General features: G+C 49.0%; 3 protein-coding genes across 9 annotated transcripts; 1 reads left to right on the top strand and 2 right to left on the bottom strand.

Annotated features, from left to right (window-relative positions):
• Positions 1 to 1,761: 1,761 nt before the first annotated feature.
• On the bottom strand, positions 1,762 to 10,640 carry LOC114645656 (D(4) dopamine receptor-like). Its single transcript, XM_028793482.2, has 4 exons — positions 10,016 to 10,640; positions 6,771 to 6,883; positions 4,226 to 4,707; positions 1,762 to 2,033 (listed from the first exon to the last, which is right to left on the bottom strand). Exons 1-4 carry the CDS (start codon positions 10,268 to 10,270, stop codon positions 1,834 to 1,836), a joined length of 1,050 nt encoding a protein of 349 aa, XP_028649315.1. The 5' UTR covers positions 10,271 to 10,640; the 3' UTR covers positions 1,762 to 1,833.
• Positions 10,641 to 56,547: 45,907 nt separating this feature from the next.
• cdhr5b (cadherin-related family member 5b) lies at positions 56,548 to 84,737 on the top strand. Of its 7 annotated transcripts, XM_051923446.1 has the most exons (15): positions 56,548 to 56,817; positions 57,664 to 57,750; positions 61,139 to 61,249; positions 61,890 to 62,051; positions 62,456 to 62,546; positions 63,813 to 63,910; positions 64,904 to 65,110; positions 66,222 to 66,335; positions 68,131 to 68,194; positions 74,109 to 74,291; positions 74,629 to 74,805; positions 75,148 to 75,267; positions 77,483 to 77,611; positions 83,297 to 83,481; positions 84,027 to 84,737. In XM_051923446.1, the coding sequence occupies exons 1-15, from the start codon at positions 56,563 to 56,565 to the stop codon at positions 84,552 to 84,554; spliced, it is 2,511 nt and encodes an 836-aa protein (XP_051779406.1). In that variant the 5' UTR covers positions 56,548 to 56,562; the 3' UTR covers positions 84,555 to 84,737. The 7 variants fall into 7 exon arrangements, with proteins under 7 accessions (XP_051779406.1, XP_051779407.1, XP_051779408.1 ...); XM_051923447.1 differs by lacking the exon at positions 75,148 to 75,267; XM_051923448.1 differs by lacking the exon at positions 77,483 to 77,611.
• Positions 84,738 to 93,474: 8,737 nt separating this feature from the next.
• ctsd (cathepsin D) lies at positions 93,475 to 136,537 on the bottom strand. Its single transcript, XM_051923502.1, has 9 exons — positions 136,317 to 136,537; positions 131,190 to 131,346; positions 117,600 to 117,723; positions 116,686 to 116,804; positions 109,999 to 110,198; positions 104,202 to 104,324; positions 98,538 to 98,682; positions 98,027 to 98,125; positions 93,475 to 93,981 (listed from the first exon to the last, which is right to left on the bottom strand). The coding sequence occupies exons 1-9, from the start codon at positions 136,376 to 136,378 to the stop codon at positions 93,820 to 93,822; spliced, it is 1,191 nt and encodes a 396-aa protein (XP_051779462.1). The 5' UTR covers positions 136,379 to 136,537; the 3' UTR covers positions 93,475 to 93,819.
• Positions 136,538 to 140,000: the final 3,463 nt, after the last annotated feature.

The following is a 140,000-nucleotide window of genomic DNA, read 5'->3' as shown; positions in this document are numbered from 1 at the left end:
GTCCTTGCTTCTGCCTTCCACACCTCTGAGCCTTCATGCCAGCCTGCTGCTCAGTTGCTGAAGTGATGCGCTTGAGTGACGCTCAGCAGATGTTGCCGCTCTGCTTTGCCCGGCTCCTCAAACCCAACAGAGACTTGGTGACGTTGGTGGCAGAGCTGCCAGTAGAACCAGAAACAAAGCTGGTGGGCACTAACAGCTGAGGTCCAGGGGCGCTCGCCTCCCAGTGACCTGCTCAGACTTTACGCGTACCACTTTTTGGATCCCCCTTGAACTTGAGAAGGCACTGCTGCTGCTTTGCTGGCACATTCCAGAATCTGGGAGATTTGAACTGAATGTCCAGTTAGCTAAAGTGAGGCCTGGCGAGGGCTACTGGGATCTGGACAAACTCCTCCTGCCAATGGGGTCACACTGTGCCACATTTGTGATCCGCTCCTCTCCTAGAGTGGGAGTGACGAGTCACTTTGAGGCAACTCGTCTTGTTATTGAAAGGCGCTATAAAGAAATCCATGGAATTGAATCAAGCACTTCATTACAGAATGATGTCACATTCCAGTATCCCCTCTTTGGACTCTGCATTGCTGTTTGGTGGTCTGCCAGTTAAAGGCCATTGGCAGTACTGGCATCTGGCTGAAGGAATAGTATGTGAGTGACATGGGGATGCGGGTGACATCCATTCTGCTGTCCTCTCGTTGAACTTCTCCTGGTGTTGTATTGTCACGTTAATGTGTGTGGTGACATTGTGACATGCATGTCCACCGACTTAGGAGTGTGTGAAGTTTCCATGGGACGCCATTGATGAAGTACCAGGAGTTTATTAACATTCCAGGTTGGGATTTTGGGCCACCACAACCACACAAGTGCAGACGGTGGGCCGACGGATAACTGGGGGCGCTTGGGGAAGGCGCACCTCCTGTGAGCTTCTTATGGGGACCACTTTCAGGGGCTCTGGTTGGGGGAGGGGGGCCGGACACCTCTTCAAATGAGCCAATCAAATTGCACACATGGATGATGTCAATCATGTCACACGACACGCCCACTCATTAGTGTCTGTCTTCACGCCGCTTTTTAAGGTGCACTAAGTGGGTGTGTCCTGTAGTGGGCGTGTCCTGTAGTACTGCCCATCTCAGCCAGACCCGCCTCAGAGTTTGTGGTATGTAAATCTTATGACAAAAACCTGCAATAGGATTGGCTGTGTGGTGGAGCTCCTGATTCAGGGAACTCTGGGGGTCTGCTGCTGGACCCTAAGCACTTGACCACCAAACAAGGCAGGGAGAGGACGACACACTCCAGCTACTGTGACACTAAGGGGCACCACAACACAATTCAGCAGGGTCTCCAAGACTCCTTTCAGGTGCCAATCCAAAGAGTCACCCGTCCGTCCACGTTTGTCTCGTCTCCCTGTCCCCATTGGTCCTCCTTCACCAGCCACTCCCACTGATGACGACGGTTAGCATCATGAAGGCTGACCTCCTGCCGCATGTTGTACCCTCACTTGCTCGTTGTCATTGTCATTGTTCATCTTCAGTCACTTTTGCTCATTTTCATATTCATCCAGTTCTCCTCCACTTGCTCCTTGTCACTTGTGCCCTTCACTTTGAGCCCTTTTGTCACACTTGTTCACTTTCACTCATTCATGCTGCCCCCTTCACTCGCTTCACACTCATTGTCACACTCATTCACCTCCTTCATGCACTCCACGCCCTGTCGGTTCATCGCAGACCCCCAGAGCCTGACACAAAGACCCCGAGGAGGGAGGCCATCTTGTAAGCAGTCCCACCGTTTTTAATGAACCAAAGTGCCCTTTCGTTTCTCACACTGGGGTCTCCACATTTGCTAACAGCAGCGCAGAACTTTGCGGAAAAAGTTCCTGAACTCGGCGTTGAAGACGGTGTAGATGATGGGGTTGAGGGCGCTGTTGACGTAGCCCAGCCAGGTGACGATGCTGACGAGGCGCGGCGAGATCCTGCAGCTGGCACACAGGGCCCTGGTGATGTGCACCACGAAGAAGGGCGTCCAGCAGAGGAGGAAGGCGCCTGCAACAGACGAGAGGAGCACAGGTGAGATGAGCACAGGGGAGGTCACACGTCACTGGCTGCATTGTCACTGGGTCACCTATAGGTGGTGGGCAGGGCTCTGTGTCACTGGGGGTTCACCTGCGTGGGGGTCCTGCTTGTAGGGTGCCTCTCAGTCACCACAGCCTGTCACCCCACACTTAACCTCCCAGTCCAGACTCACATTTGAGGCCCTGAAAGCCTCCTCTAATCTGCTGCCCCCTGGTGGCCCGTGTGTACATTGCATTTTCCTGAGTCCCCACGTTGCACTCGTTGTGTTATCAGTAATTTGTAATGTAATGGCATTTACCTGAGCTGCCAATCAGTGAAGGGCGCTATATAGAAGTAAACTCAGTTGGAAATCAGGGTAGGGATCTGTGCAGTGCCATCTGCTGGAGAGCTGGGGAAGTGCAGGGAATCTGCTAAATGACACCACACAACCACAGCACAGGACAACGGCAAACTGGCCACATGACTGGTCTGCGCTGGCCTCAGGGAGTTTGGAAAGCTGAAGGCAAGGGTTCAAATTCCAGGTGTGGTGGAGTGCGGGCATCAAGCAGAGGGGAGAGGAAACTGAACGGCGGTCCGGTGAGACCCTGACCAAAGCGGGATGCCTGGCACTCCTGCCTCGTGCAGCGAATGTACTGGAGGGTCTTTAAGAAACCGGGAGTGACCTCAATCTGCAGGGCAGCGCCAGGGGCGCCTTCACACTGGGAGTTTAACCAAAGGCAGGTGCCCACTCCTTTCTCTAGCGGGTGGTCTCTTCATTTCATCCTATTGCCCCACTATGCCCCCCCACTGTCCAGTAATGGGGTCTCTCCTTCTGCTCTTTCCTGTTTCATGTTGCCAGACTGAGAAGCACCGGTCAGTCAGTCAGATGAATTAAAAAAAAAAAAAAGTGACTGGCAGGAGGCTGTCGGGCATCCAGACTGGACACTTGGGGACACATCCTGAAAGTGACCTGCGGGGGTCGCCCAGGGGTGACCCACTTGTCCTCACTTTCTTGGTCCTGTCAGATGGTCAGTGTGTCCTTCTTTTGTCTACTTTAGTAGACTCTGTGACTTTTTGAAAGGCGCTATATGCCATCGAGACTGATTATTACTTGAATAAGGTGACACTTCTGGACTCGGCTGTTCCTGCCAATCAATAACTCGAAATAATAATAAAAGGACCCCCCGACCCCAAACTGGGAGGTCACAAGTGGGGGGGGGGCTCACTTGTCCCATTTTCTCTTTATTTATATGCAGACTCACGGGTTCAAATCCAGTGCCCACCACTGTGTGGCGCTTGCGTGTTCTCCTCGTGTCCGCTGGGGTATTAGTGCCCTGTGTTTGCCCTGCAGTGGATTAGCATCCCATTCAGATCCACTTTCAGGCTGGTACCCAGTGCCGTGGTGATGCCTCCTGAGTGCTTTGTGAAAGACGCTATATAACTTGATAAGAAGCAAGTAGGAGAACAACTCCCAGCCTCATGCCCATCATGCTGTGCCCCGCCGAGAACAAAGCACAAAGGTGCCATAATTGGCCTTCTGACGGCTAAGCGCTTGAGTGACCATGAAGGGCCGTCTAATCCTGTAATGAAGCGGGATCAGCGGATTTGAGGGGCCGGGAGGCACGCGGTCAGCGCGTGATGGCAGCCGAACGCAGGAGAGACACGCGCCTCACATTGGCACATCGCTGACCCATAGGCGGACATAATGGCCACCGCTCTGGCAGGACTGCATCAGCGGGCTTGGGCATTTGTCTTTGTGAGCGGGCATCGGGCCCTGGACGTGGTCCACCACTGGCACGAGGCGCCTCATTTTCATGATGTGATGAGCACTGGCCATTCCTGGTCATTCGGTGGCACTGAATCATTTTCAGGCCCTGGCCCCCCCTGGTCAAAGGGTTCTGACCCCACAGGCTCCTCTCACCCTCCTTGTGGTGGGACGTCCACAGTAGAAAGCCCACTCTGAGGCAGTCAGACAGCTAAGATGAACTGGGAATGTCAGACGGCGATGGACTGGAGGGGCCAGCTGGTGGACTTGCCGCCATATCAGGGTGGACAGTGAAGCTCAGCACCCTGGCCCCCCTGCAGCCCACGCACACCCTGCCCGAGTGGACCGCCCGCTGACCCCAGTGCCAGTGCAGTGCTCACTACGCTCACACACCCCACCAACACTCGGCCGTACTTACCCACGACGACTGGCAGCACCCTCATGGCCTTCCTCTCGCGCCCGTTGATTTTCGCCCTCTTCCTCCTCGAGCCCGGCTGGGCGTACTTGAGCTGTGGGAAGGAGACGGTGTGCACCGGACGCCCCTCCTCCAGCTGTGCACCCCTCTCGATGGGCGGCGGGGGCTTGCGGCAGGCGGCCATGCTGCTCTTGAGCTTGGCTTTTCGGGACTCCTCCCACTGCCTGAGACCCCGGAACATCCCGCAGTAGAGGAGCAGCATGATGGGGCAGGGGATGAAGAAGGAGCAGACCGACGAGTAGACGACGTACTTGTCGTCCTCCAGCTTGCACTCAGTGTGACGTCGGCGGGGGACGTCGTTGATGCCGAAGATGACGGGAGACGCCACGGCCAGCGCGAACAGCCAGGTGGTGGAGATGAGGACGATCTGCCGCAGGTCGATGTGCCTCCTGTTGTAGTTGAGCGGGACGGAGACGGCGATGAAGCTGCAAAAGAATACAAAGAGTGGGACGGGGTGAACGTGAGTGAATGATGCAGGGTGGCGCAGCGGTTAGCACACCTACTGCACTAGCGCCATCTGCTGGCTTTCAGTGCACATAATGATTCATTCTATTTCTGGGGCACCATTTCTGCTCTCACCCATGTGATAAGCCTCAGACTGTACAGCACGAGCGCCACCTAGTGGTTTACAGTGGAAGTCCATGCCACGTAATCAGGCCCCATTGCCTCCGCAGCCCCTGGTCAAATTGAGTAGAGAGCTGGTCAGAGGTGAAGCCCAAGCTGTCATTTTATTTTTTGTTGTCTATAGCGCCTTTCCTTCCCGGTCCAAACCGCTCCGCTCCGGTTCTGACCCGCCACCTTTGCACAGGCGTCACACTTGTTGGCTCTGTGATGTTAACAGGCAATGTCAGTCAAGGACAGGGGAAGGGGGCGTGGTCTTTACGGGGTGGGGCTTGTCTGAGTAAACACTGGCACCGCCCCCTCAGCCCGGCTTTACTGTCAAAATAGCCCGGTGACGTTATGGAGTGCGGTGGGCAAACAGGATTAGCAGATTAGGGACGATTTGTGGCTAATCGTCTGCTTAACCTCCTCGTGGGCAAAGGCGCCCACTTGAAAGCCAATGACGCTGACCGGCCAGAGGCTCACAGTGCGGCACAGACAGGAAAGTGCTGGAAGTGTCCGGAATTATTAGTGGAACGGCGGGCTGGAAGTTAATGAATGGCCTCCGGTTGAACAGCCAATGGTCACCCAGCATGTCAGCTGCCACTCTCCTGTCACCAAGGCACTACACAGATTGGCAGCATCTGATCCAGAGCAATGCAAGCACCTGGCCACCTGACAAAAAACCCGCTAACAGCTGGTAAGCCAGCCAGGGTACAAACTCGGGTCCAAAGGCTGTGAGGCAACATGCTGCCCACTGTGCCACCACCAATACCCAACTCCCTGCCAACTTTCAATTCAAGTGTTTTCATTACTGAGTTTTCTGGGGGTCTCATCTTGATTTTTGTGGCCTCAGCTTGCCCAGTGCTGGCAATGGTGCCACTGGTGCTGCTCCACAGAACCCGGGTGATGGTAGGCACTTGAACCCTGGCACATTTCATTCTGGGTGGGTCTCCTTCCAGGTCACAGCACAGCTCCATTGTTTCTGTCAGTCTTGCTGTGTGTGTTCATTTTCTAATGTTTGATGAAAGGTGCTATATGAGCCAAGGACCGTCAGCTCCATGAAGTCCTTTAAGGTTGGGCTCTGGACGTAAGGCACTATATTAAGGCTGTCTGGCACTCACTGCTTGGTAGCTGCCCGCGGTGAGGTGCTGTGTCTGGTGTGCTGACTTTGTAATGTGTGATCCACATGAAAGGCGCTATATCAAGACTATGAAGCAGCTCTATAAAATGATGGCTTTGGGAAGGTGCTATATAGTGTGAAGACCACCAGCACCCTGCAAGTGGAGTTATTAAATGAACTCTGAGTAGTGGGCCTGAGACCCCGGGTTGTGCTGATCATGTCACGCCTCTGCTTATATAGCGCCTTTATGAGCACAGACCTGCAATGTATTCTTATGCTTAGCACGATGTGTGTGTCCTCGGGTCAGGTCACACCACAAGGAGGACAACTTTCTGGGTGGCACTCCAAGTTTTTGGCTACTTGGCCACCTGCCTCTTATGGATAATCAATGGTGACAAGCTGACTTGTCCTCGACCTGTTCCTATGCTTTGTGACCTATTTTCTCTTCACTCCAAGGACACTTTTAAAAGGTGGAATGGGTCACCTGTGCTTTTAAAATGTGACAAGTGCTCCATGATGGCCGGAAAGCCAGCCGACGAGTGGCACTGCCTTGATGGAGGATGTCAAGTTGTGTGTGACAGAAAGATGACAGGTAGGGCAGCCTGTTTCTGTGAGGTGAGGAGAGACGCCATATTGTACTTCTGTCACCCTGCGGTGCCACCTAATGGACAAAGGCTGAAAGGTGTATCCCTGTCCCCAAAAGTGAGGAGCGGCCTATGAAGACATGTGGGAGTGTGAGGGGGCACTAAAGGGGTCCGTACCCACCGGTCCACGCTGATGGCGCACAGGTTGAAGATAGAGGCCGTGCACAGCATCACGTCCATGGTCATCAGGGCGTCACAGAGGCCGGTGCTGAGGGTCCACACCCCACCCTGGAACTGAAAAGAAAGATACATCAGCAGAATAAAGCGCCTTTCATGATGCAGTGTGCTGCTTTAAGTGCTACTCTGTCTTTATATAGCGCCTTTCACTCCAGGCATCCTCATAGGCTGTGCCGCCGACTGACCCATCCTCCTGTCACACAATGCAGGGTGACTTTCTCGCTTGTCCTGATGTGTTTCTGTCAGCTGTGGTGCTGACTCCAGAAGGCGCTATAAAGATGGATGAAGTGAATGAGCTTCTTAAAGATAGCCCCGCCTCCAAGGGCATGCTCACCTGATTGGATATCAGAACCCTACAGGCCCCACCCACTGGGCGTCACTTCTTGACTTTGTTCTAGATGGGGGCGTGTCCCATGGTGGTTGGGTGTGGCTCTGGTCCTCCAGGTCCCTGAACTGGATTTAGCTGGTTTGAATTCAAGCTCAGTCCGGTCACTTCTTTGTCTTGAGCTGCTCTCTGTGTTTCTGTATGACAGGCGCCATATCAGGTGACACCACCTTGGTAACGACCCCTGCGACTGTACTCACTGTGAAAGGCACTATATAGACTAAAGACTGATTAGTTAACAGTAAAGGAGAGAAAGTCACATAGATATAAATAAATAAATTAATTAATCAATAAATAAATAAATAAAGAGTCATCTGGACAGCCCTGTCATGTTTAAGGTCACACAACATGATGTCCTGTTCTGAGCGAGAGGGCAGACAACAACAAACCGAAGCCGAGAGTCGCTCTCTTCATTAAATGAGCTCAACACGGCTGGCCTTTTCAAATGTGTCCCCAGCCCTGTGACGGGCACTCGTCCTCCTCGTCCCCCCTCCACGTCTCTTCGGCCAGCTCTGCTCTGCCCATTCAACATGAAACAAGAGTCGCGGGACTCCTTGAGCTGTTCGTCTGTCTACGTCACTCCTCCTTCTGTGTTGTCACCGCCTTCACTCTGAGGTGTGACTTGTCTGACTGGCCTTGGTGACGCCACCCTCAGCCCAAGTACACATGGGCAGCAGGAGAGACAACACGAGAGACTGGTTGAGCCGTTCAAAAGCTGATCCTGCTGTTTCTAGAGACCTTAGCCACTGCTTGTGTATGGTGGAGCTCCCTGGCTTGACACTGTGCGCAGTCCCCTTAGTCACCACTAGAGGTACTCATCCACATTCTTCACTGTGTAGCCCCCCTCTAGCCGCTTTCTCGATGCCACGGGGACTTTTGATCCACAGGGTGCCTTTCTGCCCCCTTAGGTGTCCTTCTCTGGCCACCTGCAATATCCAGAAGTGCAGCCTCACTAGCGCCACCCAGAGGATGATGATGCCCATTAAGGTATAAATATGAAATTCACCTTCAGGACTCCTTGTGGGGTTGTGTTGGCATAAGATGTCAAGAAGGAGCCACCTTGTCATTCATGCTCATTTTTATAGCGCCTTTCAGTACAGAGCACTTTGTCAGTGCAGACCTTTGAGTTTTTGATGTTTAATTCACTTTCATTTTTGAGGTGTCACTGAGTGTCTAATGCACGTCATTGTGACCCACTGACCCTTCAAGTGCCACATCATGTAAGAAATATGCCGCCAATTCCTCAAGATGGAGAGCTCAGCGCTATGTGCCATCTGCTCCAACTGATTGACGATTAGAGGAGCTGGCCTCTGGAGAATGCCAACACCATAACCACTCTGGCACAGTGTTGGCACATGTGGTGAACAAAGCAGGGAATGAAAAGAATGAAGGGACATTCAGAATGTGGCCATCAGTGAGGAGTCTGTGGGCACCTGGAATTATAATGCCCCCCATACCATCCTGCACTCCTGACTCTGCCCACTCATCTGGCATGTGGCTGACTGTCAGTCAGGTGTGGCCATCTGCTCAGGTGACAATAGAGGGCACTGTATTAAGACTATGTGGTGCCTGTCTCTGAGGTCCTCTCCAAGTGGCAGGGCAGAGCACCGCCAGGTCCCTTGTGCCACCTCACAGCTTCAGATCATTAAAGACGGTGAAACTCCGGGGGTGCCAGTATGCACATCAGTGTGCCAAGTCTGGGTCACTGCTTATACCGTATATAGCGCCCTGAACAGGATTCACACCTTGAGTTTGAGAACTAACTGGCCTCGCCATTTGTCCCTCTGCCTACTTTGGGTCATTCTGAAGGCTGACTGGAGGAAAGGGGCACAATGGCGGTGGCATCCTGAGTCTCACCCCCCTCATTGTCCTCTTGCTTTGGGTACAGAAAGTCGGAGCCCATTCAAGGAACACTGGGGGGGACAAGGCAGGAACCAAACCAGGGTGGGATGCCACACGCCAGCCATCTGAGATTCAAACCGAAGTGTATTGAGTTACAGTTAAAAACGCAAACTCCAAAGAAAACGTGAAATTAAAAAACAACAAAGAAGTCTCGACGTCCTGCAAGTGTAAAGCTGACGCGAAATAACACCGAGGGTGACAAGTGGCCGACGGAGCGACAAACCGCTTGGGACGAACCGAGCCTCTGATTTAAGGCGCTACATTGTGGGACGGTGCGCCCTGAGAGGACCTCGAAAACTAAATGAGATGACGTCACGTTACTCACCTTAGTAACCCCCTCCCCCAGTTAGCTCCCCTCGGACGTCAAGGAAGACTCCTTACGGGGGGGGGGGGGGTCTGCCGAGCTGAGCATTCGGAGCCCGGAGGACCGCACGTGCAGGTCCAGAAGACCCCCAATGTCAGTTCTGATCTGAAGTCTCTTTAGGTTCGGCTCGAAAAGAAAAGAAATAAACGAATGAGAGGACAGGCCCGGCCGGTCGGACGTCGGGGGTCTCAACTGTCCCCGTCGCTATAAAGTCGCACAAATCGTTTGAGACCCCTCATGAAAGCCCGATCCCCTGTCACTTGCACATGCCACGTGCTCCCTTCAGAAGTGAAGGGGGCCACCCGTCCCGCCGCGATTTAAACATAAAGAATGGCATTCAGGGTGGCAGTTCGTCCTGCGCGACAAAAGACCGTGCTGACACCGCCACGCACTGGTGGGCTCTTTGTGAAAGGCGCTATACAGGCACACTCTCTAATTCCTCACCAGTCCTGCTGGCCCCCAAGGCGGCTCTCCCACTTCTCTAAGGGGCCGCTCGCCTCACCCCTCCGCTGTGCCCCCCCGCACTTCTCTTTCTTACCTCCGAGTAGACGTAGAGCGGCAGGACCAGGACGGCCAGCAGCAGGTCGGCCACGGCCAGGCTGACGATGAAGTAGTTGGTGGTCGTTTTCAGCGCTTTCTCCGTGCAGACGCTCAGGCACACCAGCAGGTTGCCGCAGATGATGAAGATGATGAGGAGGACTCCGAGCACCAGCGCCGGGATGTTGTGTTGAAGTTGCGGTGGCGGCGGCGACAGGCGCCCCGGATCGCCGCTGGAGTTGAGCTCACTCTGCATGGCCCCCGAAGCCCCCGCAGCTACAGTCCCCCTCGGATTCCTTCAGACCGACTCTCATGGAAGCTCCTCGGGCGGCCGCCTGTCCGGCACTGCATGGGCGCTCTTCTGGTCGTGACGAGCGCTGCTTCAGCACCACGGCCAGTGGACAGAGCCGCTCGGTGTCACCTGTCATGCAGACCGCTAATCCGAGGCGCTGGCGGCGCTCCGGCCGGGACGGGGGACGAGGACAGGAACACGCGGCTCTTCGCCTCGCCGCCGCCGCCGCCGCCACACGCGCGCTTGCACGGAGAGCCCGAAGTGAAGGACCTGAGCGGAGAGGAGCGGCGGCTCACGCAGGAAGAGAAACGGAGAGCGCAAGTGAGGACCTGAGCGCCCGCTCTCGGGTGACGGGACAAAGCCGATTAACGCGAGGGGGTCGCCTAAGGAGCGGGGGGCAGGACGCACTCGGCGCCGCCGCGTCTCCATGAGCCTGCCAATCGGACTTTCAGCGCTTGGAATGAATCGTCGACAAGGAGCGAGCGGTGAGATCCGCTTGATTCAAGGACTGGGGACCCCACCCTGGAAGAGAGGCCCGTTCACCCAGGGGACGCCATTTAGGGGCTGTCACGCCAAGCCACTGTGTCGCGTCACTTCCGCTGACGTCAGTTCAACTCAGGCTATCTTTATATAGCGCCTTTCACTGACGGCAGGCTCAGAGCGCTGTGACAAGTTGACAGGTAGCTACAAATACAAAGTTAACAGATGACAAGTGACACAGAGACACCCCCGAGTTTAAACAAAACGGTCTGAAACCGATTAATAGAAACGGCGTGTCCCGGCTGTGGAAACGAAAATCCGAAGAAGAAACCAACAGAGAACTGTCACTGAGGGGGGCGAAAAGGGGGCAAGCAAATGTGTGAGACTGCAAAGCCACGTGTTGTGTCACCACTAATGTCACTTTGTCACACATCATTCACAATTCACAATATCCATCTACCTAAGGCTGAGACCCACCTGGCCACTCAGTGTGGGGCACAGTGACAACAATAAAAGGGATGACAAAGGATGGCATGGAGATACCAGAAGGACCACCTGCCACCAGGCTGGGATTACAGCATAAGAAACAGACACAGTGAGGGGCTGCTAGACATTTGGGGTCTCACGAAAGTTTATTGTATTGGGCTCTCCCTCCACCCTCAGCAGGGCCATCTTAACGTATGGGCACAATGGGCACTGGCCGGGGGTCCATGATGTTTCTGATGCCTATATGTATGCCCAGTGCACTACTTTTCCTGGGAGCCTATGATGTTATCAAGATGGCCCTCAATCCTGTGCCCCCTGTAAATCCCCCCAAATTCTTCTAACTTTGCCCATGCATGCAGGATGGCATTGCCCCTTAATTGAGCTTCCTAACCTACTGCAAGGTTTGAATATTCAAGGTGAACTTTCACCAATATTTAAATATCTTCAAATTTGGAGTGTTACTTGTTGATGCACGTTGTCTCTTTATGGCATCGACATCAAGAACAAAAGCCAGTGGGATAAAATAAAATAAAATAAATAAATAATAAATAAATAAATAAATAAATAAATAATAAATAAATAATAAATAAATAAATAATAATAACACCGACACTCAGGCATCTGTCAAAGTCCCACTTCTGCTTCTAAAATGGCTTCTATGGGCCGAGCGCTTCCCCGGAGCCTCATTTCAGTCGGTGTTGTGTTTCAGCCAGGGGTTCAAATGTCACTGTCATGTCCGTTTAGCTCGTCCTATTGGTTGTGCAGATACGCTCAGCAGTGACCCCTCATTTATAGGCCTGAGGGCGGTCCCTAGTGGTGATGGACAGGTGGCCCCGCCTCTTGGGGACAGACAGAGGATACCCGCAGATAACGAAACGACTTAACACAAAAACAATGAGCAGAGGGGACCTAAGAAGGACCATGCAGGCTGAGACACGGTGGTCCGCGCAGGACCCTCGTTGTTGTTCTTGTTTTGGTCTTTGACAGGCTGGTGGTGTGAGTGTGGAGCAGACAGGGAGGAGGTGTGAAGTCTGCACAGATCAAGAAGACCTGCGCTGAGGAGGTTGGCACTGAGGGTCCTTGACGTCATGCAGGAGCCCACTGGAGCTTCACAGAGCCGTCCCGTTGGGTTGTGGTTATTTTGTCTAAATGAGTAAAGGGCTCCCTCTAAAGTGTTCACGTGGATGTGCAAACCTCAATATGGCACCCCTAAGTCATCACTCTGGAGCCCAGTCTTTTATTTTTAAAATCTGCACTGCCATCTTGTCACTGGCTTAGAACTTATTGCTGGGTGGGTAAGGACACATCAGACCTGGCAGCCGTAAAATCAGCCACACAGGAGCACTTCCAATCCTGCCCACTAGAGGGGGGTATACCGCTGAACCCCTGGTGCCCCTTCACTTAACGGGAGCAGCCGGAAACACGTGACAATCCGAGCGAACAAAGAGCCGAAGCGGAGACCGAAACCCGAAAAATCCACAAATCACCAAATGCAAGAAAACTCAACGAAATGACTTGGGGGGTATTTGGGTGGGGGCATATAGGGCAGAGGCAGGTGGCGCTGCCTCTTGGGGGATTGGGGGACCACCCACAGCAAAAAATCAAAAACGGGGAACAATCAGCGTAATGCAAAGAATCACAAATGAACTAAAGCGAAATAAAACATGCCTGGGGCGAGACCCTGGCCGGGACTTGACAATTAACTGGCGTCCCCACACGCAGACCCCACTTGACTAGCAGGAGGAAGTGAACTCCAACTAAAAATATTAAATCAAACCCCCCAGCAGAAAACAGCACTCCTAAAATTAGAAAGGTGCGGATCGCCGCCTCGCCTTCATTCCCACACAAAGTCCATCTCTCTGGTGGTCTTCATTCTTTCCTCAAAGGACTTGGCACCAACACCTCCCATCGCTTAATGGCCTGTCAGCGCCCAAAGTGGCCGCATACCCCAACTCACACACGACGGGCTCATCGGGGTTTGCAGGTCCCTGTAAGCCTGGCACTGATGGCTCGGGTTGGCTCCAGCTGCCCCATGCCCTTGCCCTGAACTAAGTGGGTTAGGAAGACGGACAGACAGATGAGTGGGTGGCTGTTCTGTCATTCACATGTGGAAGGACCTCGATAAGAAGACCCTTTTCAGCGTCACGTGTCACTAACTGACAGGCTAACATTAAATATAATTTGTGTGTTTTAACCAGATATTCCATTTTTATTTGGTGTTTGGTTTCCATTGTTGCTGCTTCATGCCAGGGTGGGGTGAGGCGTGCAGGAGCAGCGGGCAATGCAGAGATACCTTCCTGAAGATGGAGACTCCAATGAGGACGCTTGAGATGTCACCGGGCATCTCTCCTGAGGCTGACAATGACATTCAGTCCCAGAGTCTCCATGATAAGAGAACTAATGGAGAGCTCAGGGACTTTCAATGTGGCACTGCCATAGGATGCCAGCTCTCTCCTGCATGGTCGACTCTAACTGCCACTATTATTAGATGGATCCATTAAGGAGCAGCAACAGCTCAGCCAGCAAGTGGGCACCAAGTGCCTCTGTGGCATCACACACAACGGACTGCCAGAGTGCCTCTGGGGGCAACATCAGCACAAGAGGTGTGTGCCAGGAGCTTCATGAAATGGGCTTCCATGGCTGAGCCTAAGACCACCATGAGCAGTGCCACACGTCAGCTGGAGTGACATAAAGCACACGGGCCACCACCAGACTGTGGAGCAGTGGGCACAGGAACCACATGTCACTATCTGCCAGTCTGATGGGCCAGTTTGGGTTTGGCGGATGCCAGGAGAACACTACTGTCTGGACTGCATTGTGCCTACTGCAAAGTGTGGCAGAGGAAGGATAATGGCAGGGTTGGGCTGGACCCCTTGGTTCCTCATAGAGGGTCCTGCTAATGGAGCAGACAAAGACATTCGAGACCATTGAGTGCTTCGGTTTGATGAGGGTCCTTCTGTGCTCCAGCATGACGGCACCTCTGTGATCCACACATGGAGGAGCTTGAGGGGCTTGCAGGGCCCCACTGAACACCTCTGGAATGACCTGGAATGCCAACTGTGAGCTGGGACTTCTCGTCTAACATCAGTGGCTGACCTCAAAATGGCGCAGATTCTCACAGGCACCCCCCAGAATCTTCTAGAAAGAGAAGAGTGGAGGCTTTGGGTGGGAGGCGGTTGGTGGGGCTGCATACCATTGTCTAAGAAAGAGATGTCCAGCACTGCTATATTGGTAAGATGGCCAGGTGTCCACACACTTTTAGGCATTTCAAATATTTTAAAAAATAGAACAAAAAGTCAAATTAATCAGACAGCGAGCGTCGGGTTCAGCAGCCTGGCAGCTTTGAGACTGTCACGTGATATGATTTTAGACACACACCCCCCCTACTGCAGCCAAACCCGGCGACGTCGGGACACAGCTGGACACCGTCATTAGAACGTCATTAGCAGCCTTCCACCGCAGTGATCGCGCATGCGTCGAGTCTGAGGGAGCCGCGCGCACGCGCACACACACACACACACACACACACACACACACACACACACCTGTCTAGTTACCGTCACCGGCAGGCCGAGGCTGGCGCCGCTGAGCGAGCGGACTGCTGGGGCCCCCCGGCGCCGTTCGCCTTCTCTGGAGGACCGGAGACGCGAGTCATAAATCAGACGCCGTCCTGACAGGTAGCAGCCCGCGCAGCACACCGGGGACGGCGCTTGTGGGAATTGGGAGCGTGAAGAGAAGAGAAGAGAAGAGAAGAGAAGAGAAGAGAAGAGAAGTCCGCGGCTGCCGAGTATTTTTAGCGCGTCTCCGGGAGGCGGCCATTCCAATCGCGGTGCTTCTCCGTTCGTCCGGTGGTCGCTCTCTGTCTCTCTGTCCCTCCATCACTCCGTTTATTAACGTGGACGCGCGTTGACGTCTCCATTGGCTGCGCACCTTCGCTTTGGTTGTTATGGAGACTGCGTGCCGCTGTTACTCGTGCGTATAGCGCCTGTCAGCGGCATGTAGTTATTTGGATGACACCTTCTTTGCCCAAGGCGACTTATAAGCGACCAGGCAGGTGAAGTGAGCTGCTCAGGGTCACACAGCGTCAGTCGCAGGATTTGAACCCACAGCCAAGACCCTCACCAGTGCGCCACACTCTGGTGAAACCAAGCAAAACAAAAGAACAGAAAGTCACCCAGTGAGTTACACAGGACTTCTGATACCCCCAATTAACTGCCCCCCATTGTCTTATGAACTTTCTCAGAGAACACGGCTGGCATTTCTGTATTTGTGACCAGAAACCTGACAATGACAGAGTGACACTCCGCACGCCCATATTACTGATCTCCACTTGAAGTTTGGTAAAGAGGAGTAACTCAGACCCCTCGTGTCCCATTGATGCACGACATCAAGTCCTTCTGATGGTTTCGCTTTCCTCTTTTTATCATAAACGTGTCATTTCCTGGACAGAGTTTTGTCCAAAATGACCTAAAGATGAGGGTCTCCTGTGTCACTAATAACGAGGGGACCTCAAAAAGCTCGACGTCTTGCATGTTTAGACCTGTGGATGACACAAATGGCGTGTCATATGTGGGGTCACTCCGGTGGGTCACAAGGTGCTGGGCAAAGCAAAGTGAAGTGACTTCCAAGTTTTTAGAAGGAATTCTTACGAACGCAACAGACGGTCACCTGAACTGCCAGCCACCTTGTGGACATCAGGCACAGACCACCGGGCTTGAGGTCCAGAGCCTTAACCACTGCCCTCTGGTGGGTTCCTGTGTGGTCTGAAGCTGTGCCAGCTGGGCGCCTAAACCCCTGAGCTAGTGAATGATCTTCAGAGGGGGGTGCGCTGCTGAGACCACCTGAAGTGCAATTACAGCACAGGTTTGGGGGGGGGCAGTTGGAGTTTGAACCCCCCAACAGTTTTAAGAGTTCCAGCTGACTGATCAAAGACTCGATTGTCCTTCATGGACTTTCTCATCCCCACTGAAATGCTGTCAGCAGACTTCTCTGATTAGACTTTGAAAGCAGGCGGGCACATTAGTGACGGTTCAGGTGTTCAGCTGTCTGACTGGGCACAGAGTGCGGGCACAGCAGCCCGGCTTGCTGGTTTTCTTGTTTCCCTTTAACAAAGTGTTCTAGTACTCCATGTGGGGGTCTCTTCCTGTTCATTCAACAGTTCTCCTGCACTCGGGGGCATCAACCGACCATCGTGGCCATAAACACAGACAATGGCATGAAAACAAACGAGATAGTCGCAGACCGAGATGAAGAAGACACACACTCGCCATATTCTGAGCCTGATTGGGTGGGCATCATTAAGGGCCTCACTGATGCCCAGTACTCCATGAAAATTCAAATCCTCATAGTCCACGTCAAGTTCATACCACTGGAGCCCAACTCAAGATCATCTGCAGATGTTGTGCCAGTCTTTAACAGGGCAGACTGTGCCAACTGAGAATCACCAGTGACTGTCACCCCCAGGGAGTGCCAGTGAAAAACCCAAACAGGACACCCAAGAACAGGCAGGCGCCACAGAGGGTGATGCCAGCCTGCAAACGGCCCTGGAGTCCCTGGAGCTGGCAGCAGACACACCACCACTGTGCCAGCAGCTCTCATTGGTGCATCAGAGGCCCACGTGGGTGAAGGTAGGAGACTCCAGGCTTGTGTCAAATAGGCACAAGCTGGCTGCTGATGCGACAGGGTGCCAGCCTGTGCATTCATCCATTCGTTAATGAAAAGTAGAAAAATAAACCCCTAAAAAGCAAAGATTGCTGGGCATCATGAGGGGGAATGGAGAAGCAGACGGTGCCCGGCAGAGGCCTTCTACAGATGACTCATTTGAGGCTGGACGTGCATTGAACCTGTGACTTTCAGGCTGTGATTACTGGACTGAAGCAGCGAGACGGCGGCCGGTGGTGGGGCGCTGGCTGACCGCCATCTGACCGCTAATCCCATTTGTCTGGACGCTCCACTTCAAGGCTGATTGGCTCCTGGAATTCGACAAGCGCACTGAACTCATCAAATCCCATTTAGGCCGATGAAACGGCGAGACCCTTCAGACGCCAAACCGCCTTTCATCAGAGCTGCAACCACAGGCTCTCCTCGTGCAGAGGGGCGATTACCACCAGCACTTGGGGTCTGCACTCCTGGGGGCACTCGAGAGTCATTGGGCGAGTCTGAGGCTCAAATCTGTGTGACCAAAAAGAAGCCACGTCACCTGCCTGAGCGCCAGCTGGAAAAAGACAAAAGGCGTGGAGCCGATTGTCATCGGCCACATCAATACACTCTTTGGACAAGTGTCACTGTCATCCATCCCTTCTGGTGCCCCCAACACTAAGCTGAGCTTCTTTTAAGGGGTCTGTGACGCACTTCAGATTTCTTGACCACCAACTGGGTGCTTTGTGTGACCTTTTAAGGGACATGGAGCAGGACAGCCAGCGGCTGCCTTGTGTCTGAAGACAATGACCACAAGAAAGTGAACCTCCATCTTTGGGTTCATTAATAAGCGGGTGGGCAGACCACCAATGTAACTTTGCGTTAAGCTGATGGTCCTCAGGCTCATTGCTTCAGTTGAGGGTCTCAGTGGGAGCAGCAGGTCCCCCTAAAATGAGCCATCAGGACCAAAAGGATGGGAATGGAGACGAGAGAGAAGGCCACACTGGGAGGGTACTGAGACACCAGGGGCGCTCTCTGCACTGCTGGCACCACCTCTGGCTCCTGTGGGCGGGCACCCTGCTGATTTAAAGTGTTACTGAAGCTGAATTACAGAATCCGCGCTGCCCTTCGCCCACTTGCTGGAGGTTTCCGTTGGTTTCCCACTCACTCGCCTCCTAATGCTGACATTTGCACTCAGAGGCTCACGTTGGTCACTTGCAGCTTCTCCTTTAATTGAAGTTCACATTTCTGAATTTGTATTTGTGCTCCGTGACGCTTTCTGTGCTCATAGCGTTCAGGGACCCCAAGAGCGCCATAGCTGGGTCTCCTGTAGGGGGCGCTCTAACACCATGAGTTCCTGCCAATCATTGATGACCCCACCCTCCCTTCCCAGCTGCCACTCAGCATTCCTAAATTTAATTCAAGCTCCGCCTCCTCATTCTCATAACACCCCTCTTATATTAGAATGAAGCTGGTTATGGAGACCCCTCTTCGTGCCAGGGGGTTTCTAACACACTTACCTTGTCACTCTGCCATCTTTCAGCTCAAGTCGGGGCTCACCTGCCATTCTTTGGGAAGGGAAAGCTCACTAGTGGGTCAAGCTGGAGCAGTGTGTGGGGGTGGGGGGGCTGGGGAACGGGAAGAGGACCACCAGTGACTGCAGGCAGGCTGTAGACCTGCAGACCATGGTGGAGCAGCTTTGACTCATACATGCCAGTCGAGCCCCTGTGTGCAAACTGGGCCAGTGCTGAGCCCCCTACTGCCCCTCATGACCTTTGTACCTCCTGTGACCTCCCTGCTAATGACACTACACTTGGGGTCTCCTGTGACCTCCTGGACTGTGAAGAGAGAGAGAGAGCGAGCTGTGGGATCAGCTGGGTGGAATGAGCCCCAGGGTCCCAGCCAGGTCTCGGGGGTCTTTCACTTCTTGTCCTCCCTTTCCCCAAAATGATCCCAAGGACTTTGGACCAGTTGCTCTTGCTTCATACATTATGAAGACCACTGAGGGTCTCATCCTGAGGAAGTTCCAGCCCCTAATTTCAGATCATCTGATCCTCTGCAGTTTGGATGCCAGGCGCACACAGATGGCGGGGGACCCTCTGATTTGTATGACCCACAGGGCCTACTTAAAACCTGCACTCAGGACCCTGTCCCCCCCAACCATACCTCTCAAACAGGAGAACAAGCTAAGGGCCGCACACCCTGATGCCCCCCCAGTGCCCTGAATCAAAGCCTATCTGACCCAATGGCACTTTGGTAAGATTGATGGCTGTGGAGGGGAACACTGGAGCACCTCCTGTCTCACGGTGGGCTTCCAGTATAACATCAGGTCCCCAGTGACGACGCCATCATAGATTGTACTGCTAGTAGAGATGAGGTGGAGGACCACCTGCAACTCTACAAGACAAAAGAGCTGCTGAAGCCCCTCAGAACAGTCACCATCCATGGGGAAGATCCCTGGGGGTCTGTATGCCCAGAAAACTGGACTGGTCTGACGACACAATGGGGTTGTATAAGAAGGTCCATAGCAGATGTTCATTCAGTCCATGGTAGGGGCTGTGTGTGGTGGTCTTCTAGGGAAGCAAATTGGTGACACAAAACACCTTGTCGTTTCCATCACAGGACTGACCCGGGACACTCAGGAGGTTACTGTGGCAAAGGTGGAGGCCATCATGAACAATTCTGCCGGTAACCTCCGGGGGGCGCTCTCTTGGAGCATTTTTAGCTACAGGCTCCTACATTGTAAAGGCGTAACAAGAAGGGTCTCTGGGGGTCTTTTCTGTCTGCAGCCATTAGGCAGTTCAGCGCTTCCTCCTGACGTCCCAAGTGTCACTGTGTGTTATCATAACATTTATTGTATTCCTTGTTTTTTATTCCCTTGTCTTATATTGTTGTGTATTTTATGATTTCTTGTTTTGCTGTCGTATGCATTTGAATTTTCCGTTGGGGGTTCATGAAGCAGATTCTCTTTACAGCTCAATGTCCCTTTTCTAAATTCCATGTCGTCCCTCATGTTTTGATCCAGTTGGGTGTCACTCAAAGTGTCCAATCCCACCCTAACTCTGAGAGACTCCACCTCGGCTCATCCCACCCACTCCCTAATCTTCTCATCCACATTCATGTCACTTAAAACTTCAACCCTGGCCAGTCCAAAGTCCCTATTTTTAAAAGCCACCATGCCACCCCAGAGAGTTTCCCCATACAGCCACATTGTATATAGTGCCTTTCATTGTGGCCCCAATACTAAGGAACTAGTATGATGAGTGACAAGGGACAAACAGATCCATGAGGTGACATGAAGCCAAACCTCCCTCATTCGTGTCACCATCACTTCCAGCTCTCATCTAAATGACACGAGACATCCTTCACATGCCTCTCTGCTGCCACCCGCCATTGTCATTAACACCCACAAGCCTGATGCTCTTGTCCTTCCATCTCTGGCGAAGTGTACCTACACAGTACCTTGTCAGACATGGGAGTCTGGTGAGTGACCAGTTTCAAGGGACACCAGAATAAAGTGACATTGACTTGACACACGAGGAAGCCCTGCCCACCTCACAGGCCCCTCCCCTTCCAGGCCCTACACTATTATGTCACCTCGGCTCACAAGCAGGGCATCATTTGACCAGTCAGTCCTGCACGGTCCCCAGCTGTGCTCTTCTGGATGTCCCATCACCACGCTGGAATGGACAGACCCTCTCCTTCTGTTTTGTGGCTTTCACATTTGTGTCTTTTTTGTTCCCCAGTCTGTGTTCATTTTTGATCGCTGGCACTTGGCAGTGACTTTGAGAAGTCTTGTCACCTTTGTGACCTGGTGGCACAGCTCTGTCACGACTCCAGGGGCCGGCGCTCAATTCCCAGCTCCTGACACCTTTTTTGTGTTTTCTCTGCTTCTACACCACGACAGGCCAAGGTCAGAGGATGAAATGAAGGTGGCACCTTCTGGACAAAGTCATCTTGATGGATGGCTGTCCTGGAAGCGGATGGCTGCAGCAGGAGGTATTTGGATGACTGTCCCCACCTCCTCTGTCAAATTAGGGCTATCTGTTTTAGGGACAGAGTGACACAAAGTGAAGGTCCATATGTGACACGTGAGGGAGCTGCCAGCCCGCTCTGCTTTTCACTCCTCGCTGTGACCTGTGTGCAGCCTCACAGTCGGACCCCAGGGGGCCGTGACATTTCTCTCACCTCCATGGTTCACTTTACACGTTTTGTTAGGACCCTGGGGGCTCAGCCAGCATAGTTTCAATGGTGGGCAGAGGTGACAGTGATGAAGTTACTGACACCGTCCTCCTTAATGGTCTCCTCTCGGCCCCTTTGGCTTCACCTGTAGTCAGTAGGACACTCCCACCGGGGGGCGCCACTTCACAGGTATGTGGACATGTTCTGCACTTGTGGGCCTCCATCTCCTTAAAAGTCACTAGAAATGTCATCTTTTATAGCGCCTTTCGATGTCAGGACCTCATCAGAGGGCATACAGCTAGCAGGGATTAGATAAGTGACACAGTGACACAGAGCCCAGCCAAAGAGCAATGGACAAGGTGATAATCAGCTGAGACTGCACAGAAAGGACACATCTGCCAAGTCCGCCCCAACTCCTTAATGAAAGGTGCCATATAAAATCAGTGTTGACACAATGTATCTGACCCTGTGACCTCATGGTGGGACCACTGGGGCTCCCTGGACCCTGAGATATTCTGGAGCTGGAGCCATCATGGAGTCCATTGGCAGCTGTGGAGAAAATGAAGTCACGCGGCTGCTCCATGTCCTCAAACAAGATGGGCGACAGGTGACAGGTGACTAGACAAAAAAAATGGCCAAACTTCACTGGAGACTGCAGCTAAACTGACCCTGCTGGATGGCTGTGGAATGGCTGCTTAGACTTAATGTCTGATAGGGTGACAGGATGTCCCCAAAGGCCACATCGTATATAGTGACTTTCAATGTGAACGCAGTAACAAAGTGATGGTGACATGAAGCCAGTAAGGGCACGACCTCGGCAGGGGACCCATCTGACAATGGGGTGTAATCTGCTGTGACATGGATGGCTGATGTGAGGACCACGTCCACATGCCACCGCACGAGAGCTGCAGCCCCAGCTGGGCATCTAAAGCTGCTTCTGCATGGCAGTCTGGACTATGAGGCGTGATCTGTGCCAAAGGTCACACTGGCAATGCAGACATGGCACAGGTCAACGCTCACATGGAGCCCATGAATGGCCAGCTGCTAAAACATCATTGAAGGGATGCCACATAAGTCGGGGGCACCTCGGTGGCACAGCAGTTACAGGCCCATTTGAGTTCACCCATCTGTGTTGGTCTTTTGTTAACTAGCAGCTCAGGAGTGGGTGCGGGCAGGTGGACCAGGGGATGCAAAGGCAGCGTCAGTAAAGCCATCTGCACCACAGGACTGACCCTCTGGAGATGGCTGTAGAAAAGAGGATGGTGGCAAAAGTGGAGGCCATCTTGAACAGTTCTGCCCGTCCCCTCCAGGAGGCGCTCACTTGGCAGACCCCTAGCCACAGGCACCTTCAGTGCATGCTGTGATAAGAAGCGTCTCTGGGGGTCTTTTCTGTCTGCTGCCACTTTGGCAGTTCATTCCCACCTTTCACTCCAACCAGAGGATGGCACAGGATGGCACTGGAGACTTGGCCTACGGGGGCTACTTTAGCAGATTATTTGTTATCTGACGGGTTTTCATTGTGTTGTCTTCTATTGTCCTTTGACTCGGGGTCTTTGTGTTTTGTGTTTTTGCTGCCGGTGTGCATTTGAAAATGTCCTTAAAGATGAATGAAGCTGATCTCATCTGAACTGCAGCGAGGGGCGTCCTGAACGTCAAGGACCACCGAGCCTTAAAGCCTGTTCTCTATGAAAGGCGCTATATAGAAACAAACTGAAGTGAATCGTGTGTGCGGCTCCAGAGGTCAGCAGGAATCGAAGGTCTTCAGTGATTTGGGTGGACTGGCCGAGGGTATTAAAACAAAAAAAAACAAGAAAAGGGTCAGGGACTGTAGAGGGCGCCACACGCACCTGGCGTATGGAAGGCGATGGACACGAGAACATCTTTAAAAGTTCAACGGATCATTAAATCGACTTCATTGAAAAACGACAAGGGGGCTTTGGAAATTCTGAGGTGGGCAGTGACGTGGTGCTTGAGAAGAAGCCGTCGCAACTACTCGACAAACTTTACTTTCACTTTTGTTTCTGCAATCTGTGCGAGAAGACCCTAAAATGTGGGGTTAACAGGCGGGTGCCCGCTCTGTGAGGGGCTGACGTCCCGTCCAGGTATTGTTCCTGCCTTGTGCCCGCTGCTTGCTGGGAGAGGCTCCAGCTTCTCCAGGACCCTGCTCGAGATCCGCAGGCTTGGAGATGGATGGATGGATGGATGGATGCGTTGGCTCCTTTTCTTTCTTATTATTCAAATCTGTGCGCATCATCGGGAATAATTTGCAGCGCTGCTCCAAAGGGGGCGTTCCCTTATGCAAATGTATTAACTTTATGCAAATATAGAATACAAAAATACCCCAGAAAACGTAGAAAACAAAACATTTTAAAAGAGAGCATCATATGGAGACCCCCACACACCCGTATGACCCTCAGCTCAGGTGCACACCATTCACATTCACCCTTCATGGGTTAGCAAGAGCTGCTTAAAGCCAGCAGGTGTCACCATTATGGGTGACAATAAAACATCTTCGGGGCTAACTGTGAGGCAAGGAGTCCGTCAGGACCATCAGATGGTCCTGCACTCTGAAATCAGAAGACGAACCCTAAAAGGTCTGAGATGATTGCATTTCTGAGTCTGAGCTGAATGCGGTGACATCTCATCTCAGGTGAGTCATTGTCAGTTGATCATAACATTAAGTTATTGTAGAAAGTTGAGTCAGTTCATCTGGACACAGTTCTTCTCCAGGTTTTCATCCAAGTGACTGCTGGTTTCTCCAACCTTATAAATGGTACCTTGGCCTAATGACCGCAACTAGCAGCATTGACTAACAATGGGCCGTGTGATCGATGACATGCCAGTTGTCCATGAGTATCATTCACAGAGAGTCAGGGAATGGCTGCAATCACCGCATTGTAAGATGGTGAACCCTTAGGCCCCCTCCTCGGGTCAGAGATGGTTGTTCCTTTGTCACGTAAATGGCCTCCTTGACTCCTCGCTCAAACCAACGTTCCTCCCTGTCCAGGATCTGCACCTCTTCATCACTGACCTGTAGGTGTAAATAGACTGGCCTGACGAGGTAGCTCTTTTGTGTTGTGCCGGTGGTTGTTTGGTTTCCCGATGTTTGATTCATTGTTAGTCAGTGGTGCCAGTGTGGTCATTAGGCCAAGGTACTGCTTCTAAGGTTGGAGAAACCTGAAGTGAACTGAGACTGAGGAAGTGACTTGGATGAGCGACGTCACGTATCTCCCTGGAAAACAACTGTGTCCAGATGAACAGAATCAACTTTCTAGAATTTCCTTACCTGGATTATTGAGTATGCATGGAGACAAGCAAATCTCACACATCCATTTGATGAAGGGTCTGTGCTGTCCATCAGCTTCACTTAAGACGCCCCAGCATCCTGGTGGTCACCCCGGGGGGTGTCAGGTCAGTGATCAGCTTATCAGGCACTTGTGTGGATCAATCACACAGTCAGGGTTCAAGAACACTCACTCTGGAAACCTCCAACAGACCAGCAGGAAACTTCAACTCAGCCCGGAATACAGGACTGATGGACTGATTGATTGATTGATTGATGGGCTGATTGATTGATCAATTGATTGATTGACTTTTTTTACGTTTTTCTCAGCCTCAGAGTCAAAGGCCGAGTCCCACACACCTCAGTGCTTGCAGCCCCCACCTAACTTCAGCCAGTTAAGGGTCATCACCTACAGCGTCACCACGTCATTTACTCAATGACAGTCCACCAGCAGCCATTCAGGTCATTCGAGCACTGAAGTGGCTCCTTGCGCTCTGCTCCAGTGTCCTCCATCGAAGCTCACTCTTTATTCTCAGTTCTCTGTTCAGTTTTTATTGTTTCTTGCAGCATTGAAATCCAAGAACAGAGTGAAGCTCGCTGTGAATTGAAGGATGAGTGCTGAATTCTCGCCATGGAAGTTATGGATAGCACTGAAAAATCAAAAATGACGTGCTGGTTGGAATTGGACCTGAGTGAAGGATCTCCACAGAGTGACCAGTGAGAAGGTGGCAGCCAGATAGACAACACAGTCACAAGGAGTCACATACTGTAAAGACTCTGCAGAATAGAAGTACGGCCGGGGGGCACGTCGGTACAATGGCGGGTACTGGTGGTGCAGAAATAAGATGACAACAAAGGGGTGTTGTGCTCATCATCTAGTTCAAATAAACTCCATGTACATAAAATAGGCGAGAAGGACAAGTCCAGCTGGGTTTAGATGGTGAGAACACAGGCAGAGCTGGGCAAACACAAACATGGTCAGCAATACCATCTTATTTTCCCTTTATTGTCTGTACCCTCTAATTCTAGTTTGGAGGTGAGTGCAGAAATACTAGAAAGGGTCAACAACTAAAAAGCCAAATACACCCCCTGGAGACAAATAAAGTATCGCTCTCTTGTGGACACCAGGGGGCGCTCCAGCTCTCCAAACACCCAACAAAAGCAGGCATGGACACAAGTATAAAACCCCAAAGCGTTTTTACTGTGGGAAACTCTTCCACAACAAGTGCTTCTTGCCACAATCACAAGTTTATGCAATAAGCACAGCACAACACAGCAACTCTGTGTGCCTCATTCTCTCACCACGGACTCCTCCACTCCTCCTCACAAGTGTTGTCCACCTTCCTCCTGACGCGCTCCTGGATGTGAGCCAGGCGGCCCCTTTATTCTGACCCTGGGTGTGCTTCCGGTGATATGACGCTGCAGCTCTGAAGCTCTCCTGGGTGAGGTTGGCGCCCTATGGAGTGAGTAGTGACTCCCAAATCCTGCAGCTTCCCCTGGTAGCCCCCACGGGACCCAAAAAAGCTGTCCCCCAGGACTACAATACCCAGCATGCCATCTAGCACCCTGGGGGAGACAAAGCCCTCTGTAAGCTATCTCCCCTGTCCCTGCATCCCAAGGGCATCCTGGCCAGGTAAGGACCCTGGTCATCCCTCACACTATCTATCAATTTATTATATAGTGCCTTTCATATGTAAGTGTTACAATCATCCAGGCATGCAGCTGCTTTATAATAAATGGCCCCACCCGTATCTATCTATCTATCTATCTATCTATCTATCTATCTATCTATCTATCTATCTATCTATCTATCTATCTATCTATCTATCTATCTATCTATCATATAGTGCCTTTCGCTCTATCTATTTATCTATCATATAGTGCCTTTCGCTCTATCTATCTATCTATCTATCTATCTATCTATCTATCTATCTATCTATCTATCTATCATATAGTGCCTTTCTCTCTATCTATCTATCTATCTATCTATCTATCTATCTATCTATCTATCTATCTATCTATCTATCTATCTATCTATCTATCATATAGTGCCTTTCACTCTATCTATCTATCTATCTATCTATCTATCTATCTATCTATCTATCTATCTATCTATCTATCTATCTATCTATCTATCATATAGTGCCTTTCACTCTATCTATCTATCTATCTATCTATCTATCTATCTATCTATCTATCTATCTATCTATCATATAGTGCCTTTCACTCTATCTATCTATCTATCTATCTATCTATCTATCTATCTATCTATCTATCTATCTATCTATCTATCTATCTATCTATCTATTTTTTATTTAGCGCCTTTTGCTCAATCTGTCTATTATTGTGTATTCTGTCTACAGAGATGGAAGAATGGGCTTAGCACTCTGATACCATTGGTGCTAACTGACCCTCAGGAGAGCTGAACCCGCTGTGTCCTCCCGCTGCTTGACACACTAACCCATCTATCCTACATGCCACTGGCTCAGCCTGGCATGGCTTGTCTCATGGTCAGTGGTAACACAATTGGCTCCATGGGCCTTGCCAAGCTGGATCCTTCCTAAGGCTCAATGGCACCCATGGACCTTATGCCAGTAGACCTCAGGTGCTGGCTTCCAAGGTGCTTTCAGATAAGAAATTGCTTTCCATGCCCCCAGGCCATGCCACTCAATTAGATTTGTACCCTTCTGCTCCAGCTGGTAGAAGCCCGTCAGTCCTCTCACCTACAGACCCCCACTATATGTGGGTGGTCTTCACCCTTGCAGGTTTTCCCAGTGAATTCAATTTTTTTTTTGCCACCCGACACAGAAGGAGACCCTTTAACGTTCAAACAGACCTCTGCAATGAGGTCTAAATGAATAACAAACATGAAACCCAAACTAGAGGGAGACCTTGGTTGTCAGTGCCGGCCCGGTGACCCCCGTAGCGCCCGCCCCCGTTCAAGCCCGCCGGTGCCGTTCGATCGACTGATAAGAGCGGGGGCGGGAAGGAGATAACCGGCGCGCGCGCGCCAAATGTCAAGCGCCACGATTGCTTTTTCATTTCCCGAAGTTGGAGTTAATCGCTTTTTGATTGCGATAAGTGCGAGTCGCGCGTCTGCCCGGTCCCGGGTTATCTTCTTTGTCGACGAGGAGGGCTCGCTGTAAATGTGGAGATTGCACGGGGTTTTATTACAAAGACCCTTAACTGCGATGGGCGCCGCCGGAAAGTCTCAATCCAGACAATCGATAAGAGGCATCCGAAAAAAAAAAATAATAAAACAAAAATCGATTATCATTCCGCGCAGAGAAGACTTAAAAGAGGGCGGCAACGTGCGGGTCTGCATCAGGACCACCAAGCGCGACCGCCGACTAACATTACTGCAGGTAAGAGGGGGAGAGCGGGGTCTGAAAATGTCTGTTAGAAATGTTTCATGGTAGGCGTCAACACGAAGGAAATCCTCAAATATGTAAAGACGAGAAACTTAGCAGCGGATTTTAGAATATCAGCTACCCGCCATTTGGAGGAGCGCTGACTACAAGTTGGTGTGTTCTGGTTACTCAGAAACACAAAAGATAACCAACAAAAGAATCTTCTAACGGAGGTCGTCGGTGAGCTCCTTCTCGACCACCGCAGATCTGCTGATGAACGGCGTCTGGTGACGCCACCTCTGCCTGGGGGTACGAGCTGCCCACCTTTATATACGACATTCGGACTCCCTCGGTGTGTCTGAAGACCCTCAGGGCTGCTCGAGCTCCGTCTACCTGAGAGTAGCCGTTGGGTTGTGTTGTCTCTGAATTGCAAGCCCCTGGCATTTTGTTCTGAGCGCGGCACTTGTGACAATCAGATGTGTCCCCTTGTCCTGTCACACTTGTTCCTAAACAGACCCCCCGACAAGCCCGTTCTGTAAAGTTCGAGTCTTCTTTCGTTCTGATCGTTTAGATTTTGAAAATTGAGAAGATCGCAATCTTCTCTTACAGATTCAGCTTTTCTGTTTAGCGAAAGAATAGAAAAGAATCCGTTAGAAACGACAAGGAGAAAAGCAGAAAATGGGCTCGGAAGTTCTCGTCGCTTTTCATGCGGCAGCTTCAGACCACCTGAGTGATTCTCTCAGCCGTTCAAATGTTTTATTCTTTACTATTAAAGTCAATCGAACGCCTCAAACTTCTTTCTTTCTTTCTTTCTTTCTTTCTTTCTTTCTTTCTTTCTTTCTTTCTTTCTTTCTTTCTTTCTTTCTTTCTGTTTTGTACATTCTTACCGATTACCTCTCTAAATCCTCCTGTTCATCTCCTCCGAACTTTATCGAATCTCCTCAGCTTCCTCCTTGTAGTTTTTCTTTTTTTATTTCCATTAAAACGTTCCCATTTGATTTCTTTTGTTTCCTCACCACCTTGTGTGTCATTTTTTTTTTGTTGGTGGCCAGCATGTTGTGTGCTGCTCGTTTTCAGCTGCTATTTCAGAACGTTTTGTGCGTCACCATCCACCATAAACTCCTAAAGGTGCCAAGGCAGTTCTTCAGAGCAACACCATAGGAGAACCCTTTTTGGATCCCTAAAGAACCATGGAGGCTCCATAAAGGTCCTTTATGTACATCTGTGCCAGGCTCCGTGAATACCCGTCAAGAGGTGATGACTGTGAAAGAAGGGCACCGGAGTTCAAGTCCTCCATCCCTGTGCCCGGGCTTTCCGTGGGTTTCTTTGCACAGTCCAGACTCATGCAGGTTAGGTGAAGTGACATCGTGAAACTGTGTGTGTCACCCTGCGATGGGCTGGCGACCTGTCCAGCTATTCTACCTGCCTTGTGCCCAGTGATTGAAGGCTCCAACTGTCCTGTATCTGCATAACTGGTCTGCGATGGACCAACAGATTCCTGATGATCTGAAGGACTCCCGCTGTATACGTCACCCGAGCTGAGGTTCCACTTTGTTGGTCTCTTGGTGTCCCGCGTAGCCCACTTTTAGGAAAGCCCAAAGAACCAACTTCGTATACAAAGAAGCCTTCCCAGAATTAAATGATTCTTTTCCGATAAATGGACCACCCAGCCCAGTAAAGTGTCATGTCAGAACCGTCATTTACGCTTTCAGGCTCCACTCTGTCTAATTTTCAGAGACTCCATTTGGATTTTGTTTTTCTCTTTTTAGGGCACACACTTCGTTATTTTAGTGTAACTACGGGCCGTCGGACTGGCAGCTGATGTACATTCGCCCTGCTGAGGACAAAAAAGGAGCCCAAGTCACCCGAGACCTCCGTCCTCACGGAGTGCAGTGAGGTGCCCTCTGAGGACCCTCCAAGACCCGCTCGGTGACCTGACTGCGGGTGGCTTTACCTGCTGCGCTTGTCATCAAGTTGTGCCTGCAGGTTTGGAGTTGATCTGAATGTCACCATCTTCGTCCCGCAGTCTCAGTCTCCGGCTTCAGATGCAGTGCTGCTCGGCCTCTTTGGGACCAACTCTGCTCCGTTTGTGTTTATTATTAGGAGTCATGGCCAACATTCACACGTGAAGAGCACAAGAATTCATAAAAGTCACGACCACTCGACCCCGTTAATACGACGGTCAGTTTAGCGCCCGTTTAGATTTCAGTCGGTGGGCTTGTCTGATGTCCACAAGTTTGTCAAAATCGGGGTCAGTGCTCTTCACCGACTCTTCACTTGGGCAGAGATGAAGATGTTTGAGTTGTCTGGCAGAGGACTCGTCTACAATTTCAGTCCCGGACGCAGAACGAGCTTTTCGAATATTTCGACGTTTAACGAGACGAAGCCCCGGGTGCCTCCTGCCTGGTGGCACAAATACGCTAAAATGGTTTGTTTGTGAATCCTCACGATTTTCATTTTTTCCTTTGATAACGAGCAGCGATCTACTTCTGTGAGCTGCGGGCTTTCTATCCAGGCGTGTGAATAGCGTAGGGGGCGCCATGCGTGCGTTCGACCCCGCAGATGGAGCGCACAACCACGGCAGCAGCTGAATTAACACGCCCGGAAGACTGCGGTGGGCGCTCGTTTCACGCCCCTGTTTGGCTCGGGATTTTGGGATGAAGAGTTCGGAGTAGGGGACACTACAGGCACGGCCGGATTAAGACCCCCTCAGACCCCTGGCCTGCGCGACTTGGCTCCTTAGTAGACAGCTGAGGGCTTTTGTAACAACTCCACCTGAGGCTTCTTTACCTCTTCTTGCAGATCCAGACGCCATGGCGCTCATCCTCAGGACTGAACATCTGCTCCCTCTGCTCGTGTGGCTGTCACTTCTGCCCCATCAAACTTCCAGCGTCCCCACCCCGGACAGGTAAGTGTTTTATTATTATTATTATTATTATTATTATTACAACAAGGTACAAATAAAGCAGATTAAGCAAGTGATCATGTGAATTTGTATAGCGCCTTCCCACAGTCAACTCAACACAGCCTTAGGCTCTGCAGGGGTGCTATACTGGCTAAGACACTGGACTTCAAACCCTGAGGTGGTGACTACTGACACTGTGTGACCCTGAGCAGGTCACTTCATCTGTCTGTGACCCCATTGATAAAAAGCATCAGCTTAATAGGAACTAATAATTCAATGCACTATGTGATAGAAAGGCACCATATCATAGATAGATAGATAGATAGATAGATAGATAGATAGATAGATAGATAGATAGATAGATAGATAGATAGATAGATAGATAGATAGATAGATAGATAGATAGATAGAAAGGCACTATATAACAGATAGATAGATAGATAGATAGATAGATAGATAGATAGATAGATAGATAGATAGATAGAAAGGCACTATATAATAGATAGATAGATAGATAGATAGATAGATAGATAGATAGATAGATAGATAGATAGATAGATAGATAGATAGATAGATAGAAAGGCACTATATAATAGATAGATAGATAGATAGATAGATAGATAGATAGATAGATAGATAGATAGATAGATAGATAGATAGATAGATAGATAGATAGATAGATAGATAGATAGGCACTATATAATAGATAGATAGATAGATAGATAGATAGATAGATAGATAGATAGATAGATAGATAGATAGAAAGGCACTATATAATAGATAGATAGATAGATAGATAGATAGATAGATAGATAGATAGAATGAAAGGCACTATATAATAGATAGATAGATAGATAGATAGATAGATAGATAGATAGATAGATAGATAGATAGATAGATGAAGGCGTCAGGCACCTTTCACGTATTATTTGTCAATGAGGTGTCCTGGTGGCTCAGTGCTTCACCTCCAGGGGGCTTCACCAGTGTGTCCTTCTGCTAAGCTCCGCCTTTATGGGTGGGGCCCTTGTTATAAAGCAGCTGTATGGCCAGATGATTTTTGCGTTGTTCAAATTGTATTTTTCGTGACATTCCTTTTGTTTCCATGAAGCCCTCCATGATGAAGCTGCCGTTCCTCCTCATCCTTCATTGGTGTCTTTCTTTGATGCTTACAGGAGCTCTACAACTGCTTGCTGTGTTAAGTTAAACAAACCCTTAAAGGAATTCTCCACCCCAAAAATGATATTTTTTTTATTGTTACTCTCCATATGTTAAAAATGTTTAATTTTATGTTTTAATGGAAATTGGAGCAAAAAAAAAATCTTATGATAGAATGGGCATCTAAGGAGACCAATGCTGTGCAATGGCAAATGATATTAAGATAAATCATAAAGACACCCCCGTAACTCCTGCGCCCCAATCTTATTTGCTTATCCAGTCGTATGCTCTCCACATCCCAATGCAGGCGTTTTTAATTAAATATCATTAAATAAATCCTCTGTAACAACCAGAGAAGCACATGCGGAGTTAAGATGTTTGTTCTCACAGGATTGTGTTTTTGAATTGAAGACCCGCCTCCGCCATTCATTGGTCAAGATTCCTGACTTCAGTCCAGAAGTGCGATCCAATGAGAATGCGTTTCCTCGGCGTGTGCTGCCCTGATTTTTACACAAGGATTTATTTAACCCTTTAGCTCCTCCATTTTGGATGTGCTTTGCTTACGACTGCAGGTCTTGACATGTGGATTATGCCGCACCAGTAATGTGAGAATTCATTTTTGATTCCATGGATGTTTTTGAAATTATTTGCCGTTTGTACAGCATTGGTCTCCTTAGATGTTCATTAAATTATAAACTTTTTTTTTAATCTCCATTCTCAACAAATCAATGAAATCATTTTTTTGCCCTCACTAAAATCACATGTGGTCAGCAACATTTACCATAACTGTCATTTTTGGGTGGCGTATTCCTCTGAGACTTACAGGATTGAGCCTCTAGGGGGCAGCACTGCCACAAACTCTCAGGTTGGCTATAGGTACCTTCATTGTGTGGGACAAACAGAAAGGTGAACACATGAAAATGTGGATATCCATCCATCCATCCATCCAATATCAAAGCTGCCAACTCCAGCCCAGAGTGGTGGGCACCAAATGCCTATACCAGCAGTATTATGAGCAAGGCAACAACTGGAAAAACGGCTGAGGCAGACAAACGTGAAGGTTGTCCAGAACATTCTACTAATTTGTTAAATGACTGAGGTGAAGCTTATTCTTTTTCGGCAGAGCATCGGGTGTCTGTGCCCACTGGTCCCTAATGCGCCCACTCCACTGGTACTCGCCATGTCAAAGACTTTGTGGTCTGGGGACATCTGAGTTTTCTTTGCACTTGATGATGACCAGTGCACGGCCTGCTCCATGACAAGTCACATCGGAGAGAGAGTGGCCACAGTGCAATGCGTTATTTTGTCAAATGGAGGGCTTTGGATGTTTCTTCAGCATACTCTGTAAGGGGCACAGTGGTCCGGATCAGCCAGAAGGGGACACAGGCAGGAGAGTACAATGGAAGGACAGTGGGGAGTGGCTGCTGTTGAGGGTCTTTTAGTTGAAGTGGATATGAGGGACCACCAGAGGGAGCTCTGGGCAGGGGGGGCCCAAGGGGTACTGTAGGACCTTGGAGGTAATCTGGAGGTCCAACTTAAAAGCAGGCTTTGGTCACAGGGGGATTGTGGACATGAGGTCAGCTGGGAAGAAGGGGAGGCGGTGGGAGGCGTGAAGGGGCTTTGAGTTCTCCTCTTTTGTTGATCCTTTTTGGCCCCTTCTGTGTGATTACCTCTTAGTTGTTCTTTATATGTTGCTGTTGCTCTTTGGGGGTCCGAGGACAGTGACAGCGCCCCCTACCCTCTGGCTGTGAGGTGAGCTGAGACTTGGATTGTGTTTAACAGTGCGCGTCAGGTGAGACGTCTGATCTGCCTGGATGGTGGTCCGAGGTGCCAGGTGGGACAGTGCCGGGGCGCTGAACCAGTTTAATCTGCACGATGAAACAGCCAGACGGCGTTCCAGTTTGTAGAAGGTGGCCATTCTGTGAGGTGCTGTGACTTAGGTCTGTAGATTGTGTGTTGGTGACACTTAACTGCATACCAAGTGCAGGAGCCCTCCAGAGCCTTCACGGTGCCACAGTAAGACTTTCAGTGCTCGGGCAACACTGGCACACCCCCCCCAAATACCACAGGGTGCTTGGCACACACTGACCCACCAGTCCACAGCGCCTGCCCCTTGGTCTTTCACACTCGTGAGTGCAGTAACAATCATCCGTGTTTCATTTCAGCCGACCAGAGCCCCCCGGCCTGAGCCCCAGACAGCTCGGAGACATCGAGTTCACCAACAGATATGCGGACTACCTGAAGTCGAAGGCCAAGATGAACAAAATCACCTCGTTACTGAACCGCATTCAGACCATCAAGAGGAGGTGAGTCTGCCAGGCTGACCCCGGGGTGTCTGAGGAGATGGCAAAGGGGATTGTTACTGCAGGAAAGGCGCTATAAACGCACCCAAATGCTGAATCTCACTGAATGTCATTTTGGGATATGTGAATTTATATAGCGCCTTCCCATTTGCTCACTGCTGCCCTCGATGCTCGGCACATATGTGGCAATGATGTGTAGCAATGGCACAGTGCTTGACCACTAGGGGGCCTCACCAACTTCACGGAGAGCTTTGGCTAAGCCCCGCCTCTGTGGGTGGAGCTCTTTATGAATAAGTGGATTAGTAAATGGACACTTGTCAGAGTGCAGGCAGCTCCTGCCAGTTTTGAGACCCCCGCCATGACCTTTATATAGTGCCTGTCACCAGAGCTTTCCAAGAACTCTACAACTGGAGCTGTGGTGAGTTAAACAGCTCCCTTAAGGTTTACCAGCCTGTAGGGGGCAGCACCACCACACACATGCACATTGGTAAAGTTATCAAAGCTGACAAAGCCAGCCCAGAGTGGTGGGCACTAAAGCCTATGCCAGCAGCACCATGGGCAAGGCAAAAGGTTATGCTGGGCAGAGTGCATGTCCATGGCATGTCACACCCACACACATGGATAGGCAGGGCAGTGTGCCAGGAGAAAAACCTCACATGGACACTGGGAGAACATCCCAACTCCACAGAGGGAACAAGCCACCAGGAAAGTAATTAGGGAACTGCCATCGGACCATCAAGGGGAGGCCAGTGTGCCAGGAAGACCCCGAGGTACCTGAGGAGACATTAAAACACTGGGACTGTTACTGTTAGGGACTGCAAGAAAGGCAGAGGCTCACATGATCATCACCCCCCCTTAAAGTCACAATCAGATTTGTGCCCACATTTCTACAAGGGTCAGTGATCAGGAGCTGGTGGCTTTGTGACTTCTTATGGTGCCCTTCCATGCTCACCTGCATTCCTAGATGCTCTTCATTTTATGAATGTGAACCGTGGTCCAGTGCTTGACCACTTAGGGGGGGCCGCATCACCTTCAGAAGTTCCTGGCTGAGCCCAGACATATGAGTGCATGTTGGACCCCCAGGTGATGACACCCCAATGTCTTCTGTATTAAAGGGTCGGGGATGGGTGGGCGTGGTCTTACCTTGTGAACATATTGTTTAACCCCGCCCATCAGTTCTGGCCCTCCCTCTGATAAGAGCCAATAGGTGACAAAGAAAGCATTCAAGGATGGCAGCCTTGGACCACCGATGGTGAGCAGGCCTCAGAGTCACCAGGCTTGGCTGTCCATCTTCTCACATTTTATGTTCCTGTCCCTCAGTTTTCAGTTTTTAGCAGCCCAAAGTTCAACAAGGTGCACCCATCCATTGATGCCCCCTGTTGAGTGTTTCAATGAAGGGTCACCCAAACTGCAGCACCTCTCCACGCCCAGCAGGGGGCAGTGTGTGTGTTTTTTTTTTGTCTGACCCAATTCCAGTGCCAGTGCCATTTTGTTGTTTGTTTAATTTCCAGTGATAAAGGTGACTTCTACCCGATGGCCGATGTCTTCAGGTCAGCACTCGTTCAAGATGACCCCCATGACCCGGCCACCTTCTTCATCCTTTGGTGCCTCCACAGCCAGCTTAATGGCAGGTGAGTATTAAAGCAGTGGGCTGTGTGGCAGGGTGAGACAACCGCTGAGGACTCACTGAATGGGCACAGAAATGTCCTGCAACAAAGCAGATGTCGAGTGGGCACCACCGGACCCCAGGCCTGACCTCGAGGGTCACACAGTAGTTTAAAGTCCCAAGATGTGTGACTTCCACTTGTCATCAAATGAGCATATGACCAATGTGTCTTCTTGGGGGGGTTCAAACCCAAAATCCAAGAAGGTGCCCTCCCACACCTCAACGGCATGGCATTTTTCTGTGGTGTGTCAAGGAGAATTGGCATAAAGTGAAAAAACTGTAAGGCTGCTGAACTTGTAGAATAAAAAATGTGGAGAAATAAAAAGCGGATGAGTAGCGATGGCCGCACATGACGTTCAGGATGGCATCGCCTCCAGCGACCCTTTTCTTGATTTACGCGTTATTACGTGTGTGTCCAGCAGGGGGCGCGCGCCCCCTTTCTAGGCTGCATTTCTTTTCATTTCCGTGTCTTTTGTTTCTAAATCAGCCAAAGTCCAGCGGCCAACATAAATCTGCAGCTGCGACATGTCCTCTTGTGTCATAAATGACCCGGGGTGGGGAACTGCACAGCGACTGGCGTCCAGTTTGACACGAGGCACGGGGCCCAATAAGGTGTTTTTAGGGGGATACACAAGGAGTGAAAGGCCAAACTGACGGATGTTCTGGGAGCCCCACCTAGTGGCCGGACCCCGCTTTCAAAGCATCCTCTCTCTGCATACCAACTGGGACCACCCCATTAAATCCACCATCTTACCTAAAAGTCGCTTTATTGTGTGAAGTAAATGACGTGCAGTCCGTGAGGCTCTTTGAGCCCCGTGCTGTCAGTTTAAGCTCCTCCCACCGGTGCCCGGTCCACGTTTGTCCCGCTCTCTTGTCGTAGGACGACCCCAGGATACTCGCGTCACGCCGTCACTGTGGAGGAAAGTGTAGGAGACTCGATGGCCGCGGCTTGGCCCCCCGCACTCTGCTCGCCCCCCTAACGCCTGTCTTGTCTTTCAGCCCCAGCCGGGACGGTGGAGACGGGACCCTTTGGCGGATGGCGCGTGTCGTGTGTCCCGCGGCGGATCTGCGCCTGCAGCCACTGATGACGTCGAGTCCGGCGATGGAGAACTGAAGACACGAAACGAGTCCGACATGGGGGTTTGAGGGGGGGGGGGGCAAGGGGGGGCAGCATATTCTGCAAAGGAGTGTGTGTGTGTGTGAAACGTATGGACACCTGAACCGGAGCAGGGCGGCGAAGACCCCATCGTGTTAGTAATGGTGGCGATGTTCGATGAGTCCCCGGCATGCCAAGCAGAAGGTGGTCCGAATCTGAAGACCTCTAAGCCATCTTGGAGCTCCGCGCGTGTCCTTCCTTCATTCGTCATATGTTCCGGTGAGGCGGCCGAGCGCTGATCTGAGTCTTCGCTTTGCCTTCAGAAATTCGGGATGGCGACACTGACGGCTTGAATCACCTCCGGGGGTCTTGGGCTCATTCGGCTTTGACCACCTGCCCCCCTTTACCAGCCACCATTGCTGTTTCGGGTGTCCCACTGGGCTTGAGGGATTTAGATGAGGATTTGATTTGTTTGTATTAACAGATACGGGGCCGACTGGGCGTCACAAGGCTGTGGGTTCAAGCCCACCAGGTGACCCTGAGCCAGCTGCTTAGGTTGTGTGTAAACTGCCCCTTAAGGCGCTATACTGAGTAAACGTTCATGAACTCGTCTTCTACTTTGTGTGTGTGTTTGTGGTTTTTGTTCATTGAGTGAATCTGCTGCTCAAATATCTCACAAAGCAGTGGGCACCAGGAAGACGGCCTGCCATGGAGGGGGTCTGTGAAGCACATGCCAGTCTGGATGGCTCAGAATGGTTTAGATATTTAAATTAGGGGTGCGGGGGGTACATGCCAACCTGATGAACTGAGCCAAGTGGAAAGTGGGCATGAAGATGCTGGGTAGGGCTACGACAGCTGGACGCACCCCTGAAAGTCCTCAGGGATCCTCATCTTAGTCCTCGTGAACCCACTGTGCTAAGACCAGGGTCTGATTTGTAAGTTCTCTCTGAGCTTCTCATACTCTTCAGATAATCAATTGTTTAGGTCTTCAATCAGTCAGTCAATCAATCAATCAATCAATCAATCTTTATTTTATGTGAAGCTTTGTGACGTCACCTCTTATGAAAGGCGCCATAAACAATACACATTGTGACATAAGGCAAACATTCCTGCTGCTGAATAATGAAGGTGTGTGGCTGCCCCGAGTGACAGCTGGCAGGTTGAAGCAGCGGGCACCGAAAATGCATCACAATTCACCTCCAGAGGGTACTTCAATGAATCTCCACCAGGCCCCTGTGTGAAGTGTGGGCTACTGGGGTGGGCATTAGGGGGAGGCAAGTGACCACTCTTACAAATTTCTGCCAAGCTTCTCCTGGCATTGTGTACTCATCCCAGTGTCTTTTTCATGCTGAGCCCTAGTCCATCAGGGGACACTTTCACACAAAGCCATCTCTTGATCAGTCTTGTAATATATAGCGCCTTTCATGGAGGTCCCCTTGCTACCCGCCCTCTTGCCGTGCTGATGACTGCCATCTTGTACCTCTGAGAAAGCCCCCCATGAAAGGCGCTGTATAACATAAATACGGACATACAGGCTGAACATTCTGACAAGGACTGATGTCTCAGGGGCTCCAGTGTCCCAGGTTCAGATCCCCCTCCTGGTCAGTATCTGTGTGGAGTTTCCGTGTTCTCCCTGTGTCTCCATGATTTGAATCCTCCTGATATTCCAGTTTCCTTTCCACATCCCAAAGCTGTGCAAGTTAATTTTGCTGATGACTGTAAATTAGGTGGGTTTCTGTGTGGTGGGCACCCCATTCAGGGCTGGTTCTCGACGTGTGCCCAGTGCTGCTGGGATTGGCTCTGGCAGCCCTTTCCTGATTTACGTTAAGGTTTGAGGATGCCATGTCGTGTTATGTTGTGGGGTGACGACTTTATCAGCTGATTTGGATGTCACCAGTGGCAGTCAAGTTGGCACTCGCTGATGTTGCCATAGAAACAATGAAGCAAGACCAAATGACCAGACGAGGAGTGGACACAAGCAAACTGCATTTATTCTAAATGCTCCTCAGAATGATCCAGAACACCCTGAACAGTTCACAGACAGGAGCCGTTGGCATGTGCCAGCTGGACCCCAAATTCAGCCCATAGGACCCTTAGACCAGCTGAGGTGTGCAGGCAGGCCGGGGCTCTGGTCAAGTTTATTCCATGTGGCCTGTGGCCGCCTAAGTGACCCCTGAAATGAAGAATGTCCAGCCTAAAGCTGCCCTGTGCTGTGCCATCTAGTGGCACCTCCTGTTACTGCACCAGCTAGTCATCTGGACGACTCGCTGTCCTGGTGGTCACTTATTGATTTTTGGGGGATTATGTTGTCTTTGAACCTACAAAGTCATTTTGCCAGCCAATCAGAGGGCTTGATTCACTCAGCTGACCGATGCCACAAGCGCAGGACTTCGGCCATCTCAGCGCCTGTTTGGTAATGACGGACGTGTTGCTGTTCCTTGACTTTTCTCGTCTGCTCTTCCCAATCCTGAGTCTCGATGCAGACGACGGACCACCACATTGTTATCATCTCCAGCTTTTCTACGTGTTTTGTGTAAATTCCCTCTTAATCTGTTTATGGATCATCAGGTTTTGAGACTCGAGGAGTTGGAATTTGTCTGTAGTCCATCATGAGAAGCTTCACCATGTGGGCACCCCTGTGTTAGTTAGGTTGCAGTTTCTGTCATCTTCGGGGAAATCTTCCCCAGAATTCCTCAGGATGCACTCATTTGTGATGTCACTTTTGCGATGACACAAAGGTCACCTCAGGCTTTCCTGGAGTATCTGAGCTTGACGGAAGGACCTCGTTACGTTGCATCACAAGATCTTCATTTTGCCTTTCCTGTTTTTTTGAAACCCTGCTGTTGTTTATTTGTTTCGACTTTGTCTGCTGGTTTGACCTTTGACCCATTTTTTGGACTTTCGATTCCCCCAAATCTTCGTTTCCATTTTACTGTCTCTCGTGAGTCACTTCAGATGTGGACCAGGAACCCAAGGAGCTCCGCCTCTTCTGGAGACTTCAATGAGCTGCTGAGTCCTCCTAGTGGCTCCAAATGGCACTGCAGCGCTAGCCAGAGCAACGTGTGTAACTGCTGGGTACTGCTGCTGCCCTCTAGTGGCCCCAGCTGGCACTAAACCCTTCATCTTACACAAGTTAGGATCAGCCAGGATATGCATGCGGGGCCGTGAGAAAGTCTTTGCCCCCTTCCCGATTTCCTCTATTTCTGCTTATTCACAACACTTCATTGTTTCTGATCTCTAAACCAATTTAGTGGAACACAACACGCAGTTTTAAATGAGATATTGAAGAAAACGTGTTCACCAAGGAGGACAAGGTCCTCTCTGCAGAATGATATTCAGACACCACAACCCAGTCCATCATGGACCCCCAGTGTGTGTCCCTGCCCCAAGCCACATCCCACAGCAAGGGGTAGTTGAACTGAAGGGGCCGCCAGCCCTCCGGTACATGAATTGTGCCAGTCCTGCTAGTGCCATCTGCTGTCCCCACCTGTCACTGCACTCTCTGGCTACCTAATAAAAGTTCCACAGGCCTGAAGCTCCGATTCACTGCTTCCCCCTGGTGGCTCCCGATGCTTACTGCACTTTGAAGGCTCTAGTGCTGCTAAGGTCTGCTTACCCCCCAGTGACGTCAGCTGTATACTGCACTCTCTGACCCCAGTGAAGTGCCAGCCATCCAGCTAATGAACGTCCTGCTGCTGGCACCCTGGGTGAGTCTTACAGAGACCTGAAACTACTGTGCTGTCACAGTGACTCTCGTGTAGTACCAGATGGTCAGGTGATGGCATTTGCCCTCACATTGATGGGGCATCTGCCCTTCTAGTGCCCCTGCTCTGCTGTTTCTCTGTTGCCAGATATTTAGGTGCTGACGCCCATGCTATGGATGTGGAGGACGATGTGCTGATGCTGCCCTCTAGTGACTCCACCTGCTACTGCATTCTGTCCCAGGAACATGTCGCTGCAGACCACCAGAGCTCCACTCCATTAAAGGGGTTGTCACTTTGCATTACACGTCATGAAATGTTACTCTGTGACTGTAGTTAAGATTCAGGTCGTGGGAGGGTCGCCTGACTCCATTAGTGATGACCATCGAGTAAGCCAAGCAATCCGAGTGGCAGAGCTGTGGGGGTCTGCAGTGGGTCCAAAGTTTACTGCTCTGCTAACCCCTGACATTGAGACGCAGAAATACGAAGGTTTCTGACCGGTGGTCCGGCTGCTCGCTAGTCTTCTGAAAGCCAACGTCTGTAAATAATGACACCCGTGGGTGGGAAAGTTAAATGTCCCGCTGCTGCCATCTAGTGGCTCCATGTGCTCCTGCAGTCGGTGACAGATGACCGCTATCCAGGTATGTCTTCCAGGTATCCACACACTGCTGCTGCCACCTAGTGGCTCCAGACACTGCTAACCTTTGACATCACTGGTAAATGAAGACTGGCAGAGTTTCCTGATTGCTGTGTGTTGCTGGTCTCCAGTGGTACCAGTTGCTGCTGCACCAGTAACCCCTGGCCAGGCATTTAAACCCTGACATCCAGAGATGTGACACCACAGTAGGCTGCTGCTACCGCCTTGTGGCTGCCGCTGCCACTACACCCCAAGCCCCTGTCATCCATGCGTCTGTCTGCCTGCTGCAGGGGGGCACCGCTGCCCTCTAGTGACTCCACCTGTTGCTGCCCTCTCTGACGGGTGGCCAGCTCTCCAAGTAGTGGCACCCACAAGCTCAGCGTTCCTTCACTCTGCTTCCACCTAGAGGCTCCAAACGTTACTGCAGTCTGAAGTAATAATGCACTACTGATCGCCCTCCAGTGGTTTCATCCGCTTACTGCACTCTCTGCCCCAACTGAAGAGCCCACCAGTGAACTGTGCCAGTCCTGCTAGCACCATCTAGTGACTCCACCTGTTACTGCACTCTCTGACAGATGCCCGTTATCCAGGTAATGGCTTCCACAAGCCTAATGTTCCTATAAGCTGCTGCCCTGCCACCTTGTGGTGCCAAAGATTACTTAAAGGCTGGCGCTGCCCTCTAGTGGCCCCCGTTGTTCCTGCACCACCAAATCCTGGCCTGACTCCTGGCGTATGAAAGCACAAAGTGCTGCTGCTGCTCCACTTCTGAACCGCTGTGTTCTCCATGATTGCAGTGGGGGTCCTTTGTCTGATTGTTGTCTGCTTATTTGCCCCACAGTTTGCCTTCACATGTTCCTCCAGCTGTGGTCCAGTGTTTGTGCCCAGTTGCTCATCGCCCCCCTCGCCCCCCAGCTCTCATTTACACCAGTAGCAGGGAAACTGATATCAGGGCTGACAGGTCTAAATACATTCAGGGGGTCCTTAGCCCCAATGATGGCCGTTGCCCCCTCCTGGTAAGTGGAAGTAGTGGCAGGATGTGGGCAACATCATTAGTTGCTAGGCAATAACACAGGAGAGGCTTCCTAAGTAAGGTGCATCGCCCGGTGACACCCCACCCCAGATAGTGTAGGGGTCTCTAGAGGCTCACTGCCTGGACGTGTCTCCTCCGGAGGGCCGTGGGCTCTTTGACTGGACGTGCCAGGCGTGTCACCCGCATGTGAGCACTTCTCCTTTGAAGAATCATAAAGCAGCACTAAAAGGAAGTTGGCATTCCAGGCCCGGGATTGAAAATTAAAAGAGTCGAGCAGGGGGCCGGGACACGAGTACACATCGTAAAGCCATAAAACAGCAGGAGGAGGCAAAGGTTGGGAGCGACGGCCATAACTGCTGCTGTCTGTTTGTGAGACACTGAGGACGATGACGGTGACGAGCGAGGGAAGGGGCGTCTGGCTGGCCATCCTGGGGACTCTGCTCGCTGGGGTCTGCGCCCAGCAGGACAGTAAGTGTCGGCCCACTGGGCTTGGGATGGGGGGGGGGTTGTTATTCTGACCCCCTGAAAGACGCTTGATGACACAGCGATGGCACTTGGGCCTCAGTCAGAGCGGAGGTCTCACTGGCCAGCGGCCACCAATCATTAACACTGAGGGGCTTCACGTCTGGAGGGGCAGGTGACTGGCGATAGTCAGCAGGGCGTGAGGGTCAGGGGTCTCTCAGGTCAGCTGGCCATGTGCGTCACGTTCAAGTGGGCTCTCTGCTGTGTTTTATATAGCGCCATTCCTTGAGGTTTAGGGATGTGTGGACAGTGGAAGAGGAGGCAGACGTCTCAGGGGCTTGCCTAGCATTTGAACTCGGGTCCCTGGAATTCCATTTTATAAAACCAACCAGTGCCACGCCACTGGGAGACACCTTGGATGGCATGCCCGTTCATTACAGGGCACACCCACACAATCTAAAATGTGAGGAACACACCAGAACATGGGCATGTGGCTTGGCAGGTCTAATACTGATTGCCATTCACAACATCACCAAGTGCCCACATTCAGTGCCAGTTCCCAGCAGTCTTGGTGACTCTTTCCATATAGTGCCATTTTCACTGAGCTCTCCTTTATAGTGGGTTTGAGTTGCTGGCATACTGTAGGTGGGCCCCACTTATTTAACATGGCACCTTTCCTAGAGAGCAGTGCCACGAGGGCTTCTATTGTCATTTGTCCGTTTTCTAAATTTTAGAGTCTTGATGAGACCACGGCTTGATGTGAGCAGCTGTGGGCACAAGCCCTTGCTAGGACCCCATCAGGTGATGCAATCTCATCCCATGTTTCATCAGGTGCCCTGCAAGGCGAGCTCATGCCCAAAGTACGTAAGCAGTGGCCCTCTTCATGCCCAGCTAATGCCGTCCTCTGCTTTGCTTTTCTCTCCACAGTTTGCTGGATAAACAATGATGGAGCTCAGTATGTGACAGAAATTAATGAGAACAACACCATAGGGGAGCCCGTGGTGAACATCAACGTGGCAGACAGCAATGTGGAACTCAAATTACAAGGAGCAAATGCTGACATGTTCAGAATCGATGGGCAGACCCTGCGTGTCAACGTCATCTTAGATGCCGAGGTAAGCGGGGGGCCGGCACGTGGAGACAATGGGGTGGGACAGTGACAGAAAGGGCCAATGACAGCGGAATAACAGACTGGCATCGGCGTTGGGGCACAGATAGGTTGGCACAGGCTTATGGTATGAAGTGTCTATAAAACTGAAAGGCAGACTCGTCAGTGCCCACCAGACACATCATGAGGAGCCTGGCGGTCACAATGGCATCCCCACCAGTCTGCCACCGTCTCATGGCCAGCAGCACAACATGTAGGCTGCACACTGCAGTTTGGATGATCTGATGCAGATTGTCCATCTTAGGTTTGTTTGATGGGGGAGTGAGGCGGAGGTCTTGAGATGGGGCATTCATACTGGACAGGGCAGCGGTCACGTCACCAACATCGAAGAAATTAGCAAGCAAAACGAGCGAGATGTCATACGAAAGGCAAAGTCGCTTCAATGAAGGTTAACGGTGAAATGGGATAATAATAATAATACATTTGATTTATATAGCGCCTTTCACACGCTCAGGGCACTTCACCGAATATAAGAGAGAACGGCAGGGTGTACAGTACATATAGCATTGTACAAACCAGAGAAAGAAATAAAGGAGATTACCACAGTGAATTCAGAGAAGTGCCTAACAGACACCATGATTGATGGTCTCACACACACACACACACACACTCACAGGACACCTGAGCATCTCGACAGAGAAGGGTCATAAAGTCACATGGAGCTGAAAGCCCAACTGAGCAGATGAATTTGGAGTTGGAGTCGGCTGATAATGTCGGCAGGTCATTCCAGAGTCTGGGCGCTACACAGCTGAAGGCCCTGCTGTCACCCATGGAGTGTTGTAGATTAGTGAGGGGCACAACAAGATGGCCAGAATCAGAGGACCTTAGTGGGCGGACAGGCACAGAGTGATGGAGAAGGTCACTGATGGAGTTTAAGGCTTTGTAGGTTATTAGTAGGATTTGATATTCAGTCCTGTAGGACACAGGGAGCAGGATGGTGTGATGTGCCCGCTGTTGGTGGTCCGTGTCAGGACTCTTACAGTCGAGTTTTGAATAAGCTGGAGCTGTGATAGAAGATTAGAAGGAGCTCCTGCCAGTAGGGAGTTACAATAATCGATGTGGGATGTGATAAAAGGAGGGACGAGTTTCTCAGCTTTAGATAAGGAGAGGAAGGAGTGAACACGGGATATGTGACGGAGGTGAAAGTAAGAAAGTTTCTTAATGTGATTTATGTGAGCGGAATAAGAGAGGGAGGAATCACAAATGACACCAAGAGTCTTTACAGCAGAGGCAGGTCTGATGAGATCACCACCAAGATGGACTGGCAAGGAGCTCATTTTATTAAGTTACATTTTAGTTCCAATTTGCAGGAGTTCAGTTTTATTGCAATTTAATTTTAAAGAGTTCTGCTCCATCCAGGTTCTTATTTCACTGAGGCAGGTTGTGAGCTGAGAAAGTTCTGATGAAGTTCCACTTTTAACATTGAAATAGAGTTGAGTGTCATCTGCATAAAAATGATAACCCAGTCCATAGCTACAGATAATATGGCCAAGGGGACGCATGTAAATACAGAAGAGAAGAGGACCGAGCACAGAGCCTTGAGGAGCTCCTTGTGTGACTGGCACTGAGCTGGACCTGCTGTCACCAAGACTAACAAACTCTGAGCTATCAGTCAGATAGGACTTGAACCACTGGAGGGCAGTGCCAGAGATACCCAGTGGCATGTCCTCCATTCTGGACAGTAGAATGTCACGTCTGACCCGAGTGTGAAATGCTGCACTGAGGTCTAACAGAATTAATATGCTGGTGTGTCCAGAGTCTGCTGCCATAAGCAAATCATTGGTTACCCGAAGCAGAACAGTTTCACAGCTGAGCTGCGCCCTGACACCAGACTGGAAGGGTCCATCAAATTATTAGAAGTTAAGTAGTTGGTGAGTTGGGAGGCTACAACACGCTCAAGAACTTTTGACAGGAAAGGTAAGTGAGAAATAAACTGAACATTAAGATCATCATCATCAAGACCAGACTTTAACTTTGGGGTTACAGAAGTGATTTTAAAAGTGAGTGGCACAGAGCCAGCGATGAGGGCTGAGATTATTATTGTGGTGACAGTCAGGATTATGGCATGAAGGCAGGATTGAAGTAGTGTGCTGGAGATGGGGACCAGTAAAGAAGTAGTCAGCCGCAGATGTGACTGGTGAGAACTTAGAGAAGGAGCTGGATGGAGTGGGAGAACATGGAGAGAGATAAACAGATGATGAAATTACAGTGCATCCAGAAAGTATTCCCAGCGCTTCATCACTTTTTCCACATTTTGTTATGTTACAGCCTTATTCCAAAATGGATTCAATTCATTTTTTTCCTCAGAATTCTACACACAACACCCCATAATGACAACGTGAAAAAAGTTTACTTGAGATTTTTGCAAATTTATTAAAAATAAAAAAATCGAGAAAGCACATGTCCATAAGTATTCACAGCCTTTGCCATGAAGCTCCAAATTGAGCTCAGGTGCCTCCTGTTTCCCCTGATCATCCTTGAGATGTTTCTGCAGCTTCATTGGAGTCCACCTGTGGTCAATTCAGTTGACTGGACATGATTTGGAAAGGCACACACCTGTCTATAGAAGGACCAACAGTTGACAGTTCATGTCAGAGCACAAACCAAGCATGAAGTCCAAGGAATTGTCAGTAGACCTCCGAGACAGGATTGTCTCGAGGCACAAATCTGGAGAAGGTTACAGAAAAATTTCTGCTGCTTTGAAGGTCCCAATGAGCACAGTGGCCTCCATCATCCGTAAGTGGAAGAAGTTCGAAACCACCAGGACTCTTCCTAGAGCTGGCCGGCCATCTAAACTGAGCGATCAGTGGAGAAGGGCCTTAGTCAGGGAGGTGACCAAGAACCCGATGGTCACTCTGTCAGAGCTCCAGAGGTCCTCTGTGGAGAGAGGAGAACCTTCCAGGAGGACAACCATCTCTGCAGCAATCCACCAATCAGGCCTGTATGGTAGAGTGGCCAGACGGAAGCCACTCCTTAGTAAAAGGCACATGGCAGCCCACCTGGAGTTTGCCAAAAGGCACCTGAAGGACTGTCAGACCATGAGAAAGAAAATTCTCTGGTCTGATGAGGCAAAGATTGAACTCTTTGGTGTGAATGCCAGGTGTCACGTTTGGAGGAAACCTGGCACCATCCCTACAGTGAAGCATGGTGGTGGCAGCATCATGCTGTGGGGACTGGGAGACTAGTCAGGATAAAGGGAAAGATGACTGCAGCAATGTACAGAGACATCCTGGATGAAAACCTGCTCCAGAGCGCTCTTGACCTCAGACTGGGGCGACGGTTCATCTTTCAGCAGGACAACGACCCTAAGCACACAGCCAAGATATCAAAGGAGTGGCTTCAGGACAACTCTGTGAATGTCCTTGAGTGGCCCAGCCAGAGCCCAGACTTGAACATCTCTGGAGAGATCTTAAAATGGCTGTGCACCGACGCTTCCCATCCAACCTGATGGAGCTTGAGAGGTGCTGCAAAGAGGAATGGGCCAAACTGGCCAAGGATAGGTGTGCCAAGCTTGTGGCATCATATTCAACAAGACTTGAGGCTGGAATTGCTGCCAAAGGGGCATCGACAAAGTATTGAGCAAAGGCTGTGAATACTTATGGACATGGGATTTCTCAGTTGTTTTATTTTTAATAAATTTGCAAAAACTTCAAGTAAACTTTTTTCACGTTGTCATTATGGGGTGTTGTGTGTAGAATTCTGAGGAAAAAAATGAATTTAATCCATTTTGGAATAAGGCTGTAACATAACAAAATGTGGAGAAAGTGATGAAGTGCTAGGAATACTTTCTGGATGCACTGTATGTTAGTTGAATTATTTAGGTCTTTAATTTTGTTACAGAAAAAGTGGAGGAATTCCTCACAGACTTCAGTAGAAGAGGTAGTTGGGCCAGATGCGGGTTCGAGTAGTTTATGAACTACAGAGAACAAAACCCTTAGGTTATCGTGGCCACTTTCTATTATTCTACCATAGTGGGTGTTCTTGGCAGCAGTTTGTGCTTCTGGGTGAGCTCTTTGGTGGTCAGAGAAAGTCCAGATGTCCACGATGAGGTCAGACTTACGTGACATTCTCTCAAGGCATCGGCCAGCTGCTTTCATAGATCACAATTCTGAGTTATACCAAGGAGCTGGACGCTTAAAGGGAACCTCCTTATGTTTTAAAGGAGCTGATGTATCTAATGCTGAGTGAAGGGCTGAGTTATAGTGGACAACAAGACTATCTAGTGCTGAAGACAGAAATGGATCCAGAAAGGACAGAGGGACAGATATCTGTAAGGTTTCTCTAAGAAATTTGTCATTTACAGGTAAGAGGAGGGAAGTGCTACTTTATAGTCAGAGAGAGATGGCAGCCAAAACCACAGGACCCTCTCCCGTGACATCACACACCTCAAAAATGGCATCTGCAGGACCACGGGGGGCCACCATGGTGCCAACAAGGACACCGCTGGTGATGAGACTCACCATCCCCTTCCAGTCCTTTAATTTATTTTGTGTAAATATGTGAAGCCTAAACCTCAGTTACAGTCCTGTGAAAAAGTAAGGGCACCCCATGAAAGGTCTGGACATTTTGAGATTTAATTTTCATTTAAAGAGTACCCATAGACAAAGGTGACGTCATTGGAATGTCTCTCTATTAAAAAAGAAAATCTTGAGACAAGACAAGACTATTGCCAAGAGATTTTTTAAAATCTCATCCTCCTCTCCACCATTTCCAGTTCAAACAAATGATATATATATATATACACACACACATGGGGTGCCAAACAGGCAAATACAATGATTTTCTAAATTTATAAAGTCAAAACTTAAATATATAAAGTCAGCGTCCATAATGTATATATCAACTCATTCCTGAATATATACATTTAAAGTCAGATTATATATTAAGTTATTGATTGAAACAACTCAGGCACATTTTTAGTAAACTCAATGTGTTCCTATTACAACGTAATGAAATAAGTTAACAAAAACTGATTCAGAAAAATATTAAAAAAACAAAACACTGTTAACACAACACGATGTATGTGCCCAGCATTTTGAATGCTAGATTTATTTATTCTTTTGTATGGGCACATTTTGGGACCGAATCTCGCAAGCCCGATTGACTCTGAGTGGCTTCTGTCAAAGTTTACCTTTCACTATACCAGTAAAATGACAAGCGCGGAAATTAGCGAATATTTGATGGAACTAAACCATCTTATTTGTGAATTGTCCTAATTTTATATAATCAGGAATGACTTTATATATTCAGAAAATCATTGTATTTGCCTGTTTGGCACCCCATAATATCCATATATATACATATATATATGGGTGGCATGGTGGCACAGTGGTTAGCGCTGCTGCCTGGCAGTTAGGAGACCCGTCTGGGTTCACTTCCCAGGGTCCTCCCTGCGTGTAGTCTGCATGTTCTCCCCGTATCTGCGTGGGTTTCCTTCCACAGTCCAAAGACATGCAGGTGAGGTGCATTGGCAATCCTAAATTGTCCTTAGTGTGTGCTTGGTGTGTGAGTGTGTGTGCCCTCTGGTGGGCTGGCGCCCTGTGCTGGCTGGGATTGGCTCCAGCAGACCCCCGTAACTCTGTGTTAAGATATAATGGGTTGGATGATGGATGGATGGACTAAGACTAAAACTAAATCAAAACGTATTGTCACAATTAGCCCTGCGCTATGGTATAAATCAGTAGTGGTGCATGGCGAACAGTGCCCACCTCAAGCACAGAATGGGGGCACACGGTGCCTTTGTTAGCAGTGACACTCCATTAACACACAAGCCAGACATTGTGGTGACGTTGGTCAGCCTGTGGTTCATCTACTTGACGTACGCCATGGCTGGAGGTGGCAGGTGGGGTAGGGGGCGCTCTCCCAGTCAGTGATTGCATATGCATGAGGTTCATTATCATACTCCATATATGGTCGCTCCAGGTCGGCAGGTGGGCGGGGTGTCCGGACACTTACAGGGTGACAGGGATTTCTCAAAGGCACACGCCAGGTCTTTGGCACCCACACTGTAATCCAAGCTGCTTTATAATTGAGACCCCCGGTCTTTAACTTAAACTTTAGTCACGGTCTGATGGTCTTTCTGGTTTCCTCCTGGCACACCTCCCGTGTAGATCTCAATTGTGCAGTGCGGGGAAAATGGGAGACAACAGGATGAAGTGTTTGGGTCTCCATGACGTCCCCGCTCATTGGAAGCAATGCTTAAAAAATCAAAAACTACACAATGGAGCTGAGGGGTGCAACTCAAGTGTGGTTCCTGGCTCTTCCTGAGCCAATGGCTTCTGGGGGCTGCTGGGGTACCTGCAGATGAAGGTCCAACAGTGAATGTCAGTTTATGTAGGGCCAGGACCCCCAGAATGATCCAGAAGTGAGGTCGCTCTTCGGCCACAGGCTCCCCCTCCATTCTCAGGCTGGCAGAGAGAGCCAAGTCAGCTCACAGAGTGCATCAATGAAACGGGCCTTGTTCTAATGGAGGACTCCTGCACTTGGACATGAACAGGGACCACCGATGCCTGGGGGTCCTGTGATGACGTTCTAGGTTCGTGTTCTGCTCACGGGCTGAAGCTGCTGGGGCCTGGACATGTTGAAGATGTCTTAAGTCTTCTCCACTTGCAGATGGTCTTCTGGATGGTGGGATGGTTCACTTCCAGTGGTAAACTTCCTGTTCACAGCCTTCTCTCCTTTTCATTTTCAACTCCTCAACTCCATGGCTCAGACATTAGTTTCAGAGTCCCACAACTCTTTGTGTAAAGAAGAACTTCCTGACTTCAGTCCTAAACGCACATCTCTTAGTCTCCACTAGGTGTCCTTGAGCCTGTGATTCACCCTGAAGTCTGAATGAATTCTGCTGGCTCTCCTTGGTCGATCGATGCCTGTGAAGATTTTGAAGACCTGATGAGGTCCCCACGCAGTCCTCTCTGCTCAGAATAATTCTTGGAGCCTATTGACATGTCCTCAAGTCCCACGATGCACCAGGCTGCGCTCCTCCTTCTTGACATGTCCTCAAGTCCCACGATGCACCAGGCTGCGCTCCTCCTTCTTGACATGTCCTCAAGTCCCACGATGCACCAGGCTGCTCTCCTCCTTCTTGACATGTCCTCAAGTCCCACGATGCACCAGGCTGCTCTCCTCCTTCTTGACATGTCCTCAAGTCCCATGATGCACCAGGCTGCTCTCCTCCTTCTTGACATGTCCTCAACTCCCATGATGCACCAGGCTGCGCTCCTCCTTCTTGACATGTCCTCAACTCCCATGATGCACCAGGCTGCTCTCCTCCTTCTTGACATGTCCTCAAGTCCCATGATGCACCAGGCTGCTCTCCTCCTTCTTGACATGTCCTCAACTCCCATGATGCACCAGGCTGCTCTCCTCCTTCTTGACATGTCCTCAACTCCCATAATGCACCAAGCTGCTCTCCTCCTTATTGACATGTCCTCAACTTCCATGATGCACCAGGCTGCTCTCCTCCTTATTGACATGTCCTCAACTCCCATGATGCACCAGGCTTCTCTACTCCTTATTGACATGTCCTGAAGTCCCATGACGCACCAGGTGGGCACAAAGAGGATACCCGCTATTGTCACTTGACGCCCTCTGACACACTGCCCACACATGGCATGGCGGGCACTCTCCAGTCACAAGTTGTCTTTAGGTCAGGCGTGACTGGTAGTGAGACTGGCAGTAAGCTGCAGACCAGGGACTGAACGCCCGTCACATGTGAGCTTGTCAGGTGGCAGCTGGAGCCGCAGACACACAAGTCAGTGGACCTCCTTCATCTTCCTCAGGAGGTTTAGTTCTTTGTGGCCAGGCTGTCTCCCCAGAAGCTGCAATTCCAGTTCCTGTCCTCCTCTTTTCCTTTTTTCTGCTTCTCTCCAAAATGAATTACAACACAGGAATCGTCTCCATAAAAATAAAGTGAGCCGCAGCCTCAGAACAAAGTCCATTAGGGGCTCATTAATGTCCATGAAGACCACCCAGCTCATGTAGAAGTCTTCACACTCGAAATGTTCAGAGTGCCCGTGAGCTCCAAGGACATTCTGGTCTGTCACCACCGCTACAGCAGGTTTAAGGAGGGCCCACCAGTTAACAGGCGAGTTATTTAACGTGTTAGTTTAGTTACGGTGACGTCTGGGTGACCCTCATCGATTACTTAGCAGTCTTAAGATGGAGTTTACGATGTTCTCAGCATTAGGAGAAAACTCACCGCAGATTTGCTTCTTCTGCCATCATCATGGCAGCTCGTAGCCCGACTAGAGTCTGCTGAGAGATTGGAATGAAGTGCGTCAGGGGCATCAACTTGGGCATCTTGTAATGGAGGTGCAGGGAGGACGGCAGGGTGCCCCCTAGCGGCTGTCAGTCCAGCGCCTGCCCTTGGTGGCATCAGCTCATGTCTCCCCACTATAAGTGGAATTACGCTGGATGTTCAGGTAGCACTTGAGCGCCCCCTGCTGCTTGTTCTCCTGCACAAATGATCTGAATGTATCTTGGGACAAAAGGGGCAAAAAATCAAACATCTGTCTCCATGGATACATTCCTCAACAGGACGGATAAAAAGGTGAAAATTCCTTCTTAAACTCCAAGTTTATTACATTTACTGAATGAATTAAATAAAACTGAACACTTCAAAAACGAATAAACCAAAAAAAAGACAAACAGCAAGTCCTAGAAATACAAAGAGGTGGGCAACACAAAAACAAATGAAGAGAGGGTCCGAAGGACAACATGGTGAACCTGTCAGAAGGAACCACCGCAGCTCGCCCCATCAAACAGCACTGCGCACAGCTGAGGGTCTCATGCAGGCCGTTCAGGTCACTGCAGTCCTCGTCGCCACAGCACCTGAGGGTCTTAATGGCAGTCAACACGTAAACAGGGCAAAAGAGGGGTCAAAGCGGAAGAGGCTGCGGCCCCCCAGATGATCAGCAGAGCTGTGGTGGGCTCCCTCTTGTCAGACGAGGCCTAAGAAGTCGTCCGTGAGTGATGGAGGACCACTGAGGGTCTCATGTGGAGGACGTCTCTGCTCGTTTTTTCTTTGCGGTGTCTGCTGTTGTTTTCTCGTTGGCGTCTCTCATCTGGTCTTTTGTCTTTTTTTGTTTCTTTCAGACCATGGATCCCGTTCTTCGTGTGACTGTACTCTGTAATCGCTTCTCTGACACGGTAAGACAACCTTCTTCTACTGTGACGCCTGGGGGGCTTCTAGAAGTGTCTTCTCTTTGTCACTTGCAGATGTTGGCATCACGTGTGCCAGGCATGTTGGGTACAGGAGTGAAGCACATGAATCGACTCTCGGGTCTCCCTGTTTTGTTCTTAGCACACAATGACATGAAGATCCGTGAAGGCTAAGAAACAAAAATGCGTTGGACAAGTGAGGAGGACTCCAGGTTTATTCCTGAGAATCCAGTTAAAAACTCCGCTTTGTAATTCGTTTTGCCCTCCTGAAGGTTTTTATTTCCCATAAATCTCTTTGGTGTTCCTGCTGAGGAATTCCTTCTGGCCGATGCCCCCCCCCCCCAACCCCGCTTGTCAGGAATGCGGCCTCGGGGTCCCAGGATTTCAAAATCAACCCCCTTAGTCAGTCGAGCCGTGGGGATTCTCCTTTAGCGCCTTTGGGCTGAGAGGGTCCTTCTCTAATCCGGGACCCCCAAGCTCACACCCTGAAGGTGTCCACTGGGTTGGGGGGCACAGTCCTGAGTGAAGTCCCCAGCAGAGGCAGCAGCAAACGCAGTTGAGCAGCTGTTGTGGTCACCCACTTTGAAGACCCCCTTCCTAGTTTCCCGTTGAGGTGGAGGTGTCAGATAATGGAGTTGGGGGGCCGCCACACACACTGGGCTTACCTTCTAAGTTGCCTCCAGCAGCTCAGCTGTTATCGCTCAAGTGTCTTTTCTTGTATTCTTTACTTTTAAATCTTATTTTGTGAATTGTGTTGCTGATTTCTTTTTGTGTTTGCAGTCAATTCTCAGTATCTGCGGGGGTCCCACTCCTGAGGAACCTCACAGATACAGAAACTGCAGATACCAAAAGCATTGAGCCTATGGGAAGAGTGGGCTTAGGGTCTGGAGGGACACTGGTCTGGGGGGCACTGCTCAAGACGATGCCTCTGCAGGTTCGATGCCACATCTTCTGCTTCCTCTGTAGCCGAGTTCAATCATCTTCTAGGTGCCCGCATCAGGACCTCGATAAACCCCCCAGTGTATGGTAGCGGCAGGACTGAATAAGTGTGAGCTGCTAACCCAAACTTGCTGGGAGCTCCTGGTTGGTGGGGAACGATGACAAGCCCTGGTCACCAACATGAATGGGGTTACCCAAAGCAGCAGGGCAGACACCCAGTGTGGCACGTGGGACATCTAAGGGGCACCACAGGCCTGTTGCTGCTCAGTCTCACATCGTTTTAATGCTGCCTGTGGCTGTAAAGTGATAAGTGAGGTGGTCTGCCGCTCTCATTTGCTGTATTTGATTGGCTCTGAATGGATTGTGAGCCTGAGGGGGCGTGGCCTCCTGACACTGCAGCTCTAGCGCCCCCTCTGGCTGCTGGGGGGTCGCAGTGCCAATCCTGGGGCTTTGACTCTTCTTCAAAGCTGTTTGGATCTCCTTGGGATTTGTTTTTGGGTTTTGAAGGTGAATTTTAATTTGTGGATTTCGGCTCCACGTTTTGAATTTGAATTTTGGGCATTTAGGTGTGCCCTGTTTTTGTCCTTTGCTCTCAATATTTTGCAGTCAAATCCTTAAATTGTAAAGGAATGTTCTTTTGTCATTCTGGACCAGGTGGGTTATTTTTGGGTTCCTTTAGTTTTTAACCCTTTGAGCCTGGCAGGCTGGTTTTTGTGCCAGCCACATAGCAGTACACCGTATGCCCAAAAGGCTGGCATGACGGCCCACCTACACACCGTCATAACCCCACCTGCCATGCTACTCTGCTCTCTCTGAGACATTTCTCCACCAACCTCAAGTGCCATCATACACCAGTTGGCTGGCTGGCTGGCATGCCACCTTTCACTTTCATAATGCCCTGCTGTCCGGCTACGTTCTTATGTTACATTGCTGTATTTTTAGCTGCAGGTCACTTTTGTTTTGTCCTGTAGGGTTCCAGAATGACACAGAAAGCACTGGGGTCGGGGGGGGGGGGGGGGGGGGGTGACTCGAAACAATAGATGTTTGGTGCGTGCATAGAGATGCCCGAGCGGGCACAGAAGTCTTCGGCCTCCCTTAGGACATCTGTGTTACGGTGGGACTCGTGTAGCGCCCCAGTCAAACCCCTCACTGTCACCGGACCTGGAGCGGGTCACACAGCACTTGACGGCAGAAGCGAGAGCCCCCCAGGGAAGGGGAGACTTGGGGTGATTGATCAGTAGGCAGTGAAAGTCAAGTGAAGTGCTCCTGTGTGTTGCTGAAGGCGGTTTTGAAGCAAATCTGCCGTTTGGTCCTCATGATGGCCCCCGCGAGACTCCAAGTGATGCGCCTTCTTCTGTTCTGTCAATCAGTTCTTAGCCCAGCGTGGCTCGTCAGCTTCTAACAGTTGTTGAATGTGGCTGGCGAGGCGTTGTGCCGTAACGCTGGTGAGGCGGGGGTCCAAAGGGCTAAGGTGAGCCCCCCAACCAGTGCAGCAGCATTACTGGCCATCGCTAGGAATCTTTTAAACTCTGAGCCTTTGTATTTTTCTTTGTATGCTTTCATTCGGATTCACTTTCCTTCTGCGATTCCGTTCTGTTTTTGTTGCTGTTTTTGAGATGCCATCCTGTTCTTTTACTCAACGCCACCCTTTTGTGTGCCCGTCGTCAGGGGCGTGGCCCCAGAAGTTGTGTTGTGTGATGTCATCGGTGTGACGCTCTAAGCTGATTGGCGGATGTTGTGAGTGTAAATCATTCACAGCTGTCGCTTCCTTCCAATTCTGCAGACCTTCCCTTATTGGCTGCCATTTCTTGACTTTGCCGTTGGTCAGTTTGAGTTTGGACCCTCACTGGAGTTCTGGCCTCAGATTGTGGCCGCGGTCAGCAGATGAAGTAACGAGGCACAAAGACCTCCATGTGCTCCAAAGGCTCAAAAGAAAAGGCCACCAACTCGGACACGGGGACCCACATGGTGCCAGCTTAAACCATGTCACATGACACGCCTTCTGTGGTCACGCCCCCAACGAAGGCGGAGCCCAGCAAAATAAAATGTTCCAGTTTAGATCAGGTGGGTCCTCCTTGTTTGAGCTGGGAAGACGTTTCTTTGTGGCGTTGATTCGAATTTTGGAGATCCTCAAAACTCAGGATGACGTTTTTACTGGGCAGCGCAGCCATTTTGTTTTTCTGTGGGCACTGCCCTGTTGTGACTCTGTTGTCAAGATATGTCACATGGTGGCTGCTTTGGCTGTGTGACGTCACCTTCACGACACTTCAGAGGCTGGCACTGGGTGTTAGGTGGTGTTTGATGATCCCCGATGACCTGACATGTTGGTGTCAAAGAGACGTCAGGACTGATCAATAGATGGCCGACTGGGAAAGGCCCATGTTGTCCCATGATTGCCGTTTTGTCCCCAGTGTCACAGTACTGGTGGACCCTGGACACACTGCATTCAGAGCTGAGACTTGTTAGTTTTATGAAGAATTGAAGTGACTGCCACCAAGGGACCTGTGACAATCCTTGCTCACCAAACAGTCGGGGGCCTCGGCCATCCTGCTCCCGCGGCACCTCTTGGAGCTCCACAGTCAGCTCAGGGGTCTTCAGTTGTTGAGACAGAATTATGGATTTACATGAGAGATCAACTTTAGTAAGCCTAAGGAGTGGTGACAACTGCAGAGCGGCTGATGCCCCCCACAATAAAGAACAGCTGGGGGTGCCAGTGGGGGGCTGCAGGGCTCTGGAGGTCTCCACTCATCTGCCTCTTGTCTCCTTTCTTTCCATCCAGGCACAGCTGAATATCATGGTATTCATTTTAAACATCAATGACAATGAGCCGACGTTCAGCCAAAGCGAGTACTCCCTGAAGGTCAATGAGGTAAGCGGGCGCCTGGCGGGTCTGCACCTGTGCCAGAGTGGCATCACTTTAACTATCGTCTCTGTTTTAAATGATTCACATTTGTATGCTTTTCAGGTTTTTGACCTCCTTATGTCACGTCAGACCTGGGTGCAGGGTGCTTACCTGTGGCTCCTGGCATGCCCCTTGTACCGCTAATCTTTTTATCCAGCTATATGCCCACCTATACGAGACCCCTGCTGACCGGAATCCTTCAATAAGGGCGCGCACAAAAAGGCGAGCTTCAAAAGGGCGACCTCAATTGAGCGCGGTGAATAAAGGCGTTCATAGATAATTTAGATAATAATAGATAGATAATAATAGTAGATCATTTTCTGTAATAATTTTGTTCCATTTGCCTTTATTCGCTGCGCCCAATTGAGGTCACCCTTTTGAAGCTCGCCTTTTTGTGCGCGCCCTTATTGAATAGAACCCTGCTGACCAGTCACATTCTCTCATGGTTCTGTGCCACGGGGTCCGTGTCAAAGGTCTGCCACCCAGACTGAGCTCTCAGGGCTCAGCATGAGCATGGGGTGAGTGACAATGACATCTCCTCCGTGAGCATGTGGCCTAGTGACCCTGTGGTGCACTGCCTGTCACGTCCATGTGTTATATAGCGCTCACACCCTTTGCTCACGCCTTGTGACATTCCTGTGGGTCCCTTAACTGGATGTCCAGTTGTGATCTTTTTTAAGTGCCCACCCCACCCCTCACTGCTGTGGTGAGTGCCAGCCAGGTCTGCTGTGCCAGGTGATGGGCCAAGTGCTTCAAAGCCACTTGTCAAACTTGTGACCTTGTAAGCCCAGTGACACTGCCTTTCATTTTCAGCTGACGCCCGTGGGCACCACTGTGGGACGCATTGAAGCCACCGATGCTGACAAAGACGTCCTCATTTACTCCCTCGACAGGAACACCGTGAGTCTCCATCTTGTCAGCTCTGATTTCATTCTGATGATCCGTGTGTATCGGTTATTATTATTATTATTATTATTATTATTATTATTATTATTATTATTATGATGTTATTTCACTATAAACTCTAACTTTTATTATTAGTACTTGTAATGAATTGTGATGAGAGACTTTGATCATTTTACTCTTTTGTTTTCCTTCCTCCTGTCCCTTTAATGAGTGACAGATCCTAATTCTCGTTGTATTTACGACGCGGTCCCTATATATGTACATGTATCTCAGTGAAGGGCACTATACAAAAAAAGAAGTCGTATTGCACCTTATGTCCTGGGCACCTCACCGGGCAGTCCACAGACGCCATACCTCTCACTGTGCTGTGCTGCGCTGGCCTCCTACAAAGGGACATATAGAAAAGAACATCAGTGGGCTACAAAGGAAACCCAAAGCCAGGACTGGCAAGACTGGCAAGGCTGACAAGCTGGCAAATGCAAACCACTAACGGCAGTCGCAGTTCATGAAATGTTCTAAAGAGTTCAGCGTCTCGCAGGCCAAACCAGAATTGAGAGTGAAAAGGACGGGGCAGAACTCAAACCTTGACACCCAAACTGACAAAAGCACAAGTGCAAATCGGGCAGCGGTGCGTCCTGCGGGTGCGTCCTGTGTGAATTTCAGCGGCCGTGACCAGCTGCTCCCGTTACGGTACTCGGGCAGTTGGAACCTGGAACTGGGCTGCAGTGAAGTGAAGAAGTCCCTCTGCTGTTTTAGTGGGCTTCAGAGGGTTTGAATCTCCTGATGGTGTGAAGGACGTGCTGGTCGGACTGTGAGGACATCAGAGAAGTTCAAAGGGCGAGACGGGCAGGAGAGTGAAGCCCACGGCATCCATCACGACGTCACTCATCAGCTTGAGTTCTTCATTAATCTTAATTTATTGTGTTACATGTGTAAAATACAACAAGGGCTTACAATTTCAGGGAATAATTGAACGATGTGCCTCAAACGTTTCTACTCCGTTGATTGAATTGTTAAATGCAAACTGGCATCTGCTGGGCAGACTCCGCTAGAAAGACGTCGGCGCTCATTTGAACGACGTTTGGCGCAGTTTAAGAGAAGACAAAGAAACTCATTCAAGTGTTGACTGCTTGGTTTCTTATTAGTTTTACTTATGAAAACTTTACAGACGCTCAAGAGAATAAAATAAGTCAATCAATCAATCAATCAATCAATAACTGAACAGAATAATAAGCAAACAACAGCCTCCAAACACACATGAGAACTTCTGGCTTAGGGTACAAGGGGACAAGACGAGGGACAAGATGAAGAGGCGGGGAGTCACCACTGTCACCCCATTTAAGGACGAGACTGCAAGTTGGACCCCAAGTGAAATCAATGGGCCGAGGGGTCCATCCTTCAGTAGAAGTCACCCCTGGTGAGGAGCCAGACTTAGCAAGGGGCGGGTCTGGCAGAGGAAGTGACATCACTGCTCTTCAGCTGCTTCCTGGTCATCTCTAGCAACCATAAGGGGGCAGTCAGCAGTTGCACCCCCTCTGGGTCAGGATGACCTCCTTTCTCTTAAAGCAGCAGCTGTCACCCTTCTTTGGGCAGGATGGCCGGTCCGGCTGCTCATCAGGACTTTGGCAGGGTGTGGCCCCGTTATTCCATGTGACATTCCTCTCTGTCCCTTCTTCTTCCTCTTCTCCAGGCCCCCAGCTCCTCATTGACAGATGTTGTAAATTCCCTCGTAATCCGGTCACGCCGCTCCTTCCTCCGTCTTGCTTTGTCACAACAGGGACACTCCAAGTGACCAAAGCCAGCTCTTTACCTCCAAGAAGTGTTCCATGGCAATGCCTCGGGCCTCCTCTTTCTACCTGTCATGACCTCCAGCTGTGCTCCTGAGATCTTTGGGATTCCTCGTCCAGATGCGCAGCCTTCAATTCTTGACTTTGAGAGGGGTCTTAATTGCAGCTGTGCCCATAAAGTGCCATGCTGATGATGGTAAACTCAGCCATCTTCTCCAGAGTTTCTAGATCAGTGATGGTGGAGATGGCCAAAGTGCTCATGGTAGGCTGCCTGCCTTTGCCCGAGTCTTGTAGTCCTCCATTAAGGTTGTCACAGGTGATGCTGATTGGGTCTGTGATGGTGCCACCAAGCCACTTGCCACTTGCTCAGGAGCCTCTCGCCCGCTTTCAGCGATTTGATTTACAACATGCTGGGTTTCCACTTTTCTCTTTGGGTAATTTTAATATTTAATATTTATTTAATGTTCACGTGAGGAATCGGCTTGAAATTAAACAAACGTTTACCGATGTGCGGACGTTCAGCTGCTTCAACAACGCGACCCCCAGAGCGGGTGCTGCTGTCTATGGGGGGCGTCCCCCTGTGGGAGGGAGTGTGGCAGTCACTCTTTATATTTGATACCCGACCCCGTCACATGATGTAAGAATCGAAGAGAACATAAAACTAAATGATAAACGCACAGGAAAAGCGAAGGCAGCAGAAAGTGGACGCGCGTTTGAGCAGAGTCTGATTGAAAGAGAGGTCCGGGGGACGGAGGACGAGGGACGAGGGGTCTTCTCAAATGTGGATTTCTTCAGTCTCAGCCTTTGGAGTTCTTGTTTCGCGTGTCGTCGCTCCGCCCGATTTCACTCAGCACACCGACCGCAGACGTCGAGGGGCTCGCTTCACGAGGACCACCACCAGGCGTCTGTCCATTCTGATCCTAATAAATAAAGTGAGTTCTGCACGTTCTGAAGAAATGAAGCTGAAGATAAAACATTCAAAGCTGAGGTCAACGTCCAGCAGTCTGCACTCCTATTAGTCGAACTAAAATGGCGGCCTGTTTGAGCCGTCAGGTGTGTTTTGAGTCTTCACAGTTGGCAGCGGTGCCTGGCACTTCTTGTTTGAGAAGATCCTTGTCCCTAGGTGTCCAGGTGGTCCCGACAGCTGCCTTGTTAGCTCTCATGTTTCAAACAGGCAGGTCTCCTGTTTGATGGTTTGTTGAGTTCCTTGGTCAGCTTTGGGAGTTTCGACAGCTCTGTGGCCTTTGTGTCCACGTGGGGCTCCTCTGCCATGATGGCACTCATCTTCTTCCTGGGCCCCTCCATTGGAGCCACCTTCAGGTCACAAAGTTTAAGAAGCTCTGGTTTCCTGTTTAGGCAGACTGAGATCCAGAGGTGACCTGCCTGAAGTGTTTAAAATCATAAGTGGGTCAGTCCAGCGGACCTCAGCAGGACCACAGGGACAAACCCACTGAGGACCCCCAGAGCCACAGACACAAGTGACCACATGGAGCGGTGCTCAGTTTAGTGACTCTACTTGAGTGAGCTGGCTGGGCAGAGTGGCACAGTTGTTCAGACCTCCTGACCCCCAGGACGCCCGTCTTTTGTCTTTCCAGAATGGATCCGAATTCTTCCGACTGGCCTCCTCGAACAGCCCGAGCATCCTGGTGGCGAAACTTTTGGACTTTGATGAAGGGGAGCAGCTGGAACTCATCATGTCAGCCAACGTGAGTGTCCTTGAGTGTTTAGCTTGTGACAATGAGAAGGGCACAGTGTTTTGGTGAGGAGGAGGAGGAGAAGAAGACTTGGCCACCCCTTGGCTTAAGAGCTCAGTGGTACCCCCTGGACCGGCCCTGAGCTTCTGCTGTCTTGGACATTGGTCTCCATGTGTCTTCCTCTCAGCCTCGTCCCCTCCACCTCGGTGTCACAGCAGTGCCCCCTTGGCCCGGCCACTTACTGTCACACCCATCACCCACTCCTCTTCTCTTCTTTTCTTCCATTGTCACCGGCGAGGAGTCATTCAGAGTCTCATCCATCTCTGTTTGATGTCCTTCCTCACAGATAGTGGTCTCAGACTTGGTAGCCCCTGAGTCCCAAGGGAACACATAGCTGCTGAACTGCTACGTCCCCAGATGTCACCAGTGATCCCACAGCTCATTGTCCTCTGCTTCTCAAGTAATATCTGAGCCTTTAGAGTTGTGCCCCTTCAGCCAAGCAAGCTGAGCCCCTCGAGTTGTACTGCACAAGGTGACCCGTCACACAGTGGCCTGAGCTGCACTTGTGATCCTCTTAGGGGGGATGAATGGGAATTCATTTGACTTCCTTAACAGGAGTTTCCTTCTCCTCCTCCTCTTCCTCACCATGCAGGATAGCAAGCACATGGCAAGCACGACTGTTCACATCACCGTTGTGGACATCGATAATCGGCCACCTTGGTTCATGCCTTGCGACATCCGCCCGGGAGCGAACAACGCCAAGATCTGCCTGAGCGCGGGCTACACTGGAACAGTGAACTTAACCGAGAAAGAGGTGAGTCCTTCTACAGCCGAGGGTCCGTCGTGGCTCAAATCCCACAAGGCACAACCTCAGCCCCTTAATGATCTGCGATCAGGAATCAGGAAATGAAGTGCCACCAAAATGACCTCATCATGTCATCAGTCAGCATGGCCACCAGGAGGCCTTAGGGCTCACTTGTAGAAGCCACTGTAACTCTAGTGTGTGGCCCTAGATGTCACTATCAAAGTGACACCGTCACGTGGGTCCAACTCCACCAAATAGCTTATTGGGGAACTGCAGAGGGAGGGACATCTGATGTGTGACAGATGGTGACATGGGAGTGGCACTTCTTCAGACCAAACACCACATGCCCTGTAGCTCAAGATGCCACCATTTTCTGGTAGTCACCCCCTGTCTGCCTCTCTCTTGTGTTTCAGGATGGACCCTTGCATTTCCTGCCTGGACCCGTGTATGCAGTGGACGGTGACAAAGGCATTGGTGCCCCCATAAATTACGAGCTTGTTGGAGGTGAGCTGAAAGGCCAGGGCGGCTCGTGCGTCGGCCAGGCTTCTGCTTGGTTGTCTCAGTAGGTACTCTTTAGTTTAAGAGTTTTCAGTAACCCCTGTCCCTGCGTCACTGCACTGGCTTCCAGAGTCTTTACAGCCATCATCAAATCATCAAATGGCAGACGTGGACCATCACCTCCATGACAAGGAGACTGATAAAGAGTGGGGTCACCTGGACCCCCTTCAAGTGTCCCCCTCTCATTAGGACGCCGATGTCCACATGCGTTTCACTCAGGCGTCGTTTTTGTAAAGAAAGCCCAAGGTCCATAGTAAGAATATTAGCCGTAAAAACTTCAAAGGATGAATGAATGAGTGGCAGGATGTCAGTCGGAGCTTCGGCGAACGCCTTAATACAAGAAAAAGGTCAACGAGACAAAGGCCAGCGGTGCCTGCCGACTTCACGAATAGCCCCATGCATGAGGACGAGGTGACAGGTTAGGGACGGAGGGGACCAAAAGGTAAGGTACGAAATCACGGAGGTCCAGACTGGCATGAACGTTTAGGGACTCGGGTAGATAGCACGGTGGCCCCGAAACAGCTGCTCATGGATGACGATGACGTGTTCTTCATTGGCAGTTGAAGGCCAGGAGCTCTCTGGTGATTTGTTAACCCTTTGTGCATGGAGACTGATGAAGAGTGAGGGGACTTGACCTTCAGTGGCTGGAGATGTTAACGTCTGCCATGAAATTCACTGATGAAAAAGCAAACTGTGAAGAGGCAGCGCAACATTTCAAAAAGAACTGCAACCCGCAAAGCAGCCGGACAGACGGTGAAGTTGAATGTTGGCATCAATGTTGGCAACTCCAAATTCCAAATGGGCGACATTGGGAACAGTTTTAAAGTAACACCATATTAAAAAAGTGAACTGAAACTAAAGGACGGAGTGCCAGACTCCCGGTGGCGCTGGTGAGACTGTGCCTGGAGTGCAGCTTACCGTTTTGGGGGGCCAAAGGGAGTGCTGGGCAGTTCTGACAGGTGACACAAAGTAAAGAGAGCCCGTGACGTCTGGACCTCACCTCCAGAATCCTCAAAGACATCAGCCAAGTCCAAGAGAGGACATCTAGTGGAGACAACAAGAATGGCAACTGAGAGGGACAGCAGCAGGTGCTTCTTGAGGGAGTCATGGAGGTAACGTCATTAGGAAATGTCTGGGGTCCTCCTCACACTTCTGAAATGTCCCAAGTAACTTGAGGGACACGTTTAGTCTCATCTTGCCTTTGTCTTACAGGTGACAAAGATGGCACTTTTCAGATTGACATGGCATCTGGAAATATAACGATGACAAAGGCTGTTGGGTCGGCAGACCAAATTGTCTTATCGGTGATGGTGAGTACAGTGGGGATTCCTGATCAGAATGAGGCCCACCCTGGACTGGTTGGGGCCAACAATGCAGCCAGCCAATCAGCTATTAGCCTGAGGTGTTTGTTGTGATGTCATTAAAATGTGTAGCAGGGGACGAGGGGGAACGTGAAACATCAAACATGGCGGACCACTGAACCGCCTTCTACTTGACGTTATGAGGTGAGAGCCATGATGGCTCATTTTCTGCACATCGTCATTCTCTCCCATATTGTGGGGTGGTGGGAGGGTCTAAATCCTGTAGCCACTCCCCTTACTCCTCCTTGAGACCACCCACTTTAAATGGCTCAGTGGTCACTGTCCAGTTTTAAGATGTAAAAACACTCGAAAACAAGCATAAAGGTGTGGGGAGTTGGCTCAGAAATAATCAGGGTGTTCACAGACTTGAGCTCAATATGGAACTGAATTGGAAAATCAAGATGGCGGACTTATATGGAAGAAACCGGAAGAGGAGGGATCATGTGGGACAGGGGCTGGAAGTGATGTCATCAGGCGGTGGTGTCTTGAGAGGCAGAGATGATGTCACTAGGAGGTGGGCTCTTCTGATGGGCTGCAGAAGGAAAAGAGGAGAAAGCACCAGAGGACAGCGCCACCTGCTGGCTCGGCTGACAAAACACTTCTATTTGAGCCCGTAAACCGTCGCCTGAGCACTCGTGTGTCACAAAGGGGGTCCAGATTTTTGGTTGTTGGGTCTTGAGATAAAGTGCAGTGAGAAAGTCTCACCCTCTTGGCCTTTGCCTTTGTCTGAACACTTTATCTATATAGCGCCTTTTCTGATGAAAGACTTGGCAATAATGGCTGGGTGATGCCCACACATTTAGAACCTGAGGGGACAAAGTGGGTGTTGAACCTGTGACCTTTATGCCAGTTTACTTCGGTGTGACATGCTTTGCTTCATCTGGCCATCTTCTGTGCTCTGCCCACCTGCTAACCCCTTTGCTTTGCTCATTTCCTTTGCAGGCCTATCAGACCGACGACGCCAATAAGTTTGCACTCACGACCGTCACCATCGACGTCCTTAAAAAGAGCCTAAACCCTCCAGTGTTCGAGAAATCGGCGTACGACGGCTTTGTGCCCAGCGACTCTCCGGATGGCAGCATGGTCCTCGAGAGGGGCTTCGTTAGCAGACCACTGAAGGTCGTCGCCACGGACGCCGATTTCAGTAATGTGAGTTCATCGAGAAAGTGACCGCCTGTCTGCCATCAGTCCTCTTGGCTGGGTGGTGATGTGCAGAGAGCCTCATGAAAGGCTGACCTTGGCCAGCTGGTGACTTCCACATTGTGCCCGTCTTGCCATTTTCAGTTGATGGCCTCAGGATGGTCAGTACAGTAAGTCGTGGTGCTTTGTTAGATGCTGGACCCTCAGAGACCTGGAGAGAGTTAAGAGTTAGGACACAGAGTGGACAGTAGACTAGCCAGTTAAAGGGGCCAAAATGACCATAGGGGACTTCTGTTAATGACACAGGTGTCACCTAGTATCCCTCAGTATTGCATTGTTTGTGGCTCCATGCCACCGATTCTACCAACCTGATGCCCCTTTACAACAGAGTGACCGGGTGGAGTTGCAGGGACTCCTGTGGCCACAAGGGGGAGCCTCAGAGATTTAATGAAGTTGGGGGGCAATAGAAGGCTGGCAGAGGGCGGCCATTGATGTTAATAGAGGAGCGGAAGGTGAGTGAGGAGGGGATTTCTGTGATGTCATTGGGGGGCAAAGGCCATTAAGAAGCCCACCGGTGACACAGGGGTGCAGATCCACTTAAGGCATGGGCTGGGTTCCAGTTTGGTCATTTGTTTTCTGTTTGTGTTTCTCGCTTGTATGATAAACACTCAGACTTTGGTGGGACTTTGATTTTCTTCACACATATACTGGCTTTTGGGGGTCACTCCAGGGTACCCCTGGTGGTCGCAGACATTGTTTACAGATTGATGGCATCCCCTGACTATGAAAGCACTGAGTCTAGAAAGTGGCAGACTGGACTGTGGCTATGAGCTGGCACTGGCGCCCCCTTCTGGGGTGAAACAGGGATGTCACCTGTTTGTGTCACCATCAGTGGCCCTTTCCCAGGGTCCGTCCTTTGGCTGCTCTCTTCTGATCCTCCACTCGTGCTAACATGACACTCTGAGTTGTTGTGAAAGGCGCTATATAAGACATTGGACATTAACGGCTCACTCAGAGGGTCAGCCCTCACTTGCTTCCTTGTCCTTCATCGTTTGCTTCTTTATAATGAAGGACTGAATGATTCATTAAAGTGTATGACATTCAGCATTTCCTTTTCCAGGGCATAAACCCCGACTTGGTCTACAAGATTGAGGACAGTTCAGAGTTTGTGGTGACCGCTCAGGGCTTCGTCCTCACCAGCGGGAAACTCTCAGCCGGCTCTGCCAACGTGACGGTGAGTGACAGGCACTTGGTGACCGGGGTGATGTTTGCCTTCAGAACTGTGAGACACACTGGTCAATAGTCCACAGGTACCATGAAAGAAGTGACCACCAGCAGCCAACGTGTCCCACGTGAAGGCTCTCAGGGGCACAACATACTGACTGTGCAGGGGGACTTGGGGGGTTCAGTTAGTTATGAGGGAGGAGGACCACACGATGGCATCTCCACTCTAAATGACCAAGGACAAGGTAGCGAGAGGTGGACAGGGTGATGTCTTCTAATGAGGGGTGCTGCATTGACTCGCTGATCCATGTGGGGATGAGAGTGGGGGCGTGTGACTCTCTGCTTTGACCTTTGGGGACAGTGCCTTTCTCCACCAACTTCATGGACTACATCTCACGTTTAGTGACAATCCCACCTGAGGAGCTTCAAGCTGTACAGATGGATGTGAGGTCTGCTTTGATATGAGGGAGAAGACCACTCCATCCTGACCTAAGTTCAGATTTTTCAAAGGACTGACGTCTGTGTGGTCCTCAGGATGGCTCAAAAGTGAAATCAGCAGGCAGCTCTCACCAGTGTGTCTGTCACGATGAGTCTGGGAGTCCTAAAGTGACATCTGGAGTATCTGACCTGAGTGTTTGTGCTCTGCTTGATCTTCGTTTACTTTGTGTGTCCACCATGAGAGGCAGTGAAGGTCCAGGACAACCAGCTCCTTGTGTCAGCACTTCACAGGCCATCCTGCCTGACTGAGGGGCTTCTTTTATCACTGGGGGGCCTTTACTGCACTGTGGTGCCCAGGATGAGGGCTGACCCTTAAAGGCCACTAGTGGCACTCATGTTTCTGGCCCCGCCCCTCATCTCTCAATCCATAAACCTGCAGTAAAGGTTTAGGCCCCGCCCCAAGGGTGGAGCCATGCAGTGTCACATCTCATGGCTGACCTCGTCTTCATGTCTCCATGACTTTCTGTACTGTCTGTCTATCTGCTAGTCTACCATATAGTGTCTTTCACTCTCTCTCCTTATATAGCGCCTTTTCTATCTCTCTATTCAGTTTTCTCACATTTTCAATTCATATTTTCACTCATCAAGCAACACTCAACACCCCAGCATGACTACTGAAAGGAGGACTTTAAAAACTAATAGAAATAAAAAATTTACAAAAATGAAATATTCCCAAAGCAGTCAGAGTCTTCCCTCAGGACTTTGTTAAAGCCCCCCTTCCAGCTCGGAGTCTTCTGGGGTCTGACAGGATAAACTTCACTCCCCTGAATCTGAGGACATTCTGACGTCCTTCTCTGCTGATCCTCTTGAGCTCTGGGAGGTAAGATGGAGGCCTGCTGTCAGGTCTCTCCAGTGACGTTCAGTTCTAGACCCTGGCCGGGCCACTCGAGGACATTCCCAGAGTTGTCCCTTAGCCAGCACTGTGGTGTCTTTCTTTGTGAACCTTATCTATCTATCTATCTATCTATCTATCTATCTATCTATCTATCTATCTATCTATCTATCTATCTATCTATCTATCTATCTATCTATCTATCTATTATATAGTGCCTATCTATCTATCTATCTATCTATCTATCTATCTATCTATCTATCTATCTATCTATCTATCTATCTATCTATCTATCTATCTATCTATCATATAGTGCCTTTCTATCTATCTATCTATCTATCTATCTATCTATCTATCTATCTATCTATCTATCTATCTATCTATCTATCTATCTATCTATCTATCTATCTATCTATAGCGCCTTCCATTGTCCTTTTCCTTCTCCTTATCTCTCTGTCCACCTTTTCTCTTCCAGGTGGTGGCTGAAGACAGGCAGAGTGGCGAGTTTGCCCGTGCGAAGATCAGCGTAGATGTTACAGGTAGGGTTTCTGTTTTTTTTGAGGTGCCATCTAAACAAAGTGGTTTTCTTGTTCATGAAAGCTAAAACTAATATGACATTAGTGAAAAAAGAAAATAGAAACAAAAAGCTGAAAATGGAAGTGAAAGTCATTTTGGTGGCACTCTGGTGGCACTTGTGTTTGGGTGGCATGTCTGTGCCCACGTGTCTGGTTGTTTGTGTTTTCCTCCAGTCTCAGAGCTGTTATGTCAGCTTTGCCCGCACGTGTCTGTGTCTCTCTGTGTCTCTGTCTGTGACTCCTTTACGATTTTCTCGGATTGTCACCTTTAGACTTTTTCGTGGGGCTCCTCGATTTCGTTTCCTCTCTCGACTTTGCTCGTTTTGAACGCTGAGGTGGTGCTGCTGCCTCCCACTGAGGACACTGAGGTTTGTGCCCCCCGGCCCTCCTCTGTGTGGAATTTGTATGTTCTCCCCGTGTCTGTGTGTCTTTCCTCCCACAGTCCAAGGCTATGTAGGTGGTGCCCATGTGTGACTGTGATGGACTGGCATCCTTTCCAGGTGTTGTTCCTGCCTTGTGCCCGATGTTTGCTGGGATGGGCTCGGCCCCCCGTGATGCAGCTCAGGATGAAGTGACTTATAAAACAGTGTGGCGTATTGAGTTGTTTTGGATGTGCCCGCTGTGCCCATTTTGTTTTTTTTACACTTGCCACCATTTTTTCTGGTTGCTCGTTGGCGTGTCCTCATGTTGGATGTTTTTGTTCATTTTGTCCCCCAAGGGTCCACTTTTCTACTCCATGGACAGTTTTGTTTTCTTTGTGTTGTGAATTATTTTGCGATGTTTCTGCTGCCATTTCTGAGCACTCGTCATGTTGTGTCCTTTGGGGGTCATGACGTGGTGGTCCCATCCACATCCGGGTTCACGGATTCTGAGGATGAAAACAAATCCTGGTCTCTCCTGTGGTTAACCGTTTGCTGACTAAATTCAGATTTTGTCGTTTTTTTGTCTCGATTCTTGTCTCGTGTTTCGGCTTTGGTTGCCATATTTCTGCTTCTTCATCTTCCATTTCCGTGTTCTGACCTCCTGATTGCCTCCTCAAACCTTGTGATGATTTTTAAGGCGCCTGGCACCTCCAACCGGCTCCAACATCTGGAGAATCTCCAAAGAAATCGGCACAGGTTTGATGTCCCATTTTGATGGCCTCAGCCGTCTCCACGTGTTCTCCGTGGCCCGTCGTCACTTCCGTTTGTTGTCCTCCTTCACTCACCCTTCCATCACAGGTTGTTCCTTTTTCTTCAAGTCAATCTTGTGTCTCGCTGGCACCAGATTGGACGAACTCACATGAATGGCCCCGCCCCCAGCGTCTTCGGTTGTGATTTCGCTCTTCGTTTTCGTTTTCTGTTTCTTTTTTTTTTTTTTCCAGCCCCAGATTCAGTTTTGTGATTCGAGTTTTACGTTTTGTTGATTTCAGTTGCGGCCATTTTGTCTTCCTCGTCCCACGCTGTTAGGGGCGTGGCTTCAGAGGTCCTAACCTTTGGTAACGGTGCAGACGCGCCCTGCTTTTGGATTTGTGGTTTGGTTGCCCCTCAAATATTTTTGCAGGTCTCACCAGCCCAGTAACTTCAATGGGCCTATCAGGGGACAGCAAACAACAGAGAAATGTCCAGTTGCTGATGTCACACAATGCATGGGGTGGGGTGGTCCGCTGTGGCCCCGTTGCTGAGTCATTACCTCCTGCTTGGGCTGTTCGCCTCCATTTTCTGTTGGCTTTCACGTTTTGTTTTTTTGAAAAGAGCGACAAGAGAAAAAAAAAACAAAAACGTAACAAAAAGCAACTTATGAGAGGGGAACGAAGAAAAAAGAGCAAAATCGGTAAAAATCAAATATCCTGGGCAGCCAATCAGAACAGTCATGGGACTCTGGAGGCCCCGCCCCCTTAGGCACACCTGGAATCTCATTGGTCGGCTCCACTGTGCAGTGTGACAGGCTCATAGTGTGCTGTGCCAAACGTAGGAGAGCCGACAGAGTGACGGGCACCACAAACGGCGGGCAAAACAAAAGAACTCAATCTTTGAAAACTGGCCGACGGTCACTAAAAATAATAAAACCTTAACGGCCGTTAGAAACAAAATGACCAAGAGGACCACGTCAGGCCTTACGGGGGCACAGCGTCAAAACAATCAAAGAGCACCAGACAGACACGGCGCCGCCATCTTGGACAGCCCGCTGACGGCGTCACACACCACAAATTCTCCCAGCGTGACCCCACCAATGCCACCTGCGTCTCGACGATGACATCACAGAGGGACTGTCATGGTGTCCTAAAGTTCTAAATTACATTTGCTTTTATTGGCCATGAAGATGCACTGATGTGGGGTAGTGGGTGCCATTGTGATGACCACAACCGTGTTTAAAGCCCCATATGTCCAGAGGTTTGCTTCTCCAGGAGACCACCATGTAGAGCCAGAAGCTTACTGCTCAGCTCAGGGAGTTCCATCCAGTAGATGCGGACCACCAGCAACCTGTAGCTCAGCACCACCTCATCGGTGTGCCAGGGGTCCGAGAGCAGCTCTTTAGTCCTGCTGCTGCTCATCTCCCCAAGTTGAAGATGAAGCCCCCCACACGCCGGGCGCTGGGTGTCTCCATTATGGGATGGAGGAGTTGCTCAGATGAGGCGCGCGGCCCGAATTGCGGATTTATTTTTGTTTTATGATATTGGTGTCATCTCAAGTCACAGATTGATATCCAGTCACATCTACTTTGGACAATGGATGGACTTGGCACATTTCATCTTTTTTTCATGTTAGACCCCCTCACCCTTCAGCCCCTTCAGCCTCAGACCACACGGAGTGTCACGTTGGACCAGAACTTCACGTGTCAAATGTCACACTGCGATTGGGAAGTTCAAAAAGACAGAATGTCCTGTACTGTGTACCTGATTCAGGACACTTTGGGTGTGTGAGTGACACATACAGCAGGTGATGGTGACCGGCGTCTGACCACAACATCACGGCAGCACCCATCCAAAAACAACCAACATGGCATCAGCATGGCACTGAACAAAAGCTGAGCGAGGAAAACTGCAGTGAACCCCCCCCCACCAAGGTGCGCCTCATGCCACACGCACAGGTCATGTGACACACACTGAGCATGTGCAGACTGGGTGGGGCGCTGTGTGTCAACCTCTGGGGGGGCAACACCACGAAATGCAAAAGCAGACTGAAGGGAACACAATGAGTGACGGTGGGGGTCTTGTGTTTGTCACTGTCCTTCCTGATGACTTCGCTTGTCTCCTCGGCCACAAGTCACACCTGGGCAGGTGAGATCATTAACCCGACAGGAATGTTTTACTGGTGACAACAGTTGTGCCAGAGTCCAAAGGCCCCCTGTGGCCCTCCATGTGTGACACCGCGTGTGACTCAGATGCTTCATTACGCAGGCATCCACTGTTTTTATTGGGTTATAAAAGAGCAGAGCTGGGTGGTGTGCCCCCCCTGCCCCGTGGGCATCTGCACTGAATATCACACCATGGGCACTGGGCAACTTGGTCTGAGGAAGTCACTCACTTTTATGATTTCTCATGTCTCCTTGAAAATGATTTACACATTTGGGACATTTAAGGTGGGCGGCAGAATTGGAGGGGCTACCGCGCCCCCCCAGAGCCTGTGACCTGCTTTGTATCTCACAGCATGAAACTTAGATAGGGTGAAAGGCGCTATATGATAGATAGATAGATAGATAGATAGATAGATAGATAGATAGATAGATAGATAGATAGATAGATAGATAGATAGATAGATAGATAGATAGATAGATAGATAGATAGATTAGAAGTACAACTGAATTAAGAATTAAGAAGAGAGGGGTGATTCATTGTAGAACCTGAGGGTAGAAATGACGTGACATGTCACTCCTTGGAGCAGTACGGTGGTCTCGGTCTGTCACTGAAGGTGGTCTGTCATGTAGCAGGTCAGAGTCATTGTCTGTCCTTCCATTTGCTCCATTGAGTCCCACCTGACTCCCACAATCGAGGCTCCCTTTTTGATCCGTTTTATATGGCGTGTTGGCATCACCTACACATATGCCATGTCCCCAGCACACTACAGCATAGAGGATGGCATCCTGGGCACCACAGACTGGTAGAAGACATGTCAGAGTTGCCTGCCTACACCCAGCGACCTCAGCCTGGTCAGTAAATTGAGGCGGCTCTGACCCCTCTTAAATACGGATGCCCTCTGTGCTGATCCTCCACTCAGGCCTGTTGTTCAGATACCCCCCGAGGTATTTGATTGTCCTCACCAACTCCAGATCCTCACCATCAATGAGGACGGGTGGGAAGTGTGGGTTTGACCCTCCTGAATCCGATGATTCACTCCTTTGTGTGTTGAGCAGCAGGTGGTCACTTTGCACCACTCAACAGTGACGTGGATTCCTTCTCCTGCCCACCATTGATACCCCCAGCCATGGCAGCATCAGAACATTTCCGCAGATGACCTGATCCAGTGCTGTATCTGAAGTCTGAGGTGTCTGGGGGTGAATGGGCAGGGGGCAGGACAGACCCCTGTGGAGCCCCTGGGCCACTCATGCCCATGTCAGACCCACCATTGGTGTGCCAGTTCACTAATATGTTATGCAGGGCACATTGACTGGGCATGGCATTGAATGAACCGGAGAGGTCAATGAACATGATACCCCCTGCTGCCCTGTTTCTCCAGATGATGGTGGGCTCAGGTCAGCAGGAAGATGACTGCTTTGTCCATCGTGGTCTTTGTCCATCGTGCGGTGCTGAGCTTGGGTTTCACGTGAGGTGATGTTCATATTGTCTGAGGTCAGAGCCACCGCCCAGTCGTCATTTAGAGTTTCAGCTGCGCTACCTGGGGGTTTGGGGGCACACGAGCTGTAAACCTTTGTAGAGTCAGAGGACACGCAGCCCTTCAGCACCTTAGGGTTGATGCCATCATGAGGTCCTGCAGTTCTTCATCTGGTCTGCTGTGAAGGTCAGTGCTGGATAGCTGGCAGGTTGGCACAATGGTGGTGTAAATCCTGGTAGGTGGACAAGTTAGAGAAGACCACTCGGCCCAGTCGGTCCCCTCATCTCGTCCAGGTTCCTCGTGACCCGTTAGTGAGCTCCAGGCCTAAATGCCGGTGTGTGCCCCCTGCCGGCCGTGTGGTGAATTCCTGCTCTCGTTCAGTTCAGCTGGTATTTGTTTTGGTCTTCACAGCAAAGCCATTTGGTGTTCATTTGGTGTTTCTGCTTCTGTGACTCATTGCGAGGCTTCCAGACGCCTGGTCACAGTTGGTCACAGCGTTGTGCCCGATGACATCATAAACGCGATGATATTTAAGGCTTTTGAACTCCAAACCATTCCTACTAAATGTTTCAGGATTTGGATTTTCGGTGACTTGTCCTGTTCCCGTGTTTTTCTGACTGCGCCTTTTGGTTCCCGTTCAGTTGTGACTCTCAGATTTCTCCACTGGCGCTGACCCTGGCTCATATTTACGTGGGCTCCGTCTTCTGACATGGCCACCTTTGCTTGGCATTCGCTCTGGCACATCCCTGACTGATGGATGCCCTTTTGTTTGCCACCCCTCGTTTTCACTCACACCTTTAAGGGTCAGGGGTCCCCACCTAAATCATAGACCCTGCCCTGACCTGGTGGGTCACCTCAGCACAAGCCACTGTCACTTCTGAGATGCTGGCACGCCATTCACTGGCCTCACTGAGTTCAAGCAGATGTCTTAAAGCCCCCGAGCAACAGTCAGAGGTCCGGGGGGCCGATGTCACTCCCCTGGACAACCTAGCAGGACCACCACAGTTCTGTTTGGTGCCCAATAATTACACCTGCTGCGTTTCAGCATTGGCACAGACTTGGCTGCTGACTGCCATGGCGGCCCAGACCGGAGAGACTGATGTAACCAGACGCTGTTATTTTTGCAGGTGCCACCACTGCCATGTCCACCACTGACGCTGCCTCCATGCCCACCAGTGCCATCACTACGAGTCCCATCAACAACAGCACAGCAACTCCTGCAAAGACCACAGGGGACACGTCGGCAGTGCCAACTCCATCGTGGTCCTCCTCTCCCGCTCCTTCTGTCCCGACTACAAGTCCTAATGCAGGTATTGCTGTTAGCTGATGGGCATGCTGGTGCCCTGCCAGTGGGGGACCACCCAACCTTTGGGGTCACTCCATGTGGCTGCTTTTGTTTTATGATTTGAAATACCAGTCAAGTATATTGTGCCACAAGTCTCTGCCAGGGCTGAGCTGCAAATCTAGGGACAGTACCCACCAAGGCTGATGCCAGCTTTATGATTGGCCAGCAGAAGGGGGGAGCAGAGGTTGGTGGGGGTGCTCCACAATGTGCCTTAATCACAGCCTCAAAAGGGGCATTGCCCTTGTGGTTTACTCTGTAGGATGCACTTTGCCACTGTAACCCCACCAATGCTACTCTTGCAGGTGCCACTAATGCCACGTCCACCAGTGATGGTGTCACCATGTCTACCAGTGCCACAGTGAACACTACGAGTGGCACAACAGCTTCTTTGCTGACCGCAGGGAACACGTCGGCCGTGCCAACCCCATCACCATCTCCTGCTCACACGTCTGCTGTCTTGACCACAAATCCCAACGCAGGTATGGCTCTCAAAAGGGCATCGCTGATGTGTGGAGCCCTGGCACAGGGGAGAGTCTGCCCACATTACCTTTGCTTTTTTTTTTACATTATGTGATACAGGGAAGTGTGGATGCAGTGAGTATATAGTGCCACACATACCTGCCAGTGGTCAGATGCCCAGCAAGGCTCATGCCAGGAAGGGAGTAGCAGAGGTCAGTGGAGTGAATCTCCCTGACAGGCTATTATGTGCCATGGGCACAGTCACTTCCTCCAGTGTGGCCTTTGCCCACACCAATTCTCAAAGAGGGCATCGCCGCCATACCACACTTTGCTGCTGTAACCCCCCCGTGCTACTTTTGCAGGTTCTACCATGTTGACCACTCTAGAGAGCTCGACTCGGCCTTTACCATCCACTGCAAGTCCTGCGTCTCCAGCGCCATCTTCATCGTCCTCTCCCTCACTCGCGCCCCCCGCTGGCACAGGTACATTTCTCACGCTGGGCTCACTTGAAGCTTTTGCTGTTTTGCTTTCTGACCCGCGGTGTTGGGAGGCTTTTGTGTGTTTCAGCTGACGCTTATGGGGGTTGAAGGTGGGCGATGCCAGCGCATAGAAGGGGTGGCATGTAGAGAAGTGAACTCCAAGAAGGGGGCTGCATGGTGGGCTCGTCTCTTGTGGTGCATGTGGGTGAAGCTCAGGCTGTGATGCTGTTGGCTTGAAAGTGGGTGTCACCGACGCACAGAAAGGGGGCTCGTCTGCCATGACGCGTGGCCGGTGGCTGGCAGTGCTGGTGCTTTGTCTCTGCATTCTTCTTTTTTTAATTTGATTTGAGGCACTGAATTCATGACATTTTATTAATGACATTTAAATGACATCCCTGAGAGTAAACTGTCTTTTCACATGACCTGTGGGGGTCTCAGCACCAGCTCAGCCAGTGTACAGAATGCCTAGTGAAGGTTTGTTCCAATGGGGGGGCCTTGTTGAGGGACCCCAGGGAGTCGGACCCCTTCTGGGGTTGTTGAGTTGTGTCCACTTTTGAAAGGCCACCTTGGCGCTCCTCTTCAGTGAGGTCAGCGTGCTGCCAATTTGTGGGGCTTTTACTACTTTCAGCCCTTTTCTGTACGGACCCCTGGGCACCCCAGTTTGTGGAGATGACCCCCGTTAATCACCATGTGAAAAGTGACCCTGTGATGCCATTGGAATTCTGACCCCCTCAACGCAGGCCATAGAGCACCAGGGCGTAATTATACTGAAAAGAGAGGGGGGTCCGCATAGCACCCCTGGCTCCTGATAACGAGACAATGCTGCATGAAACTTCAATCAAAAGTCAGACAATAGCAGGCGGAGTCAGAAGGGGGGGGGGATTCCTGCTATATAAATAACATGGATAAGGATGATGATGATGATGATGATGATTAGTGGCTGCTGTGCTCTGTCCTCCTCTAGAAGTTGGCGTCACGACTCCAGTGCAGCCCACCAACTGAACTCAGCCTCGCTGGACACGTGGGCAGTGGGCAGTGGGCAGTGGGCCGCACAGACACGACAAAACACGGCCGAGTTTATAGCGGGGTGGGGGGGCGCCATTAAAACAAGGTGGCCACTCCAAGGCCACTCACACCTCGCCCTCTTCATTCCTCCTCAAACACCGTCAAGTGGACTTTTGAAGGCCCCTAATGTCCTCCTGCCCACCGCACTCCTCAGTCACGTGTTTAGCGTGTTTTCTTGTTCTTTAGGTGAAGACCCCCTACTGTTTGTGTAAAATGTCCCCTTAACAAGTCCCCAACTGTGTCCCCGAGTTCTCAATGAAGTCATTTTAAGTGACAGCCTCTGCCCACAGGGCTCACTCCCGGGTTTGGCCTTTTTAGGAGGTGAGGGTCCGCGCTTTTCCACTGAGCTCTTACTTCACTTGTGCTGTTGGGGTCCCTCTTTGGAGGGTCTGCTGTTCAATTTCCTGGTCTCTGATGTTTGCCGTGTGACGATGTGTGACATTAAAGTGGAACAATAAGTCGCGTGGAGACGGGAGGTTAAGAGGATTTTAATAAAGTGTCCTCCCTCCCTTCACACAACTCCTGCTCGGACCCCAGGGAGCACGTCGGCCACGCCAGCTCCATCACGGACCCCCTCTGTCTCGTCCACAAAGCCCCCGTGCAGGTACTGCTGTCGAGTGACATGTGGAGCCCTGGCTTTGGATTGAAGAGACGTGACGAGCGAGAGGCGACCATTGAGTTCATTCATGTGCCACTCCTCTGTCCCCAAATCTCACTTGGGTGGCACATCTCCACTGGGGTCTCGTTCGGACTCCCACAAGTCTTTGCACAGAGAAGTGCATCCTGGCTTCAGTCCTCAACGCTCTCCCATTGGTTGACAAGCTGCCCACATGACCTTTGTTCTTTTTTGATGATGTGAACTAAGGAAGTGTGGCACTGGCCAAAGGGTGCAGTAAGTATGCAGTGCCACACGTGCCTGCCAGTGCAGATTTGGGGAGAGTGCCCAGCTAGGCTGATGCCAGGCTCCTGATTGGCTAAGGGAAGGGGGGCTGCAGGGGTCAGTGCTGTGAATCTCACCTACACTACTAGCTGCTCTGTTTTGTGGTCACATCTGCCCACTTTGATGTGCCCTCTGTCCACCTCTGATCCTCAAAGAGGGCATTGGCACCATATTCTTTTTTGCCCCTGTAACCCTACCATACTACTTTTTCAGATTCTACCACCACCATCATCTCCAGCACTCTACAGAGCTCAACATCTCCATTAATGTCCACGGCAAGTCCTGCGTTTCCAGTGCCATCTTCATCGCCCTCTCCCTCACTTGCGCCCCCCGTTGGCACAGGTACATTTTGTACGCTTGGCTCACTTGAAGCTTTTACTGTTTTGCTTTCTGCCCTGCGGTGTCGGGAGGCTTTTTGCATTTCGGTTGGCACTCTGGTGGGTACAGTCTGGGCTGCGGCCATATTGGGATGAAAGTGGGTGATGCCAACTCAGAGAGCTGGGTTTTGATCAGAGAGGGTGGCATGTGGAGAAGAAACACATCTCTCGAAACATAAGGATGGGGCGCTGAGGGGTCTCGTCTGTTGGGCCGCTTGGTGGGCCGCTGCCTGTGCTTGTGCCTCGCTTCTTTGTTCTCTTTGGTGGAAGGTCAGTTGTGCCCGAGCTGGGATGGCCACGTTTGTACTTTTCATATCGAATTCTTTCAACGTAACATCAATGGTGTCAGCGGGCTGCCATTTTGGGGGGGCTTTTCTGTTTTGATGGCGTCCATTTGTTGCATGTTGCCACCAGACTGTGTTTGGAGGTGACCTCGTTACTCACCATGTGACCCATCATGTCATCGCTGTGCCTCAGAAGGTGATGGCAACTCAAAAGTGCAAGGTGGGCATCGCCAGGCCTCACACAGTAAGCCTACCCCCCCCAAACTTAAACCTCAAAAAGGGGCCAAAGCTTACAGACCTTCAAGGGAGAGGAGAATCGCAAAACCTCAGACCCAAAAAGTGGTTTACATAAAATGAAATGATTTGCTCAGAAAGATCGGGATGAAGAACGGGATGAAGAGGGGGATGAAAGGACAGCAAAGTGGCATCTGCAGGAACAACAAACAGCAGAGGAGAGTCAAAGACATAAAAAAAAGTCACCCTGAGGATGAGGCGGCTCTTCATAAAAGTGAGGAGACTGACGCCAAGAGGAGAAATGCAAAATAGGAAGCTGGGTGAACCTGCACTGACATGTCGGAATATTCTGGACCATTAAAACAAATGTGTCACATGACACCACCTGATGGGGGTCCACAGGGGGCTAGGGAAGGATCAACAATCTAAAATGACATCACCGACCATGACATCCCCTAAAACAGAGCTCTGGTGTGAAGTCTGTCATTTGGAACCTTCTGGGAGCTGCGAGGACCACCGATAAAGAATGAGCAATAATAAGATGAGATCCGAGATCAGCAACCTCAAAACGACACTCCACATGCTACAGATTTAGCAGACCTGTGACCCCGTAAGTGGGTGAACCCCTGGGGTCCGTTGATGTGGCCTGCACAACTTCAAGTCCTGCTGATCGTTTTGTTGCGGACCCCTTTGGTCGCCTCTTGCACAAAAAGGAGGGTTTGTGGGGTCTAGAGAGCAAAATAGGAAGGGAACCCAAAGAGCTTGGGGTCATTTACACAAGGGGACATCGAGAGGAGTGGAATGGTGGGTGACATGTGGGGTCTTCTTGAGTCAGGAGGCACCAGACAAGCAGCATTGAAGTGACATCAAAGGAATCGTCAGGACTACAAAAAAATGTACTGAGGAGGAGGAGGAGGAGGAGGAGGAGGAGGTGGAGGAGGAGGAGGAGGAGGAGGATGGTTAAACATCCTGACCACATGTACAAGTGTGAAGAGATGAAGATGAGGAGGAAGAGGAACAGGAGAGCAATCTGGACAAGAAGAGGCCACTCAGCCCACCAAAGGCCCATGGCCTTCACGTTCGTTCGTTCGTTCGTTCGTTCGTTCGTTCTTTCATTTTGTTATTAGCCCCCCACTCCCTTGTTTTCTTTTGTGAATGTTTTTTGGTGATTCCGATGTCCCCAGTGAAGTTCTAAGTGGGTGAGGGGGGGTCCCCCGTGGTGCCACCATGTCATCTAGTGGACCGAGTGTCCCTTGTTCCCAGTATTAATCCAGCTGAATGACCTTTTAAAGCCCCCCGTTGGCCGTGGTCCGGTGCTGAGCCGCCAGCTGTTGCTGTTCTCGCTGGTCGTCCGCCTTTGTCGTCATTTTCTTCTTTCAGATTTCTTGCTTTTTGAGTTTTTCTTTAAATTAACGATTTTGGATTCTATTCTTCTTTTGTATTTTTCGTATTGTTTTAAGAAATGGACTTTTAGATTAAATTTTGTGAATTAACTTCAAATTTTCCTTACGGCTCTGTTACTGTGGGCCGGGGGTGCAGGTCTGGAGACCCCCTTTGTAGGTGCAGATGTCTGCGGCTGACCACCGGCGGTTACTGCAGTGTGTGACCCGGGATGGTGGGAGTGCACGACAGAACGAGGGGCTTTTAGCTGATGCACAGCTTTATTCCCCTTTTCTGGCTCCTTGATGCCCACCGCAGTGGCACTCAGTCGTCGTGAGCAGCTTGGTGTCGTCGTGAAGAGTAGACATTTCTGAAGGGTCCTTGCCAGGTAACTTTATTAACTTGGAGACTCTCGTTGCAGGAGGAGGAGACATTAAAGGGTGCCATATTTCTGGTGTTGTCACTTTGTCACTTGGTGTCACGTGAGGCTGCCAGGGTGACCGCCGCCGTCACGCTCGTCTGTTTACTTCAGCGCAGTGCGTTGCGTTACCCGTTATTTAAAATGTAAGCGGACCACATAGGACCCCCTTCCTCTTAACGTGTCACCCCACACAGACTTCATTCAGATTTGTTCCCCGGGTTTATCTTTTCCTGAACGTTTTCTTCCGCTGCACAGTTTTGGGTGTTGAGTTTTGAAGCTCAGACAGTTAAACCTTTACAGGCCCTCAAGCGGACGGCTCTCATCCAATTTTGATTTTTGGCTCCTTCACAGACAGACCAGAAATACAAATTAGTGAGTCGCTCGGGCCTGAATGTGTCCACTGGGCACAGCGGGTACATCGGCCATGGTGCCCAACACTGCCAACCACAGAACGGCACAAATCAGACAGTACGCCAGTGTGGTCCATCAGAGTGCGGCCATTTTAAGTCTTCATGAGAACCGTCCACAGGAACATTCTAGAAAGACCTGAGGTTCCATAAATGACCCCAAACAGACGATAAGAGATTTGTGAAGCCACAGAAGAGCTCCTGACTGGCACGCAGTCACACAGTCCAGCGCAGGCCTACTTGATCTGCCAGTTTCCTGCCGACTACACCATACAGATTTACAGACACTGCCATCGAATAAAAGTGAAATCCTCTTTGTGACTTTCAATTATGTCACCTTTATGTGACAATGCTGTTTAAATGAAGCTGGCATCACATCTGTTAAAAGAGAACTTCATGGGGTGCATTTACTTTTTCACATGACTATCAGTTCGTTTTCAAAGCTCAGGGTGTGTCTGTGTGGTTGTCTGCTATGCCAGCCCCATCGTTGAGCCCCGGCACAGGGCACCATCTCAGGGTTTGTTTGGCTCTGAACTTTAGGTGGTGCCCCCCCCACACACACTGGGCATCACCGGGTGCCCCTGCTAGATTTTGCTGAGCAAAGATGTCACATGTCCATCTTCACAACTGCCACTGCAGCTCTCAGAGCCAAGAACCTGAGGGCACCTCGATGCCAGGCCAGGTCTGCATGTCCCACCCTGTCGTTCTTTATGTCGCTAAGCAGTGACAGGAAGGCCTGGCACCTGGAGCAGTGCCACCTTTAATCCTATCAGTCCAACGCAACGTGCAGAATTCCATTTGCTTGTTTTCTTCAAAGTTGATAAAAACACCCAACAATAAAGCAATTAAAAAATTGAGCAAGAGGCAATAAGGAAATTCCCACATGTGGTGGGCAGCCGTGTTTACATGGGCACTAACATTCCGGCGTTATCTCTCAATCTGCTGATATTTATGGCATCACGAGGTGCCCCTCGCCAGCTAGTGTGACCATCGTCCTGTGTGGCACAACAGTCAACAATAAGCTCAACATGAACATCACAAACCCATGGGGTGGCACAGCCTGGCACACTCACTCAGGGCACTCCATATTTGTACAAAGAGGGCGGTGAGGCCAGGAGAGCCCAGACAGCTGAGGAGCCCAATGGGGCAGCCATGTGATGGCACTGGAGGTGGGGCTGTGACCCCCATGGCCGACCTCCATGGCCAACGATGTCCCAAATCAGGAAGGGTACTGCTGACCAGTCTGGCTTTACAATAAGCAGCAGACCCACCGAGGGTCTGGACCATCAAAAGTGACAGCAGAAGGTGGCCTTCTTAAAGGTTTAGCTGGCTGACTGTGACCAGGGACACCGTAAAGGGACATTCTGTGTTTGATGTCACCTACAGACGGACGGAGTCGGACTCGGTGCGAGCAAATGACCTCATAAAGTGGGCCTCGTCCTCAATCTCAAGGGGCCAAAGCCTGTAGACCCCACAAGGGAGAGGGGAACATTAAAGCGACCCCTGAGTCACAGGGCCAAAAGCAAAGCTTCTTAACATCATAATAATAATAATATTAATAAAAATAATAATAGTAATAATAATAATAAAAATAATGATAATAATAAACGTTACATAAGCAAACAAACAAAATCCACTAAACGAGGTAAATCAAAACCAGCTGTAGATCTGAACGTCCAAAAGCCGTAAAGGGGCCGAGGAGGAGCAGGATGATGAGTGGGTCCTGACATCTCAGCGCAGGGCTGCGGCCCCTCAGGTCTCGTCTGCAGGCGGACCACTCAGACTTGTGCTGGGCTCTGCACGTGTGGCATTGAGGACCCTTATGGACACAATAGCAGGGGGTCACAATGTGAGACGCCAACCTGGTAACGCCCAGTCAAATGTCACCAAAAGTAAAACACTGGTCCAAAGCAAACGTATCGGCGCTGCTTGAGGGGGTCGCATGACATCAATCTGTCACCCCGGGTCCAAAACACAAGCTGAGAAGGGGTGGGACTTGGGTGGTCTGTGGCATCATGTTCAGGTACATTCTGGCTGATGTGCCCCCTCTCATCCCTGGGTGGTAATACCAACCTTATCAAGGCCTCGAGGGAGCCCCCTACATAATGACCCCCTAAGTTCAAAGTGACTAACGTTATTAGACGAATAACAAATGAGCAGAGCACGAGTCACAGTGGCCTCTGCAAACAGATCAGAGTGTCACTCACAGTGCGGTGGTCTCCTTCCTTCACATTTCACCAAAGTTGGCCAGATCAGATCATCACCGGGGTCTTACAAACCGCTGCTCTGTGTCCCGAGACTCCCCACTTCTGCGCGGTCCTTAAACGTCGTGACGTCATTTACTGTATAACAATGACACAAGGTGGGCACCAAACAACACAAGTGACAATGGATACAAATCCTGATGACCTGTAAGGTCAGTTCCCAAAAACAGTGGAAGTTCAGTTCAAAGCCCCCCAGAAGATGAGGAAGCCTCCTCGTCAAAGGGTCCCATCAGACTCGTCGTATCCCAGGGTACTTTGCACGTCCCTAGCAGGGAGTTTCTCTCTTCCGGTAACATCTGACGTTCGTTGCATTTGAAAGCCCCTCCCCTCCTCAGGACGTCCCACCCTCCTCCTCCTCCTCCTCATCGGCCCATCCACAGGGCACCTTCTCTATTAGGTGCAGACCTCACCTCCACTTTGGGGCAAATTGAGAGGGAGACGACAAACAATAAGGGAGATGACGGCGACAACTCAGGTGGCAAGGGTCTCGGCTGGCATCCAGCAGGGGGCGCTGTGTGTTGGATTGGCCCATTGAGTGGACACTGATGGCTATTCCTGTCTGACTGGCCAGGGGGCGCTCTCTCCGTGGACACAGGTGGCTTCTCTAATGCCCCCCCCTTCCTTATTAATTAGTGTCCCCTCTTCTGTCTCCTTTTACAGAAGGTGTGCCCATTCCGCCGCCAGGCTTTACCTCGGGTGACATGGCGGCCCTCGGTGCCACACTGTCGGTGATTTTGGTCCTGTGCTTGGCAATCATTGGCTTCCTCATTTTTAAAGTCCATCAAGGACGAGGAGATTATGAGAAGATGGCCCGGGCGCGCACTTTCATCCACTCCATAGACAGAGTAAGTATGGTGGCAGGGTGACAGCTCTCAAGGTCACCTCGTCTGCTTTGTGAGGGTCTACGCTGTGAAAGGTGCCATATCAGGAGGAGACAGTCATGCTGGGGGTCCCTGAACACCTGTGGAGTCTGCTGGTCCCCCTCACCATCACCTACCCCTTGTGCCCATCATCCCTACCAACGTGGCCCACTGCACTGTCACCTGCCAGGCTGACTGATGTCCAGGTGGGGGTGAAGCTCAGACCTGATAAACCCCCCCATGGGCTACCATAAATGACAATGACATGTGAAGATGGAGGTCAGCACAACATAACCCCAGGTGACTGACTGGCGCCCAGGCGGACCCCCAACATGGGCGGACCTGCTGACCCTCTGAGCTCTCAGATGTGTCACCATGAGACCCCCATTGTGCTGTGCCAGCCACTGGCACCTCTAGGAGGATCCCCAAGCAGAGGTCAGTGGCTGACCTTGGTTGACCTCTGATATAGCGCCTTTCCACCTCATAATGACACAATACAGTGGTCTTAGTCTTTCTGCTTCCCCCCGCAGACTCCCGGAGGGTCAGCCACATCGACCGACCAAATTCAGTTTGTCAACGATGGCTACCAGGACGACGGAGACAAAGACGCTGGACAAACGAAGGCCACCGCTGATGAGACGGACAACGGGGTCCACCACATGGCTGACAGACTCGCCAACGGTGTTGTGGCCTCCGCTCTCGCAGCCTCAGCCGCCGCCACTGCTGCCGATGCCACCGATGTCAACAGCTTAGCCAACTCAGAGGGCAGCATCGGCGAGAAGGAAGTGAAGTCCATCCTGACCAAAGAGCGCAAGCCTGAGGACGGCTACAAGTCGGTGTGGTTCAAGGAGGACATCGAGCCCGACGCCAAGGTGGACGTGGTGATCATCAACGATGACGCTGAGGTGGATGAGGAAGAGGAGGAAGAGGAGGAGGAGGAAGACAGGGGCAGCGATGAAGATGTCACAGGGGGCCCCGACATGATGCCCCCCAGAGGACCCTCCGTCAGCTATGAGCCCCAAACACCCAATGCGGACTTCGAGCAGGACATCCTGTGAGCGCCACGGGGCACGGACTGGTCTCCTCTGTACAGCGTGGCAAACACAAAGACTTGAACCGCCGTGGCATACGGGACCCTCACCTTGAGATTTGACTAATTTATACGAGAATCAAGTGAGCCAGCTGGCTAAATCGATGTCGATATCCCAAATTGAAATAAATGAGTTCACTGTTGAAGGGCACTGCCAGCGGGCAAATGTGCATCTGTAAGGAGATTAATGAAGGTGTCAAGGTGGCTGGCATGCCATTATTTATACGGGATAATAAAGAGAGAAAAAAAGGGAGTGCCAGTGGGCACACAATATCACCGTCCAAGGGTGGGCCCGGTGCAGCAACATGCCAGTGAGCCCTAGACCTGCCAGAGTGTTGGTGAGTCTTCAAATGCCACATCAAATGCCATATATGACCACAGCAACACGCCAGAAGACACCAAAGCTCATAGTGTGCCAATGAGTTATAAATATGCCAGGATACCATTGAGACTTTAAATATCATTATAGGGTATTAACATGCCAGTGAGCACTGAAACACAAAGAACAAATGTGAAATAGCAAGGCATTAGAAATTTCAGGCCAGTCAGTGCCAGCGGGCACCAGACAGACCAATATGTTAGTGAGCCCTTAAATGGCGCATCTTATGAAACCTCACTGCACAGCAGCATGCCAACAGTCAACAAAACTCATAGGCCAGTGGTGTGCCAATGGGCATTAGACCTGCCATTGCTCCAGTGAAGCATTAAATACCACAACAGATGAAACATCAGAGCCCAGCAACATGCCAATGGGCACTTAACGTCCGGGCTTTAAATACCACAGTACACAAAAGTAAACTGGCAAAGCATGAGATACTTGAGCAGACACTAGACATGCCAGTGTGCACTGCAGCATGCCAGTCCATAGGTAACACATTAAATACCCAGGTCTAGCTACTGTATGTGCCAATAGGCATTGACAGTTCTAGTGCAGCGCATCCCAGTGTAAAGGCTGGGCACAAAGCAGATGCCCCAGTGGGGTTAATTTGCCCCATCTAACGATTTATCAGTGGGCAGTAAACATCCCAGTCAAATTGGGCATCATCAAACCTACCAGGTGTAGATGTGCCAAGTACAATAACCACAAGAGTGAGGCTATATGTCACTGGGCATGGAATATTAAAGTATAATAGTGGGGCAACAAGGCGATAGGCACCTCAGTCCAGCAGTGTGCCAGTGGGCACTAAACATGCCAGTTTCTTAGTGAGGCTTTAAATGCCAAGGCAGATGAAACATCAAAGTTGAGGAGCATGCCAGTGGGCACTGACCCTGACAGTTCACCAGTGAGCCTGCAAGGCATTACATACTTGTCCAACATGTGCCAGCTACCTTTAAACATGCCAGTGTGCCAGTATTACCAGTTCCAGTGCAGCTGTACCCAGTTAAACAGACCTACATTAAACAGACCAGCCTAACAATGTGCCAGCGGGCTGCAAACATACAGCAGGTCCAGCAGAAGACTGCTAGAAATGCCAGTTCATAAATGTGCCAGTGAGGCATAGAATAGCCAAGCACATTACCACAAGAGTACAGCGGTGTGCCCCTGGCACTGAATACCACAGATTAACAGCAAGGAAGCAGGGCATTAAACAGCAGTGTGCCAGCCAGCCCTAAACAAACCAGTCTAAAAGTGTGCCAATAGGATTTTAAAATGCCATTACAGCAGTGTGCCAGCAGGCTGAGGACACCCCAGTCAAACAGGAGGGTATTAAATATGCCAGCTTACAGATGTGCCACCTCAACTTAAAAGCGCCACTGGGCACTGAATATAACACTTTAAGAATGGACAAGTGGGACAACAGACACCCCTGTCCAGCAGACTGGCATTAAACATGGCAGCACATGGAAAAGCCAGTGTGCCAGTTTGTACCAAGCATGAGGGTGTAATAGATGTCCAGGACAGCGGCACTGAACAGAAATGCCAGCTGGGCTTTAGACTCCCTGCCCCCATAGAGCGCCAGCAGGGTGCTACATGTGCTCCTCCGGCGTTCTGAAGCACATGGCATTCCGGGCTATGGTCAATCATGCCCACTCCACTCGGGGAACTGAGAAGAAGGAGGCCATTTGCTCTTCATTGGCAGAAGGCAGATGGGCATTTAGAAAGTGAGTGGCACAGAGCCGCGTGGGTGAGACCAGGCAAGAGAGTGGGTACATAGTATCACCTGCTAAGTGCCAGCTGGGCCAGGGAAGCACAACATGTGGCCTTAGGTGGCTGTATACGGGCACGACGTCCCCCCGTGTGTTCATCTACCCACCCTTCTCTCCTTTCACTTGTCTGCCACCTTTTCTTTGCCCTCTTTTGTCACCAAGGGGGTCACAGCAGGGCATCACCCACCAGTCTATCATAGGACTCGATCAACTGAAAGCCAATGGAGCAGACTGGAGTGTCAGGAGGAGGCTGGCACAGAGATGATAACACACGGACACAGCAGGTGGTACAAACATGACAAGGCAGAGCAAAGTCATGGATGTGGGCAGTTGGGTGACCTTGTCATTCTCGAGTTCCTTCCCAAACCCAAAGCCCCCCGAAGTCACTCAATTACTCATCTTACTCCCCCCCACCCATTACTTGAAGCCCCAGAGTCGTCACGGAGGAGCAGCCAAGTGCCCAACGGGTTAACGCTGGGCGAGGAGAGAAGGCATTTCGATCTTTGGACTTCCTTTACTGAGGTGGCCTCTTTCTGGCTGACTAATGGTGGGCACTCATGTCATCATAAACTGGGCAGGGTGGCATTTCATTCTGACTCTCACGGTTACTTCCTTAAACACCCACAGCAGACCACTTTGGGTTTCTCCTATCAGTATGCCCCCCAGTGGCGACCTCCAGGCTGAGAGCCCTGACAGCTGGCCAGCAATGTGGGGGTCCCTTTAAGAGATTCAGGGTCACTGGGTGTTGGGGTGACTTGGCTGGCTGGTGGTCTAAAATGAAATCAGAGGAAGCTGTGCAGGTGCCCTGGCACTCCAGACAGGTGATGGTGAGAGTTGGCAGTGCCAAGCTGTTAGAGCACCTCGTGGAGCTGAAGAGCGGGCAGTAGTAGTGACAGCAGGGGGCTGCAGCCGTGGGATTAGATACGTCCATCCAGGCTGACATGCCACTGTGCCAGGACCTCGTAGAGTGTGTTGCCTTCCTGGTGGGCACATCAGGAGTAAATGCTGGCTGGATGCCCACAGTGCCAAAGAGCTAGAAGCTCCAGAGCCCGCCATCTGAACGGCTGTCGGTGCCCACAGCTGGCCCGTCACGGCGGCTCGTTTCAGCACATCAACTTCTGTGAGGGTCTGCTGCCCTCTTGTGGCCCTTTGTGAAAGTGCAACAGGGCGAGCTGTAGGCCTGCAGCCTTCTCGGAGCAGAGGCTCGGCGTGGCTGTGGCGTGTCTGTGGCCCTCGGGCACTCCGGGCTCTCCGGGCATTCCGGGCACTCCGGGCTCTCCAGGCTCTCCGTGTTGGTCTTGTTGGCGGCGACTCAACCAGCAGCTTAAGGCTTACGAAAAAATAAATAAATAAATAAAAAAGACAAAAGGCTCATCTGTTTGGTAAAAAAAATAAAAAGATTAGGCGGATTTCTAGGGGCCGAGTGAGGACAGCCCACCTGAAACTTCAGAAGGTCACAAGGAGATTGGACTGGACTTGAAATGAAGGAGCGGGGCACAGAGGACCTTGAAGTTCATGACACGGCGGACCTCCATAATGGTGGGGATCGAGGAGTGACTGACCCTCCGAGTGGGCTGGGAGACACAGCCGGTGATCGGTGAGCAGGTCTGGCTCAGATGGACAGATGAGATTATATAGCGCCTTTCTCAGGGTCATTGGCGAGGACTGACCCCTCACCCTACTTGCTACGGCCACACGTCCTGGATATGCACCCCCACACTCTGTTTTATATAAATATTCAACAAAAAGAATGAGTACCACCCATACTCCCCCCCACATGAGTGAACTGGGAGGACCCCCCTGACTTACCGCACCTGCCTGTGCTCAGACCGTGTGTGGCACATCTGTAGGTGACAGTGTCACAGGTGACATCCTGTGTGAACCCAAGCACTTACACCCTTCACGTATAGAACAGATGGGCAAAACACTGAAGGACACACAAAGCAAAACTTAACTGGGTGGCACAGCAGCTAAAGGGTCTTGGGTTCAAATCTTGGCCCAGTCCCCATCTGCCTGGTGTCTGCATGTCCACTCTTGGTCTTTGTTGGTCAAGCTGTCTGCCTACTGTGCCCTCTGTTGGACTGGCATCCCATGCAGGGTTTGTTCCTCCTTCTTTGATTTTTTTTTTATATAGCGCCTTTCCGATGCACAATGCCGCTGCTTCTTTGATGCCCTGACTTCACATTAGCTGATCAGATGCTGAATGAGTTGCAGTGGCGCCCCCTCATGTTTTGTTTGTGCCCCACTTTCCTGAGTGACTGAGGTGACACCACAGAACATGACAGGGAGTGGAGACGCATCTGACAGTCTGAGCACAGAAGGGGGTCCCGGCCCAGCATCGGGGTCTCCAGGCAGAGTCTTCACCATTGTTCGTCTTGACTTGGGTGGCACACTGGGCACTGGGTTGGACATCTTAAGAGCGCCGTCACAAAGGGGCAGAGCGTAAAAGGGAGTGTCTCTGTGGTGAAATGTGGACAGCAGCCAGTGCCAGCCACAGGGGACAGTGACAGACTTTAGTGACACCTGTGGTGGGCCTTGCCTAGCAACAGCAAAGCAACCAACAACAAAACCCCTCAAAATGGCGCCAGGCCCACAGAAAAAAGAAAATGGTCTCACGGGAGATTGCGACTCGTTATAAACCTTCATTTCTGGAGGTCAAAGGGTAACAAAGGCCTGATCAGGGTTCAAATGAGCAGCTCAGTCAGACAACGAAGAGCGCCCCCTGGTGGTGCCATGGAGGACAAACCAGACTTGGATGTTGTGTTGTGTCTCCATGTCTTCTGCTCTGCTAGCAGCGGCCAGCAGTGGGCACCGTTGTGGGCTCTTGTGTCAAAACCAAAAGCAGACAATGCAGCACGCTGATCAAGCTTTGCAATGGTGTGGGGTGGTCTCGGGTGGTCCAGAACGTCTCCACGAGCTCCTCAAAGGCATCGCTCAGCCCTCTCATTTCATACTCGGGAGTTTCCTCCACATTTGATGACCTTACTGACCTTCACTCCACGGCGGCTCTGGGGCGTCTCGATCACTCTGCCCACCAGGCCAGGTGGTCTCCACACATTTGTGGTTGGTTTGACAGGTGGGGTCAGTCGTTTGAAGTCGTTTTTCTCTCACAGGCCCACTCAAGTGTTTCCCAGACCCCTGGCAGATGTCTGCAGACGGTCAGTCATCATGAAAGATGAGCGTATCGAAGCTTCATCCGTGGATGGCAGCAAGCGAAACCTCCAAACGGGCACCAGAGTCCTCTCAACCTTGGGCCAAGTGCCACTGATTGGGTGGTCTTACACGGCCTCATAAGAGAAGACGACGTTACAGCTCATCTACGGTATCCACTGCAGCTGGCATCAGTCCCAATGTCATCAGCGGGGCTTTCACCAGGGCACCGACACACCCACCTGTCCGCCCCACATGTCAGAGATGCCCGGATGAATTCCTCTTACCCAGTTGATCTCAGATCTTTCATAAGAAACATTCAAACTTCGAGATGTCGACGTAAACAAAACTTCTGTGCACTTCAGCCATCTCAGACTATCAATGCCTGGACACGCTTGCCCTCTGTTGGCATCTTCAGGTCACGTTTGGTGAGCTGTGACACATGGCATTCAGTCCACTTGTCACTCGTCTGTTTGGCTAACAAGTAAGCCGTCCCAGAATGCCCTTGGACGCACCTTGGAGAAGCCCCTCTGTCGCCTGCGTGACTGGCTGCTGGTTGGCATGGGTGGCAGAGCAGAGACACAACAGGAGGTGCCATGCTGGTAACTGGAGGGTGTCTGTAGTTACCAGCATGGGTAGGTGGGCACCTGCAGGCCATGAAGTACAACAGTGTGGGGACACTGAAGCAGCAGAAGAGAGACCAGTGTCATGGGAGATGGGGCGCAGCTGGAAGACCACCTCAGGAAACAGCAGAGACCCCCATGTGCAGCTGGTGGGGTCCTGCTCTCTTTTAAGGAGGGCAAGTGGTAAAGGAGCTCTTTACTCTTCATCCTCTGCATGGACACCATCATGGCGGACCCCCAGATGTCACATCTGTGGACACTGTGGTACGCCGATGACGTCATGTGCTCCACACGCACATGAATGAGAGTGGGCATCGGCTAAAAAATCAAGAACGTGACATGTGACAAACAGCGCTGCGTGTGTCGGTGGACAAGACCTCCACAGAGTCACCGAATTCAAAGACTGGAGCTCGCTGGTCCTCCTCGACGGTGACACCTTTCTGGACGCTCGAGCACAAGCCACTGCAGTGTGGCTCAAATGTGACCTCTGGGACAGGACAGCTGACAGAACTGTCATCGTGTACACAGTGGAGCGTCGGCCAGTGACTGTGAAACACGATGGACATGCAGCTGTGCCGCTGGACACTTGGGCTGACGTGGCTGAGGGGCATAAGAGGGACACCAACTACCGAGAAGATGCGTGAAGCCCGCCTCCGGCGGTCTGCCACACTGACCAGAAGATACACGACGGGTAACTGCTGCCCCCAAAGACACCCGACTAGGACAAGTGCAGTGTGACGTGCTGAAGAGCGGACCCTCAAAACAAATGTTAACAAAGAAGAGGAAGAAGGAAGAGGAGGATGAGGAGACAGTAGTGGGGCAACCAAGGGTGTTGGGGCAAATAAATGAAAAACAGAGCCAGAACCACCAAGGAGATGGCTTCTGGTGACATTAGGGACATCTGCAGCACTGGGGGGGGGGGGGGGGTTCCAGGAATGGCTCTGGTCTCACGGCTCCTCGCAGTCAGTAGACCACCGAGTTCGGAGTCAGGAGGTAAGTTGGGGCAAAGGCTCCACCGGCAGCGAGGCAGTGAATGGAGACAAAGAGAAAGACTTGGGGACGCGGCCAGCACCGTGGTGTCCCCTCTGAGGTGGCCCTCCATTCCTGACTGACAGTGATGTGACCCTGTGGCGGTGGGTCTGGGGGTCTTCTTCGTATTTGGTACTTTACTGTGGACACTTTGATTGGAGTTTCAGTCGTTGTTTGATGTTCTCCTTGTCCTCCTTGTTCAGGGGGTTTTAGAGGTCACGGGGTCCCGTTTCTCGATTTGACCTCGTTATATTTAAATTACGTTCTCCCGTGACGCCATTTTGGAAGTTGTTTTCACAGTTGCTTGCTGACGTTACACAGGACGGCCGTGACGTGCGACGGTATAAAGGGGGGCACTGAGCGTGTCGCGGCTTGTCCAAGGTCGTGGATTCACCTTAAGGGGGTCTCTGGTGTTACTCTTTGTGCATCATTAGAGTCCCTGGTTGTGAAATCTTTAATTTGGCCCCGTCTTTGGGCTTCACCTCTGGGTTCTCTTGCTGCGTCCCCCCAGCTAGGATTTCGCCTTTCTCGATTCTCAATTCCCCAGGAGTTTCTACTTCTCATTTCTCTCGCCCCCCTGTGCAGTCAGGACACAGATTAGACCCCCCGTTGGGACTCGTGTGAAGAATCAAAGACTCCCGTTTCCAGGTCAGAGGGGACCTCGGCCCACCCGGACTAAAAAAAAATATAAACAGGCCAGCAAGCTTAACGGGCATCACAGGGCAACTAATGGAGGGAATTCCTAAGGAAAAGACGGCGGGTTGGTACAACGGGTTCAAGACAACGAAGGTGACGTGTCACCGAGGGGCTGCAATTCACTGAGGACCCAACTAGAGGGTACAATGGGGGGGGGGGGGGGCACAAATCATCGGCTTTAGCTGGACCACTGGAGGAGGGGCAGTCTGTAGGGGCGGGGACAAACACAAGAAGCAAAGGATTATGGGGAGGTGACGCTTTCACAATTAGGAGATGTCGTCCAGCAGGGGTCAGTGTGGAGGGCACGGCTGCCCTTTGGAATGTATAACCAAAAAGCTGGTGAAGTTGGCACATGATGCCACGCTGGGCGGACTGGCAGATCATCAAAAATCAGCTAAAATGTAACGGAGGGACTTGGTGTGGGCAGATTTGTGGACGATGACATTTAATGTCAGTAAATGTAAAGAGTGACACATAGGAAGTGAAAATGTGAAGGTCTGAACACACAACGGGGGGTCTGACAATCGAGAATCCACCTTATGTGACAGACTTAGGAGTCACCAGCCATCGTTGAGAAGGAGGTTATATAGCGCCTTGACGTCCTCTCCTGGAGTGCCGGGCGCAGACACAGCAGCACCAGAGGAAGGCCACAGAGAAGGTCAGGGACTACGAGGTCCGAGGGGACACTGAAGGGAGACTGAGAGGTGACTCAAGTGTCCCACGTCAGTTAAACACGTTCCACCTGATCCTTTCGAGAACATGGCGACGCGGTTACAAAACTGTCAACGGCTTATTTTGTACAAATGTCGTGAAGTTTTTGAACCACAAACATATGAAATAAACTGTAGTGTGGGGGCCAGTGGGGCTTTAGGGACATTCACCATGGGACACGGTTGGTGACCTGGAGCTTGTTGGGCCAAGTGGCTCGTTCTTGTCACACTTTTCTAATGTTCTGACTTCCTTCCTCGTGCCCAGCACTGCCCCGTGGCTGCTGAGGTGGGCACCGACGCATTCCAGGCAGAATGGCACCCAAAATGAACAAACAGCTGGGACTTTGCTCGAGTTTCTCACGTTAAACTTCGGGCCAAACCTGTGGGGCTGCTGCCCTGTTGCCATCTCCAATGGGCACGAATGCCACCCTGGTCATCTTTGAACCCCACTCCCCGTCTAGAGGCAGCCCACCCATGCCAAGAGAATCCTTCAAAAAAAGGGAAAGAAACAGGAGTTCTTAGACAACAGAAGTAATTCTATTAAGCATTTAATTTAATTCTCTGAACACATAAAACTGACGAGACTCTGCATGTCTGCCAAGGCAGCTCACGACTTTAAAAAAAAATCCCAGCCAAAGTAACCAACCAAAGTTTGCCCCAACAAGTCAAATAAAACAATTTCTCAAATAAAATCCGCAAACACCACCCTGAAAAACAACGTGTCTCCTCAGAAAGAGAAAGAACAAAAATAAAATCCAAAAACTTGGAACTAAATCAGGCGAGATTGAGATCAACTTATTGCTACGGGGCAGGATGGCGTTGGGGTAACGGAAACCGAATGTGTGCAGCTGTCGGACCCCCGCAGCCCAGAGGGGCCTTATTTGGATTTCGCAAAGCCCACGCGATTGTTGTCTCTGTCAAACTCCGTGTAATACTGGCCGATAAAGACGTCTCCCAGAATCCACAGGGGTCCGGCTGGGGCAGGAATGTCAAGTCCCATGAAGCCACTGAGGCACACCGTCTGACCAGCTGTGCTCTCCTGGGGGAAGAAAAAGAAAGACGACGTCAATAAAAGGACAGCCACCCGCAGGCCGAGGACCGGCGCTGTGATAAAGTCTTTGCCCCCCCCCCCCCCCCCCCCCGGCACATGCCACACGTCCCCAGACCGTCACACAAACTGAAGACTCGAGAGTCGGTTTAAAATCCGAGGGTACAGTAAAGGCACCTCGACGCTTCCAGCCATTCCACACGACGCCGTCAGGTCGACAGGGGGAGGCAGAGGTCTCCAGGACTCTCTGAACAAATCCAAATCCTATTATGGGATGTCATCTGCTGCTGCATTCTGCTCTGTTCTTCTAAGATTCCTATTGCACTATTGTCTTGTATTGACCCCCCCTTCTCTTTGACACCCACTGCACACCCATCCTACCTGGAAAGGGGTCTCTCTTTGAACTGCCTGTCCTGAGGGGTCTTCCATTTTTTTCCCCTACAAGGGTCTTTGCTTGTCTTCTTAGAGAGTCAAGGCTGGGGGGCTGTCAAGAGGCAGGCAGGGCCTGTTAAAGCCCATTGTGCGATTTTGGGCTACACAATAATAAATTGTATTGTGTTTTGTAGTTGTGAATCTTAGCCCACCTTTCTTTGCCGAGGATTGCGAGGGTCAACTGCTCAACCCAGTAACGGCCCTCAATGCTCCCCTCTTCTGACTTGCATTGCAATGCTGCACTCAACACGGTTATTAGAACATTAGAACACTCTAGACGAGAACAGGCCATTCAGCCCAACAAACCTCGCCAGTCCTCTCCACTTATTTCTTCCAAAAAACATCAAGTCGAGTTCTAAAAGTCCCTCAAGTCCTCCTGTCCACCACACTACTTGGTCGCTTATTCCAAGTGTCTATCATTCTTTGTGTAGAGAAAAACTTCCTAATGTTTGTGAGAAACTGACCCTTCACAAGTGTCCAGCAGTGTCCTCGTGTTCTTGATGAACTCATTTTAATGTCACCGTCTCGATCCACTGGACTAATGCCCTTCATCACTTTAAACCCTTCAGTCAGGTCTCCTCTTCATCTCCTTAAGGCTCAGCTCTTTTCATCTTTCCTCCTAACTCATCCCCTGTAATCAGCCCAGTTGCTCTTCTCTGGACCTTCTCTTGTGCTGCTATGACTTTATGGAGACCCAAACTGCACCCAGGACTCCATTTGAGGCCTCACCAGTGTCTTATAAAGCTGAACAGAACCTCCTGTGACTTGTACTCCACACATCAAGGCGCTATATAACCTGACATTCTGTTAGCCTTCTTAATGGCCTCTGAACACTGTCTGGAAGTCGATTGCTTAGAGTCCACTGTGACTCCTTAGTCCTTCTCATAAGGTGGACTCTCGATTTTCAGATCCCCCATTGTGTATTCAAACCTCACATTTTTACTTCCTATGTGTCATTCTTTACATTTACTGACATTAAATTTCATCTGCCACAAATCTACCCAAGCCTGTCTGCTGTCCAAGTCCTTCTGTGATGATATAACGGATTCCAAATTATCTGCCAATCCACCTCTCTTGGTATCATCTACCCACTTCACCAGCTTGTTCCTTATATTCCTATCTAAATCATTTATAGATCTTAAAAATAGCAGCGGCCCCATCACTGCCCCCTGCTGGTCACCACTCTTAACATCACCCAATTCTGATGAGGTTCCTCACACCGTCACCCTCTGCTTCCTGTGTCTGAGCCAATTCTGCACTCACACCCTGAACTGCCACTTCTTTTAGTTTGATGCCCACCCTCTCATGTAACACCTTATCAAATGCTTTCTGAAAGTCCACATCAATAATCTCATCTGCTCCACTCTGGTTATATCCTTTGGTTCTTCCTCATAAAATTCCAGCCTGTCAGTAAAACACGACCTCCCTCTTCTGACCCCACACTGACTGCCCTGTCCATGTCAGGTGTTGCTCCATCTTCTCCTTAATAATTCCTTCTATTCATCTTCCTGTGATGCCCATTACGCTTACTGGTCTGTAGCTACTTGGCTCTGCCCAGTCACCCTTTCTGAGTGGGCAGTGACTTCCTATAAATCTGTGTCATGTGTTTCTATCTGCACTCGCTGACGTCATTATGAACTCGGTGGTAAATCTTATCTGCTCCTGGTGATTTGTTTAATCTCCGCTGCTCTTCTCTCTCTACATTTCTAAATCCCTCAGCACCTCCTTAGTAGTCCCTGTTACTGCTGCAGGTTATCCACTTATTTACTTGTAAATACCTCAGATAAAACCTGAGTTTAGGGGGTCCACTATTTCCCTGTCTGTATCTTTACTATTCCTGATGCACTTCACCTCCTCTTTCACTACTAAGAGTCTCTTATGGTCGTCTTTCTCCTTCTCTGTTATTCCTCTCCAACTGTCTCTTAGCCTCCCTGATCTCCTTCTTGATGGTTGCCCTCACCTTCTCATACGCTCTATGATTCACTTTGAAGTCGCTATTCTTATTCGTTTTATTCGTCTGTTTTTTCCTTTTTTAACTCTTTATTAACCCGCTGTGGAGTGTTTTTTGATTTCCTATTAATTCTAATGGAGGTCTGTTCCTGTCCCGCATTACATTTCTAAACCTGCTCCACTGCTCCTCGAGTGTCTCCACACTAACAGCTTATCCCGGTCCGTCCTCCTTAGACTTTGCCACATCTGCTCATAATTTGCATCTTCATTCAGTTTTTAGTCTTTGCCTCTGCACTCTTATAAAACACTGAGAACTGTATGGTCATGTGACCCTAGTGGTCCAATCACCTCTACACCCCATATTCTATCTTAATTACTACAAACTACTAAATCCAGATGGGCTTGAACCCGTCTTGGTGCTCTGATGTTCGCTATGACCTCTCTACCCTTATTGCTATTTCATTTTATCGTCCTCGTTCTTTTTCTATTTTATTTCTGTTTTTTAATTACACTTGTAAGGTAGCCTCGAGTGTTAAGAAAGGTGCCTATTAAATAAAGTGTATTCTTCTTCTTCTTAATTCAGGTTCTGTCACAGCATCTCAGCACGGTGCAGAATCTGAACTGAGTTTCCTGTGAGTCACACAGGTGTAGGTTTGAGCTCCTTGTCCTGCTGGATAACAACCCCATGATGCTTTGCTTCAGAGATTGGCCATTGTCCTCGAGAGCATTCAAGCCCACAACTCTGTTAATAAACGTCAAGCTTTCCAGGTCAAGAAGCAGCAAAGCATCCCCAGACCATCACCCCCCGTGTTTTACTACAGGTCTGGTGGTCTCGCATACTGCGGCCCCGGTCTCATCCATTAAGCTCTGCTTTTAGCCCCTCTGTCCATGGAGTATTATTCTGATCAGAAATGCACACCGAGCACCGATGTTCCTTTTGAATGGCAGGGGTGTCCACCTTGCTGCTTTCCCATGAGCCCCCATTGTTCCACAGGCTCTTTCTTCTTCTGCTAGCCGAGCCGAAGCCGGATAGTCCTGCAGTCCTTGTTGACCGAGTCTTTGTTGTGCCCTTGTGGTCAGGTGGTCTTGTTCTGAATGTTCTCCGTGTGAGATGATGTACTGGAGCCTTCGAATTGGCTTTGCAACTTCCTCCCGACTCCTACATTTCAACAACTGGTCTCCTCGCCTCTTCTACAACTTCATTTGATCAAAGCCTGCTGTTCTTCCTCTTGGTGGTGAGGGTCAGCATATGGTGGGCATGACATTTAACAGGTCTGGCTGTGTTCAGTCAGCAGATCTGAATTAGAGGATCTAAGGGGGCACTAACCTTTTCACAGGTGTCAGACAAGTTTAAAGCAGAAATTTCAAAATGGCGATTAACGTACAAAAGTAGAGGATATCAGGAAGGTGGAAGCCCCTTTTCCAGAGCACTGCAGTCGTTTCCAGCCCCTGACATTCGTTGCTCAAACCTCAAAACCCAAGCGGATTTCCTGTGACTGCAGGCGGCCTCTTTTTATTTTATTTTATTTTATTTTTAGTTTAACCAACACACAGTCACAGCGCCAGTCGCGTACTGAGAGCCAGCGGCCTTTCATTTGCTTAAACGCACGTGTGACCCCCTTGACTGCAGTAACCGGACCCCCCGGCCCCTCACCTTCAGGATATACTGCTCTCCAGTCAGTGTGTACACCTGACCTCCCACTTTAAAAGAGATGGCAGGAAGGGAAGAAACTTTTTTGCAGTCCACCATATACTGAAAGAGAAAAAACAAAGACAATCCTGTGAGGAGGAGCTCAAGCAACGCAGTCAGTCCGGAACGTTCTAACCCACTGATCAGGGTCACGGGGGTCTGCTGCAGCCTATCCCAGGGCGGAAGGCAGGAACAAACCCCGGACAGGGCGTCAGACCACCCCAGTCATGCAATCCACACTTGACGTATTTATGACGGGCTCAACAAGCACGTCTGCCCACTGGCGCGGCCCGTGATGCCTGATCAATAATTAAAGACGTTCAGTCACATTGTCTGCCACCAGTTACCTGTGCACACTGAAGTGTTTGTCACTTCTGTCACATATCAGCAATGCTGGTGGCCTTCACTTTAGACAACTGCAGCAGCGAGCAGGTTAGCAGCCGGACCCCTGGGGGCCATCGTGGACTCGACTTACCTCGCCCTGGATGAGTGGGAAAGCTCCGATGGCCTTCTGCAGGGCCTTGACTTCTGCCGATGGGCCTGTGATGAGAGACGTTCCTGTGTCCACGATGGCCTCACAGCCCTCCTGGCACAGGGACAGCTGACTGCCCACCATCACCCTGCAGGAGAATAAATGGAAAAGCTAAAACTCGAGGCGCTCTGTGTGAACCGTTTAAGCATACGGGTGCATCGCAATAAATTAGAAAATCTTCAAAAATGTATTTTAGTGAGTCAATTCACAAAGTGAAGCTCGTATATTCTATTGACTCATTACACACAGAGCGATAGATTTCAAGCGTTTATTTCTTTTTATTTTGCAGATTATGACCTGCAGGTAATGAAAACTCAAAGTGCAGCATCTCAGAAAATTAGATAATTATGTAAGACCAATAAAAAAATGATTATTAATACAGAAATGTTGGCACTCAATACTCAGTCGGGGCTCCTTTGGCATGAACGACTGCGCCAATGCGGCGTGGCATGGAGATGCTCAGCCTGTGGCACTGCTGAGGTGTTATGGACGCCCAGGAGGCTTTGATCGCTGCCTTCATCTCGGCTGCATTGTTGGCTCAGCTGTCTCTCATCTTCCTCTTCCTCATAGATAGGTTTAGGTCAGGTGAGTTTGATGGCCAATCAAGCTCCGTGATACACACCATGGTCATCAAACCAGGTGTTGGTACTTTTGGCAGTGTGGGCAGGTGCCAAGTCCTGCTGGAAAATGAAATCCGCATCTCCATAAAGCAGAGGTGCCCATGAAGTGCTCTAAGATGTCCTGGTAGACGTCTGGCTGAGCTCACTATGGACTTGATAAATAAGACACAGTGGAGCAACACCAGCAGAGGACAGGACATGACTGCCTGTGGAAACTTCACACTGGACCTCAAGGAACTTGGATTCTGTGTCTCTCCACTCCTCCTCCACACTCTGGGACCTATGACTTTCATCTGAAAGGTGGACTTTGGACCACTGAGCTGTTAACAGTCCAGTCCGTGTTCTCCTTAGCTCAGGTAAGACGCCTCTAACGTTGTCTCTGGTTGACACCAGGAATGCTGTGATAGTTGTAGCTCATGGTGTGTGGTGAGCTCTTGAAGCTCTGACTCCAGCCCCAGTCCACTTCTTGGGAATGCCCCCCCAAATTCTTCACAATCCTCTCAAGTATGCTCTTAGCCCTGTTGCTTGTGCCCCTTTTTCTGCTGCCCCATTTTTTCCTTCCACCCAACTCTCCATTAATCTGCTTGGACACAGCACTCTGTGAAGAGCCAGCTTCTCCAGCAGTGACCTTTTGTGGCTGAGGGTCTCAATGACCGTCTTCTGGACGACTGTCAATGATGGTGTGGCCTACTGAAGCAGACCGAGAGACCATTTCAGGGCTCGGGACCCCTTTGTTGGTGTTTTGGGTTCATTAGCCGAGTGGCCTGGCACACCAGGGGTCTACAATATTGAACTTTGTCACAATATTCTAATTTTCTGAGATACTCATTTTGTGTTTTCATTACCTGCAGGCCATAATCAGTAAACACTTGAAATATATCACTCTGTGTGTAATGAATCTGTATGATATACGAGTTTCTCTTTTTCAATTGAATTACTGAAATAAACAAACTTTTTGATGATTTTCTAATTTATTGAGATGCACCTGTCAGCAAGTAGCAGACCAGCCATCTGAACGCCTGCAATGAAGACATCAAATGCTTCTAATGTTTAAATCAAATCTTCTAATATTCTCTAACGAGATGGTTTTAAAGTCCCACTTGTGAGAATGTCACATCTCTACAGAAGAGAAAAAGGAAATGATGGCAGCAGAAACAAAAAAACGGTCAGCGGTGAGCCGCACGCGGCGTGTGGAGACTGTGACATGAAGTGCACGCCATTAATCTTCACATCAGACCATCTCGAAATGAACAGCACGTCCAGGAAACGCACCCTCTTGAGCAACGGGTAGATGTGAAAAATCTGCTAACAAGCAGAGCAACAGACGGCACTTCAGAAACCCCTGGAGTAAAAGGGCACTCGACGCCTCTCCATTCGTACCCCAAAGCGCCGCTGGGCATGAATCTGAATGTAAGCAGCGAATGTGGCCAGCGTGCCAAGGGCTGCTGGCTTAGAAGAAGAAAGCCCCCTGTAATGGTGGACTGTCTGAGTAGCGCTGAACAGGTAGAGGACCTCCCTCTGTCTGTCTGTCTGTCTGTCTGTCTGTCTGTCTGCAGCCTCAGGTGCCTCCTGTGGTTCTGTTGCTAAGCAAACAGTGGGAGACATCACTAAAACGTCACTGACCAATCACGAATGGCATCCCTCTGAAGTCTGCATGTGTGGGGGCCCCAAGGATCACAAAGACCTTTCACTGAACATACCCTCAATGTTATATAGCGCCTTTACACACTGAACTAAGACATCTGACAGCAGCGGACTCTAGAAGAAGGCATAAACGTCTCTGACAGGCGGACTGCGCGGTGCAGACAAGTCTTCACGTTACGATTGCACTGCTGATTGCAATAAGACTTGTGGTACGACAAAAAAAAAAAATGGCAAAGATGACTTCTTGTAATGTGACAAACAAACCAAAAAAACCTCCAAAAGCAAAGACCTGAAGACATTGAGACACACAAACTGAACTTAGCTTATAAGTCACGGCACTATTAGACTAAAGAGATCTGCCATAATGACCACCGTGAGTCACTCGCTGCAGGTTAGTCCTCCAAGTTACGTGAATTCCTCATAAGGAAGATTCAATCATCTCCTCAAGGGCTGACTCAACGGGGAATGATTTAATAATACAAATACTAATGACTGAGTGGCGGCACGGTGGCGCAGTGCCTCGCAGTAAGGAGACCCGGCTGGGTTTGCTTCCCGGGTCCTCCCTGCATGGAGTTTGCATGTTCTCCCCGTGTCTGCGTAGGATTCCTCCCACAGTCCAAAGACATGCAGGTTAGGTGCACTGGTGATCCTTAATTGTCCCTAGTGGGTGTGCGTGCCCTACGGTAGACTGGCACCCTGTTGGGGATTTGTTCCTGCCTTGTGCCCTGTGCTGGCTGGGATTGGCTCCAACAGACCCCCCATGACCCTGTGTTAGGATATAGGGGTTGGATAATGACTGACTGACTGACTAATGACTGAAGCTTGAAACATCTCAATAGTATTCAACCAGTGCACAACCAGTGAACAGTCGCAGGATGGAATTCTGCAAACCGGCTCACCAACAACTGCTCTCATATTTTAAGTGTGCATTGGCATCGATGCTCTTGCCCAACTTGTGAATGTTGTGAAAAGCCTTTAGCTTGGGTGGCACACTGTGGTTCTCCTCTGTGCTCTTCAACTTGTTTCCTGCACCTTTGCCTCTTCTATTATCATCCATGTGGTGAGTGCACTGGAAGTGGCCACCAGTAAGGCACCAGTAAGGGACGACTGCCTTTGCGGCTGGTTGGGGAACAGCATGGCACGTGAAATGTACGTTTCTGTCAAACCAATGAGTATCTAATGCAGGGGTGTGCAACTCAAGTCCTGGTGGGCCGCACTGGCTGCAGGTTTTCATTCTAACCATCTTCTTCATTAATGACCAGTTCTTGCTGCTAATTCACTTCTTTTGCCTTTGTGTTAATTAACGTAACTCAGACCCCTAAGTTGTTTCTTTTTCCTTAATTAGCAGCCAAACAGTAATGAGACACAAAACGAGCCGCCACATGAGCAGCTCACCTGCGCCCATCACACAATATCTGAAAATACAGAAAGGTGGTGGTCTCAGAAAGGCCGATCTCTCAGGTCACCACAACATTTTGATGGCGCTCTTAGAAAAAACAGAGAATCAACAGCCTGCTGTGGCAGAACGAGAGCAGCGACAAGTCCTGATATTCAACGACGGCTTTAATTTACAGCAAGAATCGGCTTCTCATTAAGAGACCGGCTGGAGTCTGAAGCCCCAATTTAGCTGGTCACCTGTTGGCGCGTTTCTGTATGGCTGCCATTTAATGAAGAAAAGACTCAACTCAGGGGACTGAATCCTTAAAACAAGTTCATTAGCAGTGAAAGCTGATTAGGAAAAGGGTTGGAATGAAAATCTGCAGCCACTGCGGCCCCCCAGGCTCAGAGATGGACACCCCTGGTCTAATGCCACTGAACTACACTTACGGGCACACACACATATTAGATACAGAAGAGCGATGCCATCAGCAGTTTATCCCCCAGTGCCTGTGCACGTTAAGTCACAAACGCACCCAAGACAAGGTGAGGAAGACTGTCATTCCTTCTTCATGTAATGGTCTGTGGTGTCACTGGGGGGAAAAGAAAAAAAAAAACATCTCGTCCAAGACAAACCAGGCGGCGGGTGAGCTCTGGCAATGCCAGTGTCTGGACAATATCCTCTACCCTGAAGCAGACATACTGCCACATTACAGATGTAATGCAATCGTGGGCTGCATCAGGAGTGGGCAGGAGGAGGAGTATAGGGACCTCATCAAGGACTTTGTTAAATGGTGCGACTCAAACCACCTACACCTGAACACCAGCAAAACCAAAGAGCTGGTGATGGATTTTAGGAGGCCCAGACCCCTCATGGACCCTGTAATCATCAGAGGTGACTGTGTGCAGACCTATAAATACCTGGGAGTGCAGCTGGATGATAAACTGCACTGGACTGCCAATACTGATGATCTGTGTAAGAGAGGTCAGAGCCGACTATACGTCACTAGAAGGCTGACGTCCTTCAACATCTGCAATAAGATGCTGCAGATGTTCTATCAGATGGTTGTGGCGAGTGCCCTCTTCTACGCGGTGGTGTGCTGGGGAAGCAGCATAAAGAAGAGGGACGCCTCACGCCTGGACAAACTGGTGAGGAAGGCAGGCTCTATTGTAGGCATGGAGCCGGACAGTTTGACATCTGTGGCAGAGCGAAGGGCGCTGAGCAGACTCCTGTCAATCATGGAGAATCCACTGCATCCACTGAACAGTATCATCTCCAGACAGAGGAGCAGCTTCAGCGACAGACTGCTGTCACCGTCCTGCTCCACTGACAGACTGAGGAGATCGGTCCTCTGCCACACTATGCAACTCTTCAGTTCCACCGGGAATGGGGGGTGTGGGGTTTGGTAAACGGTAACATTATACAAAGTTATTGTCTGTATACCTGCATTGTTATCACTCTTTAATTTAATATTGTTTTATATCAGTATGCTGCTACTGGAGTATGGGAATTTCCCCTTGGGATTAATAAAGTATCTATCTATCTATTATATAGTGCCTTATCTATCTATCTATCTAATTCTCATTCCACTTCATCTTCTGCTACCTCTCATTATTTGTACCCAATGTGCTTAGTCCTTGCTGTACATCAGTACAGTGAATTCTAGGGGCTGAGACCACTCACCCCTTCCAGTGCCTGTGAATGAAAGAGCTGAAGTACGGCAGCACACATCACAGGCTACCATACAGCACATTAAACACATTCATGTGTGACAAAACGAGTGCTTAGTCCTCATGGCTGCTCAAGTGAATCACTCGGGGCGAATAGACTTTTGATGGTTTTGCTTGCCATTGACTTCCTATGAGACAGAAGTCAATCAAGCGCGATTGAGGAGGACATTTAACTTCCTTTCACCTGCAGAATCAGCCCCACAACCCCCTGTTAGAGCCTGCGACGCTCACTTACCCGTCCATGTGGATCTGCCAGTAGGCCTGTCGAGTGACATTCACGTAGTTGAAGTCCCCCGTGTAGAACTTGGGATCAGTGCCTCCCAGCAGCAGCTCACCTCCTGGCTGAGTGTCTGGATTTCTGAAGGGACAGTTGTAGAAATTAGCAGAGACTCACTGACGCATACCACACTGTCATTTGCACAAACCAGCCTGGCAGATAAAGAATAAATCAGGTGCCCAGGGCACCAACATACAAATGACCAATGGAGTTCAGCACGCCTCCCTAACCCAGCATGCCACTGGAAGCATACAGAATGGCAGAACAACAGCAAAACTGCTCGAGTCGAGGTGCTTGTGGTGTCTTATTGTTTAAAATGGCGAGCTGGGTAATCCATGGGCGTTCCTATGAACTCAAACCAAGGCAAGGAGGTAGAATTGGACTAATTATCCTGTAGTACTAGGGTGTTGTACCATGTTAGCCATTATGAATGGAGTGAGAAGTCAAGCAAAATGACCCCTTACAAAATGCAGCCTCAGGTAAGATGTAATCAGCAATAATCTGACGGCTTCAGCTCCATTTTCAACAAATAACGAATATCATCTGAGAAAGTGTAATCACTACATCTTGCCTGAAGAAGGAGCCTGAGGTGCCTCGAAAGCTGGCATATTGTAATCTTTTTAGGTAGCCAATAACTGGGGTCATTTTGCTTGACTTCTCACTAATTATTCTGAAAAAGATGAGGAAGCAGCTCATCACAGTACACACACACACACACACACACACACACACACACACACACACACACACACACACACACCGGTTTAAGCAAATAAGATGAGAGTTGGAGGAACCTCAGCTGCCTTGAGAAGTGAAAAGTGTCAGAGCACACGAGTGAGTAGTGCGCCTCTCCTCTTAGTGTGTTACTTCAATTATACTGGGAGAGGTTTACTGAAATCTGCAGAAGGCCCCTGAATTTACAGATAAATATGGTTAAGGCCGAGCCTGCAGAACCCGCCCTATTACTGTATGTGGGATATGAAGATGGGCCATGAGAGACACTTAAAACTTGGAAAGGCTGCTGAATTAGAAGATACAACATGCTGGGGTTAACGTTAGGCCCAATATTAAACTGGTGAGTCCCAGTTTAATGTCTCTTTGGACCTCTGATTACAAGGAAGGATTAACAGCATCAGGAAAAGACAAGACAAGAGCAGAGATGAGGACAATGGGATATGAGAGACTAACAAAGACTGAATGACTTGAATCTCTTCATCTAACAAAATGGAGATTAAGAAAAGTGTGTTATCATGAACGCATGGCCGCTGCTCTCATAGGAGCGCCCGGCTCTGATTTTGTAAATGTTGGCTGCTCTGTCCTAAGTGACGTTGATTCTAAAGTGTCACATGCTTATTTTTTAGCTCCTTGTGGTTTGGACGTCTTTTCTCGCAGCCCCTGTGGCCTCCCAATCAGCCTCCAAGGAGTCCATGTGGTAGACTGGACCCAACCCAGTTTAATTATCGGCCTGTTCTAATGGACACAACTCAAAAAGAATGCAAAAAGGTGAAGGTGACACAACCTCCCTTGGTGACCTTTATGATGGACAGGGTTCAGCCCCTGGATGAACTTTAAGCAAGCCTGCATTTTCAACCCGATTACAGAGAAACCCGATTGTCTGAGAAGAGTAAGCGGCTCTTAATTAACTGGCTATTAATGGAGAGTACAATCAGAGGCTTTGCCGACTGGAGGGAAGTGACACGGCAGTGGGGTCTTCTTGAAAATACACAGGTAATGGTGCAGACAGGCAGCGTTCAGAGAGATTGTGCTCCAAGGAGGGTGTACCTCTCACTGCACCCTAATTTCACAAATTGTTAAACTCCAGTCACCTACATCCACCTGAGAGCGCTGATGAGTGAATCACCAGACAGCATCTCTGGACCAACTCAGAAACTTGAAGAGCTTTCTCCTGATGCCACAGACTTGATTTTGGGCAGTTCTACTCAAGGTCAGTGAAGAAATCTCAACCAAGTTTTTGTCACTTGTCACAACAGAGTGCTAGTCCAGTGGTACAAGAATATTAACCTTATAAAGTTAAGTGACTGGACTCATCACATCACAACCTCGTATCCCATTTCTGTATGCAGCCGTGTAGCGACTTCCAGCCGACCGAGTTAAAGAACTTATGGCTGAGCTCCTGGCCTCGCGTCACTGCTGTCAAACAAGAGTACTAATGTTCTAAACCAGCTGCAGTTCTACATGTTTTGTTATTATGTCTATTATTTTATAGAGTCGTATACATTTTCTGACTCTTGGAGGGCCCTTTTAAGGTTTGTTTAGCTTGGCGCTGCTCCACATGGCTAATTGTTACATATTCAGCCTGCATCGCCTTCCTTACACCAGTGTTTGTCAAACTTTATGATCCCACACCACCATTTTGATTTGTTAAATTCATTTACGACCCACCAGTAGCAACTGCAAACCACTCTCTTGGTGAAACGTATCATCACACAGGTCTGCCAACTGCTTAGATGACACACTTGTGAACCAATGATGATAACCGTGACCCACCAGCGGCCTTACACGGACCAGCGTGCAGCCGCCGAGATGTGAAGATCGCTTTATGCTACTCTGTCCTGCCAGTTCAAGTAGGCATACCAGTCACTCACACCAGAGAATCAGCTGCAATGTCCTGGACACGTTATGAATGACAATTTGACGTACGGCCTAATGGAGTCGTAGGTCAGCACATGACTGTACTCGTATAACTGGAGGGTCTACAAAAGAAAAGAAAAAACAGCATTGAACCCAAGAAGTCGGTCAAGCACCTGCCAGACTGTTTGGAATGCTCTACCCGGGGCCTCTTGGAAGAGTCGGATTACATTAGATACAAGTTATTAATCCCATGGGGAAATTTAGAAACATAAAACACCTGCGTACAGTATGTGGTGGATGTCAATGTGCCGACTAATAAATACTGCAAGCGTTTGATTGTGATCGTTACAATGTGTGACTCACCCTCACCTCTTCTGTTTCTCTTCTCGGTACTCACATGGGTCACTTGGTGCCACGGCCCACCTGCCAAGTTGTTCTGCCTGCCTAAGGTAAAGTCATCTCTGATGGGGGATCATAGGAATTGTCGGGTAGAGGGGTCCTGTCATCGGATTGGCTGACCCAGCTGTGGAATGGCCAATAGGGGGAGGCAGCTTGATGGCCGAGGTCTCCAGGACTCCTCTGATGTGAGGTCATCTCCTGTTGAATTCTGCTCCGTACTTGTAATATTTCTATTGCACTATTGTGTTGTATTGAGGATGACTTGTGTTCTGTTCTGTGTATTGTCTTGTATTGACCCCCTTTCTCTTTGACACCCACCCTACTTGGAAAGGGGTCTCTCTTTGAACTGCCTTTCCCAAGGTGTCTTCCATTTTTTTTTCCTACAGGGGTCTTTTCTGGTCTTCTTAGAGAGTCGAGGCTGGGGAGTTGTCAAAAGGCAGGGCCCCCTGGTGTGATTTGGGCTATACAAAAATAAATTGTATTGCATTTGTAACTCATTCTGCATACGTGTGGAACACCAAGGTCAAATCAGTCCAGGTCTATCCTAACAAAAAGGCCACCCATTACTAAAGATTTAAAAGTACCGCTAAACAAGAAGAAGAACGAGACATTTAGCCAGAAACGCAATGGCTACAGACAGCTGTGGTAAAAGAAGAGGACTGAGAATAAACTGCGAGCAGACAAAACAACGGTAAGCAAATAATGATGATGGCCGTCAGTCACAGTAAAAGCACTAATGCAGTGGAATGCGGAGGAGACAAAACTTAATTATCGGCGGCTCAAAATTCCAACTAATCCCATGAAAGATTGGAGACGCATGATTTTAATTCAGCGTTAATGGAGCCAAAGAATAAAACCGAGAATTTTGGCTAAGAGGCAGCCTTTGTTTGAACAGGAGAAGGTCAAAAATGAGCTCCAACAGACTAAAGCCAAGGAATCTTGCTGAGTTAAGCCCTTTGAAAGATGACCAGTCTCCAGATTTACAACATGCACCTCAATTTTGAAAACAAGGAAAGGTTACCTTAACTTCCAATATCATAAAATTCCTTTAAGAAGCCGATTAAGAGGGAGCTGGGAAACAAAACTCAGGCCGATCTGGACGCACAACCAATGGAGCCACCGTACACCTCCACCTCCGTGTTGAAGGTTTGCTGTCTGTTGTTAATACCATCCAGCCTTATGTTTAAGTTGAGAACTTCCTTTCTGTGCACACTTTAGCTCATTGGCTGATCCTGGACTTGTGAAGTAGCACAACCTGAGAAGTTTGTGTGGTTCGGTTGGCTTCTCCAAGGAGCTCCCATCATGCACTGGTGCCGCTGAGAGTGGCAGCCTTTTCAGCAGCTCCGTGTATGACTGTATCAGTAAGGTGCTGCTGGAGTATGTGAATTTCCCCTTGGGATTAATAAAGTATCTATCTATCACTGGGCTGCTGTCCAACTCCGATCCTGGAGGGCCGCAGTGGCTGCAGGTTCTCATTCTAACTATTTTCTTTATTAGTGGCCCATTTTTGATGCTAATTCACTTCTTTTCTCCTCATTTTAGCTGACTTGCTATTCAAGACTCGGACCCTTTAATTGTTCCTTTTTTCCTTAATTAACAACCAAACAATAATGAGATACAAAATGAGCCAACACATGACCTGCTAACCTGTGTCCATCATCTCTCTCTCTCTATATATATATATATATAATATATTATATAAAACCCAACGTCTGTCTGTCTGCTTTTCACAAGAGAACTATGTAACAGATTTAGATCAGGTTCTTTTCTAGAATTTGCTTGAACATTCCAGTTAATTTTGCAACTTCTCTCATTGCACTGAGTATCAATTGCAGTCCCGATTTATTTGTGTGAATCCGAGAGACACGCAGCGGGCCGAGGGGCAGGACCATCGTCACTCATGCGCCACCCTCAGGGTGTACCTTACCTCCGCTTAGCTAGCAAACGAGAGAACTACTTAAAAGATTGTTGTACCTGCATTGTTATCACTCTTTAATAATTTCTTTATTTAAATTTAAATATTTCTTTATTTTCTTGAGTATGTGAATTTCCCCTTGGGATTAATAAAGTATCTATCTATCTATCTATCTATTATATAGTGCCTTTCCATCTATCTATCTATCTATCTATCTAGATTCAGATTGGAATTTTTTTGTAGAATTTGCTTGAACATTCTGGTTGATTTTGCGACTTCTCTCATCAGGCTGAGTATCAAAGTTCACTTGCAGGATCGATATATTCACGCTAATCTGAGAGAGAGGCTGCAGGCCGAGGGGAGCGTGATGTCAGGAGTGGGCGGGGCTCTCCTCATTGTCTTCTTACACTTCCATGTGGGTGGAGCCTTGGAGGACAACTAGTACAATATCACGAAAGGTGAAGGTCTATCTACAGATCCTGTTTAAATGAAGATCAAATCTTGATGTGTCCATGTATGTATAAAATCAAAATGATCACTTCATGCCGTGTGCTGACTTTTTTGCCACATGACTGGAGTACTTGGAGAGACTTCAGACTGCGACATTTCAAGTAAATGACATTATCATGCTGCGTCCGCCTCGTTTTCTTGCCACTCATCAACAGCAGCAGTAAGTCTCTGGAACTTTGGTAAGCAACTGCTTTCAATAATTTGATCGTCTTTGTACACAAGCGTGTGTGACAGTTAATGGCTTCTATAAAGAACAGACACTCACGGCACTACCAGCGGCGGACGCACACAGAAGACTCTGTAAAAGTACTTTCATATATTCGATAATCGGCGTCTCACCTGTTCAGGTAAAAGGAGAATACGTTCTTCTCAACCTTCTTCTGCTTCATTATATTATCAAACACCGGGACGACTCCGTCTACTGCGATCCTGGGGTACGCCATTCCCAGAATTCCATCAAACTTGGCGGCAATGAAGACAACTCCGGGCTGCTTGACGGCTTCGCCAAACACTTGATTCTCGACTGCGAGGTCCCCGATCTGAAAACCAAGTGAATAAAATCAGCAAGCGTTCCAGTTACTAGTAATAATAATAATAAAAACAAAATAACATTTTACAACTGAATTGTATCAATCTTAACTATTCATGGTGCACCTATTTAAAAAAACGTCTAGATCATAATATGTAATATTTTAAAGCCGTCTTAGTGTGTGTTCTGTGATGTCAACTGATGAACTAATGAAACAAATCTTAAAGGAGTCCGCAGCAGAACATGGGCCTCCAAGATCTCTTCTTATATGAAATACCATCTGCTGTGGAAAACATCCATGAATGACGACTTTAGCAATGCAAGCAACGATATCAGTGTTACTGAAGAGAGGCTGCAAAAAGACAACTTCAGAAGATAATCTGAAAAGCAAACAGCATGAAACAGCAACGCTGCCCGGGTCGTCAAATTGTTCAACTTGAGCCGGTTTGGTTTTTATGGACCGGGCCTTCTCACGGGGGTTTGATTTGAAAGACGCCGGCGACGGTCGTATGGTAGGATTAACATCCGATGTCCGCATGCATGTCGTGAAGCCGCAGTGTGAGACGGCTCACCAACGGGACATGTTCAGTGACAAGCAGCAGACTGAGGGAGACAGCGAGGAAGAAGCTGAACTTGAATTTGTTTAAGTAGCTCATACGATGGTGGGATGAAACACTTCTCAGTAGGGTCTGGTGACAGCTCGTCACCTGCAGCTCACACAACGTGTCATAATAACTGCACTCATCCTGGACTGTAACGACTGCGTTATTAAGGACGAGTTCTAGTGATGCTCTTATATGCTTAATGCTGTGTTTGTGGGCCAATGGACGTTGCAGTGAAGGATTACATTTATTTATAAAACAGTTCATGTACAGTTAGGTCCCTAAATATTTGGACAGAGACAACTTTTTTCTCATTTTAGTTCTGTACGTTACCACAATGAATTTGAAATGAAACAACTCCGAAGCAGTTGAAGTGCAGACTTTCAGCTTTAATTCAGTGGGGTGAACAAAACGACTGCATAAAAATGTGAAGCAACTAAAGCATTTTGTGAACACAATCCCTTCATTTCAGGGGCTCAAAAGTAATTGGACAATTGACTCTTTGGCTATTTCATGGGCAGGTGTAGTCAAGTCCATCGTTATGTCCTTATCAATTAAGCAGATAAAAGGCCTGGAGTTGATTTGAGGTGTGGTGCTTGTATGTGGAAGATTTTGCTGTGAACAGACAACATGCAGTCAAAGGAGCTCTCCATGCAGGTGAAAGAAGCCATCCTTAAGCTGCGAAAACAGAAAAAACCACACGAGAAATTGCTACAATATTACGAGTGGCAAAATCTACAGTTTGGTACATCCTGAGAAAGAAAGCAAGCACTGGTGAACTCAGCAACGCAAAAAGACCTGGACGTCCATGGAAGACAACAGTGGTGGATGATCGCAGAATCATTTCCATGGTGAAGAGAAACCCCTTCACAACAGCCCACCAAGTGAACAACACTCTCCAGGGGGTAGGCGGACGTATCGATATCCAAGTCTACCATAAAGAGAAGACTGCATGAAAGTAAATCCAGAGGGTGCACTGCAAGGTGCAAGCCACTCATACGCCTCAAGAATAGAAAGGCTAGATTGGACTTTGCTAAAGAACATCTAAAAAAGCCAGCACAGTTCTGGAAAAACATTCTTTGGACAGATGAAACCAAGATCAACCTCTACCAGAATGATGGCAAGAAATAAGTATAGAGAAGGTGTGGAACAGCTCATTATCCAAAGCATAGCACATCATCTGTAAAACACGGTGGAGGGAGGCAGTGTGATGGCTGCCAGTGGCACTGGGACACTCGTGTTTATTGATGACGTGACACAGGACAGAAGCAGCCGAATGAATTCTGAGGTGTTCAGAGACATACTGTCTGCTCAAATCCAGCTAAATACAGCAGTCAGATTGATTCAAGATACAGATGGACAATGACCCAAAACATACAGCCAAAGCAACCCAGGAGTTTATTAAAGCAAAGAAGTGGAAAATTCTTGAATGGCCAAGTGAGTCACCTGATCTTAACCCAACTGAGCAGGCATTTCACTTGTTGAAGACTAAACTTCAGACAGAAAGGCCCACAAACAAACAGCAACTGAAAGTAAAGGCCTGGCAGAGCATTAAAAAGGAGGAAACCCAACATCTGGTGATGTCCAGGAGTTCAAGACTTCAGGCTGTCATTGTCAGCAAAGGGTCTTCAACCAAGTATTAGAATTGAACATTTGATTTCCAGTTCTTTAATGTGTCCAATTACTTTTGAGCCCCTGAAATGAAGGGATTGTGTTCAAAAAATGCTTTAGTTGCCTCACATTTTTATGCAATCGTTTTGTTCACCCCACTGAATTAAAGCTGAAAGTCTGCACTTCAACTGCATCGGAGTCGTTTCATTTAAAATTCATTGTGGTAATGTGCAGAACCAAAATGAGAAAAAAATTGTCTCTGTCCAAATATTTATGGACCTAACTGTATTCTTATTATGCAAAATTAAGGTATTTGTTTGAAATACACTTTAGTCTAAACAGTACATAAAAAATATACTACACCAGTATCTACTCTAAGTGACAAAATGTTTAATTACGCTGTCATGTACGGCTACACGGCTTTGTGGCCCCTTCTAACTGCACTAATTTGTGAACACGTTTGAGGTGTTTGGGCTGCATGTCCACAGCAGAATCATTTGATTTCCAAAAAGAAACTGAAACCTTCTAAGACGGGGTTATATAGTTCTGAAATTCTTTATAATTGACATTTACATTACGTCAAATCACAATTTTAATATAATATTAGTTCATTGTACATCCCTGTCCACAAACACTGGCTCCATCAGCAGGAAGACAATGTGCCGGGCGCCAATAAGCCCACCACACATTTGTAAGCAGTACATCTGTAGAGAGCTCAGGCAGTAGAACTCCGTGCTTCATGTGCACAGTGATGTGCAGAATTGTGCATGAGATTAATGCAAATCATCTGCTTTCTCAATAACGTTATTCCTTTATATGTGTATTATATATATATATTTGCAGTTGGAGATCCACAAAGGGAGAAAAAACGAATCACGTATCATATATTGTAAAGGCCAACCCTGACACAGACTGGCATAGGACACCGTTACAACAGCACACCGGATTAATTTTTGCTTCTTCCCTTGTGGGAAACGTCATCCCCGTCTCCCACAAGCACAACAACACAGTCCAAAGCTCAACACTTACAGTGGTGTGAAAAACTATTTGCCCCCTTCCTGATTTCTTATTCTTTTGCATGTTTGTCACACAAAATGTTTCTGATCATCAAACACATTTAACCATTAGTCAAATATAACACAAGTAAACACAAAATGCAGTTTTTAAATGATGGTTTTTATTATTTAGGGAGAAAAAAAATCCAAACCTACATGGCCCTGTGTGAAAAAGTAATTGCCCCCTTATTAAAAAATAACCTAACTGTGGTGTATCACACCTGAGTTCAATTTCCGTAGCCACCCCCAGGCCTGATTACTGCCACACCTGTTTCAATCAAGAAATCACTTAAATAGGAGCTGCCTGACACAGAGAAGTAGACCAAAAGCACCTCAAAAGCTAGACATCATGCCAAGATCCAAAGAAATTCAGGAACAAATGAGAACAGAAGTAATTGAGATCTATCAGTCTGGTAAAGGTTATAAAGCCATTTCTAAAGCTTTGGGACTCCAGCGAACCACAGTGAGAGCCATTATCCACAAATGGCAAAAACATGGAACAGTGGTGAACCTTCCCAGGAGTGGCCGGCCGACCAAAATTACCCCAAGAGCGCAGAGACGACTCATCCGAGAGGTCACAAAAGACCCCAGGACAACGTCTAAAGAACTGCAGGCCTCACTTGCCTCAATTAAGGTCAGTGTTCACGACTCCACCATAAGAAAGAGACTGGGCAAAAAACGGCCTGCATGGCAGATTTCCAAGACGCAAACCACTGTTAAGCAAAAAGAACATTAGGGCTCGTCTCAATTTTGCTAAGAAACATCTCAATGATTGCCAAGACTTTTGGAAAAATAGCTTGTGGACTGATGAGTCAAAAGTTGAACTTTTTGGAAGGCAAATGTCCCGTTACATCTGGCGTAAAAGGAACACAGCATTTCAGAAAAAGAACATCATACCAACAGTAAAATATGGTGGTGGTAGTGTGATGGTCTGGGGTTGTTTTGCTGCTTCAGGACCTGGAAGGCTTGCTGTGATAGATGGAACCATGAATTCTACTGTCTACCAAAAAATCCTGAAGGAGAATGTCCGGCCATCTGTTCGTCAACTCAAGCTGAAGCGATCTTGGGTGCTGCAACAGGACAATGACCCAAAACACACCAGCAAATCCACCTCTGAATGGCTGAAGAAAAACAAAATGAAGACTTTGGAGTGGCCTAGTCAAAGTCCTGACCTGAATCCAATTGAGATGCTATGGCATGACCTTAAAAAGGCGGTTCATGCTAGAAAACCCTCAAATAAAGCTGAATTACAACAATTTTGTAAAGATGAGTGGGCCAAAATTCCTCCAGAGCGCTGTAAAAGACTCATTGCAAGTTATCGCAAACGCTTGATTGCAGTTATTGCTGCTAAGGGTGGCCCAACCAGTTATTAGGTTCAGGGGGCAATTACTTTTTCACACAGGGCCATGTAGGTTTGGATTTTTTTCTCCCTAAATAATAAAAACCACCATTTACAAACTGCATTTTGTGTTTACTTGTGTTATATTTGACTAATGGTTAAATGTGTTTGATGATCAGAAACATTTTGTGTGACAAACATGCAAAAGAATAAGAAATCAGGAAGGGGGCAAATAGTTTTTCACACCACTGTAACTTCTCTTTTCTCTTTCTCCTCCTGGCAAGCTTGGTCTACTCCCATCCGACTCTGGCTCGCCGAGTAGTGGCTGCTGGCTCCTTTTTATAGCCCACCCAGAAGTGCTCCAGGTGCTTGATGACCTACTTCCGGCAGCAGTTCCGGGTGTGGAGGAAGAGATGCTCTGTAGGGTTCAGCAGCAGCTACTGCAACCCCTGGTGGTGCCCATGGATCCCAACAGGGCCGCACCAGACTCCAGCTCCCATGGAACGCTGCAAGAGTCCGAGGCACTGCTGCCATCTAGTATGCCGGGGGAGGTAACATTCTGGATAGGCTGGCTCCCCCAGTGCTCCCAGCGTTGAGGTGTCCCACCCAGGCAAAGGCCCTAGCCGTCCACCACAATATATATATACATACAGTGTATATATAGTGAAAGATGGCTGCGACACCTTCAGGATGGAAGGATAGGGGGAGACACAGAGCTTTGTCTCTCCCAGGACACTAGATGGCAGTGAGCCTGGGCTCAGATTCTCACATGGGTACAAGCAGGACATGCCAGGTACTGTAATCACAGTCCTGAGTGAGTCGCCAGGGGGAGCTGCAGAACTGGTGAGTCCCTACTTTGTGGGATTTCTGCCTCACCTTGAAGTGCTTATAGACCACACGTGTAGAAGATCAGAAGCACTTCCAGGGGGTGGGTAAAATAAAAGAAGCTGCCTGCCTCATATCATGGAGCCAGAGTCAGGAGCAGGTGGACAAAGCTTGTGGGGAGGTGAGGAGGAGGCAGCAACCAAGAGAAGAGACCAAGTATTGTGCTGTTTATTCTGCTTGTGTGTACTTGTGGCTGACGTGAGAAACGCTTGGGGAAGAGCTTCTCACACATTAAAGACTCTTTGGCTTTTAACTTGTGTCTTGAGCCTATTTGTGCTGGGTGTTTAGTCAGCTGGAGGACCCCCAAACTCTTCACTATATATATATATATATATATATATATATATATATATATATATATATATATATATATATATATATTATACACACCTATTACTATTTTACTGTTATTAGTGATCTGTGAATATTATCCATTAGGGTTCAGTAAGGATTTGGTGTGCTTTGAACGTTGCCATACAGAAAGTTTAGAAATCTGATAAAACTCGACTGGGCCATATTTAACCCTAAAGTACTAGAGGTCATGATCTTCATTTGTGCTTTTAAATTATTATTTATTTATTTTTTTACCAAAATGATTCAAAAGGCTTGTAACACACAAAAGAACTGGGAAACATTAATCCTAATTATGAAGTAGAAAAATGCTTCCAATGACAATCATTTTCTTGTTTTCTTCTTAGCCGCTAGTGTCAGTTTGACTAGAAACATGAAATTCATTATTTAATTGAAACAAAACTGAAAGGTTGCATAATTAATGTCTTTTACGAAGGGCCCAGTCTGACTGGCAGGTGCCAGCTACGAAGCTCTGCCCAGCACCGGACTGAACGTCGTCATTTCTTTTCTAGTGACAGTACTTCCTCCCTTCCTGTCACCTCACCTCATGCCATGCTGTAAACTCACCACCCACTCTCACTCCCAAAGTGTTACACCTGATTTTTTAATTGAATTTATTAAACCAGGGTGGACCTTTAAAAGGCAAATCTTTACCGTGCAGGTGTCCTGACTGAGGTACCCAGAAAGGCTCCCGCTGCCATACTGGATCGCAAACGCTGTTCCATTCTTGACGTAGGTGCTTGATTTCGCAGAATTATACTTGTGATGAATCACTGAAAAAGACCAAAGAGGTTAATCAGCTTCTGTCTGGCATGTTCACGCAAGCTGAATTGCACCCTTAGACCAAGAACTCAACTGGAATTTTTCTCAGCTGCCAGTCCCACGAGGTGAAGAAACTGAAACAACAAAACTCTGAATGTGTCTGGATGAAGGAAGGAGCTCTGACAGAAATCTGGAAGGAGCAGCAGGCTAACCCTTCACACACCCACACATTCGACTGATGCGGTTGCTCGCGTCTCTAAGGTCACCTGGCCCAGGGCTCTTGTGGAGCCACCAACAGTTTATAGTTACATTAATGGAAGCTCCACCAGCTGGGGACCAGTGGGTCACACCCTGTCTATGTGGAGTCTGCACAACTGTCCTTGATCTGTCAAGTCCTACAAAAGGGGGGTCTTCTGCCTTGCAACTCCTACTGTCATGAGAGGCTTCAGCCCCATCGCCCTGAAGCGATGAAGCAGCTCTGAGAATGTCCGGTTATCACCTTGAAGCTTCAGACATAGCGAGGATTAGATTGAATGTCAGGTCTTACATCTCCATTATGGGGGGGGACTGTCAAAAATCTAAACAGCGTGGCGGGACTCCTGCCAAACCAGTCACAGAGCTAGCTAGGATTTATTAACCATAGAAAAAGTCAACAAAAATACAAATATACACCAAGACAGACTTGACATTCTTACATGGAGACGTTAAGCATCTTGTCAAAATAAACGCTCATATGGACGTGAAGAACACATTTGAATATTTTCAGTTAGTCCAACAGTAACACAAACTCGTGCCAACCAACTTACAGCAAGCGATATCTGTGAGTGAGCAGTGGATCGAGGGCACCCAGAGGTTAGAGGAGCCGGTGTCAAAAATCACCGTAAAGGGCTGAGGTGGCGTCCCAATCCCAATCTCTCCATAGTACTGGGCCTGTGAAGGAAGAACAGTAGACAATGAGACCACCGAGGGAAATGAAAGGGGCTGCACATTCACTGCAATGCCACCGATGTCCACGCAATTATCAGTGACTTTGAAATCACTTCATGAATACAAATCGGTGACGCAATTCACATCTCCAGTTTCATTAAGTTGGGCCTTAGAAAGAAAGTGAGCCGTGACATCAGGAGACAGCAGAGCTCAGCAAACAGGCCCAGCTGGTGTCTTCGTGTCTACGAGTCCTGGCAAAGAAAAACTAAATCAAATAGGACAATAGGCTAACGTGCACCAGGACACTTCAAATATCACATAAATAAATAAATACACAGGGGCTGTAATGAGCGCCTCGAGAACGTAGACACCTTCGCATGGCACTGATCTGCAACGTCCTACACTTCAATGTCTTACTGCAAGTTTAAATAATAATGTTGTCGTCTTTGTAAAGGTCATTGTCATGCAAGGTGTTGTGGAACAGGCAGGGGCTTTCCACGCTTTTATTTATTTTCTGTTTTATGGTTGATATTGTTCATTGAGATTATTATTTTTTTATGTTACTTCTGTTATATTTTTTTTTTTATTTGTGTGGCAAACAAGATTATCAGAGGTCACCATGCCAGGTCGTGGCTGAAGCTCAGACCCCTCGTAGTGTGTGAGCTGAGATGGGACAAAGCAGCACCTGAGAGACAGAAAATACATCTCTTTTTTATTTAAGCTGCACAAAGATCGCAAAGTTTAATGTGCAGGTCAATAAATAAATCATCAAAGTTCAAATCAGCTAGAAGAATAAAAGCAGTCTTCTGGTCTTTAAACTGCTCCCATTAGCGGTCACTACAGCAGATCATCTTCTTCCATATCTTCCTGTCCTTATCATCTTGTTCTGTCACACCCGTCACCTGCATGTCCTCTCTCAGCACATCCATAAACCTCCTCTTACCTGGCAGCTCTATCCTTAACATCCTTCTCCCAATTTACTCAGCATCTCTCCAAACCAACGCCATCTCGCCTCTCTGACTTTGTCTCCCAACCGTCCCACCTGAGCTGACCCTCTAATGTCCTCATTTCTAATCCTGTCCATCCTCGTCACACCCAATGCCAATCTTCACATCTTTAACTCTGCCACCTCCAGCTCTGTCTCCTGTGCCACCGTCTCCAGCCCATATAACACAGCTGGTCTCACTACCGCCCTGTAGACCTTCCCTGTCACTCTCACTGAATACGTCTGTCACCAATCACTCCTGACACTCTTCTCCACCCACTCCACACTCCCTGCACTCTCTTCTTCTCTTCTCTTCCACAATCCCTGTTACTCTGTAATGTTGATCCGAAGCATTTAAACTTGCCCACCTTCTCCAACTCTACTTCCATCATCCTCACCATTCCACTGACCTCCCTCTCATTCAGACACATGTATTCTGTCTTGGTGGTCCTAGTGACCTTCATTCCTCTCCTCTCATGTCTCCACCTCTCCAGGGTCTCCTCAACCTGCAGATCACAATGTCATCAGCAAACATCACAGTCCAAGGAGACTCCTGTCTAATCTCGTCTGTCAACCTGTCCATCACCATTACAAATAAGAAAGGCCTCAGAGCCGATCCCTGATGTAATCCCACCTCCGTCATTCCTACCGCAGACCTCACCACTGTTACACTACCCTCGTACATATCTTGTACAACTCTTACGTACTTCTCTGCCACTCCCGACTTCCTCATACAATACCACAACTCCTCTCAGTCACCCTGTCATATTCTTTCTCTGGTCCACAAAGATGCAAAGCAACTCCTTCTGGTCTTCTCTAAACTTCTCCATCAACACCCTCCGAGCAAACATCTCATCTGTGGTGCTCTTTCTTGGCATGATACCATCCTGCTGCTCACTAATCATCACCTCACTTCTTAACTGACCTTCCACTACTCTTTCCCATAACTTCATGTTGTGGCTCATCAATTTTATCCCCCTGTAGTTACTGCAGTCCTGCACATCCCCCTTATTCTTAAATATCAGCCCACCAGTCCACTTCTTCTCCACTCCTCATCATCCTCTCACTTTCCAAGATTCCATTAAACAATCTGCTTAAAAACTCCACTGCCATCTCTCCTCAAAACCTCCATGCTTCTACAGGTATGTCATCTGGACCAACGGCTTTTCCATTTTTCATCCTCTTCATCGCTGAACTTTCTTCCTCCTTGCCAATCCGTTGCACTTCCAGATTCACTATCTCCACATCATCCAACCTCTTCTCTCTCTCATTCTCTTCATTCATCAGCCTCTCACAGTACTCTTTCCATCTGATCAACACACTCTCCTCGCTTGTGAGTACATTTCCATCTTTCCCAGCTTGGCCCCTCAGTGTAGCCCACTGGTCCTTTTCTCCCTCCTTAGTGTCCAACCTCTCATACAGCTCATCATACACCTTTTCTTTAGCCTTCACCACCTCTCTCTTCACCTTGCGCCTTATCTCCTTGTAGTCTTGTCTACTTTCTGCATCTCTCTGACTGTCCCACTTCTTCTTTGCCATCCTCTCCCTCTGTATACTCTCCTGTATTTCCTCATTCCACCACCAGGTTTCCTTTTCCTCCTTCCTCTGCCCAGATGTCACGCCAAGCACCCTTCTTGCTGTCACCCTTACTACATCTGCTGTAGTTGCCCAGCTGTCTGGTGACTCTTCATTTTCAGTCTCACCTCCTCCCTGAACTCAACCTTGCAGTCTTCCTTTTTCAACTTCCACCATTTGATCCTTGGCTCTGCCCTCACTCTCTTCTTATTTGATCTCCAACATCATCCTACAGACCACCATCCTATGCTCTTAACTACACTTTCCCTGCCACCACTTTGCAGTCTTCAGTCTCCTTCAGATTGACTCTTCTCCATAGGATGTCATCTACCTGTGTGCATCTTCCTCCACTCTTGTACATCACCCTATGGTCCTCCCTTCTTCTTAAAATACGTATTCACCACAGCCATGTCTATCGTTTTGGCAAAATCCACTATCCTCTGACCTTCTTCATTCCTCTCCTTGACACCATACCTACCCATCACCTCCTCATCTCCTCTGTTCCTGTCACCAACATGCCCATTGAAATCCTGTCCAATCACCACTTTCTGTTCATCACTTCATCCAACTCACTCCAGTAATTCTCATTCTCATCCATCGCACACCCAACTTGTGGGGCATATGCACTAACAACATTCATCATCACTCCTCCAATTTCCAGTTTCATCATCATTACTCTGTCTCACACTCTTTTCACCTCTCAAACACTCTTGACGTTCTGTTCCTTCAGAATGACCCCCTACTCCATTTCTCCTCCCATCCACACCATGATAGAACAATATGAATCTACCTCTGATCCCCCTGGCCTTACTCCCCTCCATTTAGTCTCACAATATATCAACCTTCCTTCTCTCCATCATATCTGCTAACTCTCTCCCCTTACCAGTCATACTGCCAACATTCTAAGTTCCTCCCCTCAGTTCCACTCTCTTTACCTTCCTCCTCCGTCTCCCCCTCTCCTTCTTCTTCTTCGGCCAACAGTAGCCCAATCTCCCCCTGCACCCTGTTGGCTGACAGTACTGGTGGTGGTCGTTGTTAACTCAGACCTTGACTGATCCAGTATGGAAATCTGTCTTCTTGTCAACATATTGATTTGGCAAAATTTCACACTGGATGCCCTTCCTGGCGTAACCCTCCCCATTAATCCGGGCTTAGGACCAACACAAAGAAACACAGTGGTTTGTGCATCCCAGTAAAAACACAAATCAGCCTTAAAATGTCTTCCTAAAAATGAACTAAACAATCCAGGAGTGCTACCACCTTGGCTGCCGAACATGCCAACGCCAGAAGAGCCCACCAGTAATGACCATCACTGACAGCCCGTCCAGCCATCGTTATCCAAAGGTATGCACGTCAGCTTTGTGCAGCCGTGGACCCAGAGGTCACCTGTGCTCTGTGGCACCTGCCGTGTTCTGCTGCCAAGAGGTACTGCTAGTAGCGGTCACCGGGTCTCAATGGCCAGTCCCGTCTTATAAGGACCCTCACTGTTTGTCCACACCTTTCTCTGGTATCCGGTCTTGGCTGGCACTTCCTGTAAAGTGTGCTTTTCAGACTCAGACTGTCACTTAGAGTTGTATCGATCGGCTCCTGACCACTTTTTTGAGACAGGCCCCCATAACTCGGGGTGAAGACATCCATGGCAATGCTTCTCGTGTTTGAAGGGGACTCAAGATTGTTTAACCCGTTGTCCTACTTGGTCCAAGTACGAGAGTAAATCAGAAAAGTAAGGGCAATGTGAAAATCACGAGGTAACTGCAACGGAGAGAAGCTGACACAATACAACACATTTGCAAAGGCTTGTGGGTAATTCAGACACACACAGTGCAGCACTCTGAGTCGTCAGACTAGTTCAAGCCAAGGCCAGCTGAAGATGGATGCTCCACTGCAGGATTGTGCCAAGGTGCCATTAGTTTGGGCAGAGGAAGTGAAATTCACAGGACGGACCTGCAGGACTCGCGGTAGAAAGGCTAAAAGTGTGAAGACAGCGTGCGACCTGCTGAACCATCGACACGGCAAGCACCTTCATCAGAGGAGACTGAAGGACTGCGTCGACTGCTGTAGCAGCACATTTGGATCTCAGCTATGGATCTGCACGATGACTTGGGGTTCCGTAAAGTTTAGAGGAAGATGGATGGCCAAACAGCTTCTAATAATAATAATTCATTACATTTATATAGCACTTAAGCTTACCGGTCTAAACAAACCAACATCCTCCTGTGAATTTCAGCAGGTTTCACCCTTTCCGGCCAAAGAACGCCGACTCCGGTGAATTCTTCAACGATGGTGCATTATTGGGGCGGAGCGTCCACGTTCACATGGCTTCAACAATTCAAACTACCCATGAGCCATTGCAAACGTGTTGCCCTGCGTCAGCGTCTATGCATTGCAGTTACCGTGTCATTCTCAGATCTCCTTTACTTTTCAATTAATAATCACGGATGGATGGAAACAGTGTGGGGAACAATAGCACAGAGAATGGAACTGGCAACGTCAAGTGCAAAGGGCACAAGACCTGCAGTGGCACCACGCTGCCCTCCTTGAACAAACTTCTCCATCATGAACAACTGCTCTGTATGCGGCAGAGTCTGTACGGGGCAAAGTCCGCTCCTTAAGATCATGTGAGCAAGATAAGAGGGGGCAGGACAAGACTGGTTTAGGCCAGTTGTGCTTTCATGAAAAGGAGCTTGAAAGTCCCCTGGCAGGGTCACGACCTTGACTGCTAAACCGTTTTAAGACCAGTCTGTAGCTCTGACTAAACAAACATCATCAGATAAATGGCAGGGACAAAACAACGTCAATGGCTACACTAATGCTAAGAACGTCCATGACAAGAGCACTTCAAACAAAAAGAAAACTCAAACAACTGTGAACGTCTGATGTGATACACCGGTGGGTTTGCTGGACGTCTTCACTCGGCCTGGTGTGAGGCTCTTCACGTCTAAGGTGACCTCGAGGCTGCAAACACCTGACAGGGCCGAGTGCTTAGAAGCTGTGACTGCGCCCACTGAGGCCCACGTTGGCATCAGTGTGTTCAAAACTTTACCAACACCTGAAAAGTGCAAGCTACTCGCCAAGAACACAAGTGCTTCTCAAAATGTCACTCCAAATCCCAGTAGCTGAGAGGTCTCTTATAGCAGTAATAACACCGGGATGCCAACATCAGCACAGGCTTTCATTCTTCTTCAACGCTCACAAAATGTCAAATCCGAGTCGGTCAAAGTCTTCTTCAGTTAAAGCTCAGCTGACAGGCCATTCCGGGGGTCTTCCCCTCTGCTCACTAAGGTGACAAACCAAATGACTCGCCCTCAGTCTGTGACCAGCTAAGAGATCAGGGAGGGCAGTAAGTCACCCGCCATGTGACGCCACGAGCTGCAAACTGCTTTTGAGGTTTCAGCGACTCGAACTTAAATGAGCTCAGGCTTCTGGATGGCAAAGGCAACTGATGGCGGCAGTTTAGGGAGCTGCTGAAGTGGCCCTCGTCCTCGTGGTATCTGATGTGCCGCACGTGGAGGTCTTCAGTGCATGAATTAGTCAGGATTGATGTGCTGCTAGAATAATATGCTCGACTACAATGAACTCACACAAAACCCATGATGGCGTCTTGTACTCTCATGAACAGCACAGGTTTGAAATTGGCTCCTGCCACCAGTTAACAACAAGGTGCAAATGACAAAGCAGCTGACCAGCTAACTGGCTCCCATTTAAACCTGTGGCTATGCATCAGGAATGGTTTGTGCTAATAAAAGGCTTGGAAATAAACACGAGAGAGAAAAGGAAAGGACCATAACGTTCAAATCTGTGACAGTCCATAAAACATACAAACGTCTACAATGGGACAAAGGCCGATCTGAACTGCTGGAATCAAAGCACCAACTTCTCCTTCTTCTTTTGGCTGCTCCCGTCAGGGATCACCAGAGCAGATCATCTCCTTTCATATCTTCCTGTCCTCGTCATCTTGCTCGGTCACACCCGTCACCTTCATGTCCTCACTCTCCACATCCATAGACCTCCTCTTAGGCCTTCCTCTTCTCCTCTTGCCTGGCAGCACCCTTCTCTCATTATACCCAGCATCTCTCCAAACCAGCACCATCTCACCTCTCTGACTCCAAAATGTCCAACCTGAGCTGACCCTCTCATGTCCTCGTTCCTAACCCTATCCATCCTCGTCACACCCAATGGAAATCAATCCAAAGTTTCACGGTCAGGAAGAAGTGGCTTCTAATTCATAACAACTGGCAGGAATGAAAAGCCCACCAGACAGAAAGTTTCCCCAACGTCAGATGCAGTGACAAAGCAGGCCGGTTTCAACTGGTTCCTAAAGTCCTACCATCGTTGTCTGCCCACCAGAAGTCAGTGTTTGTGAGAATGACACCTGCTCTCTATGTATAATCTTATTTAATATTTTAAAATAGTCGGTTCACTTGAATGAAAGTGCAATCAAAGTTTTATTAAAAATGTTCACTATATGTGGATGGAAGGCAAAGATAGGCTGGCATCCCAGCTGTGCTGGACGGTTGGTAACCCAGCCGGCTGGTCGTCAGAATGGACGGAGAACATTGGTGGCTTTGAATCCCAGCTGAGATGGCTCATGTCCCCTTCCCCGGTTGGGAAGAACAAGTGGAGACTGGGCCGTATGTTCCTCCAGTCCACTGGGTGGCAGTATCTGCCTGCTGTTTGGACACCTGCAGGGCCGCATGGGAGTTGTAGTTCTAGAGGATGACCCCCCAGTGGGGGCCACTAGAAGGTGCCGTTGAGGGCGGAGTTGCCACCTGACCCAGAAGTGCCTCCTCACTGGAAGTACTCCATGGTTTGGGATAGATAGATAGATAGATAGATAGATAGATAGATAGATAGATAGATAGATAGATAGATAGATAGATAGATAGATGAAAGGCACTATATACTGTAATAGATAGATAGATAGATAGATAGATAGATAGATAGATAGATAGATAGATGAAAGGCACTATATACTGTAATAGATAGATAGATAGATAGATAGATAGATAGATAGATAGATAGATAGATAGATAGATAGATAGATAGGATTAATAAAGTATCTATCTAAGGGGAAATTCCCATACTCCAGCAGCAGCATACTGATAATAACAATATTAAAGAGTAATAATAATGCAGGTAAAAACAGACAATAACTTTGAATAATGTTAACGTTTACCCCCTCGGGTGGAATTGAACAGTGCGTCCTCCACCTGGCCCAGGCGACTATCAGGGGGTCGAGTCAGAAGAAGAAGAAGCAGAAGTATTTAATTTATTTCATCAAATAAAGCCTGGGCCTTGTGTGCGTGGAGCAGGACCCGGGGTTTGGGGCTCCGTTACGCCCCCTACAGGCTACAAGATACACACAAGAAAATATGAAAATGTGGCCCCTTTTGATAACAAAATAAAAACTGAAAACACCCCCTTCTGACACCCACCCTTCCAGACTGTAGAAGGGGTAAACATCAACTCAAGGAAGAAAACAGAGACAGGGCCAACAGGCCAACAGTGTCCGAAGAAGAATGACCCCTGAACATCTGAAGAGCTCTGAACTGTAGAAGCAGAGGAGCTGATGACATCCAGGAGGATTCGGGTTAAAGATGGACGGACAGCCAGTGAGCTCAAGTGACTCAAGGGGGTCTCCAGCACTAGTAACTCTGCTGATGTACAGAGAGAGGAGAGAAATCCAAAAGGAGGAGACCCCGGGGGGACAAGCATGGAAAGGACTGAAGACGGAGATTTGGGGAAATGCAATCAGAAAGACGCACCTGTCAGGGCAGGTGGAAGAAATGGCTGGAAATGTTTAATGCTGCATCTTCATTATCTTCATTTCAACAAAAGACCCTGCTGGGGTCTCGTTCTGCGGTGTTATCAGCCCCCAAATCTACACACACGACGACAACAGGAGAAGCCCAAGTGATGTCCGCCCTCCTCATCCTCAACAAGCAGCGGCTCTCGACTCTGTGCCATATGGCGGCTTCCACCCAGACTGGGAATACTTTACCAGTCAGTTGCTCCTGTGTGGGGTTGGCAGCCCACCATTTTATTCTACAGGTCTTGTGGAGGCAGCCAGTTACTGAGAACACACAAATGTGGCACTCAATGAGGGTCCTGCTGCTGGACACCTTGGATTCTCTAAAGAAAATCAGGTCAGATGTGTCGAGGGGATGTCTGGTCACACACTGGTGGGCAACTCGGTGCCAGCCTGGGGGTGAGAGTGCCAGGTTCATTTTCCAGGGCTGCCACACAACGCCTGCACCCAAATTCATTTCAGACCACCCAACTTTGAACTTTTTTCCGGCACTTTCTGCACCAAGTGTTTTTGTTTTTTTGCAGTTGACGGCCATGAACTGTGTGACTGGTTTGTTTTTTTGCTTTGCATAGTGCCAAGCGGCGGCTTCTTTGATAAAAATAAAAAGACGCGTTTATTATTAGTCAGCAATCGGTCGAACAGCTCGTCATTTCCACAGAGTGCGTGTGTGACTTTAAAATAGCAAAGAGTCTGCTAAAGGGGCCTTGCTGTGAGGTCACCACGATAACACGGGCACACAATGGTTAAAAACACCAAACTGGCATCAGCTCTGACGGCAAGTGAACATCGGAGGGCAAGACTAAGATACGGGAGAGCACAAAGCCCACTCGGAGGGTGACGACTCTCCAACAGATGAGTTTTGGTCATGTGATGGGCGTGAGGATGAAGTGCTGCAGACGCTCTAAATGGGCAGACCGTTGTCAGAGCACACTGAACTCTGGCAAGGACTGAGAGATGCCAACACTTGCCGAGCACCAGATAGATAGATAGACTTTATTAATACTTTATTGATCCCAAGGGGAAATTCACAAAATTTATGGGTATGAGACGTGAGCCATGCAGGGTGGGCCTGCTGTTCTTCATTATTAAAGAAGGGGAGACGACTACAAAACACTAAGATGTGCCGAGAAGGGCACTGCCGCAGATAGAAACAGTTGTAACGTGCTGCGATAACCGGCTTACGCACACAAGCCTGGCTTCTAAACCCTCGTTCTGGTTACAGAAACAGACTCGTTGGTCTCCGTTGATTTCTCTGCGGGTAACCGGCTTATGTGGCCACGTAAACCCTTAACCGGGTTACAGTTGAGGACTTGGCAGTCTGCACTGGGATCGCCTGCTTAGCTCCACAAGCGCCACGGGTAGAACCAACTGTAATCATCGAATGCTCACACAATCACGTCATTCCTTCTCCTTGTTGAAATAATCGATCTCAATATTTCACAAATCGTCAAGTTTACAGTGCTGAACTCAGCGGCTCCATGTCAAGGGCAGTGGGGTAACGCGCGTAGCGTTACGCAGTCCGATGACTTTGTAAAGTCCTAACGAGTAACCTAACACAAGACTCCTTTAACTGTATTATTAATATTATTATTGTAGCAGCAGCAGTGCGGCCAAGGCAGGGGGCACACGTATCGCTGCTCCACAAGCACACAGCCGAGCAGAAAACAGAGTGTGGCGTCAAATGCTATTAAGAGAGTGTCACGATCTGCTACACGTGTGCTGAGGCCGAGTGACCAGGGGACACGGCGGCCATATGACGAGTTTTTGGGAGCCGAGGTCGAGGCGAGTGTCACTTACTTCAGGGCACACTAAGGACTACACGTAGTTAGAAATCATCACAGACTTCCTGCTTGGTTCTGAAATTCAGGGCGGCCGGCCGATGAGGACAATTATCTCATTTTTGTGCAGTTTAATAACATCGGAGTAAACGTGGTGTAGATGCCACATGGGCTGGATGGCCAGGAGAGGGAGCAGACCTGGAAGGAAGGATAGCACATTAAAAAGATAAGATATCACTGGGGGGGGTTATGGCCCCAGCATGCTAGATGGCAGCAGCCCTGGTCATTGGCGCCCAGTGGCAAGTCAGCAGGGCAGCCCTGCTGGGGTCACAGGGTACCGCAAGAGGGCACTGCAGGGAGAGCAGCTCCCTACTGTGATGATGGACTTCTGTGTGAGCCGGAAGTACTTTGATCGGGCGATGGCCCTGGCACCACAAGTATTCCCAGGTCTGGAATAAAAGGGGCCGCACTCCCTTATCCGTGGAGGGGCAACACTTGACTGGAAGAGGGCAGTGCGGTGGCGAGGAGAAAAAAAAAACCTGTGTGCTTGTGGTGCCACATTTGAGAGGAGGTGGTGAATCCTTGATTTGAACCTGTGCCTGGGTGTTCGTGTCAGGGTTTGGCCCTGCGGACCCCTGGGTTTCCTTCACAGTGGATATTTAAGAAGCCCACTTTCTGCTTTAACTGAGTTACCTCGGCTACATCTGGGCATGGAAACGCACTTGTTGAGGTAAACAGTTTGACCGAATTCTCTAACAAATAAAACTAATTGGACAAAAAGCGCATTCTATTTACAAATACGAGGGGCGCTGAAGTCTCCCACTGCCCCTCATTTCTCTTTGGCCTCCTGACATGAAGCGGTGTTGTGGGCTGCCCACCCTTTACACCGTCCTTCCTATATACTGGCCTCCTGGCCGGGTAGGGGAGTTCTGTTCACCACCGCCAGGATGCCCGTCCACCTCTTTCTCTCTCCGTGTGGGCATCTCGGGGAAGAGCCTACCCATCTTCTGTACCATCCATTACATCGGCCACCCGGCCAGACAAGAGGACAGGGTCCACCTCAGCTGGGATTCCATTTATGATAATAAAACAGCAAAGTGGCACACACTTGGAATGGCGCACCACCAGTAATGTGAAGTAACTGGGAACATGCAAAGCATTCAGGAGACGCGCCGCCCACCATGTTATGAAGGAATGTTTATGGCAACACAATAAAGAAGGCAGCCGTTCACTTTTGTCCCAAATTCCTGATGGAGGGACGTGCAGCAACCTGCCTCGGGGGGGGTAAAGAAGGTCGCAGGAGAATTTGAGGAACGAGCTGGAAATGAAAGACCGTGTCACATGACAGCACCATTCATCTAAAATGATCTGAAAAGACAAATGAGAAAATAAAGGGGGGGGGGGGGTCTACTGAGCATTCTTGAGGGCAGCGCCATGTGACGACACCGCCAAGTGTAGAAAAAAGAAAGAAAGAGAGAAGAAGAAAGAAAAACAAACAAAGAAGAACGGTGACGTCTCACAAAAGTGAATTCCGTTTATAATACGGATACGCACTCCACCAATACCAGGACGATACGGAGGAAGACTTTCAAGTGGACGTCATCTGGAACTGGGAAGGTTTATTTGGCCTGTGGCTCCTCCCACGTAGGAGTGAAACAGGACAGTGAGGAGGCTCCGCCCACTCCTGACATCACGCTTCCCCCTCCCCTCGGATTAGCACGAATATCTCGCTCCTGCAAGCGAATGCCGATTCTCAGCGCGATGAATGAAGTCGCAAAATCAACCGGAATGTTCAAGCAAATTCTAGAAAAAAAAAAAACAAAAGATCTAAATCTGTGAAGTCGTTCTCTCGTGAAAAGCGGACAGACAGACAGACGGGTCTAAAAAACTATAAGAACTTTTGTGCTTGGGCCATGAAATATTTAAAAGCGTTTCTTAGTGAGCACCAATGGGCCGAGGGTGATTTTAAGTCTTAATCCTCGCAGTTTGGAGATTTCGTGATGAGTGACTCAGTGGGATTTGGCTTTTAGAGATTTGTTTTGGTGCACCACTGGGCTCAACTATACGTGGCTGGATTAAGTAACCTTTATTTTTATCTCTCACTCTATATGTCCGCTTTTCGTTGTTGTTTTTCTAGAATTTGCTTGAACATTCCGGTTGATTTTGTGACTTCCCTCATCACGCTAAGTATCAGAGAGAGAGAGAGAGAGAGACTGTAGGCCGAGGGGAGGGGGAAGGCTGGACCTCAGGAATGGGCGGGGCCCTCCTCACTCACTCATGCGCCCCGTGTTGGAGCGCGTCACCAAGCTGTCACCGACCCTCAATATGCACACCTTTTTGCTCGGGGATGTAAGCACAAGACTTTCCCAGCTGCTGCTGCTGCTACTGGAAGTGGGGAACAGTTGCTGACAGACGTCGAGACAGCGCTAGTGCAATAAACGATGACGAGTTGTGCACCTCAGTTCAAGACTTGAAGAAAGTTATTACCGCAGTACGCACAGACATTCCTTGGATTCTAAACCATCCCCTTTCTTAGTTTGAGGAGCGTTCTGTCCTCGCTGCAAGAAAAGACACGGCTGATAAAATGAATCAATTGGTGCTCAATTTATCAGACACGCTGTCTCGGACATACACTTCAATAAACACCACTTCAGTTCATTATCCTACTCCTGGCATGCTGCCCCACAACTAACACTCCAAGTAGGAGCACCGATTATCATTCTGGGAGACCTGACTCTGCAATGGCACCCGTCTCCAGGTCTGTCAGCTTCAGGACAACATGGTGGAGGTGATCATCATCACAAGATGTGGCATCGGCGAGCGGGTTTTGAATTCCTCAAGTTCCTCTAATTGCGACCGACGTGCCCTTAGAATTCAGCAGTTTACAGTTCCCAGTGAAGCTCTGCTTTGTGAGGTCAATTAACGAGGCCCAGAGAGAGACCCTCAAGTTGGCAGGGCTTATCTTAGCTCACCAGGCCTCTCGCACAGTCAGCTTTATGATGCTTTCTCCTGGCTTAGGACCCCAAGAAACCTAAATGTCCTCACCCCGATAACAAAACCAAAAACACTGCACATCAACAGGCCCTCGGATACGAACGCTAGCAACAGAAACTCTTCAATACAAATGGCATTTGTTTTATAAATTGATTTTTTAAAAATGGTCTTGTCTCACTACTATGTGGGCATTGCCACCTGGGACAGCTACTACTTAATAAAGCTTAATGGAATGTAAGAATAGTAACATTTAGATAATGGAATAAAGGTCTGGCACATCTGGGGGACAAAAAACAAAAACCGCTTTACTCTTCGAGTGGCAACTCACGTCAAGGTAGTTCTTCAGAGTCTCCGGGGTGGGACTGGTGCTGGGTGGGAAGCCCACATTGTACTTCAGTGCCTCATTACCTGCCAGGAGCTCTTCAATTGTTCGACCCGAATCAGACAGGGTCCGTCTGATGGTGCGGAACTTTTTAAGAGGAATTCTGGAAAATACAATGAGACAAAAGAAAACAAAGAAAATGAATAATAATACACAAGAAGAGCACAAGGCGTCAGAAGGCATCTACACTAATCAAGAAAGAAAGAAAGAAAGAAAGAAAGAAAGAAAGAAAGAAAGAAAGAAAGAAAGAAAGAAAGAAAACTATAGATAGATAGATAGATAGATAGATAGATAGATAGATAGATAGATAGATAGATAGATACCAGTGAGTGAGTGAAGCCATCACAAGCTACAGAGGAGTAGTCTTCAGTCAGACAGGTTTTTGATTTCGAAGTGTTTACTTCCCAGGTCCTCCCTGCGTGGAGTTTGCATGTTCTCCCCGTGTCTGCGTGGGTTTCCTCCGGGCGCTCCGGTTTCCTCCCACAGTCCAGAGACATGCAGGTTAGGTGGATTGGCGATTCTAAATTGGCCCTAGTGTGTGCTTGGAGTGTGTGTGTGTGTTTGTGTGTGTCCTGCAGTGGGTTGGCACCCCGCCCGGGATTGGTTCCTGCCTTGTGCCCTGTGTTGGCTGGGATTGGCTCCAGCAGACCCCCGTGACCCTGTGTTCGGATTCAGCGGGTTGCAAAATGGATGGATGGATGGTGTCGAAGTTCCATTCACCTCTCAGCAAACTCAACTTTTAAAGTTGGCTCGAGATGGAAGAGAAGAAGACCAAGTCGACCAGCTGGTTGTGTTAAACACTAGGACTGCAGACGTCTCTTTTCTAAATCTTAGTTAAACTACACAGGCGGTGCCCAATACGACTGACTGACTGACTGACTGACTGACTGCGCATTTCCACTTTGTGACAAATAAAAGTTCAAACAAACAACAATCAAACACACACAAGACAACTGGTGATAAGACAGCAGTCCCAGTTCCTGGTCTCTAAAGGGGTATTGCCGTTGGCATGAAGGAGCCCCCGTGCCGTCCCTTGACACAGTCCTGTTGGTTGCTACATGCTAGCGTGGCACTGACAGGATGGGTGGCAGTGTTCATAATGGCTGTCACTTTTGTCTTCATCGTCTTCCCCCAGCGGGTGTCCCATAACTGAGCCTGCCTTCTCGTTCAGCTTGTCAATTCGGTGGCCTCTCGTGAAGTGACGTTAACAGCACAGCACTCAACACACAATCTATGACACCGGATGTCACTCGTCACATTAAAAGCTCAGCCTCCTGAGCACAAAGTGGTTTGCTCTGCCATTTCCTCTCAAGTCCCTCTGTGTTACATGACCAGTCACTGACGTGGACCCCCGAGTACTGGTAGCGGTGGCCCACCACCACATCCTCTTCCTGAATAGTGACAGAGGCTCTTTGGTGCGGCAGACATCAACAACAGGCAGCTTTCTATCCAATCAACGGTACTTTTCTATTATCGTGATGCAAATGGCTGGCAGTGCAAGACAGGGGGGTGGTGGCACCACTGATTTGCGTCATGATAATAGAAGAGTACCCAAGACCCTGTGACCAAAACTAATGTAAGAGAAGACCAAAGTCCCTTCTTTAAAACGCCACACCAGGATTTAGCAGAATGTCTGCTTTTAGAAGGTCCTGTTAACATAAAAGGCACCAGTTAGGTTGGCATCGGGCCCACGCATTGTCCATAAGCAGCACACCACCGTGGGCACATCTACCAGACCCTCGCCCGCCCTCACAGCATCGACGCCAACGTGGGACTTGAAGTGCAGCTCAGAGCTGCGGGCACAGATCACCATTCATGCCTCGTCTTCATGCCGACTGGTTGCGGAGCTCGACTTGCACTTCATCTTGTGCCACAGATGCCCGGCTGAACGGACGTCATGTAGCGTTTGATCATTTCGAGGCTTTGTTAAGGGCAGCACTCCGGTACTTTCCTCACTCTGTAAGACAGGCCATTGCCTTTGTGAAAATGGAGCTTTTACAGCCAGGTACCCCACCCTGTGGCATTACATTCACATCAAAGTGGCCCAAGATGTGCCATGGAAATAACATCCCTGGACGTGCACTGCCACCAACAGAGTGGATCTTTGACTCCCTGCACTTAATGGATGTCAAGGTCTACCCGTCGCGTGAGTTTCTTAGCCCTCCCGTGTCCAGGACTGACCGCAGGTTCCTTAAATTGCTGCAAACACAGCTTATTTATAGAAAGTGACCTTCCACTGCCATCGGTAACGAGTTACACCTTAAGAACCGCCACTGGGCTGGTAGCTGTGCCCTCCTATAGCCAGCCGGTGGGCCAGTCAGCCGCTTTCCTGAAGGGCACCTTTGTCACCGCAGGGCTATGAGGAGAGAGGTTAGCAGCGTGCGATGGCACCTCACCCCCCACACGAGTGTGACGGGTGACACCTCACTACTTGAGATGGGATGGCACGGAGGGAGGAGTTTTATGGTGGCTGGAGTGCCCCTGCTGGTTGGAGAGCTCAATGCGGGTTGACGTCACCCAGGTGAAGGGCCCAACGGAGTGGGATCACTTCTGCCATTTACAGGATTTGAACTGGCGACAGTGTGGACCGCTCACCTCAGGGCCACCACTCTGCCCAACAGGACTCTGCTTGCTCAATATTTTCTATTTCTTACACGTGTGACACTGTGGCGCTCAGGGTACGAGAAACTAAATTATTTCTGGCTGGCATCTTCACCACAACTCCCAGTATGAGAACTCGGTCGGCGATTACGGCTCGAGACTTCATGTGTGCGTTCAGTCCGCACTGGGACCACAACAGTCACTGCTGAAACGGCGACAGCAAATCCAAACTTTATTAAGTTGATATGCCCCATAAACCTTGTGATTTAGTGCACTAATGCCAGCTAATGGCCACCTCCGAAAACTCATTTTCACACAAATCTAGAATGTTCTTAGCGAGGAAGAGCCTCCCACGATGTTTCTGCAGGCGACCAAACACTGCAAGCCGTTTAAAGAGGACAAAAGATCTTTAAGTTGAACCGCAGATTGACAAAGGACCAGAGCTCAGTATGGGCACACTGGGAAAGTGATGGCACTCCAACTGCAATCTGATCTTCTGATCACAAAAGAACCAAACGTCACGTCACCCCACCATTGAGAATATGGAGGAAGAGCCATAAAGAGGAGGTGCGGGGCGGCATAATAATAAAGACGAAACAGGCCATCACTCTGCCAGGCAGGGTGGCACAGCAGTCACAGCTATGGATGACACTGTCAGGGCTCAACTGGAAACTTGAACTGTCACTTTGGATGAACGTGTCAGTCAGAGTTGAATGAGGAGCAGCGGGAAGTGTTTCCAAAGCACATTCTCTGTCTGTCTGTCCCCATCTTTGACATCATTTGGTGTCACACTGCCTGCCTTCATGCCATCCCCACCACATCCATAAACTTCCTCTTTTCCTCTTGACTGGCAGTTCCATCCTCAACATTCATTCCCTGACGTACCCCTCATGTCTCCCCTGCACGTCCCCAAAGTGACGTCCCTGTGTTGTCCCTCTAATACACTCGTTCCTAATCCTGCCTACCCTTGTTACTCGCATCTTCAACTCTGCCCCCTGTCTTTATGGCGGTGCCACCGTCTCCAGACCACACAACACCGCTGCTCGCACTGCCATTTTATAGACCTTCCCTTCCACTCCTCGATCACAAATCACTCCTGCCACTCGTCCCCACCCTGCCTGCACTCTCCGTTGATTTGGCCTGTCGGACCCTTAAATTCATTGTGGCACCCCCTGTGTCATTTTGGGCTTTATGAAAATAAATTGAATGGTATTGGATCTCCTTTCAGTCCAGCACCTCCCCTCTCACCCACGCACTCCGTCTCACTCCCCTTCTCCAGGTTCGCCTCACCCTGCCGTCTACTCTCACTACAGATCAGAATGTCATCACGGAGACTCCTGTCTGACATCATCACCGTCACAAACAGGAAGGGGCTGAGAGCCGACCCCCGATGTGATCCCACTGTCACCTTGAACCAGGAGGTCATTCCCACTGTCACCGTGTGACTTGTAATGAACACATCTGCAGATAACTTAGCAAGTTACAAAGTAAACCGGCCCACTCAGTGTACTGTACACAGGGTGGTGCAGATCTAATTATGTAATTATTGCATTGCATTGAAAGTTGCACAGTCAGATCTGGACCACCCTGTATGGATATTTTATATATATATATATATAATTATATAAACACAACTGAAACAAAAACAAACTGCATTTACGGAGACGTTCAAAGCTGTGCACTTGCTCCTATGATGGCACGGAGACATTTTTAAAACAGTTTGGGCACCAGGTGTGTAGACACTATTCACAGGATGACGCCGATTCATTGGCCGTGTGGTGTAACAGCCATGGAGGTGCACTGCAGTTTTAATCCTCCCCATCACTAAGCTGCCATGAGACCCCGAGGGTCAGGTCACCAGCAGCGGCGACCACACTGTAGGAGCGGAAAAACAATTCAGCAACAAACACGGCGACGTGCTCCGTGTGTGGGCATTACAAGAACAGGCAGACGGGTATATTCTGAACTAGCAGGGCATTAGACTGGAAGGAACGGAAAAGTCAATCAATGGCAGGGCAACAGATGAGCCATATGATGTCGTAGCAAAAAGTTCAAGATTCGCTGAACTTGGTCAATCTGCCCAGACTTTTATAGTGCGATGTAGTAACTTGTGGAGTAAAATCGATCGGAATATCCGCTCAATTCATCGGAGGAGTGAAAACTAAAAGAGACGTAAAGTGGCTGTCACTTGAGTTTAACGGCATTTCATTGAGTGCTTGGCAAAACGACAGACTGTCACATCCTCTTCATTTCCATAAAGGTCCCCTGGTCAATTCCATCAGTCTCCATCTCTTGATGCTTGTTCTGCTATTACTGGGCATCATTCAGTTTAAACCGTCTGCTTCCCATCAGCCCGTCCATTGTTTTTGCGACGGTAATAACTAAGACGACACAAACGAGCGCAGGCTCTCTGTACGCCCCTCACGTTTCTCGATTCTTTTAAAAGCTACTCGTGTCCCGGGCTGCCCTTACCTGACCAGAGCGTTGCTGATCCCAACGAAGCCGGCGAGCAGGAGTAGGAAAGTGATTTTCATCGCTCCGTTGTCCTTGTAGGTGTTAAAAATGAATGAAAACTAAAACAAACAGCAGGCGAACGAAGCCGGCAAGAAACTCGCGCAACAGCAGCAGCAACAACAGCGGAGCCGCCTGCCAGTCGGGACTTAACAAGACGTTAGTCTGTCAGCTGACGGTGAGATTGCAGAACTAGTCATGTGAGGTGGAGCGCGTGCGCATGCGTGGCCGGGCCGACCCACCCGCTTGCTTGAGGGCGGGAAGCAGGGGTGGCGACCGGCCAGGATCGCGTGACGTTTGCGCGTGCGCGTCGTTTCAACGTCAACACCTGCCGAAGGAGGGGGCGGAGTCGCCTTTAGTTTCACCCCCGTTGGAGTTTTAGAAGACGGAAGTGCGGGTTTGTCCGCAAAGAAAGTAATTGATGGTCACCTTTACTTCTATTCTAAGCGCTTAAGTGTGTATCGCACTGCTCGAAATAAAATACGACCAAAAGAATGTCAGTACTAGCGAAGTGCATTAGGGCCACGGAGAAGACAAAAATACGGAGAGTGAAGAAAAAAAGAATATGACGAGAATTCTCGAGTTCTCCACTTTAAACCTTCGTGTTTTTGTTTTGTCTTTCTCAAGTTTAACTTGCAGCCCTACCGCTACGCCACCGTGCACCCCGTCTCCATGTTTAATACACGCTTTGACGCATTTCATCATGAAAATGATATCAAGTATGTATCTTAGCATTGTAAATGTTCCGAGAGCTGGAATATCATGAAGTGAACGTTGTGAGTGCCGATCGCTCAGCTGCCTGCGGCCTCCCTCCGTGCAAGAGAAGGTCCGTTTAGGAAACACGTCGCGATTAACGGGGACGGGAACACGAAATACGAAACACTTACTGTGCTACATGAGTTAGGACGGGTTTGAGAAAATGGAAACCTAAATGAAACATTGACTGTAAAATGAAGTTTATGACGTTCTACTTTAATGACAAAATAAACTACGAGAATTAAGTCGGCTTTATTCTCAGCATACTTGTTTTTATTCACTGTGAAGTTCCCCTTGGGGATTAATAAAGTATCTCTATCTATCTATCTATCTTATTATATAGTGCCTTTCTATCTATCTATCTATCTATCTATCTATCTATCTATCTATCTATCTATCTATCTATCATATAGTGCCTTTCATATCTATCTATCTATCTATCTATCTATCTATCTATCTATCTATCTATCTATCTATCTATCATATAGTGTCTTTCATATCTATCTATCATATAGTGCCTTTCATATCTATCTATCTATCTATCTATCTATCTATCTATCATATAGTGCCTTTCATATCTATCTATCTATCTATCTATCTATCTATCTATCTATCTATCTTATTATATAGTGCCTTTCTATCTATCTATCTATCTATCTATCTATCTATCTATCTATCTATCTATCATATAGTGCCTATCTATCTATCTATCTATCTATCTATCTATCTATCTATCTATCTATCTATCTATCTTATTATATAGTGCCTTTCTATCTATCTATCTATCTATCTATCTATCTATCTATCTATCTTATTATATAGTGCCTTTCACTCTATCTATCTATCTATCTATCTATCTATCTATCTATCTATCTATCTATCTATCTATCTATCATATAGTGTCTTTCATTTCTATCTATCTATCTATCTTATTATATAGTGCCTTTCAATCTATCATATAGTGTCTTTCATATCTATCTATCTTATTATATAGTGCCTTTCACTCTATCTATCTATCTATCTATCTATCTATCTATCTATCTATCTATCTATCTATCTTATTATATAGTGCCTTTCAATCTATCTATCATATAGTGTCTTTCATATCTATCTATCATATAGTATCTATCTATCTATCTATCTATCTATCTATCTATCTATCTATCTATCTATCTTATTATATAGTGCCTTTCACTCTGTCTATCTATCTGTCTATCTATCTATCTATCTCTATCATATAGTGTCTTTCATATCTATCTATCTATCTATCTATCTATCTATCTATCTATCTATCTATCTATCTATCTATCTATCTATCTTATTATATAGTGCCTTTCACTCTATCTATCTATCTATCTATCTATCTATCTATCTATCTATCTATCTATCTATCTTATTATATAGTGCCTTTCACTCTGTCTATCTATCTGTCTATCTATCTATCTATCTATCTCTATCATATAGTGTCTTTCATATCTATCTATCTATCTATCTATCTATCTATCTATCTATCTATCTATCTATCTATCTTATTACATAGTGCCTTTCACTCTATCTATCTATCTATCTATCTATCTATCTATCTATCTATCTATCTATCTATCTATCTATTATATAGTGCCTTTCATCTATCTATCTATCTATCTATCTATCTATCTATCTTATTATATAGTGCCTTTCAATCTATCTATCATATAGTGTCTTTCATATCTATCTATCATATAGTGTCTTTCATATCTATCTATCTTATTATATAGTGCCTTTCACTCTGTCTATCTATCTATCTATCTATCTATCTATCTATCTATCTATCTATCTATCTATATAGTGCCTTTCACTCTATCTATCTATCTATCTATCTATCTATCTATCTATCTATCTATCTATCTATCTACAGTGGTGTGAAAAACTATTTGCCCCCTTCCTGATTTCTTATTCTTTTGCATGTTTGTCACACAAAATGTTTCTGATCATCAAACACATTTAACCATTAGTCAAATATAACACAAGTAAACACAAAATGCAGTTTTTAAATGATGGTTTTTATTATTTAGGGAGAAAAAAAATCCAAACCTACATGGCCCTGTGTGAAAAAGTAATTGCCCCCTTGTTAAAAAATAACCTAACTGTGGTGTATCACACCTGAGTTCAATTTCCGTAGCCACCCCCAGGCCTGATTACTGCCACACCTGTTTCAATCAAGAAATCACTTAAATAGGAGCTGCCTGACACAGAGAAGTAGACCAAAAGCACCTCAAAAGCTAGACATCATGCCAAGATCTAAAGAAATTCAGGAACAAATGAGAACAGAAGTAATTGAGATCTATCAGTCTGGTAAAGGTTATAAAGCCATTTCTAAAGCTTTGGGACTCCAGTGAACCACAGTGAGAGCCATTATCCACAAATGGCAAAAACATGGAACAGTGATGAACCTTCCCAGGAGTGGCCGGCCGACCAAAATTACCCCAAGAGCGCAGAGACGACTCATCCGAGAGGTCACAAAAGACCCCAGGACAACGTCTAAAGAACTGCAGGCCTCACTTGCCTCAATTAAGGTCAGTGTTCACGACTCCACCATAAGAAAGAGACTGGGCAAAAACGGACTGCATGGCAGATTTCCAAGACGCAAACCACTGTTAAGCAAAAAGAACATTAGGGCTCGTCTCAATTTTGCTAAGAAACATCTCAATGATTGCCAAGACTTTTGGGAAAATACCTTGTGGACTGATGAGTCAAAAGTTGAACTTTTTGGAAGGCAAATGTCCCGTTACATCTGGCGTAAAAGGAACACAGCATTTCAGAAAAAGAACATCATACCAACAGTAAAATATGGTGGTGGTAGTGTGATGGTCTGGGGTTGTTTTGCTGCTTCAGGACCTGGAAGGCTTG

Source organism: Erpetoichthys calabaricus, chromosome 2, assembly GCF_900747795.2.
Source record: "Erpetoichthys calabaricus chromosome 2, fErpCal1.3, whole genome shotgun sequence".
NCBI lineage: Eukaryota > Metazoa > Chordata > Cladistia > Polypteriformes > Polypteridae > Erpetoichthys > Erpetoichthys calabaricus.
Note: the sequence above shows the minus strand (reverse complement) of the source record. Positions and strands in the feature narration are given on the sequence as shown.

What these genes read in the sequence shown, in the direction of transcription:
- LOC114645656 (XM_028793482.2), bottom strand. Translation starts at nt 10,270, where the DNA reads ATGCAGAGTGAGCTCAACTCCAGCGGCGATCCGGGGCGCCTGTCGCCG. An exon ending in CGCTCTACGTCTACTCGGAG is followed by an intron (nt 6,884 to 10,015) that starts GTAAGAAAGAGA and finishes CTTTCTTTTCAG; the next exon opens with TTCCAGGGTGGGGTGTGGAC. An exon ending in TGCGCCATCAGCGTGGACCG is followed by an intron (nt 4,708 to 6,770) that starts GTGGGTACGGAC and finishes ATTCTTTTGCAG; the next exon opens with CTTCATCGCCGTCTCCGTCC.
- cdhr5b (XM_051923446.1), top strand. Translation starts at nt 56,563, where the DNA reads ATGGATTTACATGAGAGATCAACTTTAGTAAGCCTAAGGAGTGGTGAC. An exon ending in ACTCCCTCGACAGGAACACC is followed by an intron (nt 57,751 to 61,138) that starts GTGAGTCTCCAT and finishes TTGTCTTTCCAG; the next exon opens with AATGGATCCGAATTCTTCCG. An exon ending in TGAACTTAACCGAGAAAGAG is followed by an intron (nt 62,052 to 62,455) that starts GTGAGTCCTTCT and finishes CTTGTGTTTCAG; the next exon opens with GATGGACCCTTGCATTTCCT.
- ctsd (XM_051923502.1), bottom strand. Translation starts at nt 136,378, where the DNA reads ATGAAAATCACTTTCCTACTCCTGCTCGCCGGCTTCGTTGGGATCAGC. An exon ending in TCAGTCAGGACACCTGCACG is followed by an intron (nt 110,199 to 116,685) that starts GTAAAGATTTGC and finishes CTTGGTTTTCAG; the next exon opens with ATCGGGGACCTCGCAGTCGA. An exon ending in TGGCAGATCCACATGGACGG is followed by an intron (nt 98,683 to 104,201) that starts GTAAGTGAGCGT and finishes ATTCTCCTGCAG; the next exon opens with GGTGATGGTGGGCAGTCAGC.